The 121,896-nt window shown below is 43.1% G+C and overlaps 5 protein-coding genes across 8 annotated transcripts in view; all 5 read right to left on the bottom strand.

The window, feature by feature from the left end:
• Positions 1-868: 868 nt before the first annotated feature.
• On the bottom strand, positions 869-6,884 carry ap3m2 (adaptor related protein complex 3 subunit mu 2). The gene is made up of 9 exons (XM_070964970.1): positions 6,778-6,884; positions 5,568-5,860; positions 5,295-5,466; positions 4,966-5,103; positions 4,542-4,627; positions 4,187-4,320; positions 3,560-3,767; positions 3,166-3,310; positions 869-2,354 (listed from the first exon to the last, which is right to left on the bottom strand). Exons 2-9 carry the CDS (start codon positions 5,838-5,840, stop codon positions 2,254-2,256), a joined length of 1,257 nt encoding a protein of 418 aa, XP_070821071.1. The 5' UTR covers positions 5,841-5,860; positions 6,778-6,884; the 3' UTR covers positions 869-2,253.
• A 1,939-nt stretch (positions 6,885-8,823) lies between these two features.
• kat6a (K(lysine) acetyltransferase 6A) lies at positions 8,824-40,765 on the bottom strand. 3 transcript variants are annotated; one of them, XM_070963877.1, is made up of 18 exons: positions 40,642-40,765; positions 37,878-39,222; positions 27,934-28,042; positions 24,198-24,313; positions 23,914-23,997; positions 23,569-23,650; positions 23,292-23,406; positions 22,642-22,958; positions 21,209-21,321; positions 19,754-19,869; positions 19,086-19,227; positions 18,087-18,248; positions 17,524-17,617; positions 17,109-17,340; positions 16,038-16,236; positions 15,243-15,935; positions 14,722-14,983; positions 8,824-14,604 (listed from the first exon to the last, which is right to left on the bottom strand). In XM_070963877.1, the coding sequence occupies exons 2-18, from the start codon at positions 38,556-38,558 to the stop codon at positions 11,207-11,209; spliced, it is 6,915 nt and encodes a 2,304-aa protein (XP_070819978.1). In that variant the 5' UTR covers positions 38,559-39,222; positions 40,642-40,765; the 3' UTR covers positions 8,824-11,206. The 3 variants fall into 3 exon arrangements, with proteins under 3 accessions (XP_070819978.1, XP_070819979.1, XP_070819980.1); XM_070963878.1 differs by having other exon boundaries at positions 14,722-14,980; XM_070963879.1 differs by lacking the exon at positions 23,914-23,997.
• A 15,027-nt stretch (positions 40,766-55,792) lies between these two features.
• cdca2 (cell division cycle associated 2) lies at positions 55,793-80,447 on the bottom strand. The gene is given in 16 exon segments (XM_070964298.1): positions 55,793-57,248; positions 57,470-57,635; positions 59,669-59,740; positions 59,981-60,046; positions 60,247-60,377; positions 61,162-61,230; positions 61,621-61,626; positions 61,683-61,718; positions 67,978-67,991; positions 70,296-70,632; positions 76,218-76,347; positions 76,812-76,943; positions 77,398-77,552; positions 77,930-78,095; positions 79,756-79,892; positions 80,255-80,447. Coding segments are annotated over 16 exon segments (2,730 nt in total). The 3' UTR covers positions 55,793-56,328.
• On the bottom strand, positions 61,932-67,250 carry LOC139332100 (cell division cycle-associated protein 2-like). The gene is made up of 3 exons (XM_070963813.1): positions 67,209-67,250; positions 63,080-63,203; positions 61,932-62,284 (listed from the first exon to the last, which is right to left on the bottom strand). The coding sequence occupies exons 1-3, from the start codon at positions 67,248-67,250 to the stop codon at positions 61,932-61,934; spliced, it is 519 nt and encodes a 172-aa protein (XP_070819914.1).
• A 3,681-nt stretch (positions 80,448-84,128) lies between the features above and the next one.
• The window catches only part of sema4c (sema domain, immunoglobulin domain (Ig), transmembrane domain (TM) and short cytoplasmic domain, (semaphorin) 4C), an 86,674-nt gene continuing 48,906 nt past the window's right edge, over positions 84,129-121,896 (bottom strand). For both annotated transcript variants that reach the window (XM_070964296.1, XM_070964297.1), the window contains 14 exons: positions 111,414-111,568; positions 105,807-105,869; positions 103,024-103,122; positions 102,516-102,612; positions 101,863-101,982; positions 100,108-100,259; positions 97,944-98,119; positions 95,717-95,861; positions 94,926-95,139; positions 91,740-91,855; positions 89,826-89,983; positions 89,193-89,284; positions 86,392-88,943; positions 84,129-85,396 (listed from right to left, as the gene is read on the bottom strand). In XM_070964296.1, the coding sequence (XP_070820397.1) occupies positions 88,048-88,943; positions 89,193-89,284; positions 89,826-89,983; positions 91,740-91,855; positions 94,926-95,139; positions 95,717-95,861; positions 97,944-98,119; positions 100,108-100,259; positions 101,863-101,982; positions 102,516-102,612; positions 103,024-103,122; positions 105,807-105,869; positions 111,414-111,568 (2,483 nt within the window). In that variant the 3' untranslated portion in view covers positions 84,129-85,396; positions 86,392-88,047. The remainder of the gene's footprint in view (positions 85,397-86,391; positions 88,944-89,192; positions 89,285-89,825; positions 89,984-91,739; positions 91,856-94,925; positions 95,140-95,716; positions 95,862-97,943; positions 98,120-100,107; positions 100,260-101,862; positions 101,983-102,515; positions 102,613-103,023; positions 103,123-105,806; positions 105,870-111,413; positions 111,569-121,896) is intronic.

Below are 121,896 nucleotides of genomic sequence, written 5' to 3'. Positions count from 1 at the left end.
AAAAGTCCCATGCACAGACGGGGAGAGAGAGGAAAAAGTTACAGCGCGATGACTTAACAATGAGTTCAAGCTGCTGTCTGGTCAATGGTAGAGAGAGCGAGAGAGAGAGAGAGAGAGAGAGAGAGAGAGGAGGGTGGTTGAATGTTTTGGAGGGGTTAAAGTCCTCAGTAAATTATGGAGTGGAGTCCTGCCAGCTCTGGGGGGGGGGGGGGGTTGGTGACGTCACACAATGGGGTCTTAGGGGTTAAAAGTGCCCTTTGAGATGCTGAGTTGAACTGTGTGTGAGGTCATAAGATGATTTAAAGCTGGTGTTGTCCTGAAAGTTCAGTTAGCAACTCGTTAGATTCCTGTGATGTCATGAGTGGGTTTTAAGCCAGATGCTGTGACATCATGAGGGGACAGAGGCCCTGCTCCCCTCTGAAGGTCCATTCAAAAGGGAGCAGTGGCCCCAGCTGACAGAGTTCAGGTATCTCAGCTGCCTGTTCTCAGCTGAGGATTCGTCCTATGATCATACCACCCTCATCCTCTAAAAAAGGAGTTATGTAACAAAAGGTTCGGTATCCACCATACCTCCACATCTGTAAGCATACATACATAGACGTTCAAACAGATTTTGAGGCTACACTTGATGAATATTCATAATAGCCTTTGAATGTGTATCTCAGGCATAGACTGATGTATTCATTCTGAGCAGACTGATCATGCAAATCATCAGTACTAAAAATATAAATGTAAATACACGTAAATAGAAATGGAGATATTTTAATGTATAGATGAAATATACTGTGTGTGTGTATATATATATGTGTGTATGTGTGTGTGTGTGTATATTTCACTTCACAGTAAAAAACACATTCAATAATCAGTGTTATCACTCGGTCATTACACATCAAATCTTTATTCTTACACCATTATAACACTCCATTGGAGGCTGTTTTAACAAACACACACAAAATGCAAACCTTCAACATTTCCTCTGAGGTACCTGGCCATTATATCATAATACAGAGTTGAAAATATTCTTTTTCAGTTGAGTTGTTCAACAGGTCTTAAGATGCACATTGTACAGTTTCCCAGACTGTAACTGTACTGAGGAAATATTTGTGGATAATTTGGACACAGTGTTTAGCACCAAATTGAAGGTATCAAACTTCTTTTTAGCCATGTGTTTCTGCATGTTGGGAACAAACTGATGAGGAAATCACCAACATTGTTTTGTCATTATCTGGTTAAATAAAAAGCTTCTGTAGAGTTACAGCGTGTCAGAATTTAATGACAGTATGCAGAAATGGAAACGCTGCACACAGAATATTACTTGAGCAACTGGATCCTTTTCTTGTTGAATAAATAATAATTCAAGTTGAATAAAACAGGTGAACATGTACCTGAAAGATTCCCAGAAACATCCATTGTAATAAATAGCTCAAACAGCTTCAGTAACTCTGAATCCATCTTACCTGCATCAAATGGAAATGTTAGTACGAGCAGATGTGAAAGTGCATGATTGAGGACGGCTCCAGTGTCACATTCTCACATGTCAGTGTGCTGACTCCAGTGCTGCAGACGAAACCATCCAATCATTGCAACAAGGAAAAGAGGCGCACAAGAACAGAGCAAACAGGAAAGCAAACAGAAGAATGGCAGAAAAGGAATCAGAGAAATTGGACTGGAGAAGAAGAAGGAGGATAAGAAATACAGCAACACCCACTTTCATTGCTAGGCTGCACTGAGGACTCGTTCCTAAGGATCAGAGAGAAGTAACATGGGAACATGTTGTACAACATTTAGGAGCATGTTTGGTGAAACAACCGCAAGGGCCGTCACAGCATATCCACCTGATCGACTGCCACTAGTTTCTTGACTCAGCGTGGAGTCCTACTGTGCTGTAAGACAAAGCTATAGTTTTATCTTGCAGAGGCCCCTCAGCATGGGAAAACACTGACTTTCTGTCATTCTTGACAGCTCACACTATCATAATGGATTATTGTGGGGGCATTATTTTGATTAACTATTTTTTCAACTTCCTTGCTTAGAGTGTGGAAAAACAGTCACCAGGACACACATTTGATGTGGTTACTTCAACAGAGGTTTCTATGTGCAATGGTCCATTCTCAACTGCTACAAGGAGCCTCCAATATTTGTAGGTAAATCCTGAAATGCATATACACAGGGAATGTGCCAACTCCCCTTCCCCCACCAGATCACCCCTCAGTCTCATGGTGGTTTGGTCCGGTAGTCACAGAGCAGCAGTCTTTATGTCCGCACCTGGAACTTGCCAGCCTTCGTCATGTACTTGATGCCTTTGAAAGGTTTATACTTCTCACCGTACATGTCCAGTCGATTCACCTTCAGCCCTGTTGAAGGACAAAAATGCCAATCATTTCTCGAAACGCACTGTCTGATGTGCACTTGGCTTGTGTGACTGGACCAGAACAAATGCCAGCACCAACACCAAAACAAATGAGGAATGGGGGTGGCTCAAGGTGGGGATGTACAACAACTACAGAGTTGATTTTTAAAGATCGCAAGCTGTGCGTTTTTAGGAAAATCAAATGCATAGCGCTGTGACTCAATTGCAAAAACGGAAAACTAAATTAATTAATTAAATGCATGCTAGTTGTATTACCTTGCATGTGATGAAATTAGGAGTTCTGGCAAATCATTTTAGGAGATATTGCTTAGTATATTATCTTAAATCCTGCAAAAGATAATATCATGCAAGCAAATATGCCTGCTGACTCAGCCACATCTACAGCTGAAGATTTACATTTGAGTAACTCTTACAATAAGCTATGTAGATGTGTCATGTGAGAAAGTGCATTTATTGCACTTGGCACCATCTAGTGGCCACTGTGTGTCTGTGCCCACAGGATGGAGCAGGTCAGGTGGTTGTCAGCTGAGCAGGCTATATGATGAAAGCTTCTCTTATGTGTTGAGGCTGACGACAAATTACTCTCAATTCAAAATGTAAAGTAGAAATGATATTCATTAGTTAATGAAAAAATAGGAATCCATGTCTGAGGCAGCCTGGTTGTTGTGTGTGAGAGTAACCAGCTGTTGTTTAACAGACAATCTCATTAATGCACAACAATCTCTAAAAGGAATGACGAAATTCCGGGAATGACACAATCATGAATATGTGATGGTAAGAGCACGTGTGTGTACCTGAGATGGCCATCTGTTGGATTTTGAACTGGATGTTGATGGTGGGGTTCTCATCAGGTTTGGAGGCCCCGGCCTGCAGGCTCATGGTGCCCTTCAGACTGGGAAGCTTCTGTGGGTTGATCTTACCAACATCCCATGACAACATCTAGCCAAGACATAAAAAAAATCATGATGGCAGTATGAGATCACTACCACTTGGAAAATGTGGAAAAAACAATGCAAATGGTGGCATCTCTGTTCCTGAGAAGACAGATGTGAATGAAGATAAATTTGAGGCACCTTCCTTGGAACAAAACTGACCTCAAGCCATAACTTTGCATTGCAATGTTCATGTACACTTCCCTCCTTGCTTCTTTTAGGCATGTAAACACTCATGGACACACTTTCGAGGTACCTTTGTGACTGGGTCAAAAGTGTACGTTCCCTGGGACGGGTTGAGGTTGGCGTTCAGGACGCCGCGGGGCAGCTGGCTGCTGACTAGAACTGACTCCACAGCCTTGCCCATCGTCTGTTTGGGTCCCAGGGTCAGGTCGAAACGCCCCTGGGAGCTTCCCTCCCGGAAGGTGATGTTGTGCTTGACATACACTGGGATCGCCACCAAGCTGAAGATGAAGCAGGCAAACCAAGTCACACGAGCGAACATTCGCATGAATGTTTCATAATTCTGTTGTATTTGAATATTAGTGCACTGCTTGAGAGAAAATCCCTCAGAATATATGCAGTATGCATCAGCAACTACTGGATAATAAACACATGGATAATAGATGACCCCAGGCTAAGTCAAAAAGCACCAAGATATACTATTTAACGTGCAAAGGTGTATGATTTTGGTTTATGCCCCCCTCCCTTTTTTTCCTTCTCTTCATCGATCCTATTTTTATGTATTTTATCTCCCCCCAGCTCAGACTAACGTTCTTCTTCAATGTATATTTTCATGTATTATTGTACATTTTGGAAATAAAATAAAATCAGACTATTGAAATTATGTTAAAATTATGTTTCATCTGTAGACAGCACTGACTTCTGAGAGCTGACGTGATAGGAGAGCAACCGGAAGTTTCCATCAGGGGGGATGAAGGAGAGGATCCGCTCAGCTTCCCAGCGCTTAAACCGAACACACGGGTGGAAGCTGACATCATCCAGCAGCCGAGGATTCTGGGAGACAGAGGATAGTTTGGGGTTGAGGAAGGTAAAATGTGAATACTTGTACTGTAAAAATCATTATTTTAGCTCAACACTGTTTGATACTCCTCAGATTTTACTGCCGATTATCTACATATTTACAAATGTTCTATATGAATCTGATAGTGTGGACCTACAGAGTGCATAACAACAGCCTAAGCATTGGTCGAAGTGAAGGAAAAGAAGAAACTCACCATAAATGACAGTGTGAGGTCGGGCATGCCAGTCAGTTTTACACAGGCGTCAATAACTCCCTGAATTTCTGCTGTAATGGTGGAGCCTGACCACGAGGGTTGGGGTTGATGGGAGAAAATTGTAGAAAGCAAAAACCATACAGATGAACAACAAAACTAATTTTGAAGGCAGAGCGAAGCTGCTGACATCTGATACTTTACACTGAGAATTAACAATCAAATTACATTAGATTGTGCTCTGAACCCTATAGTGATAAAAATGTCCATACCATGCACTGGTCTAATTTATCAGGATCTACTGTATTTCTCTTTTTTTTTCTTTAATAGAAAGAGATTTGCATTTTTCCATCAAGTGCTCTTTGAATCTTAACAAGGTCATAACTAACAGAGAGGCTAAATAATGAAGCAATGGCACAGTGAATACCTGATTTATCGATGATAGCATCGATCTCCTCCACCACGTCAAAATAGGCTTCGTTGTTGGTGTATTTGACTCCGGTGCGTCTCCATGGAACCACGGACAGCTGACCTGTGGGGAGCTGCTCACCAACATTGGTGCTGCCTGGAATACACACATTAACCAAATGTAAAACAACAAGCACATTTACACAGAGTCCATTCACACAGTGCAGAGAAAGAGCTGACACTGATTCGATCCGTCTTATTTGGTGTATTTGTGACCTCACATTATCATTTTAGCTGAATGGGAGCTCAGCGTTCTGTCTGTGAACAAAGCATGGACATGGATTGTACCTGTGATGGTGTTGACCATTGTGCGGAGGATGGTGGGAGGCTTAATGAGCTCTTTGAGGATGTTGGACTCTGTGGCCAGTGGAAAGCCATTGTCCAGCATCTCCTCCAGTAGTTCATAGACCACTACCACATTGTCCTTAATAGCAGCCTCTGTACACACTCCAAAATAGTCCTGAGAACAAAGAACACAAGCAGGATGTGGGCATTTACAGTCAACTATGAATCATTTAAAATCAACTAAAAGTGGACTGAAAAATGCGAGGGAGCCCAAACCTGGAACGTGTCGACGACTCTGTGCAGGAACTCAATGACAAACAGCGGCGGCACCTCACTCTGGATGACTGCAACGAAGTAGATGCGATGCCGGAGCACACTGATAAGGTAGTGATGTGGTGTGGGGATCACCGGTGGCACGTTCTCCGGCTCAGTGGCGCGTTCCTGTGCCTCAAAGAAGTAGTCACACACGGAGCGGCTGACCACGCTCTTCCAGTGCTTCTCCAGGAAGATGTCCCCCGAGGCGTTAACTAAGAACAGGCTGTGGATCATTGTAGCTGGAGGCTGAGAGGCTAAAAGAGGATTTTACACATCAGTAAATGATTTGTATAAAGTTATTTACTCATTTCTGGTAGACTTGCATGTCTGACAGTCTCTAAACTCTAAAACTGTTAACCCAGCTCAGTCTGTATCTGATCAAATGTTAGGAGAAGCAATAAATAACTAAACAATGAACAGTAATTCCATGCCCACCATTGAAAGAAGAGCCCATCCTCCTCTCACATGACACATCCTCCCTGCATTAAAGCAAGTCTTAGCTCTGGACAACGCTGCTCATCCAGTGCAGCATTGAATGGCTGTGTGTGCTGAATGTGTGTGTTTACCATACGGACACGATGCAACTACACACTAGATTTGAACAAACTTTTTCACAGCAACACGTGAATAAGTGGCTCCTGTGAACTCATTCAAATGAAGTGTATTGGGTCAATTTAAAAGTGACTGAATCAAAATTTAAAGGAGTTTGGCGTACCTCTGCACACACAGAGGCACGTGACGTTACGTTAGTGTGGTTTTACTTCACAGAGCGCCAATAGGTTAACATTAAGCCTTCTTTAGTTTACGTCAACTTGAAGTGTTTGGGAAATATGACACCGGAATATTCATTAAATATGCGACAACGCTATCGAGTTTGGACCGGATGTAACTCATTGCTACAAGAACCTGGACAAATTGCTGCTACGTTACACTAAACTGTGACTGACAATAGAGTAACTAGCTGTTTATTTAGGAACGGAGCAGCTGAAGGCCTCCGTCTCCATTCACGATGCTAACCTACATCAGTCCCTCCTCCTGCCTCAGTCTCATGACAGAGGAAAAGCCCCGTCACCCGGTGTAGAGGATGAAAATACATCAAAAGAACGATGCTGTTCTGGCTGAAAAATGACAATTTGCCACTCGAGCCATTCAGAAATTAGAACTGACTTACCGAAGACAATTTTTTACGTTTTCCTCTCGCCTTTCACCCTTTTTCCCCAATGAAAGATTAAGCAGCCGTCGTTGCTTCCCGTTAGGTGGAACGGAGCCTGATGCCAGAAAGGATACGTGAGTGCAGCGAACCAATCAGAGTACACGGAGACTGTAAAATCCCGCCTACCCAATAGAGTCATAGGTCAATAATACGGAAGCTGGTGGCTCGTGACTTGGCTGTGGTTGGACCATGGATGGAGAGCGACAGTAAACACCAGTAAAACTGTCCGCTGATTGGTCATAGGATGTAGCTGGTCTGACATTTTGTTTGCAGTATCAGATTTCATCTTGTGAGTTCTTCTCCATTCAAACAAATAGATCCAGGGACACGGTGAGCCCATACGAAACTTCAGTGATGCTTTCAGTTATTGCTTTGGGACATCTCATCTTTTGACAGATTCTTGTTCTCATCTAATTTTACAAATTTCCCCCAAACAAGGTTACAGTGAAATAGCAAACATGAAGATTGCACAGAATACCATGGAATGCTGATGCTGGGAGTCACACTAGTTTATGCAAAATAAATAACATCTAAAGACTTTTTATTTTATTTTTTAGTTAGTGTTGTGTCAAGATCGCTGCATGTTATTTGACAACAAATAAAGACACACTATGACGATGCAACATAGTGCTTATGATCTATTCAAATTCTTAAACTTTTCCCTGCTCAAAACTACAACTACACTAGTTCAAACACACCATACAAACCACTGTTCTCTTCAAAATGTTGTATGCACAATATATTTATTATATATGAAAATGTAAATTGGGACAAGACATATCCCCTTACCTACATATGCACTGCATATTGTACTACTCAGCAGCTACCAGTGTTATAACCTTCAACCATGTCTCAGTTGATATAATTCAATAAAGCAGCAAAAGAGCATTAACCAGTGACCATTATTTGATTTTTAAAGATGATAAGAAACAAAGATGCCACTTTTATCAGTCAATCAGTCAGCCTTTTCCCCTTCTAAATCTTCAGAAGATTCAAAAAGTATGTGTGAACCCAGTGTGATGAAGATGCTGAAGCAGGTGCTCTGAGCCTCTTCTGGTGTAACCTGCTCTGTAGGATACTGCTTTTATCATGGACCTGCAAGCCAATCAGTCTATGAGGCAGGAGTGACAATGGTACATAATTACAGTGACATTATGCATTTAATGTCAGGAGTCAGGGAAAACACCAGGTGAATAGTTTGGAGATCTCCCTTATTCAGTAGGAGCAAGTGGAAAGTCATTGTGATCCATAATGTGCTGCTGTAATCAGACAGACTTCAGTTCGACGATCACCAGCTGCACTGACATCAGCGACTTGATCAGACTGAGCTTTTACATTAGATTAATACGACAAATGTGAGTTTAGAGATATTACATTGAAGGTGAGACCATGTAATTAACAATCCAGCAAAACTCAAGGAGGTGAAGTCCGAAGTGGGGTGAGGAGAGAACACCGTTTTCACATGCCATGCTCATGTCCTATGGGGACATCTAGTGGCCACAAGCAGTCAAGGCAAGTCCACAAGCAACTGAACTGATGCTTGCAAGTCCACCATCAGTGTTCAAACTACACCCACACAGTTTGATGAAGCACTTTAGCCAAGACTCTCAAAAAATAATGCTTAAGGATTTTTCTTTAAACAGTTTGATTATAGCTTATTTAGTCATGAGTATTACTGTGATGAAGAATGCTGGCCTTTAATCAGGGCCTTTTAAATACACGTTCACCAATGGGCAAGTCTTGTTGCTTGTTTTGCAGCACACTACTAACCTGCTGCTATATGTAAGCCTAACGGTACCTAATGAGGAAAACAAATGCCAAATATAAAATATTCAGTTTATACAAGAAGGTTCAGCATTTTGGACAGGGTGCATGGCATTGAGCATAATGAATGCGTCGTCATCCTTTTGGAGATAATCTGAAAGGAGTGGATTTAGACGGTAACTATAACTGAACTGTAGAATTGACTCAGATGAAACTTTAAAAAGCTCAAAGAGAACATGAATGGCTCAACATAATTTATTTTCATTTTATGTTAAAATGTACAGAGTTCTTTGAAAGTACTTGCTAAGAAAGAAAGAAAAAAAAAAACAGAATAAATGGAAATACATACAGGGACAGAGTCGAGAGTTGAGGCCGCTGAGCGCAAATCAACCTTCACTGTGCCCAGCTGCCACTGCTCTCTTTATTTTGCGCTCTCTCTTAGCATACAACGCAACATGTACAATTACAAAGGATACAAAAAGGGAAGCGATATAAACAGACAGAAATATACTGAGCTCCTTTTTACATGCCTCTTAAATGTAAGGAAGTCATCCTATACACACACAAGAAGTAAAAAAAAAAAAAAAAAAAAAAAGAATGCCAAGTGACCTTTAGATATTTGTAGTCCTTTTGTTTAAAATAGCATTAATATACTACACAAAGATAGAAAAACTCTAGAGATGAGATGGAATGGAGAGGTTAAAGGCATCTTAAAGTCACTAAAAGTGAGTGGTAATTTTTTTAAATTTTGAATTTCTTAGTAATTATTACCCAAGAGGCGAGCTAAAAAATATGTATTGTTTTTTTTCCTGAAACAGAAGTGAAAAAAATGACAGTACCAATATCAATGTCAGAGTTTCCTTTTATATTATAGAAAAAACATTTTCTCTACAATAGGTTTTCTAAAGTCAAAAAGAGTCAGCTTGTGTCATAAAAGAAAGCTGCCCAGTCTGATAAAATTCAGAAAGAAACACAATGAAAATTAAGTACAGAACAGAACAATACACACAAATAAAGTATGCAATGTCAGATCTGCAAGAAAATGAAAACTCCTCTTTTGACTTTGAATACTGGTACATGGAGCAACAAGGTCAACCTTTTCACCCCTGCCAGTTGAACGCCATTTCCAACAGGACCTTGAACACTTACTCACCTCTGACCCTGCTTTCATATGAGTGTGCCTCTATGTGAGGGCCAAACCATGCACTAGATCAGGCGTTTAGGCACACCTTTTACAAAGGCTAACTGTCTACAGCCATATTTCTAGCCAATAGGAGTGCAGAAATTTGCAGAAAAGAAAAATACAATAAAAAAAAATATACAGAAAAAATACACCATTCAAAAGCGGACTCCTCGACCTCTTTGGGTCACTAACACTTAAGGAGGGGAGGTCAGCTATAGTTAACTGACTTTCCATAAAGCAGTTAAATGGAAATCCCACAGTTTGTTCTGCATTCCCTAAACTGCTAAAAAAGGCTGACATAGTACACCGTCCGTCAGTGGAGTGTGGACAAGAACAGCTGAATGTTGTACTTTCCTGAGCTAGCTACCAATTGGCGACAGCTAGTCAGTATGTGTTTGTGTTTGTGTTTGTGTTTGTGTGTGTTTGTGTGTGTGTGTGTGCGTGTGTGTGCTGGATATTGGGAAGTACCAGAATATTTACATCTGAACGTTTCAGAGTGGCGACGAACTGGAAAATAATGCTACTTGTTTTATTTATGGACATATAATAAGACAGTAACACGCTCCTCTCTTCTGTGTCTTTGCTGTTTTTGGTACAACACCGTCCATCCTGGAAGCCAGAGACTCTAGAAACAACTGAACACCTCAAACACCGTAGGCCCCACTCCTCTGCTTTTCTGGAACTAGGTGAAAAGCTGTCTGTCCGCATGGCCGCAGTGATGTTTGGGTATTTCTGAGAGAGCAAGAAGGTGTATCACCATTTCAAAATGCCACACATATAAAGACCAAAGCATATAAGAGGTCGGACTGCACACAAGTATTTCAAAAAACAAAAACAAAAAAAACAATGACAACAAAAATAGGATTCAACATTATGCTTAACAAAACAAGAGTCCGCCTACAATGTTTCATTGTCTCTTTTTTCAAGGTAAGGCTTCCCATATCAATTAAAAGATTGTGTGCATGGTTGAGTATATTCAGTTAACCACTGTTTTTTCATTCGCAGTCAGACAAAGCAAGGTACTCCTGTATTGTCTTTCTCTGTGCATTTTCCTCGTCATTCTTGTCCTCCCCTACTCTCCTCCTGCACATCACGAGGAGGAGACTCCTGGGCCTGTGATAAACCACATGACAGAGGACTGTGCAGGCCTGGCCTGAAGCAGCATGATATGGCCAAGGTCCATGTACACAACCCAGCCCAGAATCCTACTGACTTGTTCCCATACACAGCCAGCTGGGAGGGGAGGGGAACGAGCCCAAATCAAAAGGGACAAAATGACTACATAGAAAAACAGGAAACCCATAGACCCTCTCTGTCTCCAATCACCTACACTCACTTGTGCCTCCGTGGCACTGGAGAGGGTGAACAGGAGTAATGGACATTTAGAGTACAGCGAGTATCAGCTCTGGCCCCATGTCGTCTTTTTCAGTTCTTGGCTGCTCATCTGCTCATGTAAGGTGACTGTTTTGGGACACCAGCATAGCTGTGATGGGAGGGGCCAGTGTACATCATGTTGCCATGGTGATTGGGCTGCATAGGCTGCTGCGGGTAACCCTGCCCTCCCATCATGCCCATCTGCATCTGCATGGGGTACTGGGCTGGCTGATTCATGTATGGTGGATTGCCGTGATAACCACTGTTCATCATGGGTTGGGGCATTCGGTAGCCAGCTGACATGGCATTGAGGGGCGTCATGTTCATGGAATTGTATGGTGCTGGCGTAGGCATGAGATTTGGCATCATACCGCGCTGCACCGCCAATGTGCGCGGCGTGCCCTGCATGGTGACAGCCCCTGAGCTGCGGCCATAGAGCTGCTGTTGGTGTGGGGCTGGGGCCAGCTGCTGAGTGGCTTTGGACCGGATAGAAATATGGCCTTTGACTGTAGCCATCTGGCCCTGTAGCCGCTGCGTGTGCGGCGGGGGTCCCAGACCGATGTTGGTGGTGGGCATGTTGCACTGCAACTGCAGGGAACCCAGGTTCATGGAGCCAGAGCTAAGGTTAGGAGGTGGGGTCATAGTGGGCTGGCCTTGCGGAATGGGAGTGTGAGGTGACGGGGCCAGCCCAGGGTTGGAAAGAGAAACACTGGTGGCATAAGAGGTGACAGAGGCTGAATGGGAGTAGGGCATGGGATGGGGATCCATGATGGTGTTGGTGAGTTGCTGAAGTTTGGCCAGGCTGAAAGTTGCTGAGGGCTGGGGGTAGCCTCCTGTGCCAAAGTCCTGACCCATACGCTCATACAGGGTGCGGCCCCCTCCTCCACCTCCACTCTCTGGAATCTCCATGATCATGGGTGTGGAGGCGAAGCCATTGCCCATGCTACACTGGGACAGGGCCTGTTGTTGTTGCTGTGGCGGTGGTGGTGGGGCTGACGGTGGAGGCTGAGGGTTGGGGGCTTGTTGCTGCTGTTGAGGGGGCTGCTGAGGAACCTTTTTTTGGGATTGCTGCTGTTGTTGCTGCTGGTTGGTGCTGGGTGGCCTCTCAATCACACCACAGCTCTGAGGAGACTTAATGCCACAGCTGGGGGTATTGGACGGCGGTGGAGGTGGTGGGGGCTGGGGCACAGCACTGCCTACGTTATTGGCACCTGGTCCACTGTTGGGCCCTGGTCCTGTTTGCTGGATCAGGCTACAGCTGCCCATCGCTATTTGGGATCCTCCAGTTCCTGTGGAAGATGTGAGGCTCGGGGCTGGCACAAAGGAGCAGCTGTTAGACTGGGAGGAGGAGGACGGGGTGGCTGAGCTTGATGAAGACGAGGCTGATGATGAGGAAGCTGTGGACGCTCCTGCAACTACAGCAGCTGACAATCCCCCTCCATTTCCGCCATTCCCCGTTCCATTGCCCCCTCCGCCCATGGTCGAGTCATAGCTGCTGGGGTTGTCGTAGTTCTCTGTCGTGCTCTCTATGCTGCCGAGATCACTGAAGCCGCTGTCCACAACCTGCTGCGAGTGGTCCGACACAGACGGCACATCCATCATTGGCGATGTCTCCATGTTCTGCTGGGAAGGGGCAGAGAGAGAACTGGGATGCTCTGGTGTGATCTGGGTGTACCCCCCTCCTGTACCTCCACCACTGCTTCCTGCTCCAGTGGGCCCAGGTGTTCCTCCCCTCTGCCCTGCTGGTGTTGTGTCCATGATGCTTGAGGGCAACCCCGGACTGTTCACCGACCGCACAGACTGACTGGGCAGGGGTGGCACTGGGGGATTAGGGAGGGGGCTGCTGTGTTGGGAGGCCCCACACTCCTCCACCAAGGCCAGTGCCTCCTCCTCGGCCTCCCCTGTGTGGCTGTAGCTCTGCAGGGTCCGGCAGGCAGCTAGGGTCTCCTCACAGTCCTGGTAGGCCCCGTGGTGTGGCTGGGGTTCAGTCTCTTCGTCCTGGGCTTCTCCCTGTGTCAGGGATTGGACGGCCTGCATAGTCTCCAGGTCCAGCTCATTGGAGTGGTGATGGGGGTGGTGTGGGTGATGGTGGCCAAGCTCCTCTTTGAAGTCAGAGTGCTGGTGAGGGTGGGAGTGTGGATGTGTGTGTTGTGGTTCCATCAACAGCGTGACATCCTTGTCGTCGGGGTGGAGAGGCTGGAGCTCCATGGGCTCAGAAGGAACAGACATGGCCGTAACTGTTTCCACTGCTGCAGCTGCTGCAGCAGACTCCTCCTGCTCTCTGCGCCGCCTCTCCTCCTGCTGTGGGTCGGCAGAGGAGGGCCGACACTTGGCCTCCTGTACCTCCTCCTCAGCCTCCTCCTCCTCCTCCTCCTCCTCTTCTTCCTCCTCCTGCTTGCTGACATAGTCCCGCGCCACGCTGTTCTCCATGTCTAAAAAAGCCTCTCCACCTTGGGGTTCTTCTTTGACCGGAGGAGAGCTTGCACGGGAGGCAGGCTCCTCCTCCTCATCTTCATCGTCCTCTTCATCTTCAGAGTCCGGACTTTTTCTCTTCTTACTACCATTGTTGCTGCTGCTGCTTTTGTTCTCCAAGTGTCCGTCACCTTCATCATCTGCGTCATGGTCTTCACTGCGCCTGCTTCCTGAACCTGGCGTGACTGCTGGTCGTCTATTGATATTAACGCCACCACTACCCATGCTGCCGTATTCCTCTTCCTCCCTCTCTTCATCGTCATCGTCTTCTTCCCTGTCACCCATATCTGTGTCCTGAGGCCGGGACTGTGGGGCCCGGGGCCCTGAGGTGGAAGAAGAGGAAGAAGGGGACAGCAGGGGGCGAGACGGTGGACGGCTGGGTTTGTCTTCCTCCCAAGCTCTTTCATTCTCCTCCTCCTCGTCCTCTTCCTCCTCTGGCTCAGAGGTGGGAGGTGGTTTGGGGGCAGGCTGGGGTGGCTGCCGTAGGGCGCGGTTCTTGGGCGGTCTCCCTCGCCTCTTTGGCACCTTCTGCTCAACAGGCTTAGGGAGATAGTCATCTTCTTCATCAGAGTCTTTCTGTTTGTTGTCTCTGTTAGTGTTGGTTCTACAGACTCGCTTGCGGTCATCTGTCTGAAGCAGCTGAGGATCTTTGTCCAGCTGCTGCTGCAACAACCTTTGTCTTTCCTGCTCCTGCCTCTCTGCCTCCTCCTGGGCGCGCTGCAGATACCAGCTCCGTGGCTTGCGGCCAGGCTTCATCTTGATTTTGGGTGGGGGAGGATCCCCACTTTGGGCCTGGTTGTCTGTGGTTGCTTGCTGGTTGGGCCCACCGCTAGGTAGTTTCCCCGGTCCCCTTTTCTTCCAGTGCAGCGGCTTGCGGCTCTTCCCCTTGGGCCAGCCTTTCTTCTTCTTGACTGGGACCTCAGGGTTAGACACCAGGGTCTCTGATGGCGTTGCTGGCAGAGTAGCCACAGGTTTCAGCACAGGTGTCAACTCTAAGAGGAGGCAAGAAGAAAAGCCAGTGTTAGATAAAGCGGCACACATGCCTGTTTATACACAAACCAATACTCCAGTCCTGCCAATTTTGGGATCAAACGCCTGTGTCTGCTCACCATCTTCCTCTGAATCTGTGAGGTTGGAGTGTCGGCCCCTTTTGGGTGCTGGGTCAGACAGCCTCAGAGCAGAGCGGGCTGGGGGGTAGCGGTGCAGTGGGTGGCCCAGGGGCGTCTCCTCCTCCAACCTGGGCATAGGCCTCTCTGAGTCTGAGTCTACAAAGGGCTCGTCCAACACCTCTGTGGTCTCAGAAATTGTCTCTGTCACCACGCTGCTGTGAGGGTGGCTTCGCTGGCGAAAGCGGCGTTTCCTCAGTGGCTTCTAGGTAGAAGCAGGACAGGGAATTAGGTGTGCCTTTGAAAGTTTGTTTAAAATGACAACTACAGACTTAAAAGACACAGACTGTCTGAAATCAATAAGATTATATTAAAGCCCATGTCATGGACACCATTACAGTCATAAATACAACTGAATGCGAATTCATTTGAATTATTTGAGTTTATGAACATGAATCATTCTTCATTCTGAGATTTTAACATTATTTCAGTAGTAGTGAATCTGAACACTATCAGCTCCTTACCTTGCATTTGAGCCCCATTGCAGGCTTGGTGAGGATGGGAGGGGAGCATGCCCTCCTCTCTTCATCATCTTCATCATCATCATCTTCCTCTTCTTCACTGCTTTCACTGAAGCAGCTTTTCCTGACAGGTGGAGACTCATTCAACCTGGAAACCACAGGAAGCTGCGCCAGCCCCTCTCCAGGCCCTTCTGTCAGTCTGGGCTTAGGGCCTCTCTTTTTCCTTGGGGGCCGCCCTCTTCGTGTGGGGGTTATGGAGGGGTGCCTGGCCATGTCCAATGAGTGAAAAGCTGTGGACTCTGCTTGTCTGTCCAGGGAGAATAGGGAGGGGGGGCTGCTGGCAGAGCCTGTGTTTTTTCCTCCCTCTGTTCTCTCATCTTCATCGTCCTCATCCTCCACTGGGCGGATCTTAGGTGGCCGTCCCACCCGTGTGCTGTCTTTGACCTTGCCCCAAGGCCAGTTTTTGGGTGGGCGCCCCCGTGGTCTGCGTTCTCCGTTTGTTGGGGGAGGGGGTCGTGTTGGTTCTGGGACAGGAGGTGGACAGCGAATGGGAGGGGAAGCTGGAGAGCTCTGGCTAATGGGAAAACCCAGGAAGCCCTTTCTTTCCTCTTCTTCTTCTTCCTCCTCCTCCTCATCCCTCTTCTTCCCTTGGCGCATGTGCCAGGGCATAGGTGGGACCTTGTGACTTGGTTTGATCTATTAAAAAGTTAAATAAAATTTAAAAATCAATAAAAATATACAGCAAACTTGAGATCAATCTATCATTTCACCTAGAACAAATCTAAATTCAACATTTACCTCCTTGCGGCTGTCTTCCTGTGGTTCCTCATCATCCTCATCCTCATCATCATCTCCATCGGCGTCAGAGACCACAGTGTTGGTTACGATGACGGGAGTCCAGCGGAGACACTCGGGGTCGACCTCTAGCTGCCGTGGCCGGGCCTTGAGACGAGTCATGTGGCTAACCACCAGCTTCTCCCTTCGCACCAGTACCAGCCTTATAGAACCACAGCACAGAAAAACAGGAACTTTATAACTCTTTATGCATGTTTTTCCACATGTAAGTATAGAGAAATTAGATGAATAGGATCATGTATGTCAAAATATGTGTGTGTACATCCACACTGATGTTCGCTTGCAGAGCCCATATGAAGTGTTGCGTGATAATGTGTTTGGTTACTTGTGTGAAGTAGATGATCATGCATGTGTAGATTTACGACACCTTAATGCATACTTGCACTGGGAGGCCTGTTGATGTATGTGTTATACACTAAAGTTTCATAATGTCAACTTTCTGTCAAACTTTACTAGTTTTTTCTGGCGATGCCACTGATTTTGTCTTTGTTCACATCACTAAGACTCAAAAACTGCCTTCATAAATTAATTCAAGTCAATTTATGAAGGCAGCAGCAGGATACCTACCACATATTGATGATCAGTGGAATCTAAATACATTAGGCTCCATCCACATGTTATTATATGGACAACGTGAGCGAATTAAGTACACTTTAAATAGTGGCTTTGTTTACATGCAAGGTGCAACCTGGCTACTAGCCATATTCTGCTTCCTTTGGGTTAAGCTTACAAGAGCCTTTAATACTTTGTGAGTGAGTACCGTCTGGCAACTAGATCCTCCTTTCCGCTCTGCACTGTAGTACGTTATATAGCATGCTCATACAGGGGAAATGATGAAAATTATAAGCAAGTACAGCTCACTAGGAATCTTCGTTACCTCACATTGTAACACTATGCAATGTGGAGAACTATGTGGGACTATAGTATGAACCACTGGAGTGCGTCCTTGACCCATTTAATATGGAACCAAATAATGTGGTGTTTTTCTGCGTGTATGTCAGTCCAGTGTCTGACCTGTCTCCTCGCTGCTCCAGCATGTTGAGGCTGTGCAGGGTGGTGGTGATGTCCTGTGGGCAGATCCCGGTCAATTTGCTAAGTTGTCGTATGGTGATCTGCCGGTCACGGACCTCATGGAGACACTCCAGTACCACACTGCGCCAGTAGGCCATGTAGGACAGTCTACCTAGGTCCGATAGAGGCTTCTCTGGAGATCCTGGCTGGCCCTCGCGCTTGGACAATAAGTAGCCTGCAGGGAGGAGGGAAAGAACAAACCAAGGACATGGACACCATGAGCCATTAAAGATGTATGCCACAGTATTTTTTTCTATTTTTGAAATTTTAGTTTTCAATCAAAAAGAGTATCAACAGATATATTTCCCAGTTATTGGTGTTGTCACTGTGGATGTGTGTGTAAGGCTCAAGCCCTTACTGAAGTCGATGAGAAACCGTCCATAGCCCTTGCGCTGGTACTGTGGAAGAATCATGATGCATGATACGTTGTATTTCTGTTGACAGTGCTTCTCCTGGAGAACAGGGAAAGACACACACACACACACACATTCCATCACTGGAAAACAAATCATGGAAACTACATCACAGAGCAGGCCTGTGTGGGTGTGCAGCAGGGTGTTGGTGATGCTGCGTCCGCTCACTAACTGCTGTGTTTTGGCAGCGAGGTGGTATGTTAATGGGAGCACCTGCAACTGCAAACTCCACAGAGGGGCAACGGAGCTCACAGCACCCAGTGTTTATAGGACACAACACGAGCATTTGTATGTTTGTAGGAATGTACCCGCGTGGAGAGATGCCAATGAATTTCAATTCCATTTAATTTAAACGTATTTTTTTCTCCACTTTGGTTCATGCGGTTGTTACAGAGGTATGTATTCTTTCAATGTGAAAAGGGCATGGTACTGGTGGTGGTGTGGACACTGATGATACAAAAATTCTAACTAGAAATCCATGATGAGGCTGGGAGCATCTTGACCATACCTTGGAGAAGTAGCCAACGAGGTGGCAACCTTTGCCGTCATTCTGGGTAAGAACGTAGAAAAGGAAGGGCTCCACATCATAGTAGAGAGTCTTGTGGTCCAGGAACAGTTTGGCCAGCAGACACAGGTTCTGACAGTAGATTGTGCTCACGTTCCCATCAACCTGTTGTGGATTAGTGAGAAAACACATCAGTACAACACCATGACACAAAGTATCCTAAATGACTACTGCTCAGTCCCAGAAACACGACTGTCCAGAAGTTCACCTTTAAGCTGCTATTCGAGAGCTGTGGAACAAAGTGGAGGTGAATGGAGAAGAAGTTAGTGTCAGGCAATGATCTCAGCTGTGTCTCTGGAGACCCCAGCAGACAGAGAGGGTGGAGGAGAGAAACAAAGAGCTGTAAAGAGAAAGAGAAGGAGGGAGGCTCAGGCTGGCAGCTCGCCAGCTATCTCTGCTCTCCTCTGAGCGAGGATGGACTGCAGAGCGGGGAAACAGAAGCTGCAGTGGCCATGGCCTGCAGACAACAATCCACTGAATTAATCTGCTGCTGCGCTATGAGACCCACAAAAACAGCTCCAGAGTTAATTGTTAATTATGAATTCTCCTAAAAACAGTGACTTTCACTGATGTCAGAAACAAAATAATATTGCCAATTAATCACCTTAGGAATATGACCGATCAACATGTCGTATATTCATAAAGTTGTGATTATGTGATCCAGTGATTAATCGCCCAGGGCTAAAAATAAAAATTAGTGGGTCCTGATAATAGTATGGGAAGCATGGAATCCATTTTTGACAACTGTGTGTAGATTGAGGTCACTACCAGGGCTATAGTTAGAACATAAGGTACAACTGTGAGGTTCTTTCACAAAGAATGTGGCTCTAACTAGCTGTGGTATCCCTGCTCAAAGGAGGCCCATCCGTCTCTGTTACAGTGTCATCCACCATCACTCACATTACTTCATCTTTCTTCTAGTCTTTCTGAACAGCCCCTCACCTCAAACACTGAGACGTCATCCTTCCTGTAGATCTCATTAGCAGGGGGGTGGAACCAGTTGCACTTCTTCATGTGCTGGTAGAGGATGCTGCGACTCTTCATGTAGCGCAGGCAAAACTCACACAAGTAGAGTTTGGGTAGTCTGGAGAGGGAAAAGGAAGTTGAGTGTAATGAAAAATGGAAAGGTGAAGCATGGTTACAAATGGACAGCTGGAGCTGTAATGAATTGTCCATTAATGGATGAGTTGAGAGGACATTTAGTGGCAAGTATTTTGACAATGTTGGTTGGCCTTTTTTTAAGCATTCGATGGTTCTGGTCTGTCAAGCCTTTTCACAGCACAACAGCCAACAGGACTGGTACAACATTTTAAAGGTTAACAGATATTTTTGTTCTGAGGGGGTCAATAATCAAATACCTACTAAAAGTACATTTGGCAAGCAAAATGGTAAGCCAGATTTTATTCAACAGTTTCATAAATACACACAGTTGATAAAATGAATACACCCTCAGGATATTTGAATCAAATCACCTCACTGGCTAGTAGGTGGTAAAGCAAACAACCTTATAATTGAGCTCTATTAAGCTGGTGGTGATTTCTATGCCTACAAGTGGGACTGGAAGCTAAGTGCATTATGCTGTTGTGCTTCATTACGGTGCATTAGTTTACCTGCTGTACTCCTGGGGGTAGGGAGACGAATACCACGTCTGGATTTCAAACTTGCCAAATTCGATGACTGATGGACAGCGCATCTGAGGGTCTGGTGGACCCGTCACCCCGACTTTCTGTTTGGATACGCAACAAAGATGAAGGAAGAAAGGGAAGGAGAGACGTGTCAGCTGCAGGTTTACTACGAGAGAGATTAGCAGATCATGAGGTAAGTAGATTACACACCAGGGACTACTGGCTGAGGATCTTACGCTCTAGTGTGACAGCGAGGGAGAACAATGGGTGTCTAACAAACACATCAGTAATACAGGCAAACCAGGACCCAGGAAAAGATCAAGATTACTTCCGAACTGTCAGAGAGATTAAGCTACCTGCTACTTGGTGATGGAGCTCCAAGAGGAGCTGTGAAAAAGCACTGCCTCAAAATTTCACAAGACCAGTTTGCACATCCCTGCCTGTGTTTTATGACGATCATGTAGTTTAATCCACTGCTACTCAGCCTAGATAATCACATCGACCCTTTCCACACACCATTAACTCTTACTACTCTGCCTGCATCGAACACTTAAACACTGGTGTGAATATTCCAGTCATTATCTGGGATAGTGTTTTATATGAGTCCCATGACACTGGCCAAGCAAATGGCTCTCAGGTCAATCTACAGCGGCGCTGCATGAAAACGGTCATTAATGTGGCTACTTTACGTCTCCCCTCGAGTGTAACTACACTGAGCTGCTCTGCTCAATGTTCACTCCATCAAACATGTTCTCTGATACCAGCGCTAACTTTGTGCCTTACTGAGACACGGCATGCACTCGATGGTCACTGACCAGCCCCGTCCTGTCAAACACAGAGCAGGGTTTGCCATCACTCACAAGAAGGGTATGAAATTCAAGCAAATTTCCAATGACAACCCTACACGTCTCATTATCCTGGACTGAGGCTGATGTCCTTCGGTTACCCCTCATTATTTCCATCAACCGTTGATTTAGAACCAAACTTTTGATCCTCACAAAAATCCTACACTCATCATCTCTGGTAATGGGAGATTTGAATATACATGCTGAATCTGGCAGCTGTTTCATGACCAAATTAATTTCTATCTGTCTCTCTCAGAGCTCATTGACTTTTCCTCCCACAAACGTGGTGCCTGCCTCCTACAGGCCTCGCCTGAGCCAGTGACTTCATCCTCAACACCTGGGTGTTGTTGACTCTGCTCTTTCTGACCACAGTCTCATCACAGCTACAATCCAGCTCCCCCACCACACCGTGGGTTTACATAATATGACATGCGATGACTCCAGCCTAAGTCACAGACTCACAAGTCTCTCCCAGGTCCTCCTGCTGATGCTGCCTCACTCCACAATTTCATTTGGCCCCTTCATCAGCGTAACCATTGTCCCATCTCTGTTCATTAACAACATTTTGAAGACATTTAATATTTTGTCTGTGTACCTGTAGTGCCAGCTCCTGGATGTGTCTGAACAGTTCGATGTCTTTTTCCGTCAGGTTCTCGTGACCAGGCAGTTTGTCATCTTCATCACGCCAGTCGCTGCCTTCCTGATTGTCTGAGGATGGAAACACAGCCGACGTTAATGCCAACCTAGTAAGCAGCTTGTTAGACAGGGTGCCAAGATGTCTGCTGATTGGTTTTTACAATGGTGCTACTGCCACAGGAGGCGGATATCGAGGAATTTATACACTGTTGACAGTTCTCCTAAAATTAACCCTGATAATCAAACAATATCTTCTTTCTAAAGACTTTGGTTGGTTTACCACAGGGGATGGGAGTGAAAGATCACCTGCCATGTTATTTCTACACTCTTTGCTCTCCTCCATACAAAACAATTCAACTGGACTGAGCTCAAAGTTAAGCCTTCAAACACACAGGACATGAAGTGCCCAGAGAATGTGTCCCACTTCATTTAGGTCATGTTAACCAGTGAAGGTGAACGTGTTACCTACTTTGCATGTTTATGCTGCGTGTGAGTCTCTCAATACAACAAGTAAAGCACAGCACAGAGAGCTACATCTAAGTCACCGTGGGTGTATTTTATATCTGAGCCATATTTTCACTGATAAACCTACTGATGTGGTTGATGAGGCTTTTGATACACATGTACGCAAGTTGAATCATTACCTGTCTTGTGAAAAGTTTCTTTGAAAAAACTGGATAATATGTTTGAGCCTGTTTATCCGTTGTTCACCAAAATCTTCAAAGAGAGTTGAAACAGACATTGGTGCCAATGAAACTAGAGGTGAACGCTCCTGATGCACTGCTCTGACAGTTATTCTCGTCTACTGTGCTGTACTTCAAGAATCAGTGTGTTAGATTTAGTGACATCTAGCGATAAGGTCTTGCAGGTCTGCAACCAAATGAATAGCCCTCGCCTCATCACTTCCTTTCCATGCGGGCAGGAGAACCTGTGGTGGCCGCAGAACTCGTGAAAAACGTGAAAGGTGCTCTCTAGTTTGTCCGCTCTGTTTGTAGAAACAGTTCACACGCTGCAGGGCTCCGATGTCCAGTTATTTACTGCAGCCATGTGAGGTTTTGAGCACAGCTGCTCTTCATCAGACAAAAGTAACAGTATCCAATGCTGCACAGCGCAGTCACATGACACAATCACGCGAACCAAGTCTTGAATGGACTGACATGGAAAGAGCATACATTGCTTACACAAAACATATAGTTTCTATCGTAAGCATATACACACAGCTTTATGGCCTACACTTTCGTCCTTCTCTTTTTGTAGTCGTAACATACTTACATCTATAGCAAAATCTAACATCTCACATCAACCAGAGCTGTTTAACTGCAGATTAAAATTCATCCAGCCATAGCAGTGAAGTGATGTGCGTGTAAGCAGACAAACACAGCTAATCCTTACCCCCCCTATCATCTCCTTCTCCTTTGCGATGGGCTTTCTTTCGGATGCGGCACTGCTGAGAGTAATCCACCACTTCCTGCCGTGCCTTACGTCCCTCGGGCGACGGCGTGAAGAACTTTGTGAGGGCGTCGATAAGGCCCTTGGTCTTGTTGTTGAAGCGCAGGCTGCTCTGCGACAGGTCGTCGTCGTCTCGCAGCGAAAAGAGCAGCCGGTCATCACCAGGGTAACCCTCGCAGGACGAGCTGGAGGATGAGTTGGCTGAGGCTGAGCGCTTCCGTCGGCCACGCCCGCCCAGCTTCTTGAAGGGCCGCCCCGGCCTGCGGAGGGAAAAGAGAGGAGTCTAGTGGAGACTGTGTGAGGGGGTAATAAAGCTTGCTGGGTCCAGAGTTCTGCTTATGGGACCACATATATGCCGAATGGACCACAACTGTACCCTACACTGCGTTGTTATATATATATAGATATTTCTAAATTACACAGAGAAGAGAAATGGCAATAAAAGAAAAAAATAGCTGGAAGCTCATTCTGGAGAGTAGGCGTTGCAGCTGTAAGCTCCTCTGCACTGGTAAAGCACATACATGGCATCGTGCTGCTGCTCTCAACTGGGCTGATATTAAAAAAGACGCCATTAGCTGAAGGTGTTGCTTTACCTGTTCTTGGGCCGTCCCAGCGGCGCGTTGTAGCGCCGTTTGATTTGTGCTGCCTTTTCATGTAAAAGCTTCTTTCCCTTTCTTCTGGGTTGGCAGATTTGACAAATCCACATGCCTGGGAGAGGAACAGAAAAGACACACATTAGATGAGGCCGACACCAACAGGACGTATTGAATACATTAGTACTTCATTAAGAGGAAGAAGCACCAACTCAAGAAATCATTTAATGTATGAGCTTTGTGTACGGCTTCAGAGTTAACAGAGCTGTCCATTTACCTTTTGGCATCCGCGTGAGGGGAGGATCACAGCACTCCATGTGGAAGCCCCGGTCACAGGAGTCACAGAACAACATGTTGTCCTGTGTAGCACACACAGACGTGTTTCCATCATTTTTGGGGACATTACATAGACTAACATTCATTTCCATAACCACTACTTGCCTAACCCTAACCTTAACCCAAAAACTTAATGATTTCCATTATGGGGACTTGCATTTTGCCCCACACTGCGACTGTGTGAACACATTTATGTCCGTACAACTTGAAGCACTTTCTAACTTTTGATGAGCTCTCACACATATTTCCCCAAAAATGTATTAAAATACTTGAATTTGCTACTCACATTTGAACCATACTTGGTTCCTATTTTTTTCCCCATCTCACAGATGGCAGTATGTTGTGCATTTCGTCTCACTGTTAAACCTCCCTACAAACATTTGAATATCAATGATTCCTCACTTGACAAGTAAGAGAAAAGAGTGAAATCATGCAGAGGTTGACTAAAATAGCTCAATCCCAGGACCACAGATATGTCTATCAGCATCTCTATCTGGCACTTAAGCGGAGAAGAGAGCGATCAGAGACTCTGTTAAGCTGCCAGTCCGCCATATTCACTCATCCACTCACCGCATTCTTTCCTTGATCTTGACAGCTGCTGCAAGTCTTGCATTCGATGCACTGCCACCACAGAGCCTTGACTCGCGCTGTGAGCTCTGGGGAGAACTTGAGACAGGACGGGTGGCCTGCAGGTAGACAGACACGCATACACAAACAAGTGCGTCAAGACTTTTTTCGTCGCTGCTGACTGACAGCCATGACCCACTTGCATCATTGTACGAGAAACAAGCTCCTTTTGGAATTGAAAGCCCTCACTGAATCAAACCTGGCTGCATAAGGAGTGTTCAAACATAAATGACAATCTGTCAGTGCGATGCTTTTGCTCTGTTTGAAAAATAGCAAACAAGACGACATTGTCTGGGACAGAAAACCACTGAGGAAAGAGGAGCAACACTATCTCTCCTCTGCTTTCACGAAGCGATGTCGGGCCTTTGTGACAATACTACAACTCCTGGTAGAGAAAAAGAGATTTTGAAGGGAACACATTTTTTTCTGAGAACATAGACCTGTGCCAGTATCTGTGTGTTCAAGCACTATGTTCATCTTAGTTCATGAAGTTTAAGCATGTTGGACTATAGCGGTGATCTCAACTGGTCATGAAACTCATGTAGTTGACACTTGTCACATGCTCTCATACCACATGTCCATTTCCTCACGCAGTGAAAAACACTTTAAAGTGATAATGGCACGAAAAGAGAACGCTGACAACGCATGGACAGACAAGGGTCAGCGGCTCCTCTGGCAGCAGCATCTCTGCCTCCTCTGCACTGTCAGTCTTCTCTTTTTATGCTGCTAACAGTACTACCAAAACTTCTCAGTCAATTAAAGAAAAAAAAAAGAGAGAAAGAAATTGGTTTAATTAACCCCCCAGTGAACTGGCTCCTTGGCCTGAGAGCTAGATAAGTATAGTTATTGTTATGAATTTTCCATGATTTTCAGTAGTGTGTTCACACTGATATGGGCTAACAACATTTTGTTTAACTGAACATCCGGCCCCAACAGTGTCTGCTTTGAAAGTTTTTGGCCCTTGGACAAATGTCATTGAGGACCACTGGTCTATAGGTTCACTTGCATACAGACACTCACTCCACAAATGATTTCGATAGCCTGGAGCTACCAGCTCCTTCAGCCTCGGGTAAGTGCAGTGTGAAAAGCCTACAAACTCAGAAATGAAGTGTGCTAAACAAAGCTGGGTGTGGGAACATATCATCCAGAAAGGTAACAAAGCTAAATGTATGCTGCACCATAGGGTTGGGCGGTATAACGATATGTACCGCGCAACAGTAGAATTACATCCACCAGTTGAGATTTGGCAATACCGAGCCATCTCTGAAGCCGTACCAGTGCTACACGTCAAGCGAGTGGGCGCGTTGATGACGTTGTGGCTGCTTCGTACTCTCTTCTGCCTGCCTGTATATTACTGTCTACTCTTTCCTTGATATTGCAATACATCCATGTGCGTGTAGTATGGATATCAACAATATCAATGCAAAACCTAATTCTGCAGACACTGTTCAGAGTTCGCAACTGCTTGATATTTTCGGGGCGGCAGCGCGATGCAGCAAAACAGCTGCCTAGTGAGGTCACATGATTTGGGTGTGTGTAGTGTTGTTTTTGCCGGTCTGTTTTAATTTTAGTCTTAGTCTAGTCTTTGTGTCAAGCTGTCATTTTAGTTTTTATTAGTTTTAGTCACGTTCATACTCTTTTTAGTCAAGCTTCAGTCGACCAAAAGTCTGAGCATTTTAGTCTTATTTTAGTCCGAATTATCCGTGACTATTTTCGTCTAGTTTTAGTCGACGAAAACTGATGACGTTTTAGTCAATGAAAATTGTATTTTAGTTTCTTTTTAGTAATGCAATTCTATTTAACCCAGTCAATATAGTATCTAGTAGTATAGACAAAACCAAAATTTTCTTTTAGCCAAACCCATTTCACAATTCAAACAAGGTGGTCTTATTATTATATTATTGTTAGTTTATAGATTCAAGAATACATCCATTCCAGACACGAAGACGCTCTGATTTGAATTCACAACATATTTATTTTACCAACCAAAGCCGGCTGGCCGGCCATCTGTCACGTTCTCTGTGTCGGCTGTCTGTCGTTAACGCTAACCTACCGCAGCTGCATCTTCTAAATAATGCCGTGAGTGGAAACTAATGCCGAGATGTCGCCTGCGACTGTGTAGTGTGACCTGATGCAGACACGGGAAACAGAAATATTGCAAAATAATAATAAAAATGCGACTAAACGAGACGAAATAACGTTAGAACATTTCGTCTCGTCTCGTTTTAGTCAACGAAAATGAAGAGACATTTTAGCAGAGTTTTTATTTTGTAAAGCAAATTTAGACTCATTTTTATTCGTCAACAATATTGCATTATATATTTACAGTTATCGTCACGTGACCAGCATATACGTTGCGTCTTCATTGACGACGATATTTAGTCATAATTTTCGTTGACGAAAGCAACACTAGGTGTGTGAACCATGTGAGGGTGACAGTTGGTGGTGATGATGCACCTCCACTGGATCTCTGTTGCTCTCATTTGGAACGTTAGAGCTTAAATTTTGAAAGATAATATGTTTTACTGTTTTACTGATTTTTTTGTTTTTAACTCGGTTATAGTCTCATGTGAGGCAGTTGTTTTTGTTGGTATGGCAGGTCCAAATAAAAGAAGAAATTAATCAAATATGACAAAGTATGGTACAGTATGGTTAAATCATTTCTGAATTTAAAGTACATAATCACTAAACTGTGAAATATACTGTTACTGCGATTTATTATATATCATATATACCGTGATAGACAATTTTGGCCACATTAAGAACAAGCACCTGACAGCCATGTCCGAGGATGGTTCGCAGCCAAAGATCACAATCACGCTGCTGGTCACAGGGAAAAAGCGTGATGTGCGTCATCAACTAGTTTGTGTGCTGAAAAATTGAGACCTATATGCTGCCAGTCAGTGTGGTAGAGGGTGAGGAACTCAAAGGGCTAGTTCAGTACCTTGAATCCAAGTAGATTATGCCATTCAGAGCTACTCTGACTAAACACACTGAAAAACACTTTGTGAAGAAGAAGGATGAGCTAGCCAGAGCAGACAAGCTGGCTCTGACCACTGACGGCAGGGGAGCTCTCACAAATGAAAGCGACATCAGTGCTACCTTCATCAGTGCTGACTGAGAGAGGTGTTAAGTTAAACAATATGAAATGTAAACAGTGAGACTGGAAGTTGTCATATAAACACTGAAAGCAGTGAAAGTGAAGAGATGAAGGCAGGTAAAATATAAACTGACAGAATTCCTGAGAGCTGCTGAATAATCAGTTGAAGACTCAGATTAAAAGCAGATGAAGGCAGTTGCAATGCAAGATGACGTGTAACTACATTTTCGGTGGTTACACGTCAGTTCAGTTGTCAGTTGGAAGAAGTATTGAGAGTCTGAGGTAGTTCAAGTGTTTGCGCTGGAAAGAGTTAAGTGTGCGGGTTCATAAAATTATACTCACAGCAATCTTTGCACAGCTCCAGGATGTGTGCTTAGCATTGTGCTTGTGTTTGTTTTTAACAAATGCAAAAGCATTTTTACAAAAAAACAAAACCAAAAAAAAAGTTAATTCCTCTCCTGACATTGATTAAACCCATTTTGAGACTGTCACTGGTACATAGCTGTACACAGCATTATGGTATATACTGTGGTGTTTCTATAGAGTCGCAGGTCTTACTGGTCACAAAGCTGCACTCACCACTATTGCCACAGTCGGCACAGGAGATGAGCTCCTCCGGCCTCTTATCGCGATTCTGCTCCTTGGTCCCCAAACAGAAGCTGCAGATGGGGATGGGCTCTGCCACCGGCTGGCAGAGGGACAGAGCAGAAGGGGAAGGGGGACACAGGAGAGGGGAGAGAAAGTGGAGACTGTCAGTCAACTTAACAGCTTAATTGTACAAATGAAAACAACAAAGTGGCCTTGTGCGCCCTGCCACAGTGGATGACTGTGGCAGTGTGTAGTAACTAGCCAAGAACTGAAAACGACAAAGACACCATACAGCATGTGGATCTGTGAACAGAGAGTTCATGATAATGAAGAGAATGAGAGGGACTGTGATGAGTGAGCTTACATAATTTATGCGACATGTCACGTTAGAGGCTGCCATCATGTGTCATTGTCTCTGCTGACTCCTGCGTTCTTTGATCAAATGCTGTAACTCAGTTCCTTTGCTTGTACTGGCTGAGGAGTTTCATTCCAGAGCACCCTGTCCCATTTTGACACTTATTCTGAAACATGCCATCAGACAATCAATTCTGGGGCCGCATAAAAACTTAAAGTGTGTCCTGGAAAACACAAACCACGTCAGCAGGTGTGTGCTCAAGACACAAAACAAACACGCTAAATGATGCACACAAGCACAAACCTACGCTGGGTTTGTGTCCACAAAAACAAAAGGCAGGATAACACTTAACATGTTGTTCTGGCATCAAATAGGAATTGTGTGTCCAATAAAGCTGAAAAATCACATCCCTGAAGCACCACAGGTGCACTTCACACAGGCACAAACACGAGAGGGAGGGGCCATGGGGTGACTCTCCTTGAGAGTTGCTGGAGCCTGGGAGCCCTGAGGGGAAGTGGTAGCTTAGCGCTACCTCAGAGTATACCACATTTTCAGCAACACATTCTGTTTACTGCTGGGTAGTACCCAACAGATATAAATCAGGTTTGCATTACAGTCACAGTTTAACCACAAAACTCTTCACTGAATTGCAAAATAATCAACAGCTCCAGTAACCAGCCGCTTATATGATCACTGGTACAGCCAGTTGTTTCTAGATGACACACAATGGGCTGAATGAAGCTCATCTGTGTGTGATCGAGGAGAGATTTTAGGTTAAATACACCTGCAAGATATGTTTGGTGAAAGGTGGAACGAATGCAAAGTCAATTTTATGACAAAAATCCTGTCATGAAGACAAACCTGTTAATCCTGCTGAGTCTGGCAAGTGATATAGAAGCATCTGCAGCAGTAGCACCAGACTACAGAGCAGCTTCTTTCCTCGGGCTGTGAGACTCGTCAAATCATGGAGGGCCCTGTGATCTCCACCATGCAGAGAACACGCACGGAATCGCACAATTTGATCATAAAAATGGATATACTATTACACGCAGTTTATTTACTATAAAAATAGCTTTCCTTTTATGATTTCTGGTTTTGTGAGGAGCATAAAGAGACACAATCAGCATTTTGTTACACAACCATGTGTCATAGAAAAAATGAATGAACCTTGTTCCTTCAACATTCCACCAAACAAATCTGAGATTCATTTAAAAAGCACCAATCAAGAGAAGAAGAGTGCAAGACCATTTCAAGGCACTGACTATCCCCCGAGTGCAGTATGTTGAAGAGGAAAAAGATGTAACTGTGGCACAGCCTGCCCAGAGCAAGCTGTCCTAAAAACTGAGTGAGGAGAGCACAAGTGATGGCTACTCTGAAGGAGCGACAGGAAAATGGGAGACACTGCATCGAACATCTGTTGGCCCACTGCTTCCACATTCTCAGCTTTATGGCAGAGCGCAAAGGCACAGGCGCACACAAGACATCTGGGCTGGTGTTTTCCAGCAGCAACATGTGAGACAAAGTGGAGGAAGTTTCTTTGATCTGATGACACCAAAGTGGAGCTTTTTGGCCGTCTTACTAAACTTTTATGTTCGGTGTGATTCTCCGCTGCATGTCAGTGCAAACATGGCATGGTAGCAACATGCTGTGGGGATGCTTCTCAGCAGCAGGATGCAGAAGGTAGAGGGCAACAGGACTGCAGCAAGATCTGTAAGAGAACTACCACATGGGACAAGGCACATGCCCAAAAATAAAGCCCGAGCTTGAAAACAACAATGTCCTGGAGGCACAATGCAGACCTCAATCCAACCAAGAACTTGAACACTGCTGTTCACTCCCAGTCTACCTGAAACAGTCTACCTACACTCACAACTCAACTCTAAACCTGACTTGATGAGGATAATTGCTGAGAATTAATTTTTTCGGTCTTTATTCATGCTTAATTCTAATTAATCTGCAGATTTGTTTTAAGTTTGACTTCCTCGTTTTGTGTTCATCAGGGTCAAAAAAGCTTAATTATGCCACCAATTATTCTAAGGCGTAACACAATAAAACAAAAAGAAAAAGCCTGGGGCAGGTGAATGGTTTTCCAGACACAATAAAGCCAAATATTTCAATACTGTGAAACAAGATACACTCAAGGCACTTCAGAATGAAACACCTTTTGTATGAAATACCCTTTAACACACAGAGCTCCCAACATTGCCTGGTTCAAGTATCTGAGTGAAAGAATGATTCTGATGTGTTCACAAAGAAGCACGAGCAGACGTGCATCACACACTCTGTTTCAGAAGCACGTGTTTGCTCTTTGTTGAGACTGTGTCAGCCAGAAGCTCGTTCAATTAATGCAACTTTATGAGCAAGCTGCCGGTCAGTAACACAAGTATGTCATTCTCCTTCTGAGTTCATTTGGCAGAAAGTTAGCCTGTGATAATGTCATATTTTAAGAGGCAGATACTGTAATCATCACATGGCAAACCGCTAACAGAACAACTGAGTTAATCTTTAGGACAGCCACACATGAAATCTTTTCCTCTCCGTCCCCTCACATGTACATTGTTTCTATCACAGCTTAACTTCCATAAAATAAGACAAGATAAAACTTTATTAATCCCACAGTGGGGGAATTACGTTAAACTAATCTGTACATTTTAGAGCATCAGAAATCTTTGGAAACTTTGCAGGAGGCTTACATTTGTGGTCGCAACATGCACTCCAACCCACCGGGGACAATCCCATCATTTTCTTAAAATGGGAAAAACAACAACATGACATTCACTGAAGATGGAGTTACGAGGTTTTCAGCCGGACAACATTGAAAATTCACATAGCTGCAGAGAGCTGGGTAGGCAGCAGGTCCTGGCAGGGAGGAGACAGGGACAAGAGCTTGATTTATTGGGTTCATTTCCTTCTGAGTCAGGCTGCTTCCAACATCCCCACCCCCACCTCCACCCCCCCACCTAACAGCACAGGGCCGGAGAAAGAGAAACAAAAGGTATGGAGTGAGGGAGCAAGGGAAGAAAGAGGTAAACAGAGGGACGGAGGTTGTAAAGAATGAAAAGTGAAGAGAGAGGCAGATTAGCAGGATGCAGAGGAAGACTGAGCCTTAGAGAGGATAAGTGTAAGCATCAGCTCTCTTATATCTGAGACCATTTTACAATCACCCAGGAAAGAAAGATATGAAATGGTGATCATGTGCTGGGTTATCCTACAAGACTCCAAAGCAAGTCACTATCAATCTCCATATGATACCAGTGCACAATGAAAACAGCTATATTGGCCTGCAAAACAGAGTCAGTGGAGAGAAATGGAAGTCAGCAACAGGAAGAAAGAAAAGAGGAGGAGAGCAGCGTGGAAAAAGACAGAGCGAGGACAAAAATAAGAATCCAGAGGGCAAGAGAGCGCGTGGAAATGGAAAGTGTAAAGAAAGAGAAAATCTGCAGCGGCAGTCCTCTGAGCAGCCTGTGTGCAACCAACACCTCAATCATTCCTGACGCTTAACCCCTTCCCCGCTGGACGAGGTCAACTGCTCCCACTGGCCCTGTGAGCGCTCGAGTAAACAGCAGCCGAAAACGAGCGAGCGTCACCTTTCACGCACACACAGACACCTTGTACAGAGAAGCGCGTTACAGTGAGGCTACAGTTACTGGCTGCCACTGTAAATTAATCCCCAACAGATACTAAAAAATGAAAAGCTAATCCTCCCTCCACGACAGGGATATTGGAAAAGCGAAACACAATCCTCAAATTCCTCCTGAGAGCCGTTTTTTCTCCCTGTTTCAGCCTTTTCTACCTCAGCCAGCACTGGCTGCCAGGACTGTTCTTACACCACAGCGCCGCTCTAGAAATTTCTCACAGCGACTGACTGTTTGAGTTAAGTGTCACGGCCGACATTTGACTTGAGACGTGTGTGTGCGTGCATGTGTGCGTGCGTGTGTGTGTGTGTGTGGAGGCGTGCGTATCTATTTTAAGCCTGTGTGGTCATGCTTTGGCATCTGCTCTTTTCTTTTTCCCCAACGTAAGGAGGATTCAGGAACAAAATGTTGTTCTGAGCCAAAAAGACACGCCTTGTGGCAACTGTTAGCAACTAGCTGCAGTGACTGGGTTGACTTGAAATACCATACAAACATGTCTTACTAGATACAGGCTCCTCTACAAATACACGCCTATACACAAGCGGGCAGGTGAAGGGGCCCATGCCAGACCGAGATGACAAACCTACCTGTGCTTTATGGATCACTTAAGCACAACATTGTCAAACACAATCCATATCATCTGAAGCATTGTGCTCCAGTTCTTGTTTTCATATGGCTGAAATTAATACTTGGGGCAAGTACAGGAAGATAATAGGTTATAGAAAACAACCAGTGGTGGCCCCGTTTCCCCTTTATAAACTGGCTTCTGTTATCCACAGACAGAGGACATGAGAGAGAGACAGGAAGGAGAGAACAATGGAGGAAGGACGAAAGGAGAAGAAGAAATGATGGAGGAGGGGAGAAAGGATAAAAGGCAGTAGGAGAAAAGAGAAAAAGGGAAAAGCGTTGCTGTTGTCCTTGTCTCAAGTCAAGGATCTCATTAACATGGGAACCCAATTTCAGCAGCCCCCCTCCACCACCACACTTCCCTTTTGGCTGCACCCACCTCAAACACAAACGCATTGATCACTTTTACAGGACATACTCTGCCAGCAGAGCAACACACAAACACGCACGCACTTGTTTCAAAAGTCATTAGATGCACTAAGTGCTCGCAGCCATGAGACACGCCTTGACATAGTTTCGTCCAATTTTCATATAACAGCACGCCAACATGCATGCATGGATGTTTAAGCGACATCAGCTGACTGAAATCCCTGCAGCCCCGCTTGCCTGGAAATGAACTGGTCTACATTTCCTTGACAGTCTGAGGAAGACCCTGTGTTGTGCCAACATGCCCTCCCTTCAGCCAAGCATCACCCTCCATTAAAAATGGAGGTTAGCCAGGGAGCACAAAGCTAAATCACTGCATCAAACGGAGCGGGCCTGGCAGCGCTCCAGCCGTCACTTCCACAGCTGCTCAACACATTGGCTCTATTTGCGGGGTGGTGAGGTTAGCCATACGCAAGGCCTCACACGGCTACACTTCCCGTGCCAAATGACATTCACATCACAGTCACTGGTGAGCTCGAGGTAACTGCTCCCTCCTGGGCTCTGACACTGCTGCTAATGCAGTTTCTATAGACTGGGGGCTAGCAGTGTCTGTTCCTGGTTGCTCTTCTGCAGCCAGCAGGGTCAAACTGAAACGCCTTCACCGAAAAGACAAATGATGGCTGAGGCTGCACACTGGCGAAGCTTTGGCACTGTTTATGCACACTGTCCAGCATCTGTTTTGCATGTGACACAGACCTTTATCATAATTATGTCAAAAGACAGATGAAAACTGTTGAGAGTGAGGTCTGCGGATTATCTTTAGCAGCTTGAGTAAAAACACATTGCTTAAACCACAAACGAAATTCTACTCCTGATGATTGTATTTGGGGTGGCAGCAGACCTTGGATTAAAATATCACAAAAAATGCACAAATGGCAAGATACCACTAAAGTTAAAGAGGAAAATATGTTCAGTGTGATTTGTGTGAACTGGCCCTTTTAACAAAATGAATGCTCAACAGTTTTTTTTACATTTCTCCCCTGGTGTGTACCGCTGACTGTCAAACAAGAACTGGGTCTGTGGTAGCAGCGCAGCACAATGTTAAAGCTGGTGCCATCAGACAGTGGAAAAAAACCTTTTCAACTTTAGGCACTAATAATAGGTCAACTGAGGCCTCAGCGCTGGCAAAATGGAAACTGCCAAGGAAATGGAGGCAGAAATAAAGATGTTTTCAACTCTTCCTTTAAGAAAATAAATGGCCCAAAAACAACTACAAAAGTTGACAATAGAGTCAAGTGAGACCATTTCATGGCACCCAACTTAGTCATTTTCCCAGCATTGCTGTGGTGTAGCACTAACCCTGAGAATGTTTCCACCCGTCCAGCGAGCGAACACACAAAATCATCTCCTGTGACTACACATGATGTAGCAGCAACGGGGGATGGGAAGGCGAGAGAGAGAAAATGACGAAGAGGCAGGTTGCACCCAAGGCACATAATCGATGTCCAAGTGGCGATACATGCATGATGTCTTCACCTTGAGCAAACATGAGCAGAGGTAATATGTGTGATGTTACAGGGAGGTGGGGGTCGTTCCAATACCGGGTAAGTGGAATGAATTACAGCTGATAAATATATCTATTATGGTTCATAGTAAGAGTTGCCTAATGTAGCAGCTCGACATCCACGACCAGCAGAGCAAACATTAGCTGTAGGATGCCCCTCTGTTAAGGGGTCAGTGGGACGTTTTGGAGGGAAATCAGCGCGAGCATAACACCATGTACGAGCCGAAAATGTGACCGTGTGTGCGTGTGTGTGTGTGTGTGTGTGTGTGTGTGTGTGGTGTCCACGAGTCACTTTTTTCACACGTCCTCACGGTGACACTGCACGTCCACATCGAGAACTCTGGTTCACCCCGCTACAGCTGTTGAGGAGAGGGCAACCACGGGGCAGGGATATTGCTCTCGCTTATTATGACGGGATGAACATCTCACTCACACACAACTCCATACCCACGCGGATACACACACACAAAAGCTCAGCGTCAAGCCCATCCCACCTAATAGCCATAGCCTCATACTGCTAACGGGCGCTCAGGGAGGTAATGAGGTTTGCCATCTATATATCCATGACCCCTGGTTGACTTCACTCCCCCATTCACCTCCCCCTTCATGACCTGGCAATGGTACCCTATTAGGGTGAGACGGGGGAGACAGAAATAGGGTCTGGGATCCCGTTTGAATGGAGCGCTCTGACACAAACACCAGCGCGTTGAGTACACAAATCTCCCAGCAAATGGGGTCACAGCCAGTGCTGAGCCATTTGTTTTGATTTTCCTCCACCCCCCCTTACCTTCACTCACACACTCTGACACTCATAACTGTTAGCAATCATGCAGGGCGATATGGCAATGATGCATCAGTGGAAGAGTGGGGGAATGGAAGAGAGTGATCGTGCACCACCCGACTCTGTCTTTCGTGTGCAGTTACTATCTCTTAGACACAGACTAACATATACATCAACAACACACCAACAACCACTCGTAAGACGCTTGTGATAGAGCAACAATACGGTTGCGTTCTCTGGAGAGATATATGAAGGAAACATCGCAGGAAGAAGAGTAAACGGGCTTGTGTGAATGCCAGACACAAATGTTAACTTCCTCACTGCTGCAGCAGCTTCTCCATGCCCCATCTAGCCAGAGTCACGAACACCAAAACACCCCTATTCACATTCACACATTCATAATCTTTGACAGATGAATAATGTCACTGATGCAACAGGGTACCATTTTTCTCAAAAAGCAAAACTGCTTGTGTTAAAATTCACTTTCTGCCAGTGTCGAGTTTGAATTTGCAGGATCTGGTAGAGCTTATTGGTGCAATATGAAGTTCCGTCAAAAAAGAATTCACCTGCACAGAAACACTGTCTTCACATGACATGTTAATTCATTTGCCTGTGTTTTCATTTGGCTCTGTGAGGCAGAGCAGCAGGCTGATCAGCAGCTGAGTCAGAGAGAAAGAGGAGGTTGATCTCTGTGCGTCTTAAGAGGCGGGCCATCCACAGCCAAGCAGGTCACTGTGTTAGGCAGACCCCATGTGACTCCAGCCTGCTCTCTAGGCTAATCCTGCTTTGTGTGTGTGTATGAGCGCCCTTACCCGGACCTTCTGTGGCTGCACGGCTACACACACACACACACCCACATAGGGGCCAGATAAAGCCAGGAGCCAGTCAAAATAGTGTTTTGGGTCCGGCTAGTGTCTTCCAGATCTACTGGTTGTCTGAAAGACATATGACCCAACAACGGGCCACTAGCCTGGCACACAGTGTGTAGCTCTAATGAGTTTAGTTACAAGCTGGCTGTTGGAATGCATGTTTGCATATCTGTGGGCATCTGAAGTAGAGGATTTGTGACATGTGAACTGTGTGTGGTCTCGTGTGAGTATGCCCTCAGTTTGTGTTTATGTCTGTGTACGTCACATTCTATGTTTCTTTCTTTGCATGCAGTTATATGCTTTTTTGTTTTTTGTATGTGTGCGTGCGTGTGTGTACACATATCTGTAGCCCTTAGAAGAAGAGGGTAACAGCCGGCTGCTCTCTCTGATCAGGTTACAAAAGTGGGTGTGTTCCCGCTCTCCTCTGTCGCCTGCATGTCTGCCTCTCCCTCTCCCTCGCTTTCTTCTCCCTCTGTGTCTCTGCCTCTCTCTCCCTTTCTGGTTACAGAGGCCTGGAGCTTGCGTCATTCCGGCCTCTTCCTCTGGCACCACAACAGACCACCTCTCTCTCACTTGTCTGTGTTCCCCCCGTTCCCTCTCTTCCTTTCTTCCTCCTATCTCCTGACAGCTCCAGACAGGGAGCAGCCCTGCAGCTGGTCCACACTCCCAGCAGGAGGCTGGGAGCCATGTGACTCTCCCCCCTGACCTCTTCCTCCACCTCCTCTCCTGAACACTGGCCCACCAGCCACCCACCCAGCATCACTCCAGTATTGCTCACCTGGACCACAGCTCTCACACACACACACACACACACACACACACACACACACACACACACACACACACACACACACACACACACACACACACACACACACACACACACACACACACACACACACACACACCTGGAATTCTGTCACTCACACAGTCACTCAACAAAGCGATGTAACACTGACCAACTGGTCAAAGTCTTTCTAACACGTCCTCTAACAGGTCTGCTCAGTACACATTGAAAATGTCTTTAAGAAAAAACACTGCAGTTTGTGGGAAGATGCTCAATCTGGCATCTGCCTGATCTTACAAATACTCTTCTCAGCCACTTCTAAAATAACTGCAATATGCGATCTGGGGTAAACCACTATACCATATGCGGGATGAAAACTCACGACTAATATTCACAGTCAAAGGCCTTACTGAGCTGCAGTAATTACAACCTTGTAGGCCATGACCAAGTTGCAGAAGCAGAGAAAATGCAGCACAAACATCTTGGGAAGTGCCAGTTGATAGATATGGACAATTCTGAATGTGTAGCAGCGGTTATGTAAGTGGGATGTGTGTTGTATGGATTGCAGAAGGACCCAGAGAAAGTGTGTTCTCTTCTATTCACTGATCACTTTTCATCAGTTCAAATTTCTTGATTTCTTGTCACAATTGCCTCACCTAATGTTGTTTCACAACGATATTAGTGATCAGACACATGTAACGTCAATAGAACAAAGTGCTTTACATACATTTCTCTTTTTATACGTATTGCATTTATATAAAACTTTTTCTACCAACAGTGCTCAACAATGTCCAAACAGTAGATGTCACATCCTTCTGACCAATAAAGCCCATAATAAATGTGACCAGGTGTTTACAATTTAATGAATTTCATCCACATGTGTTAAGTCTGAGGTGTGTGTACATCGTTTGGTATGTTTATTTGTTGTAGAGGTATGTGCAGTGACAATACCTTGTCTTTCTCATGGGGCAACAACCGGACAGGTGGCAGTGATTCCAGAGACACCGTCCCGGTCCCGTCATCCAGGGAGCTGCTACGGCTGACGAGCTGGAACAGTGGACCCTGCTTGGCCACGCGTCCATGGGCCACGGCCCTCTTCAGGGCCACCCTCAGCTGCTGGTGGAAGAGGCCGGGCCCCATGGAGCCGCTGCCTGACAAGTAGGCTGCCACATCAGCCTGGCACTTGAGAAAGCGTTCAATGTTCTTTAAGGTGGAGCCGCCAGGCTCATGGAGCCCCTCCAGCGCCCTCTTGATCAACTTGTTCCAGTCAAGTCCCGGTTTCTTCCCTGAATGGGAGTGAGAGCTGCTACCGCCACCACCACCACTGCTGCTGCTGCTGCCTCCTCCTCCACCACCACCAGAGCTGCCACTACTTTTGGCCTTGGGCAGAGCCAAGCGCCCAGGGTTGTCGGGGTCCTTATAGGAGTTGAGGCCTTTGTTGGTGACCTTAAGGATGGTACCATCCTTGACACTAAGCTCCAACTGTTCCAGAACTGTTTTGCGGTCCAGGCCATGGGACATTGAGACAGCATTGCAAATGCGCTCCTCTGACGGTCGCTGCTTCTGCTTCTTCACCTTCTTGATGGCCTCCAGGATCCATTGGGTGTACATTGGGTTGGCCAGTTTCACCATGGCTGCGGTCTGAGTGGGTGCGGGGGCCCCAAGGCCTTACCGAAATGACCACGCACAAAAAACAGGGACTGTAAGCCAAGGAAACACCTGGCCTGCGCCGTAGCGCCGCGGCCTCCTCCTCTTTGCCCTCTGCCTGCTTACTATCCCTTGTCCTGGGGTCGCACAGAGAGTCCCTCAGAAGCTGAGTATGAGCAGCACGGTAATGAGCAGCTGACCATAGCACAAACCCCAAGACAACCCCCTACCCAATAAAATGCAGTGTACCCACCACCCACTCCAAGCCAGGTGAAAGTCCCTGGCAAGAAGCAGGTGGAGTGGAGGAAGTAGCAGGTGTATTAGCAACTTAAACTCCCACAGTGGACAAGTCAGGGTAGAATAGATGTGGTCAACAAAAGGGGCTTTCACAAAAATGTGGTGTTTCCTACTCTGCCTGTCACAAAATATTTGTTTCAACAATAAAGGTGAGGGCAACACAGTAAATCTGTTTTCTGTGAAGTATAAAATTCCGGAAGATTTTTCCTGCATCCACGCTTCCTTGTCTGTAGTTGTTCTCTCTTCCAGCAGTCTGGGCCTCTCAGCTCTGGGACGGAACAGATATCTCACCCCAGGGAGCAGCCAGGGCTGATCACCTTCATGCCTATTACACTTCGGTAGCTGAGGAACCCTGCACAAAAAGAGAAATTAACACACAGACAGAGGTCAGCAAAACCTGGCAGAGAAAAGTGAAATTTTGTTTGATAATGCAGGACAAAATATGGCAAAAAAGTTGCCTTTAACAGATGATGAATTGAGAAAATGAGATTCAGATAACCCGCTAGAGGGTAACACATCTTTTAAGACAACACTGGAACACTACCATGTGGCTGCACACAGAGACATAAACAAAGCCATGCATCCCCTCAGAAGGCACCATGAGGTTTAGCCACGCATTAATCACAAAACTGGAAATAAGGACGAGGAGCATTCATTCTGCTGATGCATGTTACCGCTTAACAGCTATCATTTTTGTAAACAATCTCTGCCAAAACCAAAGTCAGACTCACACAAAAACTGTCAACGAAAAAGCCTGTTCACAGCCTCTAGTAACCACTGGAAATAGCATTTAATGATGAAAATGATGAAATATGAAAAGAGTAAACATCAACCCTAAAACTGCACGAGCAAGTTGACCACTGGGCTGGGAGAGTTGCTAACGTAAACATGATGCAGTCAAAACACAGACTGTTAGCAAACATTAGCTGAGAGGCTAGCTAAAAGTCGCAGCTGAGTCAATTGTCGCATTGCCAAACAGTTTATTGCGGCGCAGTTTACTGTCGCTGATATGATATTAGGCAGCTAAGAATTTGACAACAAGCCTTCCCGCTAACAGCTGTTGTTTAGCAAGCTAACGTTAGAAGCTAGCCAAGCTGCTAACGTTACGATTATGTTACTAACGTTACTGCTAACCCCAAACGTAAACAGCATGAAACGAGAGGTTAGCCAGCGCTCCGGCTCAAAAACACAACATTTTCCCCTTCGTCCAATGTTTCAGACATTACGAACCTTCACACCGCAGCAAACACAACGAATAATCTCCTCTTGAATGTCATTCAGATATTAACGTGAGATCGCGGCCTTGTAAAAGGCACAATGCAACTTGCAGACGGCCATCTCGGCTAGCGGGCAAGTGCAAAAGAAGATATCATAGCCGCGGATTCTGCAGTGCTCCATGCTCTGCGGCCTCCTTCTCAGTCGTCGCTATGGGCGAGGAGCCTCTGCCCGCTTAGACGCGTCCCTACAAGCGGTCCCCACCTCGCTTACTTCCTCCCTCCATCAACCGCCCTCCCACGTAAACGCTACAGCCTGCGGTGCGGTGAAGACAAGGCCGCTGGAGCGGGGTAGCTAGGCCTCGGCTCCCCCCTCCATGCCCCCCACCCACCTCCGCGATCATCATCCCTCCGTACCCCTCTCTCCCTCTACCTCTCGCGGTTCCCCAGAAAGCCCGAGCTGGTCCGGTTCTGGTTTACGAGGGAAGCTCGGGTAAAGCTGACCGTGGAAAAAAAATCTCATGCCCCCCGCCATTCCGGCTTCCGCTGCTACTCACCGGAATTTCGTGTCGAGCCGCCGAGGAGAAGGTGCCAAAACCGTGCGAAACGGAGACAACAACAAGCCTAAAAATGCAGCCACAGACCAGGGGTTCTAGAGCCGACGCCATCTTTGAGTGAAACAGGAGCACGGCTGGTGGGGGAGGGGGGAACACTGAACCGTCAGGCAGGGCCAAGGGACCGTCTGCATGGTGCGAGGCGAAGATCCAGGGGAAGAAAAATTCACTGCAAGGCGCGGGGGGCGGCGGCGTTGTGCTGTTGCTATGAGAGGGGTGTGGATATTGCTGGAGCACATGAAATGGAAGAAAGGGACAGATGGTGGTGGTGTTGGAGGAAGAAAAAAAAATAAAAAGAGAGGATAGGTGTACTTGCATTCTCTGCCATACTACAGCCACATAGAGGGAGATACAAGGGAGCGTCTGCATTTTGCCTAGCAGTTATAAAAAAAAATAATAAAAAAAATCAAAGCCAATGAGCGTGCCTTAACGTTAGAGGGTATTTAAAGATCAAAGTGAGACAGCCCTCCACACTGCAGTCTATTGTAGAAGCTGTGTGTTTGTTAAGATGAAGATGGGAAGCGAACCACACAGATCCAGTCTCCAGAGATGATCAGATGTTGCTGTGTAGCTATCTGGAGTATTACCGTACATGATAAAGCATGTTATTATCTGTCTATGCAGAGTAGTTTACTGATGCATTGCTCATCAGACTGTGAAACAGTATTATCTTCCCACCAAAGAAAATTATTATGTAAACTGTCTGCAGTCGATCCACGTTGTTACATTTCATTAAATGACAGCTGAGTCTAACACCTTTTCCTTATAATTTATGTTTGGAGAAAGGAGGGTGTTTTTTTCTTTCTCCTTTTTTTTTTTAGAGCTCTCAGTGCAACATAAATTACAGCATCTGGTGACAGATGGAAGCAACATAATGTAAAAGGTATCACTCTCAGTGCATTTGAACGTGTAGTGTGCTCACTTTCAAAGTAATTTGCACAGAATATGTGCTCATTATGGAATACATTTAGGCCTAATTTGTAGAAAATATTCAAAACTACAATGTTAAAAGTGAATCTCTTAATCATGCTCAGAACACAAAGCCTTCTGCAAAAGGATTTAAAAAGTATCACAAATTACCACCATAATATATGAATTTGCCTTGGGGGAGTTCAGAGCGACTTAAGTAAAGCCTTCTTCTTATCCTGAAAAACAACAATCAATAGAGGAAAACTGATTTTGCAGCTTCAATTTCATGATCATATGATACAGAGGCACTTGTGTCAGAAATCTGGCAGCAATCTCCCTTTTCTATTACAGGTTAATGCTGAAAGCTCCCTGGGTGGAAATTAAATTATCTGCAGCTTTGTGTAAAATGATGTGTACAGCAGTCCTCAGAGACGGATTATAAAGTGTCTTATAGGGAGCAATTAGACCTGAGGTTTTCCCATGTTAGAGGTGTCTTGTGAGAGGGTGAACTGCTGTCAGCACAGTGGTGATCAAATAAAACCGGTAAGGTCACGCTTTACTTGCTGTTTGTCTTGCACTTCTTCAGGGACAGATAAATCACATTCCAACGACAAGGCACTAATTATAATTAACGCTAGTGTTATTACACAGATAAATAGTGTGAAGCGTTAACACATGAACGGCTATTAGGGCGCCTCCTGAGGACTCACATATTACATTAGTGTGTACAGTGGGCCAGCTAACAGATGGACAATCAGGAGAAGCTCTATCATTCCTGGCCATTAATAAATAATGCTCTGTGCCATAATCCACTGCAGAGGCCATGTTCGCCAATACACAACAACAGAAACAAACTAACCTGGGCATGAGGGTGGGGGAGCAGAGACTCATTTCACTGTCATTGTAATAAGATCCTGTTAATTTCTATTCAGAAAAATGAAGGCCGAATCACAAGATGAAGACTTTTACTTTATTCCACATGAGTGCTGTCATCTTCTTTAGTAATTGGAGGAATGAGGGCAGGCATGTAAAGGAGGATGCATTCACTTAATCTTCATTTACACACATCTTTATTGGAGTTTACCTTTTATAAGATGTTAGAAAGCGTTAAGGGATGACTACTACAGCTTTCCTGATTGTGTACAATATAAAAGTCATGTATGCTGTATAAAAGTATTTTCAAATAGTCAAATGATAAGTTGATTAATTGATTAGCTGATTGAAGGAAAAATAATGCATAGCAACTCTGCTAATTGCTAAACTGTTTAAAGGAATGGTTTTCCATTTTGGAGAGGTGCTTATTTGCTCTCTTGCAGAAAGTTAGATGAGAATATCACCCTCGTGTCTTGTGTAAATATGAACTACAGACAGCAGCTGGTTAGCATAGCTCAGCATTAACACTGGAAAAGGGGAAACATCTGACCCGGCTCTGTCCAAAGTTAGCAAATTCTGCCTACCAGCACCCCCAAAGCTCACTGATCAAGAAAGCTCACTAATCAAGACATTATATACGTTTAATGCTTATTGTTTTACTTGTCCTTTTAACACTTCAGATTTTGTGCAGTCTAAAAAAAATGATATAATGTGTTAATTAGTGAGCTTTAGAGGCGTTGGCAGCTGCATTTTATTTCCTTCAAACAAAGCCCTTCTAGCTGTTTGCCTGTTTCCAGTCTTTATGCTAAGATAACCACCTACTGGCTCCATCTCCATATTTAACAGACAATTATGTGTTATCAAGCTCCACATCTAAAGACAGCAAATAAGTATCAAAATCTTGAACTACTGCTACTGTCAATTTATTAAGGAAAAATGTCAAATGTGATGATTTTTCTCGATGTAAATTAAATTATAGATCAATCAATGATAAAAACAATAGCTATATGCATCCCTTATTTGCATTTATGTTTAAAATGTAACATTTTTGGCTAAGACTAGTGGACTTTTCACTAATCACTGCTACACTGCACACAGGAAAACTGTACATGTCAGTGTCTGTTTTAAAACATTGCTTTCTGAAACATGAACAGTTTCTGGTCATCTATGTGGTTGTAAATGTATTGCATTGGGTAAAAAAGTGGCCCTCACCCACAAATGGATGTTTTGGTATGAGAGCCATGGCCTGTATTCTATCTTTGGTGAAGAAAAGGAGACAAGTAATCCGTAGCTTCCTTTCATCCCCTTAATCCCTCCTTTTTTAATTTCTATTCTCTGAGCATCCACCTGCTAGGGGCCCTGAGCCCCAAGCAAGCTGCACCAGTGTCCACCTGCCCCCTGCAACCCTCCCCTCTCCAACACACACACACACACACACACACACACACACACACACACACACACACACACACACACACACACACACACACACACACACACACACACACATCCTGTCCACCTGATGCACAGCAGCACCTCCTGCTCTCCAGGCCTGCTGTCGGGCCTGCTGGCTCTTGCTCTGCTCCACTTCTTCCTGCCTCCGGTTTAAAGGCTGGACCTTTGCCAAGCCAAATAAACTTACGGCATCCCTTTCAGTCTAAAAAAAAAACATTTCATGCTACAATTACCATGCTTGTTTTGTTGATGTTGCTGTTGTTTTTTGTTTCCAGATATTTAATTGTGAGGTGGCCCATTTCCACACAGCCTATGAATAGGTTCTGCTGGTGTTTTGGTTCTACGTCCCTTTGAAGTTACATGTCAGATCCCCTATTGTGAAATGTACTTAAAATAGGATCTGATTGATTGCCTGTTTAGGTTCAGTAAATGAGGATGTTTACATATTGAACCCAGCTGAGGACATTTTCCAATTAAACAAGGCCACTTGACACATGACTAATTAATATTAACCCATACTGAATCCTTGGCAGCTTTGGCTGCCTCTGTATAGTGGAAATGCCAGGTGGACATTGGGTGAATTGATGACAAATGAAGAATAAGACATAATCAAATGGAAGTCTGGAAGTGACTCAGCTGAAAGGAAAAACGGGAAATGCATCCTCTCTAGCCTTTTACTTTGTCAACATAAAATAAGGAAATCTGAATGTTGAGTGCAGCTGTGAGTAAGTCGCAGTGCCACCACCCGTGCAGACCTCATTTCTGAGTTCCTGTTTTTTTGGGTGATGACTGGAGTGCTGCGCTCAGATAGCCAGGCAGTGTCCAGGACTGCTTTTTTTGTCCGTGTGAAACTAGCAAGCTTCCTGCTGTGGCTGGCTGGCTGCCAAGTCCCCAGACCCCAAACCAACCACTCCCCCCTCAACTCAAACTCAAACTCCAACTCCAAACCCCTCCCATCCTGAAAAGAGCTGAAACATACAACGGAAATTTCCAGGGCCTGTCCGCCCAAGAGCGTGCCCCCACCCGTCCAGTGACCCCCACCACCACCCAAACCCCTCCTCCCACCCTCCCTCCCCGCTCCCTCCCCGCCTTGAATCCAAAGGGACAGAGAGCAGCTGGAAGGTGAAGTGCAGCCTGTTGGTGCTGAGCTGAAAGTCAAGCCAGACACCTCTCACGCTCCTTCCAGCTCCTCCTGTCTGAAATCTTCCTGAAAACATCACCTCCTTCACTTGAACCCAGAAGTGCTTAAGAGTGCCGCAGAGTACACTTGTACACCAGACATAAGTGGTGGAGAGACAGGGAGGAAAATGCAGAGAACTACTCTGTTTGACAAATCAATGGTCCTGCTGTGGTTAACAGTTGTTTTAAGTGTAACTACATTTCAAGCAGGGGCCTCCAACAAGGCCATTAACATGCACAAATAGCTCCGACTTTAACAATATTAAGTACAGCAGAAGAGGAACTAGTCACAATGATCAATAGTGCTGAAGCAGGAAAATCCTTGACACATTTATTTTAGTTTTCTTACTTTCAGAGGCGGGATTCAAGGTGGCTTTATTTAATCAGGTAGTCACACTGAGAGCAAGATTTCAAGCAAGACCTGAGAACAAGAAACTTTCATCGTCAGACAAACGAGCAAGCAACATGCAAGAACAGCACGTCTAATGCCAGACAACTGACAGTCAAGTGACAACATATTAGCAGTAAAACTGCTCACAAGAGTCATAAGGAAACATCAGAGAGTGAACCTGTCAAATGCAGCTTGAGGGCAGTTTGCAGTTCATTCCATCTATAAGGTCCATAGTACTCTAAAGTAGGTGTGAAAAGAGTGCGTACATATGGAATATCTAAGGTGTAAGGTGAGGTAGTCTGGAAGATTCAACAGCAGAGCCTTTTCTAAATATGATGACAATGAGTAAAGGAAGTCCATCCAGCTTTGTGACGTCTCTAGAATGTATCTGTAATCAAAGGCAGATATGTAAAATATGAACAGTGAAAGGACTATTTCAGAATGTTGAGAAGTAAACTTTGCTTTCTTGCTGAGAGATAGATGAGGAAGTTCAGTCTCATGTGCTCGGTGTAAATATGTAGCTGGTGCCAACAGTCAGTTATCTCAGCTTACCATAACCTATCAACACCTCTAAAGCTCACTAATTAACATGTTATATTACGTTCATTTAATGCATACCAAAGCCAAACTATAAAAACTACAATTTGCTGTTTTAAGGGGGTTGTATGCTGTCCTCTTTTATTAGCTAGCACCAGTAACTTTCTGGAGTCTCCACTATTTGCCTGACAACTAGTCCTGGTCAGGAATAGTCAAACACATTACCCTCCAGAAAATGGAACACTCTTGTTTTTCCACACTTCTTGAATGGATTAATCATTATGATATAATATGTTAATTAGTAAGGTCTGGTGGCGCTGCTTAGCAGATTTTGTTGCAAAGAGCCAGGCTAGCTGTCTGCAGTCTTTCTGCACCGGCTGCTCGCTCCAGCTGCACAGACATGAGTGTGGCAACTGATGGCAAGAATGTGAATAAGTCTACTTCCCAAAATCTTGAAATATCCCTTTTATTCTACACAGAGAGCCTTGTTCTATTTTAAAGCTAACAATTGATGGCAAAGTGCTTATCAGGAAGAATAATGTTAGTTATGAATAAGATAAATAGAAATGGATCAAGAGTAGAACCTCATGGCCAAATGATGGAGAGACGGCTTGAATTATCAGCCACAAGTTTTCCCTGAAAGACAAGGATGGAACCAAATGTATAGGATGTCATCTAGACTTAAAGACTATGATTTGTTTAAGGAATAGTTTGACATCTTGGGAAACACGCTGATAGGCTTTCTTGCTGAGAGTTAGATGGCATTGACAGCACTGTCATGTCTGTCTGTCTGAAGCTACCGCCAGTGGCCACTTACCTTAGCATAGCATACACACTGGAAACAGGGAAACAGCTAGCACGGGTCTGCCCAACAGTTACAAAATTCAAATACCAACTCTTCTACAGCTCAGTAATTAACATGTTTTATCTTGCATTTTTAATCTGTACTATTTCAAGTCTTAATGCTAAGCTAAGCAAACTGTAATATTATTCAATATTATTATTATTATTATTAAATATAAAACTTTCCTTTGTGTAGAATAAGAATGGATGTGATCTTTTTTTCATTTTGCATTGTTGGATTTCAGGTTCCTTCTCTTTCACATCTTCCTGCTTCATTACATCATTTTTCCATATATTTTTTGTCGGCCTGATCACATACGCATAGGCAGAAAAAAACAAAACAAAACACCAACAAACCAGGCAAGTCTAGACAGTGAAAAAGAAAGAAGGGTGTGTACACAGAATCAAAAATCTGTACTCAATGCAGTGAAAGTGGAAACAATAAAAGAAAGGAGGATAATTCAAAGACTGTGATGGCCATGGCCTTGACTTCTGACTTCTAGAGGTTTGTTGTGTTCACGCTGTCTTAAACAGCATCAGTGCGCTTCTTCTTAAGAGAGAAAAAGTTCATCTATGACTTAACAACTGCTCCACAGAGGTTTGTTTGCTTTCACACAACAAACAGCAACTATATCACATGATGCCTTGTTGGGCTGTTTGGTATCCAGACCTCCCACATTACAGGCTCCTTCCCAAGTGCAAGCCTCAGAGTCTTGGGGTATGGCAGCCCTGTTTGCAGAGCAGGATGCACCACAGACAACAATGCTGCCTCAAATACTCTCTCACACACACACATTCCTGTGGGCCTGTTGGTGGTGGGGGGACTTAACCTCTGGAGCTCAGCAGGCTTTGTCTACTTCTCCCCCACCTCCGTCCCTCCAACTACAGGCTACCCCCACCTTTTTTGCCAAGCGTTCACTTGCACAACAAGCTTTTCTCACACCAGAAACAGAACATGAAGGACCTTCTTAATCAATTCCATTAAGAGTCAGGAGTGAGATTTATGGAAAAAAGGACATGTTGGTTAATGGAGGGGTTAATGCAAATGCTGTGATTCTTTAATTTCATCAATATGAGCCATGCACTACATATTAAAATCCATTCAGTTCACAGTCATTTATATTAATGATAGCACTTTCAGATTACTGCGGGGTAATGGGGGGCAAGAAAGTGTACATTCCCATGAATGATGAGTCCTCCACAGTCGTCCTAAATTGCATTACAGAGGCAGTAATGATCTGTGTGTTATTATGTAAACTGTGGTGAATCAGTTATTCATTCAATATGGTCCCTAATTGAATTATTAAATTCTTGCCTGTGTAAAGATATGCATGTTTGTCTCCCCCCTGTGCTAGCAAGAGGCACCAGATGGAGCATGTTATGTAATCACATCGATGTAAATTAAAACACAGATTATCCTGAGAGACCTGTAACCGAGTGACACGCATACACATCACTGGAGGTGACAAATACCTTCAGTCCTATGGGATAACAGTATCTAGCCCAGGTGACAGTGACAGAGGGCTCGCCCTGTTTTTCATATGGAGGAAGACAACAGAAACTGCTGCTGAGAGTGATGATGATATCACGTCTCATCCATTCAGGCTTTCCACATGCTCTTCTTCTCCTGCCTGGAAGTCTACAGGGATGGAGTGGAAGGTAAACTTGTGCCCAATAAGTTCTCAGCCTTTTTATATATGAGATACATTTCAACCACTTTATTGGCAGACATAAATCTTAAATAAATTGCTCGAGTGCCTGAATAGAGCCTCATCTAGCTCCTAGTGAGGCTTTATCCTCTCACTTTTGTTATTCTTTGTATATTTTTTTAAATTCATATTTTTTCTTGTAATTCTAATTATTATTTGTATTGCACACAACAAAGTCTCACTCACTGTACATGAAACCTTGTGTTTTGCTGCACATATTGTGACAAATCATTCATCTCTTTTTCACCACCACTTAACTGTTTATTTCTCTGTATAAGGGAATAAAGTCATGTTAAAACATAAATGTAATTTTCAGCTCTGACAGGAACAAGTAACAGCCAGGCCACACGGAGTCTGCCACAGAGCTTCAGTGCCAATGAACTTCCCTCTTTGAGGTCATCAGTGCATGTAACTCAACTTAACCCCGCCATGGCAGACACACCAGCCTGGCCCCGAGGCTGTGAGTCCTTCCCTGACCCACAGAATCACAACATCCCCTTTTACTGCAGCAGGGCCTGGAAGTCATCACTGATACTGGCAACACACAGGGAGCTCTGAGGTCATCAATAATGACTCCATTTACTTAACACCGACCCAAACACCTGCTCATTTATCATGGCTGACACATGTCAGCCTGGCCCATTTCTCACTGAGGAGCCAGCCAGCCACTGCAGATCTTGATCAGGTCACCTCCGGCTCTGTGAGGGCTTTAGTGAGTAGATTAATAAGCAGAAAACACACAAGGTTAAGTGCAAATAGTTACACATGACTGGCTTTTTATTGCACAATCCCGGATGCTGCCAAAGTGTGTGCATGGATGTTAAAAATTCAAAATACCTTGATTGTACTCAGTAGATTACTGGTTCTGGTTGCACTTGGCGGGCAGCTTGTGCACTGATTATTTTAACATTTCCAGGATTGTGTCCAATAAAAACATCATTCCCTGCCACGGTGTGTGTAAAAGTCTGTCTTATAGGAGCTCCATGCTGCATGAAGTTTCTGCTTTTCACTACAATGTCTTAGGAGAAAGCTACTGAACTGTCACACTCTGCTGTCTACACTTATCTACAGTTGGGTGACAAATCAAAGGAAAAACGTGAGTAAATAAGTGAAGACACACAGTGAATGCAGCAGATTCCATACAGGGTGAATGGTTTGATTTTGCAGTTACCAGAACTTAACCCAACTGAACACCCATGGAGAATAAGGGAATAAGTTCCACAGACATGGAGGATCTATGAGAAGGAGCACTGAAGCTGCTCTGGAGGCTGGTTGTGGACTAACACTTGATCAAAACTGACATTATAAAATATAGTTTTTTCTTTCTTTAGTCGTGACATGTCACATTAAATATGTCTCATTTACATGTTATGATGGCAAACTCATTCACTTACATAACTGTGACTCATGTAATCTGTGGAACCAAACGTCTAAATGCAGGTTGTCATCAGGTGACGTCTGGCACTAACACACAAAGCTTTGAGAGACTGTTTCAGTATCTTGCCTTTCCAGACGCCGTGCGTCTCTCTGGATAACGCTCAGACCTGACTGTCAACAGTCCTTGCAGGGACTATTTCTTGGGTAAAAATTTGTTTCAATTAAAACTGCACACAGTGAGACCTTAACAAGACTGAAGGTGTACAGTCATGCTAAATGCTAAACCCTGATGTTTAGCAGGTGTAAAGGTGTAATTTTACAGAGCCTCGGAGTTCTCATAGAGAAGACAAAAAATATCCAGACCACATTTCACTAAATTCAGCGCTCGAATGCTATTGCTAGCATGTGAGGTACAACTTGTTCCCACCTTTTTGCTGAATTTATGTGCATGAGATACAATTCCTTTCCATGTTTTGGTTATTTTTTAAGATAAGTGTATACAGAGAACCAGTGCAACAGGGTGCTTTTATTTTTTTCCCAACCTACGTTACATGAGACCACTTGCGTATGTCGAAAACCTCAACTGCATGTGATGGCTACAATAGCGCCTCTGTCGGTCTCACAGGTAGTGTATAGGTCCTGGTTCAGCATTCACTGGGAGGCTCCTGGGCCCAGTTCTGTGATCCAGATTCACCAAAATCAGTGAATAAAGCTATAAAGTTGAGTTTTTATGCAGTTATCAGGCAGGCCTGGCCCCCAGAAACTCTGGCAGCGACTATCATTTTTCCAACCTAATTCTTGTCTCATTTGCAGTCTGACAAACAGTGAATTCATCAAATTCAATGTCCCACATCGCTCATGTGCTTTCCTCATATGGAAGTGGGCGTGTTTTCATCTACAACAGGGTGGGAAAATCATTGCTCTCTCATAGATCTGGCTCTCTGTTTACACATTTATGCACACAAATGAACCAAAATATGGGAACAGACTGTATCTCGTGCACATGCAATAACATTTGAAACGCTCAGTGTAGTAAAACTTGGCCTCAATGTATATTTTTTTGTCTCTGTATGGCACCTCCTGAGCTCTGTTAGTGCTGCACACAAAGTACAGCTGAGGCTGATGGGAATGTCATTGCGTTACAGGTTTTATAGATAGAGGTCACAGATCATAAAGTCATCACCCTGCCGGTGTCATGACAGACCAACATTGGCGTTTTTAACTGCTAGCATGTTGAAATAATATTCAGCATATTCATTATTAGTGATCATATCAGCAATCAGTGTATCTTCTGTATGTATCAGTAGCTACATCTGTTCCAGAGTGATATCTTATATTCCTTTAAATGACTAAATAAACATACAGCATATCTTTTTTTATTGCTTTGTGAACTGCATCATACTTTTTGCTTTACCAGAGCTGAGTTTATAGCACTACTTAAGCTAAATCTCCGAGGGCCCTTTGCAGAACAAGCATTAGCTGCCTTCAGTGCCCTTCAGCTCGATGCTCACACAGTTGAACACAGAGTTGAAGACAGAGCTTCTCTTCAGGGATTTCTTCAAGAAACAGCCTTAGTTCTTGTCTTCCAGTTGCCATGGCAGGCTGCCTCCTTTCTCTGGAGACACCGTGTCGATGATGTTGGCTCAGTTGACTCCTCCGTCCAGAACAAGTGTGTCTCAGACGGACAAAAATGTTAAGAATATCGAACATTTAGGATTTTCGTGTGTTGCTTTTAGTGTAGCTTTTCTGCTCCTTAACAGGGACGGGGCTTTTCTCAGCAGAGGGGAGGGAACCACTCATGACAGGTCACCAGTCCTCCACACAGTTACACAACACACAGAAAAAAAGGCGTAGCTCACATCCACACCCACAGGGAATGCATGTTTCTGGAATGCAGAGGAAACTCATATGAACTTGGGGGAAACATGATCAGATTCACGCTCAGCTGGACATCTTTGACATTAGGCAGGAGTTTCAACTTCCAGCCAAGTGTTGTGCAGCTTCCATGTGTCTGTGTGGATATAAAATGGGTAATGATGACAAAACTGCTGACACAGCACACAAATCCTGCTGGAATGTACCCAGTTATATACAAATATACAAGCACTTATGGCGATGGCTTGTTTTTAAGAGAAAAGACGGGATGAACTGCAAACACAGCCATTAAATCGTAGATGTCTTTTCCTCATTATGGTGTCTGCAACTACGGTGTCAAATGACTCAAAAGTCTTTCTTGATATTCTGGAAATGTTTTTGGAAGAAAGACAGAGATTTATAGATTCTCTATTTTTTCATAGTGAATTCATGGTTTTATCCAGTAAAGTTGATTTCTTGTGTGAAACATTTGCAGTCCAACTTCCACACCATCAAACTTTTGGGATAAATTCAAAGTTTCCTGCAGCACTGACACTCAACATTAATCTGATTCCTCAGGATGAGTAAATGTGTTGGGAAGCGCTAACAATGAAGCAGACACTGCTTTTCCTCAGCTGAAGAGACACTGTCCCACATTGTATCAGTCAAGAGTACATCGAGTTTGGACATGCCCAGACATTTTGGAGGTTTGTACAGGTATGCTAACCGGGCAGCTCTCTGTGTCTTGTGGAACACAGCACACTCCACACTGACGGCAGTGTTTGCCCTCGGTCCTGCAGTTTTTCTTCGACACACTCTGTGTGTCTTCAGATACACCGTATGACTGCTCCTGCATTTACAAACATCTGTCTGTGTTCTTGTTTTTCTGTAACGCACCCATTGATGAATGTATCTGCAAGAAGTGTTCTTTCCAAACTGTTGTATGTTCCCATTTTAAAGATTGAATCACGCACATCATTTTCCCGATAACCTCTTTCATCTGCAGCGCTGTAAGTCAGACTACCAACAGTGTCATTATGACCTGTGTCAAAAACTCCTGCTCACCATAAATCCAGTTGCTTGACACAAACAGGATGTTCGTAGTTGTGTCCTTTTCCCTCCTCTGGCCTCACTCGGCATGTGGTCACAGATAAAGCAGAGACCTGGAGACAGTGACAGCACTAACATGAAGCTGCTGACACACCAGGAGCTATCTGCTTATGTGCAGCACAATGTCTCAAGAGGATATCACCCAATCCAAATGAAGGAATGTCTGAAGAATGATGTTCATCCCTTTGTTCAAGTTCCACACATCTGGAGACTCTGCAGCTGTTCCAGAGGCTCCAGGTGAACCGACACCTTACTCTGAGACACGTGGTGCTTTTTTCCTTCAATCGGAGCAGTTTGTTTTTCTCACAGCAAATTCACAAACTGCACGGCTGTGACTTAAACGAGGCGAAGAAGGACCAAAATAAATGAATCACAAGCAGCATTTTATGCATTCTCCTTCTCAAAACCTGCCACTTGCATTACCCACAATGCCATTTGACTGTCGACAGTTTGGTGTTATGCTGCTAGCCTTGAGAGGACTACTTCACACCCCCAGATATTTTTTCATTTTCGAACACTGACTCAAGTGACATTTCTTGACTAAACCTGACTTTTCTAAAGAGATTGCCACTTTATTCCCAAAATAAAAAGAACTTATTGAAAAACTTGTTGAAACATTGGACATGTCCTCATGCTGTGTGACAATCTTTCACGACCTTGTTGAAAACCTAAAGGATTGTGCTTTATTAAGCTGGAAAACTATTATTACTACCGTACTATTATGCTGCTAATGATGAGACAGCCAGTGTTGCCTGAAACAAAATGATTGATAACTGAATGGTTCCAGTACAGCAACAGCACTGAAAGTGTGGATGTGCCCACTGCTTGCATGACAACCATCACATTCCCTGTAAACTACGTAGCATTTGAAAATGAACCCTTAAAATCCACCAAACACCTTGTCTGCTGTGTGTGAGTGTGCTGCGTGTAGAGCCAGCTGCAGCTGTAGTGTGCAGCCACACTGGGACAGAAAACCAAACTGAGAGTAGCTCGAGGGTCTCTTGTTGTTGTCCTGCCTTTGTTTGTTGCCCTCCTCCTGCTGTCCTTAGCTCCATAGGAGAGCTGTGCAGGGCTTAGAGAGCGCGCCTCTGAGCATCAATAATAGAGGGCTCACAGCATCGAGCGCAGAAAGGGCCGAGGCAGCGGGACAACTTAATACCATTCAGCCACTAATTAACTAATTGAAAGACGAAAGTCTCTAAATCTGGAAGTACAAATAACTGATTATGCCTCTGTGTCTGTACAGAAAGTGCTCATCAGTTTTAAAATGAGGCGTAAAATCAAGTATACAGTGAGTGTGAAATCTTGTGGCTCTGCCCCATATTTGTCAATGAGATCAACGCTCTCTTATTACTGACAGCAACAAGAGCCCATAAAGACTAGATTTATTGTTCTCTTTAACTCTTTTATGTCTGCAGGAATTGGATGGGTCGTAGGTGGTGAGTCGAGCCCATAAGGTCAATCACATGAAGCTGTAAAATGAGATGTAACCCACATTCATAAGGGCCTTGAGTAAAAGAAGACAGGGGGAAGAGGGAAAAGATATAGAGCAGGGGAGCTTCAGTCGAAAGAAATGGACTCCATCTTTGTAAGTCCTCCTCTCCAGCTGTCAGCCCGCTCCCTGTCCCATGGGGGGTTGCCACGGTGACAGGAGGCCACATGTCTTGGGGGCGTCGTTTTGGTCAAAGGACCCCATTGTTCTTGTGTTAAGCCGTCTTCACTATGCCCGTCTGCCAGGGACAGGGGCTTCAGCTTCACACCCCTCTCTCACTCACTCACTCACACACACACTCTTTCTCTCTCCCAGACACAAAACACACCCCACACCCACTTATATAGAGGTGCAGCAGTTTGGCTGTACACAAGAAAAGATCCTGTTCACAAGTACACTGCCAGTTACAAGTTTTACAATCAGACAGGGGAAAGACGTGTTGTCACATCACAGGCACATGATGCTGTGGAGGACAGAAAAATAAAAAAAAAAGAAGCAAACACACACACGCCTGAAGTGATTGTGCGACAAAAACCCATTTGACAGAAATGAATGCACGTTCATCCACTGCATTATTTCCCCTCCTACAGATAACATCCGTTCCTGTGACTTCTCTCATCCCCTCATATTGATCGACAGTTGAATACGCTGCAGCTCCTCAGGTCCACCACCAGATGGCACAGTAGTCCTGCTGCGTCAACCCAGAACGATATTAGCGGCTGCACAATTCTGTCCATTTGTCTTCCAGTGGGAATACAGAGGAGACCTTGGCACACGGAGCCAGAAACCTCTGGTGTCCTTCAGCCAAGTGACTCTGACTTGATGTAAAAGGAGGGAGTCAATTACCCAGTGATGGATAGATTACAGCCATGCATCATTCTGGGAGCCAATTTTCCTATGTGAACTGAATTTGAAACTCAATTTGTTACTGCTCCCTCCGTTCCTCTCTGACAGATGGATGAAGCCAGCAAAGAGGAGCCGATTTGAATCTGTGACTGGTGGAATCTGAGGTTAGAGGTCAATTTACTTCCAGCCATTTGGCTGTGTTCGAAATGTAGATCGGAATGGTAATTTCTGTGGCGATGCATGCAGTTATGGCAAAAGGTTGTGGTTTATGCGAAAGGAAAGCTGCTGTACTTGAACTCAACTGACCACACAGCTGGAACATCACATTTGTGGAGATAGTGGCTGTTTAATTATCTGGATGAATCTCTTTCTAGTGACTCTGAATCATCTGGTTAAATAAACACAATTTGATCTAATGAGGCATCTTTACATGCAACTAAAGCATTTACTCAGAACCAGAGTCAATCATGCACATTTTAAGATTTCAGGAAACTCAGAGCACACCAGTTTATTTTAAATTTGATGCAATGTGTAAGACAATTCCAATCAGGCTGGCCATTACTCTTTATTACAGACAGTATGCTGGATCGATGAGACAGGGACCTCTTCTGGACATTTCCCTGCATGTTGACACTTTGGATCACTGAAAACAAAACTAAACATCCATCCACAGAGAGCAGGTATTGACTTGGAGATGCTCGATCCAGTGAGTCTGGAGAGTGAGGCTGAAGATGCACTGCGATTACCAGCTGAGTGGTTGGATATTGATTAGGAGGTGGTCAGGAGAGATGATTGGACTCTCAGTGTATTGACTGGCTTGGTTAGCAGAGGGAAACTGGCTACAAATTACCAGTCAGCTCTAATAATTCACAGGGAACAAAAGCATCAGTGTGTTAGCTTATACAAGACAATCAGCCGCTCTGTGGAAAATCATTCCATTTCATCTTAAGAAAATGAAGGTGTGTATGAAGGTTTAATGAACACTCATTTGAATGAACTGACATTAAAGAGGTATAACTAAAGCCAACAGTCTCCCATGTGGTCATTCAAAAGTCTCATGAAGCGTGGTCTTGTGTCTCCTCAGGGAGTGACGGTTGGGCAGGTGGAGCAGCACTGAGCCGTCGGCCCCTGGTCCTCCTGCGGGCCTCTTTACTGGAGTCAGGGGGGGTCTGAGACAGCCAGGCGAGACCCGCACCGTTGCTGCTGTGCTCTGCGTTGCTCTGGTTCCTCAGGCTGCGGCGTACTGAGCGCTTCCCTCTAGTGGCGACTGGTTTGAACACATCCTCAAAATTAAAGTCAGTCTGCCAGGGGGCCAGCTCCAAATTGGCTGCTCCGCCCTCTTCCTGGCTATCAGAGCCTGACCTGATGCTTTCCTGCTGGTTAGGTGCTTGGTCTCCCTGCTCCCTCTCCTCCACTTCATGGCTCGTTTGGTACGCCTCTGCCTGCTTCCCCTGCTCCTGTAGGACTGAGCTGTTTGCGCAGCTCCTCCTGCCCTGCTTGGTTTTTTTCTGTGCAGGCTCTAATGGCAGACTCAAAGTGTCTGAGGTGGGTGCATCCAGACTGCCATGACATTCTAATTTTCCATCTGAGTCTGTGCAGTGAGTATCGGTAGAAGTCTGGTCATGAAGTTCAGTGTCAGCTGATCCCTGTTTAGGTACAGTGTGGATCAGTGAGGTTTCCCTTGATGCCTCAAGGTTAGTAGTGGTTTGATCTTCACAGTGCTCCTCTGTCTCTCCTCCAGTCTGGCCCAGAGTCTCCTCATGGAGTAGCATATCATCGGCAACACTGACCTTCCTCTTCCTCAGTCCTCTTCCACCAGCCCTTGGCCCTGCCCTCCTGCTCCTTGTGCTCCTTGAGTCAGAGGATGTGATGGAATCTTCTGAAGGACTTTCCAAGGCATTTGTCAGAATCAGGTCACCCATCGATTGACTGTCATTAGTCATTTCAGGGTCCAAGTGAGTCTCATGATTTGGGGCTGTTGGGAGAAATGAGAACAAAACAATCTTGGAAAAAAATTTCAGGCATCAAAAATAAATCTAATGACTTGACAACCACAGATTTTGAGGGGTTGTACATTATGGAAAAATGTGCAGAGAGAAACAAAATTCAGGGACTACAAAGTATAATTCCAAGGCAGCAAAATCAATAATTTAGCATTACTACCAGATAAAGTTTGATATTTCCTGCATGTTTTACCTGTGCAGCTCACAGAGGGAGTGTGCTGTGCTGCTGGAGCCTGTGTGATGAAGGACAGCCTCTCAGTGATGGGGCTCAGGGTGGGGTTCTTGGAGGCGTAAGCCCGGGAGCCGTACAGGGAGCGATCCACATCCCTGTTCCACCGACGTGTTGCTGTGGAGGTCATCTGTGGAGAGACAATGTGTAGAGTTAGAAAGGTTTGTGCATGTGAAACTTGCTCAGGATCCACTTATGATGTGACGCAGACATTCTTGCACATCCAAACACTCCACTGACTGATGAATTGATTTGAAACTACAGACGAGAGGAGCCACATCTTGCTAGTACATCCCTGCAATATCTGTGTAATATCACATTTTTCTTATATATTATGTATTTTTTATCTTTTCTGTACCAAGCTGATGCACAGACAGATTTGTTTTTCACTGTGCAATAGTGAAAAAAAACAAAACACTGGACTTAAACCATGCATAATTTTCAATCTTTTTCCCATTAGCAATATTATTTTTTAATACCCACTTTTTATGTATAGACAACATAGTTGTCTTTGATGTCTTGTTATATTCCTGCTACTTTTGCTGCTGCCTGTAACACCCTAATTTCTCCTATGGAGGATTAATAAAGTGTCATCTTATCAGAGAGCTGACTGTTTCCTCTAGCTTCATGACATGACACAGCAGTTTCTTGTCCGAAAAAGTAGTCCAATCCAATGAGCACCATGGGTGGGTGTAACACTGCTGTCCAGCTGTTGTCAAGCATTGTCAAGTTGTGCACCAAAGCAAACGAGAAGTAACAGCAACAATGGCGACCACTATAGATGAGAGACGCTGCTGTCGAAGCCGTTCTTCACCCAACATCATAGTTCATTTTTACTTTGCATCAGTTTGTTTTTGCTTCACTGTTAAATCCCCAGCAAAAAAAAAAAGCACGTTGGCATGGCTACGCATCTGTGTCGACTTTAAAGGATTTTAGGTTTAATGCAATGTCAGACTGAAGATGGAAACAGAGCGTAATGAGATGACAATCTGTCTGACATCAGGCAAACAGGCTCAGTAAGTGGACTGCTGCCAGGTGGGCAACAAGAAGGAGAACTATTCACACTGTCTTCAAACAATATGTGTGATGCATCATCATCTGCAAACTACCTGCTGCACTGCTGTGCTGGATAAGCTTCCATCCGGACCAATATGTGGAGTTAGTGAGAAGCCGAGCTCTTGCGACTCATTAACTGCACTCGTCTGGATCATCCCATTTATTAATTCATCTTGTCTGAATGGATTTAAAGGATGAGTCCGATGATACTCTGTATTCTTCTTATCGTCTATGCCATACAGCTTCATTGTTGCTTAAAAAGCATTCAAACACATTTATGAAGAACATGGGTGCTGTTGTTTAGCTTGTGTTGATCCCACATAAACTGCCCTGCTGCTGTAAATACTCGCAGACCAAGTCTGCTGCTGAAGACGGCCCCCATCAGATTCACTATTTACTGCTGTTACCGTTAATGTTTGTTGAAACTGAAATACTTGGGTGTTTTGGGAATTATTTAATGTTTTCTAAAAATACAAGTTTATATTTGTAACTTGAGCAGACAGACAGGGTAGGGTAGACAGAAAATATTGATACTAGCACATCGTTGTTTTTGTCTTTTCATGGGATTTGTGGACAACATTAAAAAATCTTTATGTGTAATATCCCCAACCTTTTGCTGTAACACAACTCCACCACCTGAGAATTCTAAGGCTCGATCTGCACTCCCAGTGGTTTTGAGGTATTGAGCTTCAATGTCAGCCATGACAGACACCCTGAATGTATCCTAAATGTACAATATCAAAATTCAATTAAAGAAATCCTATAAAATCCTCTGTAAATGGGAGTCGACCAAGTTTAATCCTCTGTTTGAACATCAGGGAACTTATTCGTGAAGAACATTCCTGCTATTCATAATATTAGGAATTAATGTCAGATTTCAGAATGAAGTACTCATTATTCATCACCCTGGTGAACTTTAAGTGGTATATCTGGGGCACATAAACATACTGTACACACACAGAGTTCTTGTCCCCAGCTCAGCCAAAGTAAGTCACAGTTCGACTGTCAGCTCTCGGCTCCATGACTGCCTCCTACAAAGTCATGTCTGCAGATCCCTCAGTGAAGCGGTGTAAAGAGAAATCAAACGAGCAGACTCAGCCAACTCACCTTCATCTTCCCAGAGGCTGTCTTGGCAGCAGAGCGTGTCGACCTCTTCACAGGTTCGCTCTCCTCTGGCTGCTGGGGGAACACAGAGTTGGCGTGGGGATATGTTATATAGATCGTCTCTCTGCCACTCTCTCACACACACATTAAGTGGATATTCTCGGACGTGATTAAGTTCAGATTCAGTGGAATTAAACAGTAGATTAGATGGGAGCGTGTTATGACCCCTAAATTATTAGAGAGACAATCTTGTCTGGTAAATGGAGATTTCTACAAGTGGGATCAAGCTGAAAGCAGTCCGTGTTAATAGCAGACCTTTCTCTTTCGACTGCTGGAGCGAGCTGGAGCCTCGCTGGTTGATTCACGCTCTGGTCCTGGCTGCTGTGGAAGAGGGTGAGAAGTTGTGAGTGTATGAAATGGGAAACTTCACAGTGTGGAATCTACAGAGGAAATTACTCCAGTGATATCAACAGAAAGTCAAGTGCCAAAATATACAGTGGCCTGTGCACCCATAATGAATATTTAAGAATATGGTTAATTAAAAAAAAGACAAAATGAACAAAGCTATGATGGAGGCAGACCTTTCTCCTTTGATTTCTAGATTGGGCTGGAGCTTCAACATCCGCTTCACATTGCTTCTCCTGCTGTGTTACCGATGTCAGGGCATCCAGGGCATCCATCTGGAAGGTTGTGCTGGGTTTAGTCTCAGACTCTGAGGAAAGGATTAGGGTTAGAGCTCGAGGTCAGACAGAAAACGTGAACTCCAACATACTGTATGTCAAAGCAGCCACAGCCACTACAGTCAACTACATGAAACTAATAGATAGGTGGTTATCATGGCAGAATGCAGCTCAGTGAGGATACAGACATTTCTGTGTGTCACTGTTAACAGAGACTCCAGTCTACAGTGTAGTTCATACACTTCACTGACACACCACGCTGTAGAAGAACAGTATGTTTTTATGATCAAAGAAAGTTTTTACTGTCATTTCTGTCCACCAGCCAAAAAACGTTTCAACCAGCCATAAAACTGCATAAGATAAGATGTCATTAAAAACAGAAGCCACGGCTGTACTTCCATCGTCCTCCTCATTTTTCTTTTTTAGGTTGATCTACAGCAATGTACAGCCACACACTTGCAGACTCTCTCAAATTCTCCACTGTGGTCCTGGATTACCAAGCTCGGTAGCTAACTATATAAATGAAGCATAACTGCAGCAATGGGGGGCAATGAGGGTCAATCAAAGAATTGTGGCTCAGTTATTGACGGTCATACATGGCATGCTGCCAATGTGCAGTCGATGCAAAACAATGTGATCAGCCAACCTATGCGTTGTCGTGACGAGTGTTTGTAGTGAAGTAGGCGCATTTCAGCAACCTGCCAATGGAAGATGACCTCATTTATTTCATTTGCCAACTTTTCACTCACATTTGGCAAAGACATCAAGCTAAGTGTCAATGAAAGGAACAAATGGAGAAGTCCAACAGCAGCTCACCTGTCAGAAGCAGAGACTGAGACTCCTCATGGAAAGCAGTGTTTAAATTCAATGGCATGATGTCCCATTCTGAAAACGAAACACATGGAAAGAGCTGTCAACATCTGGGTGTTGAAGTCGGTCATTCAACCGTGCTTTCTACAACTTCGTAATATCTTGTAAAATTTGATCCGGGCCCCACAACTCTTGTACGACCTGCCAGAGGAGAGCATGCAGGCGAGCTGTTTCTCTCTCTCTTAAAAACCCTTTTTCAGAGCTGCTTTTCTTGAATGTGTTCGTCTCCTGTTTTTACTTCACTTGTTTTTCCTGTGTTTTTGTAATTCATACCTCGCTTGTCATTATTACTTCAGGGATTTTAATTTTATTTACTATCTACTAGTAATTTACTAGTAATTTCCTTTGTGACTTTTTTCCGATATATGCTGAATGAGTAAAATTATTATACAAACACAGTTTGACTGCATTCTGCCAATGACAGTAAGTTATGCCTCTCATAACTTAAATAAAGTGTAATAACCAACCTGTATCGCTCATCACTGCACAGTCAATCTCCTCCACTGAAGAGAAAACAGTCTAGGAATAGAAATAAAGAAGACCAGATTGATGGTAAATGAAATGCATTGATCAAACAACAACTCGTACATCCCTTCAGAATGTTATCCAGAATTTACATGTATAATACTAAGAGAAAAAAGACCTGTGGCAAAACAAGCTTGGGTGCCATGTACAGTCTTGCATAAACACCACACATCATAGAAACATGAGCAGTCTTAAAATAATGCTTGCATCTTATCTACCTTCTCTTCCTCGTCCTCTCCCACAGAGGAGAGCATTCTGCGGTTGCGAGGCACTGAAAGTGTGGGTGAGGAACCGAATGCAGTGGGGCTGCTGAAATTTGGCTGAGCTTGTGGTGTCTGGGATTCACTCCTCTGCGGCGTCTTCAGCACCGAGCGCATCTGTAAGCTCCCACCTGGTGTAGGTGCTCGGGCCGGCATGCCCCCTTTCTGTAACGGGGTGCTGGGGGGCTGGTTCCTGTCGAAGAACTCCGGAGAGAGTGGAACTCCAAAGTGCACGCTCTTTTTCTTGCTCTTAACCGTGGACTTGCCAGTGGAGTCATCCTCCCCTGGAAAGGCAGTAAAATAAAGAAGCCATTCACCTTTTGTTGCCTTTAATACACAATGTATGAGGAGCCAGACAGTAAGGCTACTTCACTATAATCTCTTAGACTGCATACATGGTTCTTAGTGTCTTATTAATATGTGGTAAAACAAAAACAAGGTTGATTACCAATATATTTGTAGTTTAGTAAGCCAACATAGATTTAAGGTTCTCAGATATTTTCATGTCAATTAGACAACAAAATAGCAATAGAAACAGAAAACAGATTAATCACTGTTTTCTGTTTCTATCAGAGGGATATTTTGCATGACATACCAGGATTTTCCAATTCAACTTGATAGCAGACTGTGCATAATTTAACTGTACCTGTGACATTTAAGGATGACCTACTTGCACATCTTGAGGAGGATAATATTAAATAAATTTGACACATTGCTGGATTTTCACACAACTAAAAACCTTTTTGACTGGGACAACTGAATTTGCTAATCTAAGTGATTGGTGCTGAACCTCACATACTGTACTGTTATTTGATATCAACACCAGTATTTGATGAGAACCACTAACTCTTCCATGATAGATAAGACACACACACTGTTCTACAACATAGAAAAAAAACTCAAATGATGTCAATCAACATGAATGTCCTGCCTGAAAATACCACTTTCACACTCTACTAGATTGCAGTCTGGATATACTGCATCAGGCTTAGCTCTATATAGCAAGCCTCAAAGGCAGGGTTAAACAAGATAAAAGGCCAGTTACTCTTGCATGGCCACAGAGAGCACTGTGTGTTTACCTGTGGGCTTGATCTCCGGCTGAGCAGGGAGAGAGGGGATGTGGAAGGAAGATGCAGACCGGGCTGCTGAAGCGGCTGCAGGATCATCAGGCTGGCTGGGGCTTTGGAGTTCAAAGACGCCGTCCTGTTGAGAGAGAATACATGAGAGCTCCAATTCTGTTGGCCTGCCATTCAAGGAGCTTCACAGAGCAGGCCGTTGAATAATAGTGAATGTTATTGCAATTCATCTGATAGTGGCATACATTTCTGTATATTGAATCTGAAAGGACACAGTGTGAAATAATGTTAATCAATTAATCTAATCAGTTCAAATCAATTCAATCAATTCAAACAATTTGTTTAATGCATAGAGGGACATGTTGTCAGCTACAAACTACCTGCTGTACTGCTGCACTGGATAAACTTCCACACCAATGTGTATCATTAGCGCTCTCGTGACTCATTTACTGCACTCATCTGTATTATACCATTTATTAACTCATCTTGTCTGAATGGAAATAAAACACTGGGCAAGTGATATTTTGTATGTTTTTATTGCCAACAACTACCATGAAAACCACCAAAACCAAAAGTAAATGCATCCTACTGACAAGTATTGTGTGTGTATCCACAGCCTAATATACACCGTCTGCCACTTCATTATGTGAACCATACTAGTGTAATCAATCCAGTACAGCTCTGCCATGAATTCTACTTTTACAAAGGTTAGAACTTTTCAAATTTTTTTGACTCGGACACAGAGGTAATAATTCTACCTTCATGTTTATGATTGAGGTTGTTGTTGGGTGGTAGCGCGATAGTGAAGTGCATTACATTGAAAGTCAGTGTTTCCCTTACCATTGTACAGGCCTAGGAGACCCCTGTCAGGGCAAAAAAACAACAACAACAACAACAAAAACCCAAAAACATCAATATGCCAAAAATAAGCCACCTATCCATTCATTCATAAATCAATAATAATTTACATTTAGGAGCGTCTCTGCGCAGCGCAACGCGAGTCAACCTGCTTCGTTGCCTAGTAACAATGCGAGTTCCGCTGCTGAGAGCGCGGGCATATTTTATGGGATGTTTAAGGTTTGTAGCTAGCCAACTATGGCGCCGCCGAAGAAAAGAAAAAATATCGCAGGCGACAAACAACTTACCCTACGTTTACACGTAGCAGGGTATTTTGGAAAACGGATATTTTGGCCCCTCCGTTTTCAAAAATAACATCGTGCACACAACATCGTTTTCAAAAATGTTGTCGTTTATATGAACCCGGATAAACACGCCGTAGAGCGCATCATAACTATGCCAAACATATGGGCGCGAGTGTAAACATGGGTCGCTCACATGTCGTTAAGTATTTTCAGTCGCATTTTGTGACGTTTCGGAACCTAAAACGCCATTTAACCCTGTTTACACGCCGACACATAACCGGCGTTTTCAGTAATCTCCACTTTGGCCGGAGTTTTTTCCGTGAAAAAACAAACAAACAAACAAAAAAAAAAACAAACAAACCTCAGTTTCCGTGTAAACGAGAGGCCAAACCGCATGAAAACATATGCGTTTTCCCTAAGTGTAAACGGGGTCTTAATAAAACGAAGTTTTTCTGCCAGACTCCGGAGCCAAGGAAAGTAGATGAATGGAGAGTAACAGAGGAAACTCTTTAAAAAAAAAAAAAAAAAGACAGGTGCAGGTGAGACGGAAGAAGGGGGGCAAAAAAATTGAAAAATCCACTGAAAAAAATTCTAGGGGAAACACTGGAAAGGTAATATTCTGGCCCTCTCATGTAGATGTAAATGGGGTGGCCAAAATATTATAAATGCCTCTCAAAATAATGCAGGCCAATTAAACACCACTGCAAACTACAGCTTCAATAACTGTGCAGAACTGAGTCAGTTTTGAACCAAGCTGCTCTCAGTAGCAGGTTGTTGCTTTGCAGTTCAATGGTTTCATGTTGGAGTTCTTCAGGAACATCAGCTGGCTCCACATCAAACATGTTCAGTTCCTTTTGTTTACTTGAAACCTCTCACCAAACGCCTGAAGGAGTTTTCACACTCAGCAGCATATTCAGATGTCACAGCAGCTTTTGTACTTACAGAGCAGGAAAATGAAAAAGAGAGAAAGTTTCCTCTTCGCAGTTGCTTTAATTTCACTTCAAATGACTTCACATTTAAACGCAGAGAGCTGAGAAGCTGCTGGAGCTTGATGTTCAGCTCTCAGAGGTTCTTGGTAATGTCCACCATGAAGGACAAATCGCAGATACTTGCTGTTACTGAGTTTCCACTTCAGGTTTTCCTTCATCTCTCTGAATTATTCCAGATATACTGACAGTTTGGAACAACTTGTCCTTTTGAATGAGGTTAGTGTGTGTTTCGAGCTGTAATGATGCTCGAGATTTGCCTTTTTCATCAATGCAAGTGTGTCTCCACAAACTAAATTAGACACACTGGGCTTGCCTTTTACTTCAACAAAAAATAATTGCATGTCCATTACTCCTGGAAAGTGAAACAATCACCATGATACATTGACGTGATACCAGTTGTTACATTTGTGGTATGTTTAGGGACCACTCGAAACAATGGGTTGGTCTACTATTTTATGTTATTGATTGTTATGTTTTTTCTTTATGAAAACGGAATTGCTTTTTTGTATTTATGAATTGCCTTTGGGGCCGGATCAAACGGTCTTGTGGGTTGCATACACACTTTGGTCTGGATGAATTTTATCCAGTGCAGCAGTACAGCAGGTCGATTGTAGCTGACAAAATACATCCCACTATGCATAAAACAAGTTGTCTGAAGAAAGCTGATTAGATTAATTGATTGAGGTTATTTCACACTCTGTATCCTTTCACATTCAAACATGTATGCTAATCAGATAAGTAATATTCACTCTTGTTCAGGCTTACTGAACAATATTATCTTTGGTCAAGTTGAATTGAATTTCATTACACTCTACAGATATACCTAATGAAGTGGCCAGTGAGTGAATCTTCTCCCTCTATGCCATAGAGCTTCATTCTTGTCTAAAAATTATTCAAACCCATCAGTGAGCCACACTGGCTGTTAACATGCACAAAATATTCTGTTTTCTGCCTTCATTCAGAGAAAGACAAAACTCCTACTAAGCTGTTTAAATGGCTAATGGAAAATAATATTTCCTATTTACATGCAGCCATGCATACTCCAAATAATGAACACAGTCTCCATCTTTTTTTCGTTCGTATCCCTTTAATATCCAGGTCGATCATACTGTTTAAAAGTAGGTCCTCGTTCCAACCAGAAATGTGGGATTTTCTTTTGTCTACGCATATCTACCCCTGCCTTGTTACACAGCGTACGGGGCTGACTGTAAACATTCAAGAGGCTGTGTGTTGCAAACTACAGTAAAACCCTAACTGAGATCCATATTCTGAATGCTCTGTATGCATGTCCAAAGAATGCTCCTGAAACCCGAATAATATCTGCATATCTCACGTCTTAATCAAGAAAAGCTCCATTTGGAATAAGGCCTAATTTGGAAAACACAACTGGAATATGCCCTTTATATGAACCATATACAATAGATAATACTGCCATATTTGGAATAAAAGTGGAATATTAGTGTGCATGTAAAGGTACTCACTGTTGGACTGAGTGACATGTTCCTTCCTTATGAAGAACACAGGCACTGTAGTTTATTTTGTGGTGACCCCACATACACCACTTTTTGCTGTACATACTCGCACACCAAGTCCACTGCTGAAGTTAGTCCCCAAAATATTCACTGTTAACTGCTGTTAGAGTTAATGTTTGTTGAAACCACAATATTTGTATGTTTCAGGCAATTATTTAGTGTTTTCTAAAAAATAAAAAAAAAAGCAGTCCAGGTTCTCAACTCAAGCACAACTTAGCACCATGTTATGAATTCAATTCATGTTTCATAATGGAATCTCCATTGTTAATAATCCTGTGTTGAGGATGACAAATCTGTGGTGGTATATCTGGGGCACGTAAACATACACACAGTATGTACTCAGCCAAAGTAAGTCACAGTTAGATTGTCAGCTCTCGGCTCCATGACTGCCTCCAAGAAAGACATATCTGCAGATCCTTCACTGAAGTGGTGTTAAGAGAAATGAAAGGAGCAGACTCAGCCAACTCACCTTCATCTTCCCAGAGGCCATCTTGGCAGCAGAGCGTGTCATCGTTTTCACAGGTTCACTCTCCTCTGGCTGCTGGGGGAACACAGCGTTGGCGTGAGGATATGTTATATAGATCGTCTCTCTATCACACACGCTATAGCAGACTGTTCTCTTTTGACTGCTGGAGCGAGCTGGAGCCTCACGAGTAGATTTGTGTTCTGAGATTTAGAAATTGTAGGTGTATGAAATGGGAAGTTTCACAGTATGGGAATCTGTAAAGCAGTGAACCTCAGCTGGTGGCCTGCGGTCCTCATCTGGCCAGCAGAGTACTGTATTAATGAATTCAGAAAACGTGAGGAGGAAAAAAAATCAGAGCTGCCAACTCTCACACACTGACTACGATACAAACACAATTCACTGAGGAGAATGATTGAGCTTGTCTATTAGATGCAAGAAGCAACCCTTGGGTTTACTTTTGCTGGCCAACTGTTGCATTGAGTCTCAAACTGTGTGTGTGTTTTTTTCCCTTCCTGATATCCTGAAGAGTTTTTTGGTTGAGATGAGGACTCATTCATTAGTAAATGAATTGTGGGTTTTGTATTGAGACTGCTTCCTTAGCAGTGATCATTATGGATTTTCTATGCTTGTAAGTCTGCTCACACTGATGTAGGCTGATAAAAACATTCATTTGTAAGAGACTGAAAATATGAAACAATAACAGGCTAATTAGGCCTAATCTTTTTCTCCCCTTTCTTTTGATAAAGTGGCTAGCTACTAACTGCATAGCGGCTGCTTGGAAAAATTCTGGCACTTGGACAAATGTAGTTCAGGACCTTTGCTACAGTGGATTGTAATAATTACTCTGGCTTTATCAACAGCCAAATGTTGCTAAAACTTAGCTTGTGCACCCACAATCTAAGAATGTAGAAGAAAATAAATAAATAAAATGGATAAAGCTATAATGGTGGCAGACCTTTTTCCTTTGGTTTCTAAACTGGGCTGGAGCTGGAGCTTCAACACCTGCTTCACATTCCTTCTCCTGCTCTGGCAACGACGTCAGCTCAGCCAGGGCATCCATCTGGGAGGCTGCTCTTGGTTTATTCCCTGAGGAAAGGGTTAAGGTTAGAGCCACAGCTGAAATGACAACTGTTTCATTAACACTGATTCTGTAGGTTAGTAAGGTAAATGCCAACCGACAGACACAACATTTCAAAGGACTACGGTGGAGCTGAATCCACATGAAGTTCTGAACTCCCTTTGATACTTGTAAACAGTTGTTTAACAGGTTTATCGTTTTGACCTTCGTGATATTCAACTTCTACTAGTGCTGTCAATCGATTAAAATATTTAATTGCGATTAATCTCATGAATGTCATAGTTAACTTGCGATTAAACGCAAATTAATCGCACATTTTTATCTATTCTAAATGTCACTTGAATTATCATTTTAATACTCTTATCAACATGGCAAAGTGGATAGGTTTGCATTGTGCAAATGTTTTTTAATTGAAAGCAACAACGTGTAGTGTTTTATTTCACACTAACATTCTCACTTTGAGCAGTCATTCACATTTGAATGAATCAAATCTCACACAATTTAACACTGTCAACAAACAGATGACAAAAAAATAAATATTTCCTTTCTTAAGTTTCCTCTGAACACAGTGCATCCATATGTCTCTGTTGAAAGCCATCCATTGTCGCCTGGTTTTGACAAGGAGGCGGCGGAGAATTCGCATTAGCCGTGTGTTTGGCCATCAAGTGCTATTTCAGACTGGATGTGCTGCGGTGATGACTCAGTTCACACCAACAACACACACAGATAACTTTGGTCTTATCAGTCGACCCATCTGGCAACTTTTTGAAACTAAACTTTCCATTCAGAATCTTGTTTGCATCCGTTTCAGCATTTCATGCTTGACATCCACACAAACCAGTAGCCTACTCTTTGACAGCTAGCAAGCAGACAAGACCAAACATGTGTGTGGGGCGTGCCTATTGTTTTGTTTCCGGTTTACAACCGGATCCTGTAGTTTTTCTAACGTTACTAGCAGTGACCACAGCTTATAAAAAACTACAAGTTCACTAGCTCACAAAGAACGTTAATCTCACGATAAAAAAAAAATGACACCATTAAAATTGATTTGCGTTAATGCATTAACGCGATGTTTTTGACAGCACTAACTTCTACACTTCTATACTTGCAATTGGCTTGGTTTCTTAAGCAAACTTAAAAATGAAATGAGAGACTAAAGATGGGCAGAAGAGGTCCTCCGACTAATCAGTTTGGCCAATTAATTGGTTGTTTTTACATACTATTGTTACCGGCAGAACTTGGCTCCAATAGTGGCTGATGGATGTGTAGCCTCCACCAGTTAAGCATGGACGTACATCATCTCTTTGCATGGACTATCTCATGTGTACATGAGATTCAGCTCTTACTCCACTTCCCAATTTAGTGTTCTCTGTTGCCAACAATCTAGTCATGTAACTATTCATTCATTAAATAAAATTACATGCTTACTCCAGGAACAATTTTATAATAAAGTGATATAATACCATCATTGTAAATAAATGAATTAATTTTGGCTCATATTGCCCAAGTCTATGAGACACCTGAGCTGTTTGTAATACAAACTGAAACTTAATGTCTGTTACTCTTATAGCTTTGCAAACTTGAATGTGTCAGGAGACCACATAAAATTAGATAACAACCAAAGGAAAAATTGAGAAATATGACTGCAGTGCACCTATCAGTATCTGAGAAACACAGTTTGACTGCATTCTGCCAAGGACAGTAAGTTATGCCTCTCAGACTAAATAAAGTGTAATAACCAACCTGTATCGCTCATCACTGCACAGTCAATCTCCTCCACTGAAGAGAAAACAGTCTAGGAATAGAAATAAAGAAGACCAGATTGATGGTAAATGAAATGCATTGATCAAACAACAACTCGTACATCCCTTCAGAATGTTATCCAGTTAGAATTTACATGTATAATACTAAGAGAAAAAAGACCTGTGGCAAAACAAACTTGGGTGCCATGTACAGTCTTGCATAAACACCACACATCATAGAAACACGAGCAGTCTTAAAATAATGCTTGCATCTTATCTACCTTCTCTTCCTCGTCCTCTCCCACAGAGGAGAGCATTCTGCGGTCGCGAGGCACTGAAAGTGTGGGTGAGGAACCGAATGCGGTGGGGCTGCTGAAGTTTGGCTGAGCTTGTGGTGTCTGGGATTCACTCCTCTGCGGCGTCTTCAGCACCGAGCGCAGCTGTAAGCTCCCACCTGGTGTAGGTGCTCGGGCCGGCGTGCCCCCTTTCTGTAACGGGGTGCTGGGGGGCTGGTTCCTGTCGAAGAACTCCGGAGAGAGTGGAACTCCAAAGTGCACGCTCTTTTTCTTGCTCTTAACCGTGGACTTGCCAGTGGAGTCATCCTCCCCTGGAAAGGCAGTAAAATAAAGAAGCCATTCACCTTTTGTTGCCTTTAATACACAATGTATGAAGAGCCAGACAGTAAGGCTACTTCACTATAATCTCTTAGACTGCATACATGGTTCTTAGTGTCTTATTAAATGATTGTGTGTATAGTGATATATTTGCTGTTGTAATCTTTACTGTTGCTGCTCTTGGAACAATATTTAGTTATATTTAAAATTTAAAGCCATTAGACTTCTGGGACAGCACAGAATATGGTGGACACACTTCCTTAGCTGCTCTGAGAAGTTGTGACTAATTTCTGCTTTACTAGCACAATTTCATGACATTTATTGAGGGGATACTTTACTCAACACACTTAAGCTAGTAAGCACATTCACTTGCTCTTTGGGACCAATAATGTCAGCTTCTGCATGGAAAGCAGACATGACACATGCAGGCCGCAACAATTTGCCTGAGAATTTGGGGGCCGTCACCCGAATGACTTTGTGCCAGGAGAGAGCTCATTGCACTCTGCAACCTCAAATCCAAAAAGGGACAGACTCACCGACCCTTTGCTATCATGTCTGTTATGATATTCTGTGCTGGCCAAGTGAAACATCCCTCACATTTTTCTGCTACATCATTCCAAGAAAATTTTCAGCTTTCTTGTCTAACACGTCCTCCATTGTGAAGCATCAGGCTGCATTTGGGGGGGGGGGGGGGGGGACATCTGTTGCATGCCTGCTCTGGTGTCAAATCTGGACTGTATTAAAAGCTACTCTGCAGTTTACTGTGAATGCCAATGGATTTCGCGATAGCAAGTATAAACAAAGTATGACTATGACAGCCTATGACTCACTTAGAATAGCTGCACTGTGGCGGTTTTGTTCATTTATGACAAGATTGGGCTCTATGACGTTATATAATGTGCAATGGCAAAAATGTGCCCACCGGTAGAGATTTTTTAATATCGTTTCAATCATTAATTTTCTATTTTAAACTGATGCCTGGCTTTTCATCGCCTCAAACATATAAAAGTTTACTTCATATAATTACACTGTGCGTGACCGATTCATAATGTCCTCACTCTAATTATTGTAGCTTAGATTGTGTGTTTAAATTGTTCATGTGCACATGTTTAATCGGAAGACTGATCACAGCTTGTACCACCTTGAACCAAGCATGCATCTGTTGGTCACGCAGCATATTGGATGTGTTTGATTTGTGTTACTTAGTGCGCTGACCAGGTGGTACATTAAATCAGTAAATGAGTAAGGTTGATGTGACCTTTTGCAACGATGCTGAGGCACAATAAAGACTGAGAGAACGACTAAAACATTATGTTCAAAACAGTGCTATAAATAAAAGTGTTGATGCATAATACAACTGCAAATCTACTGACAAAAACTGACCAAGCCAACCATGTTATTATGATTCCCATCCCACCCACTCCTGTCCTGCCTCAGTCACATGATGAACACTGAAACTGACAACCAGAATCCCATGACCCACAGGATTCTGTGGGAAAAAAACATCAAGCTCTAATGCAAAGTGGCGCTGCTTCTCATCACCTCACCCCCAGAGACACTTCCTCCCCTGGCCACCAAGCAACAGGTGAAACAATACTTCTCCTGTGATGTTGGGCTCATGCTACAGATTAACAGGAACACTTAGATTCAATCAAAAAACTTGGGCTTCTCATCCATCAATATAGTTATGATATCTAATTACTTCAGATCATTTCTTTTGGCTCCTCATCCCTCTCAGCTGCTTCACGGTGCCTTAAGGCTTACTGAATGTTAAGTCTTAAAGATTTCATCCACTTGCTCTTTTGTGTTTCCACTGATCAGTGCATCTGATTACAATGCCACGCATGATCTGGTCTGATGGTTTTCATTCACAAATTTGGTATGTTGCTACATTTATGACTTCAGTCATTCAATCATTCATTCATTAATTGCTCATTTGCTATATTCATTTATCTGTATGTGTAGTACTTACTGTGTGTGTGTGTGTGTGTGTGTGTGTGTGTGTGTGTGTGTGTGTGTGTGTGTGTGTGTGTGTTAGTAGTTGTTATGTGTGGTCAGTATTTGTTGTGTGTGTAATGTTATGCAGTTACGTGAGTTTGAATCAAGCATTATGGTCACTGAACATAAGTCAAGAACAAGAACTATCAATTTTCCCCTTTCAAAGGGAGGTGTCCTGAAAATTTCTGACTATTTCCAGAAGTGAGTGTATATTTGCTAATTCCTCTTAGCAAAATAAACTTGTTTGCGATAACAACTGAAGATCCTTTCAGGTAAAATATGCTACGCGCGTTTAGCTGCTTATCCATTTGTAGAATACTCTTTCAAATAATTGAACTGATGGCTCAGTTTCTGAGCTAGACCATTCCTCCAAAAGACACATTGTACCCTCAAGCTAAGCAAAGACTGTTCAGTGTTTATTGATGAATTTAATGTTTCAGATCTTTGGCATTTCTTTAATCCATCTGGGAGACAATATTATTTCTTCTCTCTTGCCCACCACACCTTCACCTGTATTGACTGACAATTAACTCGTACAATCACTGCACTCCTGCTCTTTCGATGCTATTGTGTTATCAGACCACTCGTCAGTACTACTGGAGTTGTATGTTCAAGAATATGACAGTGCTCCTCCTCCTTGATACCTGAATACGTGTTTACTGTCAAATGGGGACTTTGTTAACTCTGTATGCAGTCAAATAGATTTTTTCATTGCAGTTAATGGAACACCTGGGATCTCGGCATCACTGCTGTGGAAAACACTGAAGGCATATTTACTGTAACAAGGGAAATAATTTCATATAGTGCATGTAAGGGAAAATTTGGGAAAAACTACCTATACTGACTGAGCAAATTACTCAAGTAGACAATATCTATGCTGCGTCCTCATACTCAGACATATATAAGGAGCGCCTTTCCCTCCCAGTAGAATTCGACATTTACTTCTAAACTCAAGTGGAGGATTTATTATGTAAATTCAAATGTGCCTATTTCAAACACAGAGATAGAAGCAAGTTAATTGCTCCCCCGTTTATAACGACACCCATCAACCACCTGAAATTCAGAGCCACTCTGTCCTGACAAAAGATCCCACACAAATTAATGAACATTTGACCCACTAGAAATAGATATTTTATACTGGCACCCATTTTCTTTGATACAAATTTCTGTTACTGTGAATACTTAAGTCAGTAGAAACTGGACTGATCTCCAAAGGCATAAAGTTAGACATAAGTCATAAAGATGAAAGATTCTCTTCAAAATTTTATGCAGCTATGGGCTCCTCTAATCAGCTGCCTTGCACTATGAAAATTAAAATAACTGATGCCCACAAAGCAGGAGAAGGATATAAGAAGATAGCAAAGCATTTTGAGTTAGTTGCTTCCTCAGTTTGTAACGTATTGAAGAAATAGCAGTTAACAGGAACAGTGGAGGTCAAGTTGAGGTCTGGAAGATGAAGAAAACTTTGAGAGAACTGCTTGTAGGATTGCTAAAAGGGCAAATCAACCACCCATCAACCAGCTTCTATCCAAATTTTTGGCCATGCTTATTTGGGACCTGTCTATCCCGCTATCATCTCTCCAGGGGTTTTTCAACGTAAGATGTCTCCTCAATATATTATATAATGCCTCTTCCTCAAGTACACCAGAAGCCGTGATTTGGATTGATGTGTAAAAGGCTTTCGGCTTGGTGCAGTAGAGGTGTATCTTTTCTTCAAACAGTTCTCTTTGCACTGCTCCAGCCAGCAAAGCTGCAGCTTGAATCTGCTCTTGCTGGACAAGCTCTTGAACCTCTAGCCATCACGCTTCGATCAGATGCTCATATAACACAAACGTAATTAGGAGTGACTCCAAACAAAAGATGTAGCTTTACAAAATCCAAATCCTAATCCTTTTCAATCAACACTTAAAATATGGAAGCAGTTCAGATGCCATTTTTGTTTACAAACTCTCCCTCCCTGAACTCAAATCATCCTTGTTTGATAAACTGAACCCTCTTCTCATGGTCTTCCCTCAGTATTAGGACCCTGAAGGACCTATAAAGACCACCTTTGCATCTTTGCAGCTGCTCTCTGAGAAATACACTTCCCCAATCAACATTTCTTTAGATAGTTATAAAGCCAGTTATCGGGGTCCCCACTCTTTCTAGAGACCATTTTCTAGGACTTTTCCTGGACATTTTCAATGACGACCTTGCTGGTTTGACAGATGGGTATTGCTCCATACACTAATACGCTCCTCTCTGTGGATGTCTGATTTAGTACAAGTATAAAGACATAATCTTTAGATGCTTCAATGTTACTATTTTTTTTCCTACTATCTCCTCGTACTGTTTTTTTTATTTCCTGCTTTGTTTTAATATTGTTTTTGTATTATTACAGCATTCAGTCATTGCATTGTATTTGCTTTGTGTATTATGCTTGGTAGGTGCTTTGTAAATAAAATGTATCATTATCAGTAATTAACAACCTGAAACCTCCCAACTATATTAACAATTGCTTCCTGAACACCAGTAACACAAATAATAGCCTACAATTTTGCCTACTGACAGATCTAGACTGAACTTTACAGACCTAAAGGTATGATTCAAAGTCACAGCTGAGTTTGCCTGGACTATTAACTACCACTAACTCTTATCACTTTATCAAACCATACTTTACTAATAACATTAACTGGAGTCTTTAACAAGATTAATCACACCTACACTGCAAGCAACCATGATAAAAGATGAACATTATTATTGTCGAACACTCTAAACAATGCTCAACACACGTTTGAAGTCACTGCTCCAAGCCAGAGCTGAATCATAAGCCTTAAACCCCTGCAGGCAAAACAAGCCTGCAAGTCAAGTCGACTTTAGCAACTGAACAAAACATGGTCACCAATTTAGCATTATTCAACCATTTAAAACAACCCTGAAAGAAAGCAACATTAAAGCTGCCATAGGTAAGATGGAGAAGAGAGCAGACTTAGCCTGAAAATTTGAACCAACACAAGTTCACGTCACTCCCCCTCCCTCTCCGCTGCACTCATGCCCTGCCTCCAAGCCCCTCCTCCCTGTGGCCTCTGCACGGCTGCCGCCACGACCAGTAACATTGGCCTTAGCATTGGAAACAAGCTAACTCTGCCCAGCCGCTACATCACAGTCGCTAACATACATTACGCGCTGCGGAGTGTTACTGTAACAATCACCATATTATCTTTATGGTTATTTGCTGACTTAGCCGTATATGCTGTTGTTGGCAGCAGCGTTATGGGCAGTTTCTCCTTTGCGGAAACCCTGACACTTCAGGAGGATGAACAAATTGCAGTTCAAGCCCTTTCACTATAAGTCTTGTTTAACTAGGGTTATTTTGTGATCATCATTTTTTAAACAAACACACACAATCATATGCATGTTTTTTGTCAAATAGCATCACATTTGCTTGGGGGAGGACACCCCACCCCATGCTGGTAAAAATGGACAAGTAGCTGGTAAAACCTGAACATTCACTAGACATTTTGCCAGTGAACATAAAAGTTTATTTTGCACCCTGAGGGCAGTTACTCTTGCATGGCCACAGAGAGCACTGTGTGTCTACCTGTGGGCTTCATCTCCAGCAGAGAAGGGAGAGAGGGGATGTGGAAGGAGGATGCAGGCTGGGCTGGTGAAGCAGCAGCAAGATCATCAGGTGTTGACTGGCTGTGGCTTTGGAATTCAAAGACAACATCCTGTTGAGAGAGAACACATAAGAGCTCCAATTCTGTTGGACTGTCGTTCAAGCAGCTTCACAGAGCAGGCTGTTGAGTTACTACAATTGTCTGAATTAGCATACATTTTTGTACACAGAATCTGGAAGGGCAAGGGATGTGAAATGATCTTAATTCATCTAACCAGCTTACTGTAGGTATTCTTTGCATTCCTTTCCTTGCAACATTTAAAGCTGATCCACTGACAAAAACATGTTGAAAACGTTCAAATCTTGCTGTGTAACAGCAACAGCTGTCGGCACTGACACGAGTGACAAAAAAACTGCATTTCATACAGTCACTACATTACAAAAGCAGTAGTTCACCAGTGGAAAATGAAATGTGAGGCAGAAGAATGGCATTATCACAGTGGTAAGGCCACCTGTGTCATAGTAGCATCACTAAAAGTCTCAGTCATCAGTCATTTGGTCTGGATTAAGATCGACCCTTTTGGGTCTTAGTAAGGAACAGGCTTGGCCTTCAAAGTCAACATGAAAGGGTGGAGATATAAGCACAGCTTGGGCCACAGTCTCACTGGATGTCAGCGCTCCTTGAGGTGACAACCCTCTTCACTGGTTCTTCGTCCCCCCGTGGATATGATTAAGGAATTCCCACTGTTTTCATTCTATTGGACAGCACCACAACAGCGAGAGCACTACTACTACAGTGTGTACAGAAAATACAAACTTACCAAACTGCTGTTTTACAATAATACAGAACACACAAAACTTGATATTGTACTTTACACGATACAAACAGGAGCACTGAGTTTAGAAACAAACAAACAAAAAAGATGGAATGATAAATAAGTAAACCTCAACACCCTGCACTTAAATTTGGTTTGTTTGAGAGTGCTTGTTTGTCTCTTTGGATGCTTGCAGTCAAAAAGCCCTTTGTCGCACTGAGATCTACCATTCATAGAAGAGTTAAAAATAATCGGTAGATTCAATGGAAGCCAAGTACAGAGAGGTAAAACCTTTTAGTTAAATTATTTACAGTAGTCAAGTAAGTACATGGTCAGAGCGAGTGTACCTTCTGTTCTTTTAAAGTGAAGTGCAGGATCGGAGTGTTGGTCTCTCTAATCTCCAAATCGCAGGTTTCGCGGGGGCCCAGGCGCCTCCTCTTGCTGGGTGCGGGTGTCATCAGTGGTGGGTGGTTCTCCTTCTCTCCATCAAGGCCGTTCCCATCTGAAGCGGGGGGCCCATTGAAAAGGCGTATTACATAAACATTAACATACAAAAGCAAATGGTACTTAGAGAAAAAAGAGTGAAATAAAATTAACACATATCAAATAAACATAAAAAACCCACAACACTTGATCAAAGAAATTGAGATAAAGTCTCACTTCAGCAACAAACAGCTCAGAAAGTGTCCAATTTAAGAAGCTGACCAAGCTGAGGAGAAATGACTGCTTTAAGATATTGTCAGAGTCAGGCGTATACTGTGCTGTGCATTAATCCATTGCTTTTAAACAGTGCCTCCAGACATCATAAAGAAATCGTACTGGCATAGATCGTTGTTGAGAAATGAAACTATTAATCCTGTGGCAATGAGGCGGCCTCACCAGACAGATAATCTCTTGTCTTGATGCATCCTCCAGTGCTCCTGTCCTGCCTTGGCATTGGATCACAGACCTCACTCTCTTCCACATCCATCAGGGTCTGGAAGGAGGCCATCTTCTGCCTCAATGAGGAGGTGACCTGGGGAGGGAAGGGGCTATTTCTGACAGGCTGAAAGTTGAGAGAGAAAAAAAAACAAACATATCTGCTCAGTGATGCAGCTTGACAGGTCATAGACTTTTGAAATTACTGAAGTGGTATTACTGGGAGGCAGCACATTTATCACATAGTCCTTCCACACACACAGTCCAGGAATATTATGAGTTGCTGAGCTGCGCGTCATCTAACAGGCAAGTAACAGTAAGTCTCTTGCTTCACACAAGAATAAATGAATTCTTTATTTCAAGCAAAGTTTGACCCAGGAGGTATCCCTTCAGTATCAGAATCACCACCTGCAGACTTGAGAACTGGAAGCTTTCTCGGTGCAAAAGTCCATAGAAACTTCATGAACTACTTCTGCAACTACTTCAGTACTTTTGTTTCTTCTGTCCATTATATGTTGACTGCGTTCCAAGCATGCATCATTTTGCCAACACATAGCTAAATGCACTTTCATTCGAAGCCTTAGTACAAGCCATTTCGGTTTATAAGTAGGTTCATGCCATTGGCTTAATGTTTTTAACGCTGATGTCGACAAAACTCTAAGGTTATTTATTCTTAGTCAAACTAAAAGATGTTTCGAATAAGGACGGGCAGCATAAAGTTTGGAAAAGTAGTGACGGATGTTATGTTTTCTATGCCACAGAGACTTGTTACTATTGCAGTACACTGTGACTGACATGTTTTCTGCTGATACCTTTTAACTGCAACCTCTCAGAGCAACATGTAAGTCCTTGATGATTAAATACTGGGTAAGGTATCACTTTAAGCTCTCCATGAGATGTTATTTAATAATGTTAGAAAGAGCAGTTATGTACTGTAATGTTAATGTATTCATTGTGGCAGAAGTTACAAGGGTTTAAGCATTACTACACTTGCACATTGTTTGACCTGTTACTCCACTGATCTTGTCAAGGCTTATTTTGTGGAGTTAATATATTTGGTTCATCCTGTGAACCCTGTGAATTCCCTCACACTAGTATTTTGATTACAGAGAAGCCAGGGAGGGCCCAGCAAGTCATGTTCTTTTCATTCAGTAATACAGACTATTGTCCGTATTATATAATCGTATTAATTGTAATATTTCTATTACTACAATGATTGTATGAGACAAAAATTAAATGTAACTTAATGGATGTCTCCACCAAGACACAGACAGAAACAGGTCAGAACTGGAAAAGGGACAAAACAAGGGTGCAATTCCATTTTTTCAGATCAACCTGTTTTTTTCTTCCTGGCATTTCAGCATATATAATTACATATCAGAGCATGTCAATGTATTGGTCACCCTGTACTTGGTTTTGTTTGCCGGTGGGTGTACAAATTATTGCTCAATTGCTCTTTGATCCCATGACATTACTTTTAAATGTCTGTACCAAAGGTTCAGTGCACTGTCTACATGACTGAGGCAGTGAAAAGTTATGTGCATAGATTTAAATCATCTCCTTCTAATAATATGCCGCATAGAACATATGCTAACTGACACACACAACTATTAATATGTAGCTGTGGCAGTGACAGAGAAAGTATGCAGTCACATATAGTTCATATATGTCAGTTTCAGTATTGATCACCGAGAGCCCACAAAGCCCAGACTGTAATCTGACCACTTCCTCACATGATGTCACAGCGATGCAAGATTTGCTCATTTATATCCCAAGAAGCATCTCACCTCTGGAGTTTGGAAGGTTTTTGGAGTTTTCATCCGTTGTTGTGCCATGAAGCGGATGAGGGAGTTTGTCTCTGGCGAGCCCCGGACCCCGATGCTGGACCTCCGCCTTGCCTTTATTTGTGCTAGACGAGACTTATCTAGAGCCACAAGGAGAAAATTACCACTTCAGTAACACCCGACTGGTGCCATATCTGGAAAATACTTGTCAACGTTTTTTGTCTCCGATTTTATGCATCAGCAGTGCTGAAGAGTGCATCTGTTACTGATTTGGTCAATTTGTGGCCGTAATGTGGATTGATATGCTCAGATTTCTTTCTGGATGGTTTAAATCTTAATTACAGATTATAGCAAACTCTACAGTATATACACAGCATTTCTCATGGTCTCTACCAGATGTGGCTGAACACAGCTGTATCATTATGAAGTAAACACTTCTGTCTATGGAAGACAATGTAAATGCAACTGCAGTTTAGTGACAAATAAGAAGCAGTCCTCTCACCTTTGCTGTTTGACAGTGCTGTTGGGGTAAAACTCTGGACAGAAATGCCAAACTGACAAGGTGTGAGCTCGGAGAAATTCAGGGGGGCTGAGGTGTCATTTAAAACAAGAGGGGAGTCCTCTTCTGAGGGGGACAACATTTTCTCCTTCTGATCTTCCTTAGTGCTACCAGTGCTCTTCTCCACGGTAGCCATCTGCACAGAAAATGTGGACATATTTTAGAATTCAAGAGAAGCTGAACCACATGGACATGTGTCAACAGTAGTTACTGGAGGACGCTTAAAGATGGATGACAACAGAGGGGTGGTCGGTCACCTGTATATGATGTCCTTTACACAGTAACTTACGTTGTTCAAATACGGTCATGACAGCAAACAATAACATGAAATCAACAATTACTATGAACAAAACTGAATGCCAAAATGCATAAGGCTGCTAAATCTAACTTTAATAGGATGCTGATATAGTTAGCCGAACACCCCCCGATAAGTAAGAAAACAAACAAATACATGAACCTTTGCGTTAACTCAAAACTTCATGCACGTGCTTCATGATAAATGCCTTTATTGAATGACTGGTGACTGTTCGCTAACAGGTAGCGTTAACTTCGACAACAACAAAGGACTTCTGCCAGGGACGTAAGGTTATTATCGACCACTATCTCGGAAAAATGAAACGAAGGCCAATTGTTGTTTAACGCTAGTTTGCCACGACCCCCTGTTCACACAAGACATTAACTGACGTTAACGTTAACAGTAACAAGCAACAGCAGTGTTGAACATAATGGGTTGACACTTACCTTGTAAATTTAAGGTGAATGAAAGGAGTATCTGCTGTTAAAATCTATATAAAAGCACATATAGACTACTGTCATATGTGTCATAAAAAAAATCACTTATATCTCAAAATCCGATAAAATACAAAGAACAAGAGCGCGATTCAAATTACGTTCCACGCCAGAGCCAGCCAATAAGATCCGGCTGTGGCTGCGTGTGGATCCCTCCGCGAACTAGTCACCAACGCTCTTCAACAACACACACGTATACAATTTCATAAACACGATGTGTATTTTATAGTTTGGTTTAAAAATGTATGAAAAAAATGACGCACGTGTCAATAATAACTGGGAGACGGTACCGTTCTGAAGACCTAATTTCCGTATTTTGAAGCGTTTGAGAGGAACCGGAACTCGTTTAATATGAATTGACCAATAGAAAGCTCAGACAAGTTATCACGTGACCTCCAAAAGTAAACGAGTAAGTAAGTAGAGAGCGTTTTTCTAATGTAAATGTTTGAGCATGGACTATACCACTTCATGTTCTTAAAATCAATTCATTATTTCTAAGATTATGAGGAGTGCAGTTTAAAATGTACAAAATTCATTCACTGTAAATTTAAATTGACACTGAGCAAACACTGATTTGGAGCCCAAAATTAACAATTTTGAGGTTAAAAAAATTCTCGTGATCCATCTAAACTGGAACTTCCTCTCTAAAACTTTGGGCCCCTTCTGTTGTTGGCTGTCTTGAAACAATTAGCTGGAGCTTGAATGCATCCCTCTGTCAGTCATAGCTGACCTAATACTCAACATTAAAACTCCCCCAATCTGTCAGCCAGACAGGTAGCTATCAGCATTTTCTTGTTGGTGGTTACATATTGTGGTACATTGTATTGTACTTATTCCTTTTAACACACATAATAGAGACATAGGTTTTTGGGCCACAGCAGGAAACATTTGTATCCATTCATGCTTTCCCCCATCTGCTTTTCTTTTTTTATTGTGAAATTGTGCGAAATAAAATTAAATAAGCTTAGAAGTTCAGCTAGTTATAAGCCAAACAACCACCAGAATGAAATTGCAATGGTTTTCCATGAATCTTTGTGAGTGAAAATCAATAAGCCCTAACAGGTGGGTGAACTGTGGTCTAGTCTTGAAAAGCTCAGTAAGCCCTACCCACACACACCAGTTGCACAGGGTTCCTCCTTTTGTGAGGTTTGAGAGTCTGTGGCGCAGCTGAGTACACTGAGATCAGATGCAACTGTGAGCCTCTTTCCACAGCCTGGGCTGTCGACCACATGAAGCATGTGGCTTCTTCTGTTGACACCAGGCAAGGCTGTGCAAGTCGATGGAAGCTAGACAACTGTTGTTGTTTCTGTGCGGCACAGGCTGAGGAAATGAAACAACTCTAGACATTCACAGTGTGTGTGAGAGAGTTCCTGTCCAAAATGAGATGTCTCCAATTTAAAAAAAATGGAGGTCTTATTTTGGGAAAATAGAATGGGCAACACGCTGATAGACTACATGGAGTTTTGGGAAGGAAAAGACTTAACTACAGAGTTTTGTTAGGATCTACTTACATATTTGCTAATCATCCTCTACTAGTCCTACTATTTTGGGTTGTGATTTATGATGTTTCTACACAGGTCTTTTCAAATTTCTTTAGGTTGTATATTTTGGATTATGCTTAAGGTCCTCATTTTCTCACAGAAACACACTTCAAATGATCATAGGATAACTGACAGCATTTTAACAGTAATGAGTTCAAGCTCCCCTTCATCAACAGCTCATCTTGTTCCAAATGTCTTACTTTGATCTGATTTTGAGTTTGATGTCAGTTCAAAATATAATGATGAAAGTGGATATTGTTCGAACATTTTGTCATAGAAGAAAGGGGTTTTGTGGAAATTGTTGATGTTTAGACTTCTCTTCTTTGTTTCATTAGATTTGGTCATGTTTGTATTTTACGACCACCACTTTGAGTGGCAGAAGCTGGATGTTTCAGCCATTTATCCACCACTTTAACAATTCCCAGCTCCCTTGAAAATTAAATTTTCTGCACTATCAAATCTCAGCACTTGGTGATAATTGTCACAACTGACTCAGGATGAGTGGAAATGCGTCTTCCAAACTCACCCAGCTCACTGTGCCAGCCCATGCCAGTCAATGGACCACTAACTTCCTGACAGGCAGGAGGCAGCAGATGGCACTGGGCAAAATCACATCGAGCACCCACACAATCAGCACTGTCACCCCCAGGGATGTGTGCTCTCCCCACTGCTCTTCACCCACACCGATGAGTGCATCTCAGGAGAATAGACCCATCTGTTAAACTCCTGAAGTTTGCAGGCGACACAGCAGTCATCAGCCTCTTGTGGGATGGTGCTGAGTCTGCATACAGATGAGAGGTTGAACAGCTGGTCTTCTTGTGTGCTCAGAACAACCTGGAACTGGACACACTCGAAATTGCGGAGATGACAATGGACAGGAGAAGCCCCCCAACACTGCCATCCATCAACATACTCAATAACACTGTGTCTGGTGTAGAAATCTTCAGGTATCTGGGATCCCTCATCTCCCAGAACTGGAAGTAGGTCTCTAATATAAACACAATGGCTTAAATCACTTAAAATATAGAAACACTTTCTAATATTTTTCCACGATGCAAATATGTCCTAAATATGTGTTAAAGGAGTGTTTTTGTGTTGCATTTTCATACAGTTTTGGGACTCACAAAAGACATTTAAAACAGGTCAAAACTGAAGTAGCAGAGGTTGATATATCCTGACTTTTAGGTTTTTGATGAGTGAGGCTCCAAAAACAAAGGATCCTACATTTCCCATAATGCAACCAAATATCTTCTTCGACCCTCTGTGCCTTGGCAAAATCCCACTCTATGCCCCTCGTTAGTCATAGAGCCTTTCCTTTATTGATTTGTAGTCTCCAAGCCCAGGCTCAGATAACTCTGGTGACATCACTATGACATCATCAGGGTTATTTTCTCTGTTACACAGGCTGAGTATTATTTCCTGTGTCTTGGAAACTTACCTTTATGTGTACAATTTGACTTTTTTAACAAACAAGCTCCCACATCAAGTATATCTCTATTTTTATTTGTGTATATATACACATATAAAAAATAAGGACATATGTACAATGATAATAAATATCAACATGTTTGTACAAGTGAAATAAGTTACTTAACATATTTTAAAAACAAACAAAAGATCAATAACAGACAAGCAAAACTGGGGCCAAATAAACTGGAGTGATAGTAGACTAATACAATTAATAATGCGAAAAACAGCAGAACTTAAAGCCTCGTGTGAGAGAAAATATTATGAGCAGTGAAATGTGTAGGAACTGAAGAAATGCATATAAAGTACATTAGACATGCATTTTTTTTTTTCAAGCTTGAGACCTGTATTCCTTTATCTTTTCAGTTTTGCAACATGTTATATTAAAACAAAAGCCCAGTTGTAAAAAATAATGGTATTAAGAAATAGATTGAGACATAACCAAGTACCAGTGTAAAGAGCAAATATGTTGTCGCAACTGCCTCAGGGAGATTAATAACATAAAGTGGCCACACTCTGTCACGGATCTGCTTTGAATCAACAGATGCTTATTTGGTTCTTATTGGCTGACAAATTAAATAATGGTTAAGGTTTGGGGCATTATTCAGCCTTTCATTCAGTGAAGGGAAAAAGAACCGGGTCGAGAATATCAGTACTGACATGTAAACAGGAAGCAAACAGGAAATCCATCAGCCTCAAGCCATTTTTGCATTTTGCTTGAGGGAAAGTTTAGCTGCAGATAAAATATGCAGAAAGGTTGCAGACATCAGCTCAGTGTAGCAAAGTGGACGGACTGCTGAGACTTAAATATTGATCTGGATTCAAATAAAATTAATTTAAGAATTTCAACAAGAACAAAAGCAACTGCAGTCTACTTTGGCTTATCCAAAAGGTGAAGAGGCACAGAAAAAGTAAACGTGTTGAAACACAGCCATGAATTCCTGTACAACCCTTGAACCACAAAATTCAACATGTTTTGTATTTTTTTTCCAAAGACAGCATTAGTGTTCCACAATATTAGTGTCTGTAAAAGTCCAAAAATGACTGATCAAAATGATGCACTTGTACAAGGATGATCATATCAAAGATGTACAGTCAACTTGCAGAGGATCATGCAACACTAGGATGGAGTGCTGATGGCTGAGTACCTCTTCAATCTTGGGATCATTTTGATATTCTACATCTCTCTGTACACAGTGAGGCAAAAACAAGGTATTTTTGTCCTTCCATTCCTTCTCGGTGTGCTGCTCTGGTCCCGACAGACAAGTCCCAAAAACAAAGGGCACCCCTGATAGACAAAGCACAGAAAGAGGACAGAATAATGCAAAGTTAGTAACAGCAAACATATGTAGTGTTCACTGTTTAAAGTTTCCTTGAAATTAGATCAGAAAGTAGGTTAGATTTTTTAGGACGTTATTACATCACCATGGAACACATCACATTTTCCACTAAGAGCCTTTTGGCGAATAAGATAATTTAGTCTGGTACTAACATTGAATTATACCGTACTGAATCACTGTATGTGACCAACGTAGAATAAATAATGTATACAGGTATATGAGAATCTGCAGCAACTGTAAAAATAATATCTAGTTATATATGCATCAGTTTTGAGTTGACGATTGGTCTGAAAAGGTCCTGTATGTTGTCTGAATCTTGCAAGAACATGGTTATTAAACAGATGTGACAAAAATCTTACTCAGGTGAACTGATTTTGATCTTGTCAGATTGAAACGCTTTTTCTTTAATAAAATGTTTTAGTTGCAGGCTTTGGGCAGTGTGGGTTCTTTTCTTATCTTTTGCCATTAAAGTAGTTTTTCTGATGCACCTGTCACTGCCCCCACTTCAATAAAAGTGTGCACAAGGACAGCTTTTGATGAGAAGGAGGCGAAGCACATGGTGCAGAACCTATGATGTAACAAGACTGAGTCTTCAGCCCTGTTAGACGCTCTGTGAGGCTGTGCTTAGGCACAGCGGTGCTTTGAATTAAATGCTAACATTTGTACAGATAAAACAAACAAGATATAGCATGTTATTTTTTTCCCTTTACTTTCCCCCACTTTGAGTTTTTAACTGTTTCATGGCTGCAGCTTTCTATTTGAGTGTTATTGGTCTTCTCATCTAATTTCAGCAATAAAATAAGTGTATTTCTTGAAATGTTTAATGATTTCTTCTGATAAGTTGAGTAAAGGGACAGTCAGAAAGCCAAAAATCAAACTGGAAATCATTAAAGGTGAACACTTTTGCCTGAATCTGTTTGAATTTAGTTAAGTTGAACAATACCTTTCATTGGTTCACGGCTGCTTCCCGCCTGGAGCCAGTAGTTTGTCAGCACAGCAGCAATCAGTCTGTCTGTCCAGTCTTCCATCAACACTGTGTGTGGCTTCTTTTTGTGTTGGTGTGTTACAGTGCTCTTCCTCTGTTTAAGTCCACAGTAGCCCCAGGTCAGTCTCTGGGCATCGGTAAGAGGGGGGGGGGGGGGGGGGGGGGGGGGTTCATGGTGTTTCAGTGTGTTTGTGATGCACACTAGTCCTGTAGTCCTGGATGGGTGGCATTAAGAGGACCGTGAATGTGTAAATGTGTGTGCATGGAGGGGTAGTTTCCTTCTTGGCAGTGCAAGTTACCACCCTCACCAAACACTTAAGATATAAAGCACTTATTGAGACATCCACAGCGGTCGCAACAGTGAGGATTCGACTACATTCCCATTGCCTAATGTCTTCACGTCGGCTTCAATTTGGAATTAAGTGTGCAGTTACTGTTCCGATGCTGAAAGTTGAATCCAAATAGCCTTTTCTTTCTAAATAAATGAACAAACGTCCAAAAGGGCTCAAACATAACAGGCATCTGTTACACACTGTGGCTCTAATAAATGTTGTTTGGAGTGCACTTGTCGTATATTGGACGTGAAGGTGCGTTTGAAGGTCACCGTGCAGGGCTGAGCGAGGAACGTAAGCGCTTGCCCTCGCATTGTCATTCATAGAGGGGAGCCATTAGTCACTTGATGACTTTGTGAACACTGCTGTAGTCCGTAAGACATAGAAAAAGAACAACAAGAAATTCAAACCAACCATCACAACAAATTAAAGTGGAAGGGATCAAAGACTTTCTCCGGGGTAAATACAGCATGGGGGAAAAAAATACAAATTGAGCAGAGAAAGTCTTGAGAGATTGTCCTTCATTCAGAAACCCCCTTGCGTCTTTCACTCCAATTCACTTCATTTTCCATTTAATTTCCTCTCTCTTTGTCTCTCGCTCTCTCTCCTCTCCTCTCGGTCCCACGCAGAGCTCCTACTACGGGGACATGATTGTCGTCTTGCTTCGAGATTAATTAGTCTTTTTATACTCCTCTCACACTCTTGGCTCACAAATACAAAAAGGGAAGACACGCTTCCAGTTTTTAAGTGCAGTAAGCTGAAAAAGTCTCAAAGGAACAGAAGGACAGGGAATAAGTTCATTTTTCCAGTCAGCTGTATTCGCCGCTCGTCAACTGGTTTCAGCACTGGGGCTAAAAGCCTCACTTGGTCCACTCAACATAAAAGAAATGTGCCCTTCAGAAAACGCCATTTGTTTAATTTCCATGCTTGAGGTGTTCTCCTCTGCGTTCAGCCTTTTTAAATACACAATTTACACAAGTGGCGATTGCACAGTTGAAGAAGAAAAAGCCACAATCATGACTGCATGTTGCCCAGAACACAATAATAATAGGAGTGCATGTTGGCGAACATGGTGTATGAGTGTGTATATTTAACATGCTGTGTGCTAAAAATGTCTACAGTGAGCCAAACAGGCATTGGCAGAGCGAGAGAGCCAGAGAGAGAGAGAGCATGGGGAACTGACAGCGCGTCACAGAAAGAGAGCAGGCATCCTCAAAAGGAGGGAGGTAGGTTGGTTGTTTTGTTTTTCCAACTCAGGGAATGGAGACGGAGGAGGACAGGCCTAGACGGACGACTCCTCGGGGTTGGCATCAGGCAGCACGCTTCTCTGCTGCAGAGTGCGTCTCAGCTCTTCCTTGAAGGGGCTGGAGTAGTCATTCCCGCTCATGCCCAGGCCTCCGAGCCCACCGCCCCCAGCACCAGCCCCGCTAGCCCGCTCCTCCCCTGCTGTGCTCAGGTTGAGGCGGATGTAGCCGTTGCTACCGGAGCCTCGGATGTTAGTGAGGCTGAGACGGCTGGGGGAGTGGATGGGCTGGCCGGGAATGGCGCTGGGTGACGCCGTGCTGCTAACACTGCTGGGCCCCAGGGCGTGACCGGGAACGATCTTCAGCGAGCCGTCTGAGTAGTAGTAGTTGGCACCCGTCTCCCAGAAACGGTCCTCGTCGCTGGGCATCTTGCTGGGCACAAAGGTGGGTGGCTCCTTAGGCAGGGTGATGGGGTAGACCAGGGTGCTCTCAAGAGGCTTCATGTCAGCTCCTTTGCCCAGTGCCAGCTTCAGCCTCCTGCGAAGGTAAAGAGCTGCCACAAGGAGCAGCAGACATGCCGCTCCAAGGGTGATGACCAGCACCCAGAAGAGTCCCATGCTGCTGTCTGGAGCCCGGGCCTCCATAAAGACCGGAGCGCTGGCTACTACGGCCACCTGGTAGCGCTCTGTCTGAAACTTGACTCCCTGTTCCTCAGAGTAGCAGATATAGCGGCCTGCTTGCATCTGGCCTGCTTCAGGGATGACCAGAGCCTTAAGTGTCCGGTCGAAGCGTGGCCCTCCTGCCTCGGGGTCACCCAGCTGGAGCTCACGGTCATTGAGAACCCAACAGGGTTGAGCTAGGTTGGAGACCAATTGGCAAGGGAGCACCATGTCAGATCCCACCACTACTGTTACGTTCCTCAGACGGGAGTGCTCTGCAGAGGAACAGGAGAAGAGCAGGAGGGAGAGAAGAAAGAAGAGGAGGTTATAGTATCATCCATCATAATTCCAATTCATATTCTACTGCAGTCACTTCTCTACTTAATTCACTATATTCAGCTCAGTCCAAATACATTCACACAGTTCAGCCCCAAGTCCATCCTTTTTTCTTACTATGGACTGGCTCCTGCAGTGACAGTGAATTCCCACAAGGGACCAGCACTGAGGCATGGCCCCACACTCACCAGGGCTGGGGATGGAGACGGGCTTATCGAACTTTGCTTTTCCCCGGCTGAACCTTTCCAGCATGAGGTCCTGTGACAGGGAGGAGGTGGACCTGGAGGGGAAAGGGCAGACAGCAGAGCGGAAGATAAATAATGGTCTCTCACTAGAACTGAGGGACACACAGTACATTAGACTACAATGGATCCAGTGTGTGATCTGTTGTGTAATAATAGGAATACTGAAAATAACCGGAATCTATGTAACACATGAAAACAAATGTAGAGGTTTGCAAGATAATTTCAGCATTTTAGCTACAAATTACCTTTTAATGTCACTAAATAAACAAATATAGTGTATCAGCCTTCTATTATAACACACATATAGTAAATGCTGTGCAGGCCCCCTCTAACCACCAGTCAATTTATTATTTTTGGTTATGTTCGTTTCACGAGGCTGACCAGAGAAATCGCATCAAGTAAAGCAGGAGGATGTTATGCAAGAGCTTCAGGCTGAAAGCCAGAAGACTTTCATTAGTATGGGTGTCAACATTGCATTGGAATCAGCAGCTTCTTTTAAAGTGTCAATTCCAAGCCTTAAAATACCAATATCGGTGTATATAGCATAGTGTGAATGCATAGGTGTAGTCATCTCACCCGCGGTGGAGGTCGATGCGGACGCAGGCCCGACCCTCGCTGTCCCAAGCGCAGTAGGGGTCCCGGGCGAGCAGACAGTCTGGCTGAGACTGATAGCGGCTGCAGTTGGCCAAGGGCAGCTGGAGAACCTCTGAACGAGAGCCGATGTAAACGTACTTCTACAGAGAAACAGAGAGAGAAGAAGAAGAAGAGAGAAAGAGGAAGACAAAGAACAGGTCCAGCCATCAGCCAGAGACAGAAACCAGACGGAGAGGAAAAACAAGAAGGAAGATAAACAGAGGGACAGAGAGAGAGTGACTCAGTTAGGGGTTAGAGGAGATAATGGGATAATCACTCTCAATTACAAAAACATTCACCCCTCCAACCCTCGTCCAATCCAATCTGGGTAGCGTTCTTTACGCAAAAGATGTTATAAAATGTCTAGTGGCGGCTAAGCCAGCATTAACGAGATAAGCAGTTGGCTTTAGGGCTGGGAATGCCCAAAAACTGCATCGATTGGCGGACGTGCCATCGTAGAGCCATGGGGACACGGCCTGCGTCAACACACGGGCTGAGCTGACAGGGCCGGGAGATTGAGAAAACAACAGGGGCAAAGGTTCAATTCCCTGCTGCGGTGAAGGATTGTAATTACTGTTATTGTGAAGAGGATTTTGGATTCATGAGGCAGCACTTGATCTGAAAGGGGGCAGTGTTGATAAAAACATCTGCTGAGTGGCACCGGGCCAGTGGCACCGTGCTGACTGCCTGTCTGCTGTCAATGGATCTATGACTGCAAGTGTCTGGCAAAAAGAGTATTAACAGATCAGCAGAAGACAAAGTCCTGCTCTTATCACTGAATACCAATGCACAAGTGACGCAACAGCAAGGCAAGCTAATGGAACCAAAACTTTACTTTCGAGGGATGTGATCAGATGAAGCACAGAGCCATGCTCGATGTGCAGGCCATGCAGGAGATTACCAAAACAACAAAGAAACTTTGAACAACTTTTCCCCTGAGAGACCATTAAGATTTCTCATCTCTGAAAAAGACAGAAAACAATCCTGCTAGGAGTCCAAGACGACAATATGCACATGGCTAGGCTTTACTATCCTGAGTGGGAGCAGCTGGAAGCTCAAACTCAAATGATCAAAAAAAGAAGAAGAGCTGCTTTCTTCTTATTAAAATCCCTTTTGCCTCAAGCGCTTGCCTTGTACTGAGTCTGGTCTGTTAACATGTTCTCCACACAAATGTATCCAGACTGAGATGAATCAATTGAAATGCCAACACAAGACTTAATACATTTTGAGATGTTCCTTTTTGTCTCGAAAATATTAGACTCTATTTAGAACTAACTGGAAGTGATGTGTCCCACACACACACTGTTCTGACGTCAGAATTGGGGCCGCTGCATCCCACACTTTCTGTAACTTCTGGAACGGAGGCGAGAAAATAAGCAGTAAGCTTGCTTTTTTCTCTTTCAACAGAGATATTGCAGTTCATGGTCTGCATCTCAACTCCTGAGCCACGGGGTGCACTGACAACCAGCTTTTCAACCTGCCTTTGAGGTTCTAACTATTTTGCCTTCTGACCTGGTATGGCAGTCAAAACTGACTGATGTCCTGACATTTTTTGCTAGTTTTTCTCAAAATATGTTGGTTGCATCTGTTCATTAGACATTCCCTGTTAGGTAGAAAACTCCAAAATGCCCCCAATTTGTAATGCAGCCTTTTTGAAAATGTGCGGTCACCAAGCACAGTTCATGCTAACCATGGTGACATCATGAGAAGATATTTTTTCAGACTTGACAAAGCCCCTCCAGAGCCACAGAGAACATTATGCAGCTGCTTTCACATGCGGAGAATGCAATTCCCCGTGCAGTTCCCCTTGAAAACAAATCAAAACAACTCAGAGACATCCCATTCCGCTTTCCTTACCTTGGAGTGGGAGATCGTCAGGCTGTCCACTGGCTGGGCTGTCTCAAACAGCTGGATCTCCTCTATCACGTGCGCCTCGGAGCCCAGACTCACGACCCTTTGCAGCCAGCCCTCCGCTGCAGTGCGCAGGAGAAGGAGAAGGATTCAGCTCAGTCAAACTTTCAGTTCAAGTTCAGTTCAGCGCAATAGACTTCCTTTATCCCCCCCAGAGCAATTTTTCATGGGATGCATAAAAACATAACAGATGGCTTCAGCACTCGACTGAGCCCCGATACAAAATACCCCATAAGCACACACCTTTGACAGCAGACCAGCTGATTTAAATATCATTGATATGATATTAAAAAATATTTACACACACACCTGTGACTGCACACCAGCTCATTTGAATAATAAAGACGTGATATCATAAATTTACCCATACACCTGTGACTGCATATCACTCAATTTAAATATTAATGATCGGTAAACAAACACCTGTGACTGCACAGTATTTTCCTTTAATATTAATGATATACTAACACATTCACGGACACACACCTGTGATGGCATAGAAGTTCATTAAAATATTAATGGTGAGATATTATGATATACAAACACAGTCTTTTGAAGCCAAAAGAACTGATTTAAATATTAAAGCACATGCTGAAAATCACTTGTATGCTGGCGATCACATTCTAGCTGCTGTTCACAGTCTATTGATCACATATGTTAATGTTCGATCAGCTAATGTTGTGCCTCGCAGTGCCTCGACTCGCTGCACAGGCGAAACTAATAACATTAACAATATTTGGGGTGCTCCAGGAAAGTCATGCCAGACAACCAGCCAGCGAATATCAAGGCCCTGGAACTGGAGCATCTAAGAATACAGCCTTCATTAATGTTATTTATTCCATCTGTGCTTTTCCTGTTATGATGTAAAAACATCTGCTGTGAATGAGGTCAGTGAAAGACAGGAAGGAAGTCCTCTCATACATGATAACAACCAAATACAGTGTCATCAGCTTGTCTGCAACTTTCATCAGCTTCAATTTGTGAAACTTTAACGGCGGCTGCACTAAAATTTCATGCAACTCTGCAACTGAGAAAGGCAGAAAATGAAAAAGAAAACAACTTCTCCTGCCAGAATGTACAGCTGCTTGAACGTACAGCGCAGCAAGAAACTATCTAAAGGTGAATTTGAAAGAGTCAAGATGCTGTTTGTGGCCTTTTAAGACCTTGGGTAATGGTAATATTATCAGATGCATTTGAAGACGTTTTCAAGTGGTGTGTGGGGAGCTGATGCTGGAGGAGGAAGAGGAGATCCTGTACTCCTTTCATGTAGGGCATTGTGAATAAGTGCAGATCCCCTGTGATGAAAGGCGTTTCAGGCACAGCTGGTGGGGTGACCTTGATGTGTGTGTGTGTGTATCTATGTATGGAACAGTGTTGTGTGCTGACATGTGCTTTCTTGTGTGGTCCTCTTGATTAAGAGACTGTCACGGATAATATGAGAAGCTAACCTGGTAGCCAACGGGAGACTTGGGAGACGGAAATACATGCACACGCACGCACACACACACACACACACACAGGCGTAGCAAGCAGCAGGCATATCATCACACTCGCCTCTTGCGGCGTCAGGGACCAGTGTCGGCTAATCCCTCAATCCTGTAGCCTGGTTTTTCTGAAAAACAGTCTCGACAAGCTCTCCCTCTCTCTCTTTTCACATCAGCTGTCACTATGCTGCAGCTAATACCTAATCAAGCCCGCAGCCCAATTGGCACTATGAGCGCACGTCTGCCAAGGGCCCTGTTGAGTTTGTGCTGTGAAGCACGACAAGCGGGGATGACTGCACTTGGCTCAGGGAGTGTGAGCGTGTGTATCCGTGTGCGTGTGTGCGTGTGTGTGTGTGTGTGTGTGTGTGTACATATCAATTTGTGAGTGTTACTCATGTGTGTGACCACGTGTGTGTTGGTGTGTCCGTGTGTCCGGGTTGGCCTCCCTGCTTGCCAGCAGAGAAGCCCTGAGCTCGCTGTTGTCACACTGTCAGTTGCCACAGTCACTCTGCCGCTGCAGTGATCTGAATGGTAAGTAGTTGAATCGCTCTCCATTCGTGAGATGGGCTGCATTCAAATTCACATTCCCTGGAATCCACTGTCAGATCTGTGTTATTCAAGATTAAGGCTCTGGGAGGGCCGGCTGACTTCAGATCTATGCCAAAACAGGACACCCGCATATGGGCCCGATGGCAACTGACTGGAGATATTAATTAAGTAGCGCATACGTAGACGTTTCCTTTGATGCATGAAGATGGATCTCAGCATGCAAATCAAGTCCTTAATTGAAACCCAGCTGAAGTCTGGCCAGATGGCATGTTGTTTTGTGCCACCATACCTAATGCCAGTACCTGTCCCTGTCTGCTGCCACGGCCTGTAAGTTCTCATCTCTTCAACAAATACTCGGCTCAACACACACACCGCCACAAACACACACTCGTCCACAGTGGGGGAATGGGGGAATCTGAAGAACGACTGTGTACCTATGATGTACCATGCCACATCAAGAACACCATACTACAGGAGGCAGGCAAAATACCAGAAACACACCATGCTCCGTATAATGTAATCCAACTCAACAACCCCGTTATAAAAATACTAGCTCAGCTCGTAAGGCTTAATTCATGTATGTAGATAGTATGTCATGTTTAAAGCTGGAGAGTGTGGTGTTATTTTGTCCAAAAAAACTTTAGAAAAGGCTTAAAACTTAAGCAGTGAATACAGTTGAACTGAATATGATGGAAGCAGCTGAAATGTCCCTGAGGTTTCAGTTTAAAGGTAAAAGTTAGTCATTTTCAGTTGGTTTTCCTCAGTTGAAGTGTAAGAGAGTAGAGTGATTCCCATTAAAATGTTAAAAATGAAAACAATAGAAAATTCAGTTGGAGGTGAAACACCACAGTGTGTGCCTTGTGACTAGTTGTGTCAGCTGGCACACATGACATCCCATCACATTTGGTTTGAACATGTCATGCAATGCACACTAATGTTAAAATGGGAAAGCTCTGAAAAGAGCAGGAGACTCGAACTGTGATCATTGAAAAACCACGAAATATATGAAAAAGCTGAATTAATGTGATGGAATGCAAATGCTGGTGAGTGGTTTCTAGTTTGAACAATGTAGAAAAAGGAACCCTCATGTAATTTGCACCTGTGCCGATGAAGAGCATGTTGTAGGCTCGCTGGTCCAGGGCGCTAACGCGATCCACTGCCAGCCTCGTGAAGTTGACACCCTTGGTGAGCAGCAGGGGGCGAGCCAGAGCTTTGTCCTCCATCAGCGGGTGCTTCTTGGCAAAGTTGAGCGTGGCGTCAGGCAGCTGCAGAGAGCTGTTGTACCCGTTCTCCCTGTCTGAGTTAGTTATACACTGCAGCACAGACAGAGGACGGAGAGACAGGGGAGGGAAATGGATGGGGAAATGGAGGATGGAAAGCAAAGGAGGAAAGGATGAAGGGAAGAGCGAGAAGGCCAAGAAGGAGAAAGAGGAAGAGGAGGAAACTTCTTAGCTGCAGCTGGCACAGGTTGGCATGGCTAGTTGGCGTTGAGATGGCTGCCCTCCCACTCTCCCTCCCCTTCTCTTCTCCGTCTTTCTTTCACTCTTGCTCTCACCTCCGCCTGCCATCACACCCCTTCCTCTGCTTCCTTTCCTTTCGTCCTGGATCATTACGTTCTTAGCTCTTCGTGTTGTGCCAGCTTTTTCTCTTTTCCATTTCTCTCGCTACAGTACCCCACACCACCCATTTCCCTCCCTCCCTCTTTCATTATCCCTCCTTTGCCCACTCATCTCTCCTTTTGTGATGCATTAGCTGAGAAAAAACAGGTGCACAAGACCTTTAAATTTTGGAATACCACTCTTTACTTGCTTCCTGAAGTTGTCTGGACATATCTGCATTTACCAAACATCATACATCATATGTGCCAGCACAGGGCTTCCAGTTTCTTACCGATCCGGGCCGCGGGACAGGGACAGCCCCGGTGTAGCGTGCCCACCTTTGGGATGCCTCCCTGTACTCTTTGTAGGATCCTTCAAACACCTTCTTCACATCACTGATCTGGTATTGGCACACTGCTGACACGTCTACGTCTCCCCTGAAACGTGCAAGGCAGTGAATTAGAGATGTAAGGCAGTGAAAAACGAGAGACAATTTGTCATCCACGCCAGACTAACATGCAAGATATAGAGTGGAATATGGGGAAATGTAGCAAAATATACATATCTGTTGCATAAAAGCAAGGAGTATGAACTAAAACTGAACATGTTTACAATAGGCAAACACTGTCAAGGTGAGCTTTTAAATATATAAATTATATTTTCAATAATCACAGTGCAGTAAATATTTACAGTAAATATTAACTCTACAGCCTAAATCGTCCTTTTCTGAGTGAGCTGAAATGATTACGTGTGTTGACACATCTCCACTCTTTCTGTGGCCAAGCAAGCTAAATTGATGTGCATGTTATACACTTCCTTGATAGGCCGGTGAAATCAATCAGTTGGTGCCGTGACTCAAAAAATGCATTTCATTTAATGGTAAGGTCGGGGGTGTGGGATCATCCAACCCAATTTCAGACCCCGAGTGGTACTCAAATTATGTATCGACGCATGACCCAGACACATGAAATCCCACTTGTACTCCTCATCTCACAAATAGATTTGATTTCCATGCCCATTCACGGGAAGGGAATCGTGTTTATTTAGCTCTCAAAACTGAGTTACTGAAATATTGATAAAAGACAAATAGTTAGAAATAAGGAAAAGTTTTTACTTTAACAAATGACAAATAAATTCCAGATTGGCTGCTCAGCAGCATGGCGTGTACTGTGTGTAGCACAGCCTTGCTGCAGTTATCTATTGGAACAGTCATGGAGGTACTAAATTCGGCTTTAAATGCAGGGTGAACTGACGCTGTAAAATCTCTGGCTTTTTAAAGCCATAAACAGCAGAGAAGCGCTTGTGTCCTTTCAGTGAGTGCTCCTCCAGTCTGGAGCAGTATTGTTAATGTGCAGCAGTGTCATGGGTTTATAAGGTGAACGTCAAAAGCAAAGGACAGCACTGATGTCTTAGCGAGTTAAAAAGACAGCCTATTCAGTGAGATTATGGCTTGAACTCTGAGTCATCATTTACATAATGTCCAATTATCTTAATGTTATCTCTATCAAAGCCAGGGGGCTTTAAGGAATCCCCAGCGAGTCACACAGAGAAAAAGGATTGGGCTTTTTCACCAGCTGTAGAAACTCAGAATGAAGAAACAAAGCTTCAAGTTCAAAGCTGGTTCACTTTGCGATATGATATCTTATTGAAGAACACAAAAGACTGACATCAAAGGGCATTACCCGGAGAGGCAGAAAGTCTCCAGCTTTCCTGCCAAAGAAAACCTCCTGCCCTGCTCCTATTTCTTTGTTGATAACTGACTCATTAACACATTACAGCTATGTAGTGGTCCAACACATGCCAATCTTCATGGCACTAGTAATACCACAATCACTTATCAAAACCAATTACAGTTGTCAACACCCTTCCAAACTCCCGATTGTAGTTTCATTATCAAATTTGAAATAAATTTTCTGTATAGCTGCTTCACAAGAAAAAATATTCCTTTTTCAAGCTAAAAACGAAGAGCCCAGAACAGTGGACATCAACACAGTTTGTTTCCCTTGATCGTCTCGCAAATGTTCCCATTTAGGCCTAAAATAACCAATGGTATGATGAATCTCTGCTCACAAGAAGAAATACAATAGTGGAAGGTAGAACAACTTATGAATAATGTAAATAGTCTGATTCAACCAATGCCTCAAACACAGAATGACCATTGACCATCTATTGACTGGCGAGTCAAAAACAACTCAACTGTTTTGAGCAAGTGTCAGTGTTACATGACTGGATCAATTTTTAACCCTATGTTGCTTAGAAGGAAAGAGTCTTCCTGAAAATGTCCTCTCTTCTTGTTTATGTCTGCAGCAGAGGATCTGACTGAATCATTCTGCTCAGCAAATGGGTTCACTGACATGTGAAACATGAACACCGTGTGATATTAAAACACATGTAATGTCTCGGCCTGGCTGCCGACGGCACATGTAGCAATGAATTCCCTTTTATCTGAAGATGTACTGACATTGAGCCGCACCTGCAGCCTCCGTGACACATCTCTGACAGTGCTCGCTCTGACTCACCACTGGGCATGGAAGATGCCGTAGAAGGTGGTTCCCCGCCAGTCCTGGCCCGGCAGCGTGAAGACGGCCCTCAGGTTGTTGAAGGAAACATGGCGCTCGGGGAGGGAGCACTCCAGCCGGGCTTTCTGGAAGGTGGTCCACTTCTTCTGCAGGGTCCTGGTACCACCCAGATCCCCCTGAGAGAGGACATATCAGGTCTTATCAGTGGCTAATATAGCTTGATTATATATCAATTCTTTTGGTCCCCTCCACTCAAAAGCATGTTTTGCTTATTGTTGGATGTTTGAGCATCAGATCAACGTTACAGCAGCTAAATGTCTTGTTGTTCTTCACCTTTAGAGCTTTAACATTGCAGTGTATGTACAGAGATGCCGCGGTGCGGTCGACTCCACTTTTCATCCTGACAGCACTCAGCTCACTTTCTTGCTCTATTATGCTGTGGCTGCTACTTATGTTGCATTTCATTAGCCTCAACTTCACCTTATGGATTCCAAAAATCATCTCTGTACATACACTGCACATATTCTGTATGCACATAATCATCAACTTGTTCCATATGAATTGGCTGAATGAGCTGTTGGCGTGTTGGAAAAGCCTCTTAAGGATCAGTTAACCCTGAAATGTTCAAGGGCACCATTGAAATGCAGGATAAAGATAAAAATATTCAATTATAAAATAAACATTGCATTAAATACATTGATGAATGGTGCCTTTATTGAGTATTCTGTGGCCTCAGAAGAGGCCTGTCTGCCAGACATGTCTCATTTCTATTATCCTCAGTGATTGCAGAGGCTGTAAAAAAGGAATTAAAAATGCAAATGCTCATATTACAGCAGCAAGCTATAGACATTGTGCTTCTGCTGCAATAGAAATATCAGCAGAATGCACCAAATTATTCACTGCTCTAGTACACATCATGTGTGAGCATCTGTTTCTAATTTCATTCAAAGAGCTTTATTGTTCATCCCGGAACAGACATTAAAGGACACTCTCCATAAAACAGTGAATAATATATTGTACACGTAATTACACACATCCCCTCAGTCTGCATGTACTTATTTAGTTTCAGTTTTACTCAGATGATATGGTTGCATGCGCAGCAAGAGCCTAAACCTTTGTTGCATTCACTAAAAGATCACTGAAGTCATACAAAATAAAACAAACTGCAGTGCTAAGTCTCAATGAGTGACTTTCCTCACAAGAAGCATCTCTGGTGTGTGGCCATAATCACTGTGGTACATCAAACTTAATCAGTTATCTTAACGAGGTCATTAATTAAGCAAATGAGTGTATTAATTACCAAACAGCTCTATGTCACTGTAATTGTCTTCACACAACACATTGTTAGTAAACTGGTGCTGAACTGAATTCATTTGCTTTTGTTGTTGTTGTGGGTCAAACTGAAGCACAGGACAGAGTCTTCTCTCTGTGCTTTACACTGGCATTAATATAAACACTGTATTTTAGGCATTGTTTCTTTGCTTTACATTTATTCCACACATCAGATCATGTCCTGAAGTGGAGATATAACACGAAAGATCCACAGACAGTAAAATCAGAGCACTGCTGATATTTTGAGAAACTGTGTCTTAGTTGAAGTGAGCAGCAGTATTTCCTGTGTTAGCTATCTAGAAAACGTTGTGCTCTCAGTTTTGGCAGGTTGTGTCCTTTCCATGAAAACTCAAGTACAAGCAGGGCAAGCGTTGTAGGAACTGACCTGAAAATAAAGTGTCATTCTGTTTGCTGTAAGTATCATCAGGCTATTCCAAGTGTGATTTGTCAGCTTCATGTATATATATATTTACTTTACACATATAGCTGTAAAACAGCTCTACTGGCTGCCTCCTCATATAGGCATCTCCTCAAGCCCCAAACTGTTAAACTGCTGTATCACATTATTAAAAGCTCAGAAACAGCTGACAAAACAGCTGGAGAAAACAGAAAATGGCTGATATCAAGTCAAGCTTGCATGAAACTACAGTATGATTTTACAGTTGTTTTGGGCTTACAACTCTGTCCCTGTGCTCTCTTCAACAGCCTTTGTTTTCCCTTAGTTTTGTGATTAAACTTCCATCCACCGTGCAGAGAGTGAGAATAAGGCCGCTTCAGGAGATTCCTGATTGAACTTGTTCTGGTTGGCTTTGATTATCAGCTGAGCAGTTACCTTGCAGACGCGGGCCACCCTGGCCACAGTGAGCTCAGTGTCACAGTCCAGCTCCAACGCTCGCTCACTGAAGAAGAAGTAGATCTTGTCGTCGTCCCCCTCTTTACTGCCGCTGCTCTCCCTCACCAGGGCTGAACCCACAAAGTCCGGCTCTGGACACACACACACACACACACACACACACACACACACACACACACACACACACACACACACACACACACACACACACACACACGTGCACACACAGACGAGTAGCATCAGACAGTGTATTTACACATGATAGTAAATACATACATCACAACTGAACAAACAGACAGCCTCTGCCTGTGGGTGCATTTGGACTGCATCACACACGCACACACAGCCACACAAGCTTGACACCTCCATCTCATTCTGTGCTGCTCCTTCTCACCTCTCTATTTTCTATCATCACTCTCTTTCGCCTCGCCTCTCCTCCAGTCGCTCCTCACTCTCTCACTGTCTCTCCAGTGCTCCCTATTAGTGGTCCATTTTGTGTTCCTCACTTCCTCCCGTCCTTCCTGTCTTTCTCAGATTCCCTCTCTATACCCGGTCCTCATTAGATTGTGAATGAGATGAGTTTTTTTTTTTTTTTTTTTTTAAATGCAGATATAGACACTGCTGGGAGCTTTAACTGCAACTATTTTTGTGCAAAAGCACTTAAAAATCACAAGGTTACAGTGTTTCGCCCTGACGGACTGTTCATATAAGTGTGAAAGCCTCTGAAGCAGCATTTTAAGCCATCATGGTACACTACAACCCTCCACTGAAAACCCAGTCCAATTAAATGTTTTTAGGTTGGTCAGAAGCTGCTTTAATTAAGGTAAGGCTGGCTTCATTGGTCTGGGTCTAGTTTTTAATAAAAGCTCTATATCAGCATGAATAATAAACAGACACATTGGTCCAAACCTCAGCCTCATCTGTATGTTTCTCCTTCCTCCCCCTCCATTCTCCATTCCCCTCACCTCTCCCTCTATCTTTTCATCGCCAACAACCCTAATGCCTCTTGTTTCATCACCCATTTTCTTGCTGTGACTTCATCCTCTTCTCTCCCCGTCATTTCTCACCTAGTGACTCACTCCTTTCCCCACCTCCTCCAGAAGATAAGGATCCTGTGCTGTAGCCAAGTCCCGTGCTTCATTTCCTGCAATTCATTTCTCGTTTTTCTTCCCTTTTGCATGATTCTGGCTCTAATATTTTTTAATGAAACTCTGTTAAAAAGAGGCCGGTGTTATCAACCTCTACTGTGATTTACTTTATTTGAATACATACTTAATTTGTCAGTGTCGCAGGGTCTTGGAAAAAAATAAAATAAAATCTTGCACCGGAACTGATGCAGAATATTTTGGATTCATTCTAAGACATTAAGTATGGTTGAAGAGATATCAATCAATTTAAATTTTCCTCTGAATATTATTTCAGGATCCAAGTTTACAGTTAGTAGCTTGCTAAATCTCTACCCAACACACTGTAATTGGGCATGGTGTGCATAGAATTCTAGTAACAGGGATGCAGGGATAGAGTGAAATAACATTTAATCTTCTTTTTATTAATATTACTGTACTGTAATACTTGGGCTGATTAGCTAATTGACAACACAATGACAATGCTGTACCTTATTTCCAGACAATCACAAACCCTGGTGATTTGGGGAATTTTTTGACAAGTAACTGGTCAAATACAAACGTGAGTATTGACCAGAATTTCCTTTCTCATGTTCTGTTGTTCACTTACCATTGAGCCAGGCAGGCAAGTATTCGCTCTTCATGCTGTAGTGCTGTTGGCCCAGGTTCCTCAGAATGACTGGCTCTGTACCCAGGAAGTTGTTAAGCGTTGCTGAGTACAGCTCCTTATCTGTACAAAAAAAGTGCAAGCTTAAGTTTAGTTCTGTTTTTCAGCTGCAACTGTACGGGCTCACGACGAGAGAAGGACAGTGGTTCAGCAGGGAGACACAAAGCAGAAGGAGAGAATGGGCGCCTGTAGGTTTGGTGAAGCCGTTCAGACTGAAGTGAAGGCAGCATGCAAAGTTGAATTGGACTTCTGGACTCTCAGTGCAATCGTATGGTTACAAAACAGATTGGAAATGCTGCAGGAGTGCTTTGTGGAGATTTGATGGACATTTAATGCTTCTGTTAGAACACTAAAAACATGGCGCTGCTCACTTCAATATTCACACCGCTGAGAAGCAACAACAAAGCTGACTGTGTGTTTGGTGTTGATATGAACACCAATGGATAATCAAATTTTGGGTTTATAATGATCCTGTAATGATCATTATGCCCATTCACACTCAGCATTTCCAAACTTTATTTTCTTCTCTAAACATACATTTACATGAAACTATGTACAGTATGTACTCACATGAACACACACACACTTTTACTCACCCACTATTAGGCCGGTATGCCCCTTGGCAGGGTCATATGGGCATTTACCCTTCCCATCTTCCAGGGCTGCAGTGTTGAGGGTAAAATAGTCTGCGTTCTGCAAGCACACACACACACACACACACACACACACACACACACACACACACACACACACACACACACACAGACAGTGAGGAACACAGGTGGTCTGTGGTCAGTGTGTATTATGACCTACATGACACAGCTGCAAGCTCTGTCTGTCCATCGCAAAAGCCATAGCTTCGCCCCTCACCATGTTGTCTTATCGCATCAGAGTCACTGCACAGACGTACACTAGCATCCACACATTCAGCTAAACCAGCATGAGATGCTTTTTTCCATTGCATTTATTTTTACTTTGTCACACAGTGGTCTTAGCTTGAGGTCAGATGGACATGTCATGTTGACACCTGCCAGCGCTGGCTTGCATTAACTCAGTATCGAGGGAAGCACACACGTACACACAGACACACACACGCATACGTACCACATAGGTGCATTTAGGCTGGAAGGCGTAGGTGCCGCAGGTGTAGAGGTGCGTGTGGTTGTAGCTCTGCAGGAAACGGATGTAGTTGAAGCACTCAGTCTGTAAAGCAGAGAGGAGGCATTGTTAGAATGCTGCCATTTTTCAGTTTCAGAAATCACTGTTGTGAAGCTCATTCCACCGTCACGTCTTTGACATGTCCTCTGAGATTTAGCTTCACTCTAACGCTTCAATGTGACTTCTTTTAAATCCTCAAATACCTCAATAACCTTGACACTAGATCAAGTTTGCTGATAATATCCTTCTTATTAAAACTGTGTGAAATCAGTTGGCCAGTCAGCGATTGAAAGGATCCTTGAGCTGTGTCATTTTCCTTTTCTTTGTGGGTATTCAAATGGGGAAGCTTGAAAAAACAAAACACTGGCAGCCTACAAGGACTACATTTCACTCTTATTTGTTTTGTGAGGGATGTCAGTCAAATTCAGCACTGTGATACAAGTGTTCAGCATCCTATTGAGGACATCACTTAATAGATGATGTAGTGAGGCAATGATATTATTTAAATAACCTTTAAACTGAACAAAAAAGAGACAGATTGTTTCCATTTAGAGAATATGTGTGTAATTAACAGTATAATATATGCAGTGTTATATGGGAAGAGGCCTTTAATGTCTGCACCGTGATGAACAATAAAGCTCTTTGAATGGAGCTGGAAACAGATGCTCACACATGATGCTTCAGGAATGAATAATTCAGTGCATCCAGTTGATGTTGCCATTGCAGCAGCGAAACAATATCTGTTTCTCACGGCTATAATACGAGCAACGTGATTTCTTCAAAACTCATTTTTACAGCTCTCGCAATCAGTGTGGATAATCAGGAGATCTGTCTGGCAGACGGGCCCCCTGTTACAGTATTACATGTAAAGACTAATCATTAAATATAATGGCGGGCAGTGTAAGCACCATATGGTTATTCTTGCACAGTAAGCCAATTCCTGTATATGTATAACAGGAATAACATATAGTGTGTATATAGTATGCACACACACACACACACACACACACATATATATATGTATATATATATATATATATATATATATATATATATATATATATATATGAATTCACCGCTGTCATAATGACTGGACTAAAGTAGCTGTGCGGAATAATGATTTTGGACTACCATCACATTCTATTTGAAGAAGCACACCACAAACAGTGAAACCATTTTCAGAAGGTGAATTTTGAATACACATTAACTTTTAATAACTGTTTGAAAACACTGCATTATTTAAGCTCCTGTTATACTAATTTCCCAACATGTTTTTCTTTGGAGTCAATTTTAGTTAAAGCAGTATTGCTACTACTGCGCTCCAGAAACTATTTCCCATTCGGTTTTTAACCACATCAAAAGTTAGTGTTGTGCAATGAGAGAAGTTTTAGCTCCATTTCCAAAGGCTATGTGTTTCTATAAAATATTAAGTGAAACTTCTTGCAAATGTACATTATGCATCTTAAGTAGTGAGAAGCTCTCGCTGAGGCTGGAGCCAGCTCCCTATCCGTGTTTCCAAATGCACCAAAACTGACATGTAAGAGCTGGATGATCATAAGCATGGACAATACATGAGTTAATGCTGAATTACAAGGAGTTTCTCCTCTGCCAAATAGCATCAGAAAACATTTGGAAAAAATGGAACATCATTACGAGATTTGTTCGTTGGTGTTTTTTTTAAATCTGATTAAAGAATGCTGCTCTGACTGTGGTGCAGTTGTACATCATAATAAGATTTTCTTCCTGAGATGAGGATGAGAAGATGCGACTCACATGTGTGTCTGCTGAAAATGAAGCAAGATGCTGGCAGCCAGCAGCCATTAGCTTAGCATAAAGACTGGGAGCGGGGGGAACAGCTTGCATGTCACCTCAAAGCTAAAGCTAAAACTTGCTAATTAACATGCCATATGTTGTTTAATTCACACAACCAAGTGTAACAATGACAAGTTTTACAGGGGTTATGTCCTGGACTACTTCTTGGCTGGGCGCTGTCTGGAATCTTATTGTCACTGTGACACTCCAGGAAGTAACCATGCCAAGAAAAACACCACCCACAAAACTACAACTTGATGTTTTCACACTTTGGTGGGCAGAGCCAGGCTAGCTGCTACCTGCTGTTTTCAGTATGCTAAGCTAAGCTAACCAGCTGCTGGCGGAAGCTTCATGCTTAATGTGCTATCGACCTTCTCATCTAACGTTAATTCTTGGCAAAAAAAAAAAAAAAAAAAAAAGCAATTAAGCATATTTCTCAAAATGTAGCTTTATTTAATTCACTGTATATTATAGCTACACTTTATATTGCTTAATGTATGATGAATAATCAGCAAAAACACCATGCATCATTCCTAAGACAGCAGATAAAGAAGTTCCTAAACAATGATGTGGGGTTACACTAATTGTATTGTATTGTATGTACTATTGCTGAAGTGATATAAATCATCAGTGTCAGTCTATCACGTACAAGATTCTTTCTGGAGCTTGAGACAAAACACTCCCAGGATCGAACCACCTTAAAAGTTGCTGATGCTAACCCTGTCTGGGAGATGCATGTCTGCTAATGTAATGACTGGAAGGTTTCCAGTTAGAAACCCGAGAGTGACTTGACAAATTGTAATTGAGCAAAGTGAAGTGAGTAATGCTGCTCTCATAACCTACTGTCTTCAAAAAAATGCTGCCATGGTGCCGCTGAGCATGGCAGGAAGCCCCAACAACTCTGAAATCAATATTACCTGGTTGTTCTTCCCCTTGGCTACACACTCTCTCTTCTTATCCTGCGGAGCCGGCCACTCGATCTGAGGAAAAGAAAGAGACAGGTCTGACGTGGGCAACGCGTCGTTTCCAGAAATGATTACTTTTGGCCCACAAGTGATACATTCCGAAAGCAAGTCTCAATGCATCATTTCTATTCTTTGGCAGAGACCAGGAAACATATTCACACTGTAAATAGATGAGTCCTGTAGATGACATGATTTCATTTCTTTCTAATAGGGTGCATGGTGTGCATGTGCTTTCCTTGTTGCCAGTTTGCTTGACTAGGGCTGTAGACTCTGTACTTTTGGACCACTAGCTGCTGTAACTATGGCAACAACCACAGACTCGTAAAAAGGGCACATTTTACAAGCATATTCTGGAAGTGAAAAATGTTTATGTTCTATAGGTCCATTATAACAGACACATCACGTAGGTACAAAGCGATACTAGTCCACCATTAACTGAAGCATTCCTCCAGATAAAATGGTCCATGGACCCTGCAGGTGGTGCAGAGAGCCAGCTTCAGTCAGTGGTGTCTCTGAGTTGGCTGGGTTAGTGGTAGGTAGAAAGCTGTGAGGTCCTTAAGGCAGCAACATTCCCCAACGATCACACCATTGTTTAAAGGATCAAAGACAGGCTGACTTGTACAAAGTACTACTCCACTGATAAGCTTCTGTCCTCCAAAAGGCACAATTCTGCAGAAACATGTGGGAGGGAAGCCAATAAAAAACGTTCTTCCACTCTGTATGCCCATACTTCCTTTTTGCGGTGACTGTTGCTATTTAGTATTATTTACAGTAGCTGCTTTTTTAATGGCTGTGTGACACATGGCTGAACTTTGCTCCGTGGACAGAGGTCTAAAATATGAACTGTGTTTACTAAGAGGTTTCCACACCATTAGAAATAATTACACTGGTCATTACAGGCGGAGAGCTGCTGCAAATTCAGTATGAAGGTTGGATTTACTTGACTGGATTTTAACCAACAGCAATCAAACAATGGGTTATTGCCATATACTGGGCTGCTAGATAGACTGCACTTTATAGTACTGACTTTTATATCATCATATAGTCTATATACTGTATGTCTTTATTTTTAGCTAAGTTAAAATTCTCTGATTGGTACAATTCATATTAATATAATAATGTTTCACTGGCATGGCACAAGAAAATGATTCATCTCCCCCCTCCCTCCCACTGTCCAAGGAATATCCACAGAATTCCCGTGGTCACTCCACTGATGATTAAGTAATAATGGTTAAGATTTAATAACTAAATTAATTTTTAGGATAGGTGGCTGTGAAAGATTACGTTTATGATCTGTGGTTCTCACCAACGCACTTTAGCTTTTAAAGAATGATAAAATGAAGCATAGCAACAGCAGCAGTTTATTGTTACTTCTAATTTGTTCCCAAGGGGCTCTCATTAGTCGTGAACCACTCTCTATTCTACCATCTAATCCAGGAAGTTCACTCTTCCTCTGCTCCACACAGAATAGATGTTTTAAAAAGAAGACATGTATATACATATCAGGCAGCAGTAAGAGTAGTAGCTCTCATTATTAATGACTAATGACCTGCAGTGACACATCTGCCAAAATACATGTCCTCTAAATCACATTAACACATGGTGATAATAAGCTACAGCTCTCAGACAGATATTTCAACTCTCTTCACATTAGTGTCTCTAGATCCACCGTAGGGTCTCTATGCAGCAATCAGATTGCAGAAAGTAACTTTGGTTCATAAGTATCTCAGTCAGTGAAAAGGTCTCAACCTTTAAAATGAAGTGGAACACTTATTTTGGAAAAACAGTGCTGTTACTCAGCCACTTGGTTTCAGCATTTTAAAAGGTATGTGCCGGTGTTTTATGTTTTATGGCACATGCAAATAATGCAGTCTACATTAGCTTTGGCCATTAGATGATGAATAAAAAAACGACTGTAAATTGAACACCGGTTCTCAACTAACACAAGTGCTGGTTGAAACTGTAATATAATGTACATTGATGGTGCTGAAAACACATTTGTAGAGGAGGAATAGGTGGATGTATGATTGTGATGTGTCATTTGAGCATTTGCAACATTTTGTGCTTTTTAAAATGCTGGAGAAGGTGAAGAGTGCATTACTGTTGCAAATTTAGTCGAAGTTCTATCTGTGTTGTTTCATGGAGAGAACATAACTAAATAATGTAAAAGGAAGCTCTTCAGATACGAATGGGAAGAAGAAGAAAGAAAAAAAGTTAAAATCCAGAGGAGAATATCCCCAGAAAATATTCAGGGAAGCAAGACAGACATGGAAGAAATGAAGAAAGACAGAGAGTAAGACAGCAGCAAAGAAAGGAATGAGTAAAGGACGGAAGGGGGAGGAGGGGTGAGAGAGTGATGGGCAGATGGTGACAGAGGGGACGGACTATTCCCTCATCCTCGTACACTCATTTCTCTGTGTTGGCTCCTTCCCTCTACATTGCACACTGGGGGCTGACAACAGGTGGTCTTATCATTACTGTAAGACTCATAACCCTCACTCAAACAGCTTGTGCCTGTGTTGCCTGTGACAGTGTGTGTGTGTGTGTGTGTGTGTGCGCGTGTGCTTGTATATCTAATAACTGCTCATTACGGCGGTAAATCAGATAACAATCCCCAAACCGCTGCAGGCTGCTCTCTACACATTCATTGGAATGCTGTAATTGTATTGATTGCAATATGGACCAATTATTGAGGGAGCAAAGCAAAACCAGATTAAGTGTCTGAGGCTTTCGCTTCTCTGTTTGTGCATCAGGTCAAGTCAAGGGTATTTATGGGCCTCTTTTAACAAATAGGTTGGCCCAGAGAGCAACGCGCAAAATCAAGATACACAAATTAAAACAAGGACAATAAAAAAAAACATGATTGAATAACTGCACCATAAACTGCAAAGCGCAGGGCCAAAACCTGTGCCAGTGTATATGCAATTGTATGTGTGTGAGAGTGCCTGTGTACTCCCACACATTCACAGTGGTTTGTACTGAGAGAAGTGAAATATTGGAGCCAATAGCCACACATATTACGGTCTTGATGTTTGGCAGCTTACTCACACTATTACAGTTGAAGGCTTTTAGCAACAGATAACATAAATATCTTCCAAATAAAGTAATAACTTAGCAAAATGTCAGAAAACATCTGAACTGAATCCAAAATACATAAAACCTGGTTAAGTAAGAAATCTCTTTTCTGATTAACAAGCAATCATTAAATTATAAGAAATGTATGTTTGTTTATGTGTGACAATAACATTCTGAATATGTTGTTAGCACAGACTCTATAAAACAGTCTCTGTGATGTCACCCATAGGTTTCTGAAGTGCCATTGTGAAGCTCAGTGTCCAAAAATGGGCAAAGAGGTGGAGAGTGGGTGGAGCTGAGGTGGGTTGAAGTCTGCTTGCTGAAATGTAGCAGCTAGCTGTCGCTCAAAGCGTCCATGCCCATAACAATGCACAACTTTACGCTGTGATATAATTAATATGAGCAAGTTACTTTCTGCTGTAAAGTTGGGCATTTTAAAATGGCGGTCTATGGGACTGACTTGCCTTTAGAGCGGGTCACTTCCGTGCTGGTGTCATTTTTCAGCCCCTGAGTTTGTTGCTTGGTTATGACCTCATTTTTGGTGACTTTCATCGCTTACCTCATTTGAAAGATGTCATGTCTGGAGGCTAAAGGGTAATCAGGTAAGTCTAAAACAATACAGACCATCATATGATATTGTGGCTTAAATAATTAAAAATTGGAAACAGAAATAAAGCTTTATAGGTTTTCTTTAACCCCCATTAGATGGTAAAAAGCAAAAAAGCTTTTTATCTTTATACTGTAAACACTGATGATGGCTAAACCCATGAAGCTCCACTCCACTCCTCTTTCAGGTCCTCACTGGAGCTAACTTTCATCAAACTACACTAACCAGTACACATGATATGAATCATCCATACTGTGCTGCATATTGTTAACATTAACAAAGTGCACATCTCTTTCCTTCCTCAAGGGCCGCGATGGGAAAAAGCACATTTCTTTTTTCATTTAACTAACAATAAATATTCACTGATGTATTCAGTTTTTGACAACTTGTGTGATTACTACATTTTGTCAGTTTCAGGCCTCCATATGGACGTGCATGGTTTTCTACAGTTGAAAAAACAAAAACTGCTAGAACACTTTGGTTTGTGGTTTTGTTTTTTAGCCTCTCCAAAAACAATGTATAAACTCAAAAAATGCATGTGGGCCAAACCAAAGGCTGTTTTCTGCTGTGGAAAAGCTGACATGCTGCAAGGCTCTCAGCTAACAGCAGCAATTAATACATTTTATTATATTTGTGACCCTTCAAGAAGGACATTTTAATACATTTTGAGAAGGTATTAAATTGCTTGACAGTGCTTACATTTTTAGATTCTACAAGGCCTGAAGATTTAATAAAAGAAGTTCAGGCCAGACCAATAAAATACCAAACAACGAGCATGTCTCACTAGACTTTATTATGGTATTATTTGGTTCTTTGATTATCTGCCAGAATTGTGTGTGTGTGTGTGTGTGTGTGTGTGTGTGTGTGTGTGTGTGTGCACGCGCGTGCACGTGCGTGCGTGTTCTCAAATGTCCTTGAGTTTAAACTGAGCAAATTAATAAATAAATAAATAAAATAACATTAGGTCAGTCTGGTTAATAAGCAGCTAAGAAGTGTGGCAGAGGCAGGGATTATGCTTTTGTTTTCTTTCCTTTCCTGCTTATCCAAGCTGAACCTCGGTAATATTTCAGCCTTTCTATAATAATTATATCACAGCTAATATCATAATTGAATTTGGTGTATTTAAATGAAGTATTTGAAATGTGTTTTTATCTCTGCAGAGCTCAGTAATCAGGCCGTGTGGAGGAGATGGTGCTTTTTGTTCTCTGACTGTCCATCATGAAGCTCTGTGATACTAAATCTTATGTGTTATCATTTCATTTCTCGCATTTCTACAAAAGCCTTTCAGAATGTGTGGGTGTTTGCAGTGACTGTTAGTCAGTGAATATAATTGTTTTTCTTGAAATCCTGTGTTTTATCCCATATTTCAACTTTTGTAAAACTGAACCATCTTTAGTGGTAGCAAATAAAACTGTTAAAGTGTGTGTGTGTGTGTGTGTGTGTGTGTGTGTGTGTGTGTGTGTGTGTGTGTGTGTGTGTGACCAGGTATTTATCACGTTGTGGGGACAAAAATCTGTTTACACAGTCACATTGTGGGGACTGACCTCCCTTATGGGGACAAAATGCAGGTCCCCTTAATGTAAATCATTAAATTTTAGGGTGCAGACTGAGGATAGGGTTACGGGTTAGGTAAGGTTAGATTAGGTACAGGGTTAGGAATAGGCAAATAGTGGTTATGGTTAGGGTTAGGTTTAGATAAAGGCGCAGTGCTCTTGGGGGAGCACTCCGAGGGGCATGGGCTCTCGGGGGCTCAAAGGATCTTTGATCCTTGGGAATAGGGTTAGGGTTAGGGTAAGGCTCCAGGAAATGAATGTAAGTCTATGTAATGTCCCCACAAGTGATATAAACACAACGCGCACGTGTGTGTGTTACCTTACCTGTGGCCGTAGCTGTCTGCTAATGTCGTTGGGGTCCAGGGCGAACAACGCCTCCCGCGCTCCAACATACAGAACCCTCTCGTGGTCAGACAGAGTCAGCATGCTGTAGTTGAAGACCCCCTGGATGCTGAACCTCGCCATGCTGTCCAACACATCTAGATGAAGACACACAGATGCATCATTACATTAGCGATGTAATACATGGCTGCAAAACACGCTCATCTTTTCTTTCAGCTGCTCTGTTGACAGATGACCGAATTAAACCCGAGAAGGACATTTCACACTTCCCTTGCTGAAATTTTGTTGATGTCTCAGCTTATTCACACCACCAAGCCTCGCCCACTCCACCACCTATAGCTTAATGTCATCCACTCTGCTAACACTGTGCATGGTACATCTCACCCACATCTTCACTTTTCATTATGGGCTGTTCAGACTCACAGTCCCTGAAAGCTTCTGCACATTTTAGCCCTGTGGTGAATTAACCTGCTGATGACCTTCAACCCAGCAGCCAGCTGGCGAATATAGCATTTAGCAGCTAAAGAAGCAGACCTTTCCTTTCGGAGTAGTACAGCTAAAGTGCAAATGAATATTGGGTTTGTGTATGCCAGCACTTTTGTCATATCATGTGATTGTCTTTATCAAAGTGACAGTTTGACAGTGTTGACGCACTGTCCCCACGTGGCCAGAAAAATCAATTCATGCAAGTTTAAATGGTTTAGCCTGCAAAGTGACTATTAGCTTGTAGTGTTCTCCAGTCCAGCAGATAGTCGACCAGCTGCTCTCTCATTCTATTTAAGTGGCTACAAGCTTCAATTTGAAACCATTTACACCTCTGCTTTGTCCTCGACTACCAGAGTAAAAACCAAAGTGCATTTATATTAACCCGCAATTCATAGAAAACGAGAAACAAGGGTCCTCCATTTAAAGAACACTTCATGGAACAAAGACAGTGAAAGTAACACGACATAAACCAAAGTTCTGAAAAGCTCTCACAGCTCAAACTCATTGGGTCTTAAAGAGTTTGCTGAAACACAGTATCTAGCTTCAAGATCTGTTGTAAACTATTCCCTCAGGATGGAACTTTGCACTGAAAGCTTCACAAGCTCTGTATTTACTTTAAGAACCTGGAGTACAAGCCAGGCTTCAGGGCAAGTCTGATAAGCTCCAGATCTGCATGTCAGAAGTGAGATAAGGTGGTCATCTGTTTGGGAAAGCTGTGCAAATAAACAAGAAGCAATGATGCTTTTGCCCTACCAGCCCTTGTTTTGATGAGGAGTGCCGTGGCCACACCAGCCAGCAGTTATGAATCTAACAGCAGAGTGAAGGCAGCATGTAGAGCTTTTAAAGCAGTAGTATAACCATGAATACAGATGATATCACCGAAGTCTTGGACTAACAGAAATGGTCGCACAAGTCTGCACAATCTACAGAATCACAAACTGTTCATCTATAAAAGAAACAAACCTCCAACAGCTTCAATCAGCCAGTGCTTAAATGCAAGTTTTTTAAGTGAGTTTGTTATTGAGCCAGATGCCTGGAGGTTTGTATTCATACACTTATTCAATACAAATACCATTAAGACTAGTAATTTTCAAAATGAGAATATCGTCTCATCTTGTTTTGGAAAACAAGCTAAACTATGTTGTGCCAATTTAATGCAGCTTTGAGACTAAAGATTGTTAAAAGACTCATGCACTCAGCACTGCAGCATTAGGAAGGGCAGCTTAATCTAGGCTAGACACTACACGCAACAATACAGGGATTTAGAGTTGGGCCAAGAAGCATTATCGCGAATGAAAAATGAGATCCGAGCGATGACGTGAACAGAATGCAGAGCGTAAAATCACTAATAAATGCACACTAATAATAGTGGGAGTAAATCTGCAGGTGTGATTAGATTCATTATTATCTGGGCTGATCATTCACATGTGAATCGCATTTTAATACAAGGCCTCAATGAGGACCTTTGCCTCTGATTAGGCTGTCACTTAGAGTATTAATGGAATATTAGCCTCCTTGTAAAGCCTGTTATTGATCAAATAGCTGGATCGATGTGCTTTATCTCAGGACTGTCTGATTTGTTAAAGGATTGCCCACATTTTTGGGTTGTTTCTCATTTTGGTGCACACACAACGATGCAAACAATCTCTAAAAGATTAGGAGAAAATCACAAAATGTTCTCTCCACGGTCCCATCTGCAGCGTTTGCTGAACAACCAGAGCTGACTTTTTTCATCAAAATTTAAAAGAGATGCACCCACTGTTTTTTTTTCTCGTTCGCTCTCTCACACACAAGCATGCACGCATGCACCGTTCAAATCCCCTGACTAGCATACAGACAAACTAGTGGTGCAGAGCAGATGAAAAGGCAAGACAGAGACAGGAGGAACGAGAGAAAGGATGGTGTTTAGTTTTCATTATCCACACTCATGTTGCTTGTAGTGTCACCTTGTTCTCCCTCTCCCCCCTCTCTCTCATTTTATCTGGGCTGATAGAATGCGTGCAAAACGCGAGGCGACGACAGCCCGCGCTGCACTTAATGCTATCTCATAAATTGAATGTTTCTCCTTTTTTTGTTTTCTACAGCATGAGTATTTTCACTTCTTTCGCTGTTTTCCTGACTGAAAATAGCAGCTGAAATCCAGGAAGGGAACAGCAGGAACTGGTGTGATTTATGGTGTGACTAACTGCTCTTGTGACGCTGTGGCCTAGTTGGGACTAAATAGACTTATATACATGGAGCAGGCTGTACTGGATGAATGCGTTTATGTGTATCTGTGTGGGCGTTTAACAAAAAGGTTAGAAAAGTGAGGCTTGTTACTGAAAGCTTGATGGTGTGATTATTTTAGTGTTACGATGCCCTTGATGTCATTGAATTGTTTTTCACGTTAAGCTCTGTTTTAGTTCCTGGAAGATTTTGTTTTTGTTGCTTCAAATTCAAAGTGATCCCTTTCTAAACTGGCTGCACATGAAGAAACCCAACACTGCTTTCAACTGAGCGCAATCACATCAAACGCATCGACCATTTTACACCAAAGGTGATGCCATAATAAAGAAAAACAAGCTTGGTTTTTTAAATATGAATGGAAAGCCTTGAAAGTCTCAGAATAATGGAGAGGAGGCACATGTTCAGGAGGCCCTTTGGTCAGACCCCTGACTCAGACTTTTGCAATGAGGGCAATCCATTTATCCACTTTAAATTTGAACTATTTTCAAGCATAAGGATACCCAATGATGTAAGTTTTAACTGCTGACTCCAGACTAAAGTCTAGAAGCATTTTGACCATCACTGGAAACCCTCCACTTACTCCCTTCTGCCTACGCTTCTGTGTTAAACACATAAACACACAGCAAACGTTACAGACAGCCACAGTCAGTCATAAGTTAAAAAAGCCTGAGAGGCGACATGTTGTCAGAGGTACAGAGGGATGGAAGGAGCGAGATAGAAGAGAGGTGGGAATAAGTAACTAAAGGAAGGAAGGGGATAAGTACTGAAGTCAGCTTATTATCTGAAGAGCACCGGTGTATAAACATTGGAGGGTATGTACGGATGAGGGAGCTTGATGAGAGTGAGTGAAGAGGGAGAGAGAGAGAGAGGGAGAGAGAGAGAGAGAGAGAGAGAGAGAGAGAGAGAGAGAGAGAGAGAGAGAGAGAGAGAGAGAGAGAGAGAGAGGCAGCATCCTCAGGGGAGAACAGAGCACATCTGCTGTGTTCCACACAGCCAGGCAAAAAAAAATCTCCAGAGCTGACACACTTCTACTAAGTTACACACACACACACACACAAGCTCACTCTTGGGTTGAGTTGAGGAATGTGGTGGCTATACACGCAATTCAGTGCACGCCTGAACTCGTGAACAGACACATGTTTGTGTGTGAGCTGAAAAACGCAAACACACTGGCGTGCACACGCACTCACACACACACTCAGTCCTGAACGGTTCTCCAGGGTACCTGCTCAGTGAGTTGAACATCTCTCCACCAACAGAGGGAAAGTTTTTGCTTTGAGTGGCTCGTTTGAAGTGATCAGCGGCTCTGTCATTAAGAGGCGATATGGGCAGATGCACTTACCATCTGAGACCACACTGTGGCAGCCCTGAGGCTACCTGCTGTGTGTGATGCTCATGTGTCTCTGTAACAGACACTCACCTGTTGTTCAGTGTGTGTGTTTTCAGAAGCCAGTGTGTGAGTTCAAATTTATGCTTAAGCATCAGTAGAGGTAGAAGAAAAATCTGGCTTTTTTTTTTTATGCTTTTAGCTGTGGAGAAAAAATATGGAACATTTTGTTCTGATAATGATTGAGCAGAAAAGGGAAAGAAACAACAAGAATGTACAAACTCCAATAATGGAAACATGCTGTACAACTACACTTATGCTGCATGTATAAGGCCACTGTATACTCAAAGAAGCTGTGTACTGTGTGTGAAAACTGTTTCAAGCTTTAAACTAGAATAGTTTTGAGTCTTTTCCATCATTTGAAGGACCCGGTGAGTGTGCATGTGTTTAAATCGTGTGTGTGGGTTAAATTATAAGGCCTTTGATGCTCAGAGACAACGGTTTGCAGACAGCAGAAGAAAAGAGAGAATATAAATAAAAGAGTGCAAATAAAAAATGGAGGGCAGAGGTGGGGGGGGGCATAATGAGTCAAACAGATGACGGGAGAAATACAAACAGAAGGGGAAAAAATAGACAGCCTGAGTAGGAAGAGAGAATACAAAAGATAAACAACTCAGAGGGCCTGACCGAGGTCAGTACCACTGGAAACAGAGGTGATCAGAGATCACTGCACTGCACGACCTCTTCACTGGCTGTGTGTGTGTGTATGTGTGCGTGTGCATGTGTGTGTGTTTTTGCCGCTGATAAAACAGGCTAACGAAAATAGACAAACAGGGTATGACAGGCATTTGGATGTGTATGTGTGGGTGGATTATATATCGTTAAAAAATATACATTTAAATAAAGAAAACATCAAGAAAGAATGGGTTCACCAGCTTTTTGGTCTAATTTTGGAGCAAAATACAGCATCGTGGAAACTGACACCAAACTGATAAATATAGCATGAATATATGAGCTTTTTAAGGAGCCATATGAGAGCTGCACATTTGCCTGTTATAGCTCCGTAACTAAAACCTATGCTTACAGCTAACAATTTACAAAGCATGCCATATGTTTTTAGATTGATTTCCTTGCTTTCATGCAGTCATTATATTCATTTCATTTCAACTTGCAGAGACATGAAACATGCTTGCTAATTTAACCTGCTGCTGGCTGTAGCTTCATATTTAGTGCACATGAGACCTGAGAGTGGTACCAATCTTCTCATCTAACTCTGTGCAAGAAAGCGATTAAGTGTATTTCCCAAAATATCAAACTTCTGCTTTCAGCTGAAGAAGCAACACCACAGTGTGAAAATACTCTGTTTAAAGTAAAGTCCTCCGTTTCCGAGTTTGTCGAAGTAAAAGTAAAGAAGAGCAAAATGTCCTTTCAGTATCAAAAGCTAAAGTTCTCATAATGATATTGTATTGTATTATTATTAGTGATGGTGTGTAGGCAGCTTTTTACTGACCTGGCAGGTTAAGCTAACTCCTACTGTTGGATAGTGTATTCTAACAGTGCCTCATATGATGTCTTTAAACTCACCACATTTGCATGTATAATCTCAATCTTCAAATAGTAATTATGGCTAGCAGATGCATAAATGTATTGGAGTAAAATGTAAAATATTTATCTTTGAAATGCGGTGGTGTTGAAGTATAAAGTAGCATGAAATGGAAGTACTTGAGTAAAGCACCTTGAAATTGCACTGAAGTACACTACTTGAGTAAATGTAATTTGCTACTTCCCAGCACGGTCAAAGACATGTGGTCATTACAGAGTTGCAAACACGACTATTTGGAATAACTTCCTCTTTGGTTACAGTAAACTGCAACAGCTGAGACTTGAGAGTGGGTAGCTACTGCCTTAAACTACCAATTTCACATTAGCCTTTCACATTAGCCATCTCTTATTGATTTTCTAGTTTCTACTTGTATGTGTTGTGCATCTGATGCCTGGCAGACTAAATGTTTGAGTGTTGGATGTCGGAGTGTCCTCGAGTGCACCACAAGGGAGAAGTTTCACTCATTCTCTGCGCGTGACTGCAGTATCATGCAGCACTAATCCAGCTTCAGACAAAATGTCATCGACAGATGATGCAATGTACCAAACTTGAACACAACAATAGTCTTTCTGAAAAGCACAATGTGGATTTGTTCACTTCTTGTCATAAAATGCAGCAGCTCAGCAGCCATCTCTCATGTATTGAATATGCTTTGCTTTTTGAAATTGAGCAAGAAGGACAAAAATGTTCACTGTGATTGATCAGGCTGTGCGGGATGAGCTCATGGCACACAACACGAACAGAAACCAAAGGCTGTTTGAAGACCAGCAGTGACAGAATGGGATTCCTCAGAAAGTTTTCGACAGTAATGTACTTATATACAAATGTGCTTAATTGGTTCAAATATGCAACACTGGACCAACACCAGAATGGCAACCTACTGCAAAGCGAGTAATGAAAAGATTTTCTGTTAGTGCTGGAAGCTGTTTGCTTTATAATGGCATTAATTAATGCCACTCCACTAGCAGCATGTATGTATAGTATATATATACTGTGCTTGTCTCTGTGCTTGCATGTGTTCATGTCTGCATGTGCACACTTCATTGTAGGGTATCTTAGGGTCATGCCACCGCCTCATCATCCAGCCCAGCCCAACTCAAGCCAAGCCAAACCGAGCCAGACCAAACAGAACTCCCATGCAGGGTGGAGGAAAAGGGGACGGGGGGGGAGCGCCTGTTGCTTCACGGCCGGCTGGAAAGGTCTCGATCCGGGCTTCGCCTCTGTAATCTGCCTCCATCAGCCTTCCAGCAGAGCTCCAGCCTCCCTCTGCCTGTCTGCTATAAATACATGCAGCCTCTGCTTATAGCTTCTAACCGCCGAGCCACTCACACACCAAACTATGATTAAAGGCCTATTTTGGGGAGAGCTTTGAAGCAGCGACAAACACCAAGTGAGAGACAGAGACAGGCAGACAGAGGAGGAGAGACATTGCGCAGCGCCCACACAAACAGGCAGATATACCCGAGCGTGCGCACAGAGCCTCGTCAGACCTTCATCTGAGCAGGTACCCTCTTTGAGGAAAAAAAAACAACACAGCGCACACAAAGGAGCACACACTCCCACGTGGATGCTCAAGCTTTGTCTGCTGAACAGACGACAAGTTCACAGGAGAGTCAGGTGTACGACAGAATGAGAGCATGGAGATAGAGAGGGAAAGACGCCCATGCGTTTACCAGCCAGATCTGCAAAAAATATCAACTGTTGACTGAATCTACCTTCTTACAGATTAAATGCTATTGGAAAGTAAGAGATTTGACAGATTATTAAGTCTATTATTATTATACTTAATTCACTTGTGACTGAATTAACCTGAAAAAAAGAATAATAAAAGCAAGCCCATTGATGAATAAATAATAAAAGCACATGTTTTTAAGCCGAATAATTACTTGCCTCTGCATCACTTAAATGTCTAAACCCTTGTTTGTGAGCTATGGAGCATTTGTATATCCAACACAGCTTTACCATTATTGTTCTGATGAACAGTCATGGCAATAGAGTGATTGAATTCAGCAGAATTGGACGAGGAGATGAAGGGATGGGAGAGTGGGAGGAGAGGAAGTGGTAAAAGTGGATTAACACAACAACGGAACAAGTGAGCCCAGTGGGGGGATGGTTTTCGGGGGGGTGAAGGCAGCAGATGAAAGCTTAGTTGGGGGGGCTGTAACAGTCGAGATCAGTGGGGGGTCGCCATTGCAATCCACAACAAGCAGAACAAATCAAGAGCTGGTTGATGCCACAAGTGAGGTTTTTCCATTTCAGCGTCATGGTTCACATGTCTGACTGGTACAGCAGCGAGCTCCAGCTGGGTAGAGTTAGGCCTTTTTGTGCGACGCTGTGGTGATGACACACACAGACACACAAAAAGAGAGATAGAGGGGAGCCTGTGGAGCTCAATGGGTGCAGCACGGCACTGCTATAGTTTTGGAATTTGACTCACTGAATGATTTACATGGCAGAAATTACAAGTATTTGGTGATTCACAAGGCCGGGAAATCTTGCTGAAGTGAAAAGCCACAGACTGAGGAGGACTACACTCAAACCCAGTTTAATAATGATGAAACAGCCTCACACATCCTCGAATGGAAGTCTGGCAGAAACTCTGAGTAAAAAAGACCCATTTCCCGTTCAGTCTGTGGAGCTAAACACAGCGATGTGAGGTACAACATGTGGTTTAGCTCATTCAGAAAGCTACTCCATAAAGGGTCTGTGCAGGAGAATCAGGGATATATTTGGTAATTTGTACACATGACTGACTGTTTTTTCTTATGTAATGGTAATTAACACTCTCAAATTAATTATTGTCCCCATTTGCTGCATGTACATGATCATGTAAATTTCAAGGCTGTCAGTTTGACAACTGGCACTTCTTATTTAAATTTGAGAGCTAAATCAAATGATCAAATCATTTGCTTCATAAAATGCCATTGCAAAAGGCATAAAAATGGCCATCACAAACTCTAAAATCCTAAATATATTCTATTTACACTCCAGTAAATCTAAGGAAAATCAGTGAATCCTGACATTTGAGATGCAAGAACCAGCAAATGTGAAAGGATTTCAACAATTACTTGACTTTCAAAATGACTATTTTCTTGTCGATCTTCTGCAGCACTCATACACTATGATTTATGCAATGAATCAATGGTTTTAAGGATAAGGACAATGGATGGCAGTGGTTTGAATGTACTGTCAGCGGTGGTAAACCAGCGCACCAGCTCAGCTGTGACACTGCTACAACAAGAAGGTGCTTTGGATAAGAGCAGCCTGTGACATTTTCATTTTAATCCACTTGCCCACACATCAGCTCTCACAAAGTCTGTACGACAACAGAGAGCACTCCAGGTCCTGACATCTGGTCCCGGCTGTTAATCTTCACTGACCAATCAGCGCAGGGTCAGGGGATGAGTGACACTCATAGCAGATAAAAAGCAGTGATGAATCTCCTTCCTCCATCCCTCCCTCCTTCCCTCCTTCTCCTCCATCTATCCTCCCAGTCACGCACAGCCTCTCTCTGCCTCCTCCGCTGCCGTGCTCTCAACCACTCATTACTGTAATTGGAGGGTTTGGGGAGATACGGCAGAGACACAGAAGGAAGGGGAAAAAAAGAGAAAGGTTGAGAGGGAGGCAGAGAGGTTTCTGGAGGTCAGAGGCCCAGCCCTTTTCCACTCTGCCCCGCTCTCTGCTTTTTTTTCTGCCTGCATCTCTCAATCTGTCTTTCTTTTTCTAAATCAAGAGGCATACATTTGCTTTGGCTTTTCTTTAAAGATGCGGGGCTCATTTGCTGCATCAAAGCAGGCTAGATTTTCAAACCAAATATCAAGTTTCTAAGGGCTGTTTCCCCCTCCCTCTTTACCTCCTTCTTTCTTTTCTTTCTCACATTCTTTCTCTCCTCATTTCTTTGTTTAACCACAGCTGCTGCATTTTGTCATAGTTTTGGCTTACTGGCCTCTGTCACTGGGCTGGACTAAGGAGTGTAGTTGTGTGTATGAAAGTGTGTGTGTGTGTGTGTGTGTGTGTGTGTGTGTATTTTCTGTGGCCAGTGGAGGTTAAGGACACGAAGAAAGCTTAAAACTACATAATGGACGCTCCAATCAGCTGTGGCCAGGGCAGGTCGACAGACAGAAAGAAAGAGGCAAAGGTGGAAAACACAAAACAAGTGAGCAAGAGCATATGAAATCCCTTCCTCTTTCAGTGTTAAGTTTAAAACGAGATGTTTCTTGTCAAGAAATCTTATGAAAAGAAGCAACAATTACTTGACCGTTCCAGAGGCGCAGACTGGGGTTAGATGAGTCGGAAGCGAGTTTTGTTCAAGGTTAGACTCAACTTGTCCAGGCTCGATTCAAAACACGGTGAAGGCTTTACAGATACAACCTTACTTGGGCTAACCACTAGCTTCTGGTAGCTAATATTAGCATAGCTGGATATAGCTGTCAGTGTGCTGACGTCTAAGACTATTCTGGACTGGTGGCACTGGCACTACTCACCACTCACACTGGCCACTGTTATGCTAACATCACATACATGTTTTATATAAATCTACATTCACGGCAGAAACTTTAATATCAGTGACACTTGACTTCACCTGGACTTTAATCTTTTGACTTGAGAAAACTCGAACCCAAAGATTAAAATATATGTTCTAAAAAGCCTTCGTTTTCCTGACAAAAGAACAAATCAACCAATAGCAGCCAATCACGGGGCACAAGCAGGAGGGAAAGATGGATTTGCAGGGCGCACCAACAGGTGCTGGATCAAAAGAAGACCGCGATGAAAACATCTGTGGATGTCCTGTTAAATTGCACTTAATGGAGCAACAGTGTGCG

Source organism: Chaetodon trifascialis, chromosome 6 (genome assembly GCF_039877785.1).
Source record: "Chaetodon trifascialis isolate fChaTrf1 chromosome 6, fChaTrf1.hap1, whole genome shotgun sequence".
NCBI classification, from domain to species: Eukaryota; Metazoa; Chordata; class Actinopteri; order Chaetodontiformes; family Chaetodontidae; genus Chaetodon; species Chaetodon trifascialis.
Note: the sequence above shows the minus strand (reverse complement) of the source record. Positions and strands in the feature narration are given on the sequence as shown.

Excerpts from the sequence above, each read along its gene's own strand:
- ap3m2 (XM_070964970.1), bottom strand. The coding sequence starts at position 5,840 with ATGATCCACAGCCTGTTCTTAGTTAACGCCTCGGGGGACATCTTCCTG. Across the intron at positions 5,467-5,567 it reads GAGTCGTCGACACGTTCCAG|GACTATTTTGGAGTGTGTAC; the intron begins GTTTGGGCTCCC and ends CTTTGTTCTCAG. Across the intron at positions 2,355-3,165 it reads CCAACAGATGGCCATCTCAG|GGCTGAAGGTGAATCGACTG; the intron begins GTACACACACGT and ends GTCCTTCAACAG.
- kat6a (XM_070963877.1), bottom strand. The coding sequence starts at position 38,558 with ATGGTGAAACTGGCCAACCCAATGTACACCCAATGGATCCTGGAGGCC. Across the intron at positions 24,314-27,933 it reads TGCCGACTGTGGCAATAGTG|GCCACCCGTCCTGTCTCAAG; the intron begins GTGAGTGCAGCT and ends GTCTACCTGCAG. Across the intron at positions 23,407-23,568 it reads CCTCACGCGGATGCCAAAAG|GCATGTGGATTTGTCAAATC; the intron begins GTAAATGGACAG and ends TTCCTCTCCCAG.
- LOC139332100 (XM_070963813.1), bottom strand. The coding sequence starts at position 67,250 with ATGACACGCTCTGCTGCCAAGATGGCCTCTGGGAAGATGAAG. Across the intron at positions 63,204-67,208 it reads TGGCCTCTGGGAAGATGAAG|GACGGCGTCTTTGAACTCCA; the intron begins GTGAGTTGGCTG and ends CTCTCTCAACAG. Across the intron at positions 62,285-63,079 it reads GCCGGAGATCAAGCCCACAG|GGGAGGATGACTCCACTGGC; the intron begins GTAAACACACAG and ends CTGCCTTTCCAG.